This window comes from Glandiceps talaboti, chromosome 2, assembly GCF_964340395.1.
Source record: "Glandiceps talaboti chromosome 2, keGlaTala1.1, whole genome shotgun sequence".
In the NCBI taxonomy this organism is placed as follows: domain Eukaryota; kingdom Metazoa; phylum Hemichordata; class Enteropneusta; family Spengelidae; genus Glandiceps; species Glandiceps talaboti.
The window spans coordinates 16,383,393-16,527,571 of record NC_135550.1 but is presented as its reverse complement, the minus strand read 5'-3'; the positions used below and the strand labels follow the sequence as shown (position 1 = coordinate 16,527,571).

At 35.2% G+C, this 144,179-nt stretch overlaps 5 protein-coding genes across 5 annotated transcripts; 2 read left to right on the top strand and 3 right to left on the bottom strand.

Moving 5' to 3' along the window:
- Positions 1–7,645: 7,645 nt before the first annotated feature.
- On the bottom strand, positions 7,646–8,509 carry LOC144444783 (uncharacterized). Its single transcript, XM_078134321.1, has one exon. It carries the CDS (start codon positions 8,507–8,509, stop codon positions 7,646–7,648), a length of 864 nt encoding a protein of 287 aa, XP_077990447.1.
- A 5,929-nt stretch (positions 8,510–14,438) lies between these two features.
- LOC144453594 (protein NCBP2AS2 homolog) lies at positions 14,439–18,378 on the bottom strand. The gene is made up of 4 exons (XM_078144918.1): positions 18,250–18,378; positions 16,848–16,881; positions 16,337–16,409; positions 14,439–15,187 (listed from the first exon to the last, which is right to left on the bottom strand). The coding sequence occupies exons 1-4, from the start codon at positions 18,270–18,272 to the stop codon at positions 14,988–14,990; spliced, it is 330 nt and encodes a 109-aa protein (XP_078001044.1). The 5' UTR covers positions 18,273–18,378; the 3' UTR covers positions 14,439–14,987.
- An 8,320-nt stretch (positions 18,379–26,698) lies between these two features.
- LOC144453424 (calcium-independent protein kinase C-like) lies at positions 26,699–96,405 on the bottom strand. Its single transcript, XM_078144715.1, has 15 exons — positions 95,892–96,405; positions 95,571–95,664; positions 53,481–53,634; positions 51,123–51,154; positions 46,895–46,977; positions 46,177–46,309; positions 45,224–45,357; positions 43,253–43,355; positions 38,733–38,929; positions 37,629–37,802; positions 35,820–35,974; positions 35,262–35,400; positions 34,650–34,838; positions 34,171–34,317; positions 26,699–33,721 (listed from the first exon to the last, which is right to left on the bottom strand). Exons 1-15 carry the CDS (start codon positions 96,240–96,242, stop codon positions 33,578–33,580), a joined length of 2,229 nt encoding a protein of 742 aa, XP_078000841.1. The 5' UTR covers positions 96,243–96,405; the 3' UTR covers positions 26,699–33,577.
- Positions 96,406–96,691: 286 nt separating this feature from the next.
- LOC144453559 (iron-sulfur cluster assembly 2 homolog, mitochondrial-like) lies at positions 96,692–110,427 on the top strand. Its single transcript, XM_078144879.1, has 4 exons — positions 96,692–96,761; positions 103,020–103,191; positions 109,158–109,276; positions 109,786–110,427. Exons 1-4 carry the CDS (start codon positions 96,697–96,699, stop codon positions 109,958–109,960), a joined length of 531 nt encoding a protein of 176 aa, XP_078001005.1. The 5' UTR covers positions 96,692–96,696; the 3' UTR covers positions 109,961–110,427.
- A 4,562-nt stretch (positions 110,428–114,989) lies between these two features.
- LOC144444773 (two pore channel protein 1-like) lies at positions 114,990–131,264 on the top strand. The gene is made up of 19 exons (XM_078134310.1): positions 114,990–115,229; positions 117,610–117,692; positions 118,284–118,404; positions 118,846–118,974; positions 119,387–119,503; positions 119,870–119,988; positions 121,823–121,949; positions 122,482–122,683; positions 123,432–123,576; positions 124,283–124,447; positions 125,053–125,120; positions 125,670–125,751; positions 126,695–126,764; positions 127,234–127,388; positions 127,950–128,045; positions 128,690–128,806; positions 129,597–129,644; positions 130,596–130,720; positions 131,119–131,264. Exons 1-19 carry the CDS (start codon positions 114,990–114,992, stop codon positions 131,262–131,264), a joined length of 2,355 nt encoding a protein of 784 aa, XP_077990436.1.
- The last annotated feature ends 12,915 nt before the right edge of the window (positions 131,265–144,179 follow it).

The window sequence follows — 144,179 nt, the reverse complement described above, 5'->3', positions numbered from 1 at the left end:
GACGATTTGATATTTTTGGTGGCACGGTCTTGATATTGAACAACACTGAACGTAGATGACAACAGGTCTGGACGATATTAAGTGTACCTATTGTCTTGACACCCATGTGAGCCATTGCAATAAAAGACATTCATTTCTCTAACTATAGGTGTTTGACGACATGTATAAACAGCGTCATGTCTGAACCCAAACACAGTAATTACAATTCATGACAGTTCAAAGCTTTGGTGAATAAGTTCAAAGTCAATTCACATATATTGTTTTTTCTGTGAAATTGCAATTTTCTGTCAAAAAAATAAATCTTTTTAAAACCTTTAATCTAATGCTGCATACGTTCGTCACAACTGTTTGGAAATAAACTTACCAGTAGTACATGAGGCGATCCTTGGTTGAACAAGATCGACATGGCTCTTGGCGGTGATGTCCTTGTGTAGGATCAAGAACGAAACAATAGATTTCGTCAGAAGAAGATCACCCTGCACCGTAGTCCACCGAGTCCGTCGTTAATGTTTTTGAAGTAAGTTTATACTTCTATTGATGATATGGAAGGCAAACATAGGGTGAGAAGGGTCATGTTTTGATACTTTAAATTCTAAACACTCTTAGTGACTGTAGAAATCGATACGTTAACTTTATCTATCGGCTATATTTCTATTCTCTCGTGAATAAGTGATATATAATTTTTGAAAAGCCGACCCGTCCAACATTCAAGCTTTACCCTGTTGCATGTAATCAACGTCCACAGACACAGTCAAAGATACCACTCCAGGCTGTATTACACTGGCCCGGGTTATTAAACGAGAAAAGATGATATTAATGAACATCGATTCACGTGTGATGATACTGGGAATGGAGTCGATACAAACCGCACGTAGTTCCCTGAAATATTCAACTTACCTATCTAAAGGGGAGCGGTGTGATGTATAGTGGCAATAACGGTGAGTGAATTACAAACGTTGACTCACACTGTGATGTACAAATTATACTTGTAACAGCCGAATACAGGCTATGTGACCAATGATAGTTGAGCCTTCACTGCTATATCTGTAGCGCCACGAGCGGTGAAATGTGAAATGTTTTCACGGTTATCAGAGCTCGTCGTATGCACGGTGAATATATTCCAACAGAAATATATTAAAAGAGATTACTTGAGAAGAAAGTTATCGAAGAAAGGAAACAAATATGGATATAGCCTCCAACGGCTAGAACTCAGATTATAATATATGATGGGAGACGCATTGTTCATGATGTAAAATAAACGGCAGGTGAATTTTGTCATGATCGTACTGCTTGGTAATTTTATCTTTTCATCACACAATCCTGACTGATTAATAATTGCACATCATGGCTCTAAAGTCACATTTTCATACAGTATTTCTTTCGATGTACAGCAAAGTTTGTTTCATTCGCATTTACGATGATAATAGGGTAATTCGTCTTCGAGCGCTTCCTAGATCCTGGATGTGTTTAACTTGCCTTTGTTATTGAGCGGATGGACGATGTTCCACTACACTTGTCTTTATGTGCACCTGTAGATGTTGGCATTTGAACACACATGGCCGCCGCTGTCAATAGTCGATTTCAGTCCCTAATTAGGAAATGAACATTTAATTTGGACTTATTATATAATGATGAAATTGAAGGTTGTAGTGATAGAATACAACCAACAATAAAAACTATTAATTACCCACGGTAATTGAAATTACAATCACGAGAAACTACCACTGCGTTGTCTGTTCTCCGATATTAAAAAAATATGTGTTCTGTTCTTGTTGCGAGTGCTCGCAATACAACCGACAGTGTAATTCAGTAAACAAGTTCCTTCCATGCATAAAAAAAACGTGGCTTTCAGCAATACTAACATCATTTTCTTTGGCTTCTATGAAATTAAAAATTCATGCAGTAAGTTAACACTTGACATTTTCTTCACATCACTAACAAGGAAAATGAAGTAGGTAAGGAGATGAGAAAAATATATAATAACGCGTGATTTGATCCAAATGCAAGTTGACCTATACTCTGAACTGCTTCAGTCATCTCACAACTTGATATTCAATATGACTAATGGTTGCAATCATCCGTCAATTATACCATATAAATCAAACAATGATATAAAGTATTCATTTGCGTCATGTTTTATTCATCTTTTACATTATCAAAGTTATAACGAGCTTTCTCCGATTGGACAATTACCAAGGTAGATACTGACATGATCACAACTTGCTTTAGTTGAAAAAAAGACGATGACAATTGTACGTACAACTATCAAGTTTAGAAAAAATTCTCATGTTTATCCATTCCATTTCATATCATTTTATGTGTACTGGCACATTTTCAATCAGTATATGGGAATAAGCTGAGATTTTTCCATTTTTGGAAGGCATTTTTTTTTGCTGCACAGGGTTAGCCGTATTTGTTGTATACTATTCTAGTATTCTAGCGTCCTGGAAGTCTGAGAGCACGTGCGAGACAAGAAGGGTCGGATCGAATCGATCCCACACCCTGTATCAACGCATGCGTTAAATTTTGGTTTTGCCAGAATAAAGAGGACATATGGAAAATAACCCCACACACACCAGTGGTCTCTAAGATTTGCTATCTCACGCACAAATTCGTCAAGTCGTGTGAGATATTCCATCTCACCCCATTCATTTGGGGGTGTGGTATTCCATTACGCGCTGAAACATATTTAACCATCACTTGCTATCGGCAGAACTCAAACTCGGTATCGGGCATAAAATACAAACGATCCGATAACTTAATTGGACATAAAATATACTAAAATGTCGAGGAAATTTTGATTATGCCTTCAACTGCGCTAACAACGTCAGGAAATGATGTCCTTGAATTCATGCATCGACACTGCACTGCTCTAGAATAGAATGAGAAAATCTCATCTGCATTCTTAGCTCATACATTTATCTTCATTTTACACCAAGAAATACTCGTAGCTAATTTTTGGTGAGCTACACTAGTATTTCGTGGTGCAAAAATGAAGTTAAATCTATGAGCATGTACTCTAGGGTTTGTCTATGTATTTTCGACTGAGAAAACGCTTATTGAATGCAGCTAGCCTGTGACACTTTAAAGAACACTGTCCATATTGCAAGTTCTAAATTTCAAGTCACCAAGGTTACATTCAACAGAAGGATCAGATCACGATCACGTATGACGAACATGCATAATACAGTACAGTGTAGGCAATACCCTACGTCACATTATTCGAATGAACAATACAGTCGTCTTTCAAACCATAACAGAAAATAACTCAATTACTTGAGAATAGAAATCGTCAATTTTAATGAAATGTGAATTTCATTTGACATTTAAAGTTAAAGTTTTGATTCAGTAGTATTATTGGGATTTTTTTTATTACAATCTGATTAAAACCTGATCAAGGAATATTAATACTCGGTTCGTCTTATTTACCTATTTCACGTCTACTGTGATTATCATTTGAGTTGTGAGTGCATTACGTCGGCTAGATACAGCAAAGGAATTAGAAACAATTTAGATATTAATGTAGACACTGTAAGTGAGAATTTCCATTAGTTAAAATAATGTCAAAATTAGCAAGTCGGGTAATGGACAGGAAATGTAACCTACTGGTTCTTTTTGAAATACTTTCTGCTAACGCAAATTTCATATGGCTGGCTGTCAATCAGCTAGAATTCTGATTGGTGTGTTTATATCAGTGGAGTAAAACGAACACGAATGATGTAACGTGCAGATATTTCATTACATTTGCCGGAGGTAATGTTTTCATCGTCTGTCTGTCTGTCTGTCTGTCTGTCTGTCTGTCTGTCTGTCTGTCTGTCTGTCTGTCTTTCTTCTGTCTGTCTGTGTCTGCGTCTGGCTGTTTGTTTGCATGTTTCCTTTTTTATTCGTTTGTCAGCAGGCTTTAAAAAAAATTACGGGATTTGAACAGTATGGTTATACATCATGATCATGATCACCACCACCACCACCACCACCACCACCACCACCACCACCACCAACAACAACAACAACAACAACAACAACAACAACAACACCACCACCACCAACAACAACAACACCACCACCACCACCACCACCACCACCACCACCACCACAATATTACCATCACTATTACTATCACCGTCAACAAGTGCATCATCAACATCGTCACCATCACAAACATTATTGCTACGACCGTTGTTAGAGTTAGAGTTTATTTTCTAAAGCGTCTTTTTTATTTTGCTGCCCGCACTATATAACATATGGTAAAAACAAACAAATGAGGGTAAAACAACAGAACTGGTTAAAGTATGGACAAAATGGCTGAAAATGACTACATATGACACACATGGTAATAAAATGAATAGCGTTGATAACACTGTTTACAATGATCAATATGTTTAAGTTCGAATAGGGTCCACTCATCATTGGAATGGTTAAGATATACAAAATGTATTGGATAGAGAATCAAGAAATCACAAAAAAGTAATCTAGTCTATACATATCAAGTTGAGTGCAAAAAACAAACAAACAAATACTGAACAGGAACGATGGATCTACTCTACCAGCCCTGTACCTACCATTACTGCGGCAGGAGACCCGGGGGAGCCGGGTCTAACACTTGCACCACCTTAGGCTTGCGGTCGTGACCTTTCTTTGGGTTATGGCCTGATTCCCAGCCAGATGAAGGTGGCTGTCAGTCGTCGAAGTATTTGAAGCCTTCGATATTTTATTGCAATGTATGTCGATTACTGAAATTAACTTTTGCAGTGTTTAAGTTCGCATTTAAAAAAATTCAACGCCATCAATCATCTTCTAGTTCATTATGATCAATTACGGTATGACAGCAATGCAAACGAAAGGAAACAATATCCCATCGCTAGAGTCTAATGACTCAGTTCCAGTAACAAGTGAATACAATCTATGCAATCAGTTGACAATTTTTCCCCCAAAGATAATCATTATTGACATTTCCCTAACCACTCACTAATAAATCATCACTAAAGACTTCATTTATTTTGGATAACACTTCTTTGTGTGGCATCCATTTCCTGCCAACTGCAATACATCATCGATACAATTACTTTTCATTGTGTTCATAATTGATCTGAAATGATACAAATATTGAAAGACACGACATTGTCCACTCTTCAATAAATTGACAGACTATATATATATCAAATGCGTTTTTCAATAAGACTGACATTTATTGATGTGTATAACTTATTGTATCCTTTTTTGGGTAAACACTCGACTTTGCTTAATAATAATGAAAAAGATATGGATATTACAATAAACTTATATGTTGACAACCTTTGCAGATTTAACGTAGTGCGTAGAGTAATAAAAAAAACATTTAAAGTTGATATAGAATGGTGGTACTATTGTAAAGATACTACTAAACCAGAGTGACTGTAGAGTTTAGGCGGCACGATGTTTTTGTATGTCTCACACAAGGTTTTTGTTACATTATAACAAAATACTGACACCGATCGCGCAAAAACATATAAAACGATACATCTTATCTCACCGTGAACACAAATCAACATCACTTCTGGATGACACAAACAAGATTTAAACACAAAACTGTTTATTTGTGTTCAGTGATTTATTTTGTTTCTGTAATTTGTTACAATAAACGTTGTGTGAGATATAACAAAACATAAATCGTGGTGTCTAATTGAAACTCGAGTCTGTAGTCACTTTGGTTTGATAGTACATAGTCACGGAGAATCTTAGGACAATTGGTGGCTAGGATATTGGCCTACTATAAAAAATTAAAAGTTTACGATTCTGAATAAAAGTTAGCTTCATCAACCAACAGTGCAGTAAAAATAGGCATCGGTATTTTGACGACTGACAACCATCTTCATCTGGAAATGAGGCCATGACCCTAAAAATGGCCACGACACGAAGCCTAAGGTGATATAAGCGTTAACCCCCGGAGATTTTGAATATTCACTCAGGTATGATATACGGTATAACGATCATGTTATGTAACGGCTGATGCGAGTTGTAGAGTTGAACGGTATAAGTATGGATAGTTCAGACGTTACACTCTAGTACTCACACTCTCATACTCTCGTACGGGATCGTTCAGGTCCAAGTCGGGAATTAGTCACGACTGAGAAGATATTTCGGCTTGCCAGAATCACCTATCCGAGTGCTTCTGGATGTTTAATTCTCACTTTAAATATACTTCCAATACAATGGAATTTACATGTGCGAGCGATTTTTAAAAGGCTTGGTGAAAACAAATACCAATCCCTTAAACTAACTAAGTGAAGTTCTGAAGCCGTGCGAACTATTTAAGTAGAGCGTCGTTTGCCTGTAATTACAACCGGATTATCGCGTAAAGATTTAATCGCTTCATCGTTCAAATAAGATTCCGGTATCCATGAATTGTCTGAACTTGGATACCCCTCCCATTTCACTAAATATTCCAAAATACCGTTTTTGTGCCGTCCGCGTAAAATCTTATCAATGCGATAATATGTATCGTCCCCTGCAGGTTCATTTTCTCCTGCTAAACTATCACTGTCATAATCAATAGGTACTCGTGAAGACGGCTTATTTCGTCTACGTCGATATCTATATCGATTATCGTTCGAGTGCCGAATCGAAGCGCTTACAGAAGCCGAGTCGTTATTTTGACTTTCTGCCCTTACAGAAGACGAGTCGCTATTTCGACTTTCTGTGCTATCGGTTTCTGTTGATGGTGACGTGGGCGTAGGCAAACGGCGAGGAGGAACGAAACCACCCGAATTTTGTGGTGATTGCGTGTCCGTGTCCGTGTCACCGAGATCGACATCCGGGGTACTACCTTCTAAGGACGTAGATCGGAGTGAACCCTTCTTTAGTCTGTTATGGTGTACTAATTTAGGATATAACTTTCCCGAATGAACGTATCGCAATCGATAATTGAGTGGCGGTATGAAATCAGCTATTTGATATGGACCCCTATAATATTTGTGAAACTTTCCCTGGTTTCACTGCTGGGTTATATAAATAAACTATATCCCCTATTGTGAATTCGTGTTGCACAACGTTCCCTAATTTCAAAATGATTAACAGCGCATGAAAGCAGAGTGTCTAATCGAAAGATCTGACAGTGACAATAAAAGGAAAGTCGATGGTTTCAATAGCCACCATGGAAGATCCAAGTATGTTGCCACCATTGGGACAATGCCAGAATTTGAGTCCTAGCTTGATTAGCCACCTATAAGCAGGACTAGCCATCTGGCCACTATAAATGTAACCCTGCTGAATGATGAAAAAAGACTCCCCCAACAACCAGAAAAAATGGGGCCAGTGTTATCAAACGCACGCTGGGTGCGTTACATTGTTGTAGGAAAATGTTGTCATCAAGCAAACTCGTGACTTTTGCAGAATCGAAATTCAATAAATATTAATATATCGTTAAATTTTCCTCTTTCCCTTCCCTGTGAAAGTAAGATGGATTATCAAAGCTAAAATGATGAGTCGGGCCAATGAAAATAGGTGTCTCATCATCCAATAGACGAGTACAAAAACTTCAATTAATGTCACATTATACCAGTTAGAGTTCCCGACTGTATTGTTTAAATGTAATTTTCTCTGTATAACAATATACGGTTGTTCCCATGCCACTGATTATGAGAAAACTATATTTGTACTATTCGTGAAATCAATGGTACGGATCACTGAAGTTTACAGTTGTCACAGCTGCGTCACTATCGACAGTTTTGGTGAAGTCCAGTCGTCCATGCATTTTCTTTGACACTTCATTATCTGTAGAGATTAGAACATATGGTGTTTCGCCCATCTCCATGATTTTCACCGCTAACTTTGCCGTCAAAATGCTGGCAAACCCCATTCTTTGGTGTTCACGCAATGTGTTTGTCATACCGATGTCATCAAACTCTTTCACAGACGACCAAGACACAATATCACCATTCTTGTAAATCCCAAGGCTATGGCTGTGCTTAATAATGCTCGAAATGTCAGATACACTTCGTCGGTATTCCACACCATGTTCTTTCATTAAACCAGCATGTTTTTCTTGTACCGGTGCACAAGAATACCCACTAGGCAACTGCATTTTTGATATCTTCAATGTTGCTTCCTTGCATTTGTCACCCAGAACATATACGTGGCGTGTAGTTTGCACACCCTTGTTCACCTTGAAATGTAACCTACATGATTCCTCAATGATGTTAATATGTGACAACGCAGTCATCACAAAAAGAACAGGGTCACTGCTCCAGTCAACTACATCTGGGTCTACCAGAAGAGACTTCAACTTTTCGTAATTAGTTGAGTGACACGAGTATGACTTGCCAGCTTGGTTGCGGAAATGTCCAAGACAACACACAACACTGGTGACATTGCCCACGTGTTTATTGTCGGTATAAATAGAGATATGTGGCCAAACGTTGTTTGATCTATAGCTGCTCTTTAGGAGTCGACAGATTGGTAAGCTAGATGAAGGCCATTTTTCCATTGCTTTCAGGAGTGAAGGGATTTCAGAGCAACTTGTTAGATATGCCATTTCTGTTATAAAAATGAAGACCTAAAATATAAGATGCGTAGAGGGCGCAATCTACATTCAAACAGATACAAAACAAGTTCAACTTTTAAAATACAGTACTTGTTAAAATGTGTATCAACCAGATGATTTAAAATTCAAAAAGTTTTATATATTACCACTTTTAATTATGTTCATGATTACCTGTCCAGATTTCCCAGGATCATTTGCTTTGTACGTCCTTATCATGGTATCAAGAGAAATCATATCCCACAAATGACTTTAGGGAACAATCAGTTTTTACGGCCGGGTGACTTTTTGTTCGTGTTGTACTTAAAAATAGTGACTGTGACCCCCCCCCTGCAATTCATCCACAAAACAATCCAACCCCCTCTGACAAATAAAAAACACACTGACACCCCCCCCCCCCCAATCTGTTGACAAGAAACATTCTTTTTGTTCTTGCAAAAGACACTCTATTCTCAAAGCATAATACCACACACTGGCTGCATAGTTAATTTTAAATGTTACATTTTCAGTAATTTTAAGTGTGTATCTGGTAAATTGCTAACCAAAATCCATTGCTTCACATGTATAAAACTCTTTAGATAGGAACACTACGAGAAGTATGATTGTCTGTTCACGGACATACAAAATATTCATGGTTTAGTACCCAAAAGTTCTAGGATATCTCTTAGATCGAGTGAACTATTACCATATATTAATTCAGCTAATTGTCAAGTACATTATTATAAATGGAGATAATATACTTGTAAACCCATGTCAATAACTGTCACACATAATGATATACTTGCATCATATAATGAATTGTTTGCATCATATAAAGATATGTTCAACATATTGTTTTCTTTAGACTTAAGACAGCTGCGGCTTTCCATAAACTTACATGTACACGTATTGACTAGTTTGCACTCCTCAAGGCACTTGTTTGTCCTGTTCATAATTGTTCAGTTTAATCATGCCACTGACTCAAAACTCTCCTCCCTTCATTGACCAAACTGCTAATTTTAACCAAAATGTTTTGAAAAGGTTTTGAATAATGAAATGTGATAAATGTCATTGATTTCAAAATAGAAATTTAAAAATGTCATAAAAAAGTTTTCTGTACTACAGCAGTTTCCGATGTAGATGTCGGCTAATCGTTCATTGCTATTTTACATTCGTTGTTTGCCTGAACTGACCTTCGTGGTATATGTTTACGTTTTTATCCACATCGCATCCTCTATCGGATTTTAATCAGATTTCCTTAGACTGTGTCTACTGCCAACATCTGCTAGCCATTGCTAACTTACAGAGCACAACTCGCTTCTAACCTCCCTGAATTGAATTTGATATGAGAGAAATGACCGAAATGTGTTACCACCAACAGTACAGTGTAAGCAGTGTTGACGATAACATACTACACATTAAAATCATGTAGTATCGACGGTTCCGACCATCTCCCCTCACCTCCATGATCTGTTCATGTCTCTTCCGAAGTTCCGTGGTGTATTGTGCTGAAGCACAGGCACTTGTTTCCCGAGATATGTATCAGAACATTTCTATCAGAATACAATAAAATATCGATAATATTGACGTATTTAGGAAGCCTCCAGTATTTACATGGGGGGGGGGGGCGGAGGAAATCGCACACGGTCTGTTAAGAAAAACATGACCCCCCATGACATTTGCATATACTGAACGTAATCAATATTACCATTATATGTATACATACAAATTAAATGATTTTGACTCTGTATTAGAAAGCCATATTGGATTGTATCAAGACGAAAATGGATATGCACATGTATGTCACAGAACACTGTGCTAATACCAACTTTGAATGAGATCTGTTCAAGCATGTCTGAGTTATGGCTTTGGACATGGAAAATTCGCAAACAAAATGGCTGCGAGGCAGCCATATTGGATCGTATCACGACAACAATGAATATGCGCATATGCACATGTATGTCATAGAACACTGTCCTAATACCAAATTTGAACGAGATCTGTTCAAGCACCCTTTGTCTGAGTTTAATGGCTTTGGACATGGAAAATTTGCAAACAAAATGGCTGCCAGGCAGCCATATCGGATTGTATCACGATGAAAATGGATATGCACATGTATGTCATAGAACACTGTGCTAATACCAACTTTGAATGAGATCTGTTCAAGCATGTCTGAGTTATGGCTTTGGACATGGAAAATTCGCAAACAAAATGGCTGCCAGGCAGCCATATCGGATTGTATCATGACGAAAATGGATATGCACATATATGTCATAGAACACTGTGCTAATACCAACTTTGAATGAGATCTGTTCACACATGTCTGAGTTATGGCTTTGGACAGGGAAAATTCGCAAACAAAATGGCTATATTGGATCATATCATAAAACAAATTGAGGTGCATATGTATGCCATAGGCTTTCTAGTCAATTGGACCCCTCGTCAATTGGACCCTAGTCAATTGGACCCCTAACCAAATGAACCCTCGTCGTAACCAATGTAAGTTGTTCAGGGATATTTGACACAATCCAGAAACATTATCATTAAGAAATAGATAGCACAAATACGAGTGTAGTCTGTTTGCAGTTTGGGTGTGGGAAAGGTATCCACTGTAACATTAACAAGAGTAAAGTGTAGAACGAAAGAAGTCTTGCACTGGAGTCTTGCGAACCATGCATCCATGTGGGTTAAACGAACTACAGATACACGGTGTGCATTAAATAAGACCAAACTTTTATCAACGAAGCAATGAAATTCACCACGAGTTGCAATTGATAAATTTCCCTGCCTCAGGCATAGTCCCTACACTCGGCAAGGGTTCATTTGGTTAGGGGTCCAATTGACTTGGGTCCAATTGACCTGTTTCCTGCCATTGTATGTTACCCCTATACCAAGTTTGAAAAAATCGGTCCAGGCATCTCCAAGAAACAGCTGCGGATGGACGCACGGACGCACGGACGCACGGACAGACGGAACCCAATCCATAAGTCCCGCCCGGACTTCGTCCGGCGGGGACTAATAATGCAAAATATGACCCTCCCCTAAGAACATGTTTGTAAAATGTGACCCCCCCCCCGATTCCTCCCCCCCCTTGTAAATACTGAAGGCTCCCTTAGCCAATTACTCTTGTTTCTATGAATGATCGCGCAAGTCCACTCACCGCGCAATGACTTGCGCGATCATAGAAAGTGTAATTTTACCTCTTTCACATACTGTACAGTTGGCTAAATACACCAATATTATCGATATTTTATTATATTCTGATACATATCGCGGGGAACAAGTGCCTCTGTGCTGAGAGACTGCAAAAGGAAAAATCGACGAGAATGAGCCGTCTAGCGTCTATAGCTAGCAAGCTAGAATGCGATTCACTTCGTCCCATTTTCAACTCGCCCCAATTTCAACTCGCCCCATTTTCAACTCGCTCCATTTTTAACTCGTCCCATTTTCAACTCGCCCCAACAACACTAGGAAACGTTTATAAATCTAAACGATACATGGACTCGAAGTACGGAGACCGAAACATTTACATGATTTTACCTACGTAGCCAGTTGAAGCGTAGCAAATGTAACATTTCGTAGCAGAAAGTGGTGTGGGTTTTGGCTAAGTGTTTGGTAGATCTAGAACTTATACTAGCACAACAACTTTCCTCAGTCATGGAATATCACTTTTCACATTAGGACTTAATGTTTACAACCCAAATAAGAAATAATAATGATAATAACCAGCGAGAATATTAGTGACTGACACGCTTACGACTTCCGCGCGTACGGGTTTTGGAGACGTGTCTCCTCTCCCTAGTTAACGCAACTAAGTATTGTAGTATGTATGTGTTTACAGCGCAAGTGGTACTTCATTAGTGGAATACGAGATACCACAGACACTCCAAACTGAGTACTACTAGCTTCGATTTCATATATGCACAGGTAAATTATATTGTGAAGAGTTGGGGCGAGTTGAAAATGAGTTGAGTGGGACGAGTTGACCCGTCACCAGCAAGCTACCTACCACTGATATTCAGGAAAGCCTGGGCTTGAACTTCTACTCTTTGGCTCGCAATCGCTTGTGTCCACGTCACGTTTGGAGAAGGTATGAGAGACAAATTGGTTCAGGGGTCAAGTGGGCCCTCTAACGTTGCGCTCATCTGTAAGCCATTACCTGAAGCACAGGGTCGAGGAGGAAGATATATTTAAAAAAAAAAATATTTTCCGAATTTCTAATATTATTTTTTATTTTTCTATATATTTCAAATCAAGTTTTGAATATTACCTTTAATACTTTCCAGACCGTTATCACTATCTGTTCACTTATGTCAATCCTATTATCCAAGCAACTACGTGTTCCTGTGTACTAGTATCCCATTTATAGACAAGCTAAGTCTTTGTTTTGACATGTTTTATACATACATGTATAGACCCTCCACACATGTATCCATTTCATAGGTGAGCAAAATGTTAGCTTCCATGCGTTTTGCACTTAATATGTATGTATTTACAGAGCAGCAAAAAATTTGTTTCAAACACATGTGAAGATGACGGACAAATGTCTCAAGTTAAAATAATCTTGATTTAATCTTCATTCCAGGTACAATTTCACGTTCTACTGCATTTTAAGTTGATAACACAATGAAACTGATGAATAAGACGACTGAAGGAAAACAACATGCATGGTGGATGGTGGATGCCACATTTGATATCAATCTATGGTTTGTAGATTGAATGACAAGTGTATTTTTAATGTAATTCAACCATTAATATCAAGTTATGAGTTCCCAATATTGTTAAATGCTGGCACTCCCCTTACATTCTCTACCCTTGGACATAATAAAAACCTCTCTCAACATTTTCAAAAGATGCTTAAAAAACTTACATCTTTCAGAGAGCATTTTCATAACTCTAAGTTCCACTGAACATTGTTTAACTTTGGACATTTGGTGCTGTATAAGTTTGTTAGATAGATAGATAGATAGATAGCTAGATATAGATAGATAGATAGATAGATAGATAGATAGATAAATAGATAAATAGATAGATAGATAAATAGATAGATAGATAGATAGATAAATAGATAGATAGATAAATAGATAGATAGATAAATAAATAGATAGATAAATAGATAGATAGATAAATAGATAGATAGATAGATAAATAGATAGATAGATAAATAGATAGATAGATAAATAGATAGATAGATAGATAGATAAATAAATAGATAGATAAATAAATAGATAGATAGATAGATAAATAGATAGATAGATAGATAGATAAATAGATAGATAGATAGATAAATAGATAGATAGATAGATAGATAAATAAATAGATAGATAGATAGATAAATAGATAGATAAATAGATAGATAGATAGATAAATAAATAGATAGATATGGGTTGTCGCAAACTGCTTTGGTCACCAATAATGATGAACAATTCCGATTCTAGTAAATTGCTTGACCAATACAAGAACATAAGAATGATTATTGAATGACTCCATGTCATTATTTAAAAATACAATGACAGAACCCCATGACATGTGACGTACTTAGGGTATTTGCATGAGTTGCTTGCAGTGTTCTCTGCACCCATACTTTCATTAGCATAGGGAGTGAAGAACAGCAGGAAACACTGCAAGCAAGAGTGCAAATACCCCCCCCCCCCCCACCCCGCGAGTATCCATACTGGAACTCACATAGCATGGGTTCTGTTATTGTATTGCATATATTTATCTGAAACAGCAAATTTCCATAACAAATCATTAAAATCAGGCCATTTCGTGTGTAGCGAACAATCGCACCCTCATTTGCATGCTGGTATGCAATTATGTTTTTGGTATCGAACAGCAGTGAAAATAACAATAGTATGCATGCACATCAGTGCAAGTAATCTGGTACATAATTATGTAATACCACCTAAAACTGGTTTATTAACATTAAAGTTATTGTTCCATAACATTCAGAAAATAGTCTATTTCATTCATATCAAAACAACAACTGTTTTATTATTTACACACAATAACTATTGTTTATGATACGTTTTGCCTGAAAGTGATAGACAGTATCATCTCACTAAAACTATGTATGGTACTCAAAACAATGATGAGTATATATAGAATAATGAGAGCACCTGTAGACAATGGGGTTTAACCTTCAAAGCAAGAATATTTTTATATTTCGTGAAGGGAGGACAGTCGACTGGTAATACCATGTTTACCACCCTGGTATAATGTTCCTGTGTTATTATTTTACACCTGATATGAATACTAAAAGAGAGTGAAATCATTTTACTTCAGTGTTACGGGTTTTACAATTGGTTAGTTAGGTAGAACACTAAAGTTAAACTGTCAGCAAGTCTGCACTCATCTTCAGAACTTATAATTTCTTGTTCGCTCTATTTTTAAAGGTAATCATTCTATACTTTGGTACATGCATGAATTGCACGGAAAAAAACCTGAAGGGATGTAAAATGGTTGGTGTAAATTAAAAGGTAAAGCATTAATATTAATTGTCTTTGTCTTTGTCTTTGTCTTTTTCTTTTTCCATCTTTTGACTCAATTCATCCATGCCTTCTCTAATTTCTTTGGCAAATGTTCTTGTAAATGATGACAATCTATCTGATTCATCTTGAGGTTGATCTTCAAGACTCCTAAGTATTTCTGAGTCACGGATCTTGTCTACACCTTTGTGTACACCATCTTCACCTGTACATGTAAAACAGGACAAAAAAGTCAACGCTTGAATAAAGGGAACAGTAACCTGTTAGTCTACATGTCTCTGTGTGGTATTGTCTGAATGTGGAAAGGTAAGAACCTTTCTGAAAACCTGGACACCCAAATGTGGGCCTGGTTTATATTAGATTGAAAATTTGTCATTTGTTAGTATTCCTAATGCTATTCATTTTCACTAAACAGGAATTGTAGCAAGTGATTAAACGTGTGTACACATAGATGAATATTCATCTATGGACATACATAAGGCAGTGCAACCCTTCTAACATTTTCTTTAGTTTCAAATCACAGCAATGCCATTTGTGTAGTACGATCCATTCAATTACTAAAAGCAATTCTTTCACACCAATACCCACATGTTCTCACTGTGACATCTACAACACATATCACTCATACAACTGATGTACACTAACCCATTCATTGACATCGTTGCTTACATTAGTTTTGTTGTTGTAATTTGGCAATTCTTAGGATTTAGCAGTTAAAATACAAACACATTAAGTAGAAGACATGCTTTAATATATGATGTTATCATTTTGACAGTAACTGAGTAAGTTTGAATAAAACCTTTTGAAATTATATGCAATGATGGCATGATTTTTCTCTATATACATTTGTATGTACTATAAATTGTGATAATCTGAGGCAGTCACTATCACATACAGATATTTTATAGCCACATGTATGAAACACTGGAATTTGGCTTCACAAGATGCTCCCTAGGAAAAGGACCGATACAAAAACACGATAAAACTGTAACAAAAAGGACATTGAATTTATGATAAAAATGAAGAATTATGACATCAGATTCGGAACTTTTACATACACACATGACATTCTTATCTGACCATCTGTGTATATTCTAGAAGTCCCATAACATGATTTATCCTGGAAGGGAGCTTCTTTTCATTGATTTTCTTAAAATTTGGATGATGCCTTATAACTTTCTGATGTTGATTGTTGATTGTATCTGCATACAGATACAATGCTAGCCAAGATACTTGCCTATCTGACTCGCATACTGGGTGTTGTTCTGGTGAACAACAGTTTCAAGCCACATACCCAAGTCTGTGGGCTAAAATACGATGCAAGAAAACTTAACACTGTGTACTGTACACTGACCTATTTCCTTTGCTTTTATATAAGAATATGCTGTCAGCTGAGCAAGTCTTCTAATGACCCATGTTTCTGAAAGCTGCAAAATGAAAAACAAATTAGGTTGTTTCAACTATCAATGTCGTCGGTAAAATGTGCCATGTTATGGCGCCCTCACCCATCAGCCTACCACTCTCACTAATGAGGGTGGAATAACATGATGTATCGAGCAGTCTGTTGTCATTGTTACAGATTTCCTGAAAAGCTTGCATTTTCAGTCTCTGCCAGATATTACATTCATGTGATATTGAAATAAACAGCATTTTGATGACACTGAATCATTTGAGATCTGTCATACCATCTGTTCTGATAATAACTTCATCCTTACTAGTATGGTGAATTAAGTACCGGTATCACTTTTTTTTCCAGTCAGTGGATCCTATTCAAATCCAATAATCAAAGACTGCAAAAACAAATTGCTCAATTGTTGTTCTACATCCTCTTAACAGAAAACACTGCACTGGTGTAATTTACTCACCCTCTCAACCAACTGAGGATGATTGGCAATATACCTGAAAAGACATAAAGAAATAACTTTATAAGGTATATCTGACAGTTGATAGTAGAGGTGTCTGATAGTGACATGTACATTGGTGACAAGAAACTACAGAACAAGTTGGTTTAAAAAAAAAATTAATTTAATTTTTCGTATTAGTTTTGAACTCAGAGCATAAATAGTTTACCAAGTATATTTGGGCTAAATCACTCAGCTTTCTTCAGAATGAGTGTATGTGACTAGTGAAGCATGTGTTCTATAATCAGAGTTTTTTTTTTATCTCTCTACAAGCTTCTCTTTCCCATGAGCAATTCTGCAGTGTGGACAGCAGAGTATGGTGGTGAGGGAGGGAGTATCAAAAAAACAAACTTATGTGTGCTCATATCGACCTTGAAAAAACCATTGTCAATGTATACCAGATCTGATGTACTGCTACAATGAGAACATGTTTGTTTGTGTGTGTGTGTGTATGTGTTACTGTCTGTCTGTCTGTCTGTCTGTCTGTGCGTGCATGTATGTATGTATGTATGTATGTATGTATGTATGTATGTATGTATGTATGTATGTATGTATGTATGTATGTATGTATATATATGTGTGTGTGTGTATGTATGTATGTATGTATGTATGTATGTATGTATGTATGTATGTATGTATGTATCTATGTATGTATGTGTGTGTTTATTTACCTATTCATTTCTATATGTTTTTATTTTATATATTAATCCTCTTTTGAGTTCCAAATTACTCTGTCTGTTAGTCTAGTGCTATCCATGGCATCTCTCTGAGACTGAGATGATTTGATACCACTGGACTGCTAGATCTAGACTATCTGTCTGCAAGGACTATCAAACAGTCTGACTCCCTTCTACATCGGAGATGGAAATGGGATCGGACAACGTCAGAACCGAACCGACTTATTCCGTCTGTATAAGCAGGATTACAGCATTACAACAAACGTACGTGCACTGAGAATATATCCATGGTGTAGCATATATACAACGTAGTCATGATATTGTAACCATATGTACCAACAACAGTCACTTGTGAGCTGCTATTCTATTCCATAATGGCGTACATGAGATTTTTCAAAATTGCATGCAAACACCGGTGACGGTATTTTTTGAATATTCGTAATACTTAATATTTTTAACGGCTTTATTTTTGTATTATGACCATCCCTGAATAGAATATACCACTACTAGTTTACAAAGTACATACTATACACAGTAGTAGTAGTACTACTACTAGCTGACAAGTGACCGTGTGTGTACTAGATCGACCAACGTTACATCACGTTACTGACGACGACATACCTGGAAGGAGTGACTGACAACATAACCACGTACAATGACGCTAATGGACACACATAAAGCTAACTCACCTAAGGATTGTGCGTAAAACCATCTTAGGTTACCTGTGGAAAGTCATGTTTGTCAAAAAGAATTATATATACAGCCACTGAACAGCTACGTGCGCCAGGCTTCAGTCCTTGTGCTAACTTAAAGTGCTACTACGGAATAAACACAAATTCAGACACTTACGCAACATCGGATTCAGGTTGAGATCCGATGCGATTCGCCAGAATATTTGTGAACAAAGTGATATACAGATAATTAAATGTAAGTGAAAAGGTAAAGGGGGAAGTCCTTTAATATGGAGGGATATGATTATTTATTGAGGCGAACAGGCCGGGATATATCTCAGAATTTAGAACATCTCAAATCTTCATATGTATCTGATGCTAACTTTGTTATATTAGCTTCCAAGCCAAGTGAACAAGTGGGTAAGGCAGTGAACAAATCCAACATATCAAATAATAAAATGAACACTGACACATTTGAACACAACATAATCAAGGCTTTCATTTTAGGCAAACTTCAGCAATCGACCCTATGGTCTATATGCTTCAACTCTTTAAGTATACGTGTGTTATTACATGCATGCACACCTTGACCTTTGACTGCGTGAGAAGTCGCCAGTGTAGTATGAGGGCGCAATAACAATAACAACATCAAGTTTTGTTGGCGCTGCGGCGTCCTGCATGCCCCCGATGGTTGTCTTGTATCAAACCTTTTTCAACCATCCCCAATAGAGATTGTCTAGGGGTTGTAGCATTTATCAAATACTAATTTGATTTCTTAAAAATATGATTTCGATACAGCTATGAAAGGTCGGCAACGTTTGCACTATTTGAGCTAGTCATGACGAATTTGGCTGGACTATCCCAGACACATTAATTTCTTTTTCATATAAAAGTTTCTTACTAGTATTACAGAGTTCAACAATTAAACTTTTTAAAATGAATTTACTGTAACATTCAACTCAATTAAAAAAAACCCCCAAAAACCAAAACACTGAAACACTCATACGGTGTACATACGGTGCGCACGATCAACACTCACCCTGCTGACTTTTTTCTTTTATAAGCTTATGAGTTACAAAGCAGAATGATGATGATGATGATGATGATGATGATGATGATGGCAGTTTTCTCTGGCCGTACTTTCACTTTGAGTAAGAGATTTGTAAATAAAAACTCCTTAGGTGGCAACTTGAAAGATGTAGGTAATCTACATATTGGAACGTCGATGATTGCATGCCACGTGATATTTTCGAACAATTCGCACCGAATGAACGAACACAAGAACAAACTGAACTCCCTTCGACGTGTAGCGTCAACATGCTCCCGTAGTTTATTAGCGTGTATAGTTATTTAACGGGAGTTTGATCCCTTTTCAACATTCAACCGGCACTGCCTCGACATTTCTGATGGACCGACGACGGAGAGGAACAGGCAAGTTGCAGCATTTAGGGAGACAACTGCGTAGTTATCTTTTAACTCAGACGTTTAAATTTCAGCTGTACAAACAATACTTACCCATACGGCATGCCTTGTATTGAACGAATTATATCTAATAACTCTAGGAACTGGGAATTGTGGTTTTTGATCACATAAACATTATATGAATTTGCTAACAAGACAACCTACCATGATTTACCAAGATGAAATTTTAATCGAAACTAGGAAATTTATATTTCAATGTTTTTCATTTCTTTTTACTCGGGGAAAATGCGACTATGTGTGCGTGAGAGAGAAATGCTATTTAGTGTGATTTTCAATAAATTTATGCTGAAAATCAAGTTTACACAGTACACATGCTAAGGGGAATACAACTACATGTATGTATAAACATAACATCATTTTATCATCATGCAACCCTGATTACAGCTTCAAAGAAGAAACGATTCCGAAGAAAAGACCGTTTGACCAATGATGCATCTGACAGCGATGAAGAGGAACCCGAGAACGTTGCTATTCAGAAATATAACAAAATGGAAAAGTGAGAATCCATTGCTTATTTGTCTTGTATGATTATATACGAACGTCGGGTATACTTTATTATAAAACAATAAGACTTAGAAATATTTGTATTGTCTATGATTTCATGGAACATACGACTATCTTCTAGACACCACAATGTTTTTTTAAAAAAAAGTCCTGGTAGCATTTTAGAGACAAGTGTTGTTCCATTGAAGGGAAATTGTTCGAAAACCTTGCTTGGTATATTTACTTTTTCATAAACTGACTGGACAAAAAGTGAAACGTTCGACAAAATCTTAGACTACAATTATAAAAGTGGCCTGAAACAAAACACAAAAAGTTGTGCCGAAGTGCGGAATAAATCACCAGACTATAATTTGACCTGTCTTATGACAACCACTTGTATGTGCTTCTTAGTTATCCATAAGACTTACTCTCGCTGTGTCCATTATAATTGTTGATGTATGTAGTTCGGGAATTCAAAGAAACCATAGACAGTGGAGGGGAGAAACATACTTCTTGACTTAAATATTACGAACCTACAAACCAAAAATCTCCTCCCTCTCTCTCTCTCTCTCTCTCTCTCTCTCTCTCTCTCTCTCTCTCTCTCTCTCTCTCTCTCTCTCTCTCTCTCTCTCTCTCTCTCTCTCTCTCTCTCTCTCTCTCTCTCTCTCTCGTTTAAAGCATGGATATATGTTATAAGCTTACACATTCTATAATTTTACACAATTTAATCATCTTAGTCTCTCTTATCGACACTCGCACTCATCTTCAACACTTTTCTCGTGGCATTTGCTTGCTCCAAAGTTTAATATTTGTAACACTTTACACTGCAGTGAAGTTTTTAAAGAAATTCAAACTTTGGTATGTTCCTCACCAAATCCACTTTATTGTCATTTTTCCTGTAACAGGCACTACAACAAAAAAGGCACAGAGGAAGATCCAAACAGTTTCGATGATGGTCAAATGGCGTCTCTGGATGAGGTGTTCAAAAAGGATATCAAAATTGCATATAAAGAATTGTTTAAAGACGGTCAGAAACAACTATCAGAAATTCAGAAAGCATTCAGGGGGTTAGAGGAAAGACTGGACGCCCAGGATGAAATGTTTACTTCGACGGAACTGAAGTTTAGTTTGAGTCACCTAAAAGAACAATGTAGGACCCTTGAAATGCAGGTGGAAATGAAAGCGTTACAAAACCAAGTTGCGAATCTTACATCTTCCTCTGCCTCCAATAAAGCAGCAACGACAAGTGACAGTGCAGATCTTACTCAGGATCAAGTTGAAGCCATACATAGTCTCGTGGTTGATGTGAAGACCCGTTTCGATGGCTTAGAGAAAATTTTGTTAAAACTGTGTAATGGTTATGGATTATCTCCACGAGATGACATTCCAAGCCATGAGGGTAAGCGAGAAATCGGGCCATCTCGTAAAACAGTGAGGCACAGTAACGACCCAGCAGATGCGATTTCAGCCGGCAATAGTGACAGTGTCACCTCTTCGGAAGTTGATAATGAAGAAACTACATTATCGAATAATAGTGTTGATGACATCAGTTGCGATTTACTAAAACCACCACCATTTATACCAAGTCTTTCAGATCTACTAATGCTTCAAGGAGATGATAGTAATGATATTACATTCACTCCACACATGTTCATCGAGAAAACGAAACAGTACCCAGAAGAGAAAAAGACTCAACATACAAACACAAGTGTCAATACAGACGCATACACAGTTACATTTACCAGTAGTGATGTCACACCTGCAGATGTTTCCGATGAAACCGAGTCCGATTATGATTCTCGTGACATTGCACACCGAAATCCTTCTAGCGGCACTAGATATTTTAAAAAGACATGTACAGAACAGAAAGAAACAGAGGCCGCGACTGTAAAACCACCGCCTTCCCTTCCAGACATGGACACTGTACTTGAACAAGACCAAGATGACATAATATACAGTCCAAAGTTTTACAGTAATACTTCTGAAGGTCATGATGTTAAGACCAGGGAAATAACCATCCATTATTCAGGTAGTTACACATACGGTCTGGCAAAATCCGACGAGACTACTTCAGATGAGGAAGAATACTTTCCTGAAAGAACCCGGAAACAGCGACAGGGAGACAGAAAACTAAATATGTCAACTGAACAATATGGTATGAAGGGAGTCGTATCAGGTCAGCCAAAGGCAGTTGAAATGAGGACAATGACTGGCAGACAGAGAGTTGAAAAAGGGACCCAAACATTTGGTCACTACGAAATCGAGGAGCAAGAGACTTGTGAACATGTCAAGGTTGAGGACAGTGATACTGACAGTGAAGACGTGGTTAGTGGTAGCGAGAATGATAGATCTAGGCCTTCAACTTGTCAAAGTGCACCATACACTGAACCAACCGTTCAACCGCCTCCTTTTGTCCCCAATATCGCAGAACTGGTAAATGCTGATGTTGATTATGATGATGACAATATTACTTTCACTCCGACAAGATTCAGAAATTACAAAACGAGCCCTGTCACCGAATCTGGTGTAAGCCAGAGCAGTCCTGGTCCTGGTATGGATGCCACTTCAGATGATACCTGTAAGACAGATGGAATGTCCATGTATAGTGATGATGACTCGTTAACAGACGTAACCAGTGACAACACTATCACAGGTTTCACCAGTACTGATAAAACAGACGAAATCATGGATTTCTATAAAGTTTACAAAGAAAATATCAGCGATGAGCTAAGTGAAGAGGACGAAGATGTCAATGATAAAGAAAAAGTAGAAAAAGAGGTATATAGTGAAAGCAGTGAAGACACACTTTGCAAGAGTGACTCAGATATTGAAAGTGATTATGATGCGGAAACTGTCACTAAATTGGTCTCTGAAGTTCCCAGTGATAAGTTTCATTCAGCTCTGTCTTGTATGGTTGACTCTGCATCTGAACAGGATGACTACTTTCAGAGTGCAATTTCTTTACCTAAACAATCTAATGAGGTTCTCTCTTATGAGGCAAACCAGCTCCTCGACCATTTCTGCAGAATCTATGCCGAACATGTCATTAGCCGAGCCCAAATTCTGTATGCTCTGGAGGAGTTTCAGAACAAGAAAACATCTGATAATGACATGGATAGGGAGACTATGAGATTCAGCAATATGATAAAGCCACAAGTACATGCCATTGGAATAAAGGGACCCTTGACAGAAGACACCTCGTGTGTTGACCGTGACGATTTGTCATGGACCACGGCTAGAAGTTCCGATCTAGAAGAAGGTGAGTTGAAACCCTGCAACTTCAGATATCATATTAGTTCCAAGCCACAAATGTAACTAAACGGTGTATTTTTGAACTTTCGACCAGACATTGACTGCATTACAATTATGTTGTCTCATAAATTGTGTGGTATGACATGAGTTGGGACAAGCCCAGGAAACGTTCTCGAAAATTGTACTTATATTAGCTAAACCTCAACTTAACTTGTGTGCATGACTTGAACACAGCCTGTTTAGGATAATAATAGATTCATCTTGATGGACCATTGCAAGATTACAATGCAAAATGCAATTTGCCAGTCCAACACCATCACCAATTCAGTTTCTGTAGGGGGTTATTTCTCTAAATGCAATAGCCTAGTTTGGACATAGTGTAGAACATGGAATGGATAAATAAAATACAAATTCATGGAAATTGGAACGCAGTCTATGTAAGGTGTTTTGTTGTTGTTGTTGTTGTATACCTCATGTGAAAGACAGGCTCAATTGCTGTCCCCTCTAGTCATCTACTTATGTATTGTGCCTTAAATAGTAGTGCGCTTTCAGTGATAAAGGTTTCTCTTAATGACAAAAATGATATCAGAAAATGATGTATAGTCTCGATCTTCCTTATTTCTACAACACATTTTTACAGAAGCGGGGATACAATCAACCCCTGAAAGACTTATATCTGTAAGTCTTATCATCACTGAAAATGTCATCTCTGGTGCCCAACTTCAGTATTATGAAGAATGCAAACAGCATGAGCAAGAGACGACACATGCTGGTCCTTTAGAGCATAAGAAACTTGTTGGTCCTTTAGATGCAAAACAGGCAACGTCTGAAACCAAACTGAAAATTAACAACTCCACAGCCAGTAGTGAGTAATCTTTGATATAAAACAAAGTTCGATCTTGTCTAAATTTAAATTCAAGTTTTCTATTGTTTGGAGGGAACAACAAGATCTCGTATTATGAAGTACAGTACTATAGAGAGAATAAGGCCTATGTTTATTAGTGGCCACACAGACCATACACGTTACACGGTTTCGTGTAGGGTACAATTAATTGCATTTTGATTTGCTTTTTCCAGATGACAGAGAGAAAGTTATCATATCTACCGTCGAAGCCATTTCTTGTTTACCAGATGTGTCTGAATTACAGACTGATGAAGGCCTGTTAGAGACAATTCAACCACAAGCATCGTCTGCAACTCCTGGTCAGAATGCTAACATTAAAGAAAAGCTAATCCGACGTCTGGAGAAACTGAGTCTAACATCAATCCAGGAATGCATTCAGACACTATCGGACGAAGACATCAAATCTGACCCAGATGTAAAAATAAAGATAGTCTTCTACAAAAATAATAGTCATTATGATACCGAGGAATGTAAAGAACCCACTGAAAACACTACAAAAGTAATGCAGGAAGACGTGCACGTGGTCACTGCTGAAGAGCCAGAGACACCGGACAATCTTCGACAGACACCAGACAATGTTCCAGAGGTGCGTCATGTTATGACAGGCCCTGATAGTGCCATGGCACTAGCAGCAGCAGCACCGATGCCAGATATACAAGACATGGGTACTCAGACACAAGAAGAGAATGTTCAGAAAACACCCGGTAAGCGGAAGTCTTTTCTGAGCAGAATATTTTCGTTCAGATCAAAGAAAAAAGATAATAAGAAGAGAACTAAGAAACAATCAAAATCAGCTGGAAAGGGCGCATCAAAGCAAGATGGTAAATCCAGCGGCAAGTTAAAACCAATACCTGAGAGTCACGAAATGGCTAGAAAAGCAGCCATTATGAAGGCTCGAGGAGAGTACAGAAAGAAATCTAGGGAAAGATCTAGACCTGAGAGCAAAACTGGAGGAGCAAAAACATCGATATCCAACCCCAAGAAACAATCTCTCAGAAGCAAATACAAGCCTTCACCTGATGAAAGTAGCAGCGACGATGAAGTCCAACAGAAAAAAATGGTCAGACAAAAAAGACGGGCCTCAGATAGTGCAAGGAAAGGCCCGAGTTCCGCAAGACCAAGGACAGCGACAGGCAAGAAATATTAATCCATCCCTCTCTGAATATGATGAAATGCCATTGATTGGAGATGTTGCTGGAGGGTCTAGCAGCTAGACGACTTAAAATTGTGAAAATATCGGCTGTAACCTGGACGATAGACTGCAAAAACGTCGCTGGGGTCATCCTTATCGTTTGTGGAAAGGACAATAATAAGAGCGCCCACAACGGCTGATCTTTCCGCGATCCGTCAGTCTACATGAAAGAAAGTCTCGTGCTTACCCTACGAGAGCACGAAGACATACAGGACAATAAAGTTGCAAAAAGCCTCTTGCGTCATAGTGCTATATAAAAACTGATATTATTATCATAAGTCCGGCTGATTGTATTAAGGCTGAACCTAGGATTTGTTGTCTGCAGTTTTATCTTTGCCGATTATTGTTGTTTAAGACATATTAGATATGAGACTATCATTTCCATTTTTATTGTGGTAAATTTGAGTTCAGACTTGTATACAGCTCTCGTTGTCATGATTTTGGCAGGCCCACTTATAAATATATTACTTTGTAATTATTCAACAATGTCTCCTTTGTAATGTTTACACACAGCGTTATTCTGTATTTGTAAAAAACACATTTTTTAAAGAATTTGTTTGACCATTTGTGCATGAAAACAAAGATGCGAATTGAAAACAATGTTTTTCAAAGTTAAGATCAGTATGATAGTGTTTTTATTCTCTTTTGATTTTTGAACCCAATGATCTCCCCAGTCTGTATAATGAACAGTGAACTTTGACATCTGACCTCTCGGAGTCCAGGACCATGTCAATCTATGGAGTGATTGCATCATTCTTTATACTTGATAGATTTGTCAACACCGAGTTCTCCCTGTGCAGAAAAATTTAATTTATAATTTCTACAGGTTTTCCTAAAACTCAAACCTCTAAACACTCTGCGAGGAATTGAAACTGCAAGTGCTAATGTATAGTGACATACATAGTGTAGAGCTGCTAAAACATTAACCAAGACTCTGATCATACTACTGCCCTCTAGTGGCTTGGAAATGAACTGAAACTGAAAGTACTTGAAAAGCATAGTGTGGGGAGACTCTTGTTCAAGAAGTACATTTATGGCGACTTACTAAAAAGTCAACGACAATGCTGGTCATACTACTGCCCTCTAGTGGCTTGAAAGGGAAATAAACAAGAATGAGACAACAAGTAGATTTTAGTCAAAAACAGTTTAATATAGCAGAGCACAATATTTTGTACAGAACTCACATGTACACTTGTATTTGGACTACAGGATGACATATTCCTTGAATAATCGTTTTCTAGATTGCACCGCTACACTGTACAAATAAAAGAAAAAATTTAAATAAAAATTGGCTAAGGACATAGCATTGCACTTTGTTTGGGGTTAATGTGAGGCATCATAGATTTTAGTACTCTAGACTAAAAGTTGACTTTCTCTTTTTTAAATAGAAGTTTGTAAGTATGTACAAACATTACACTGTGTGCTGACATTGTTGTAGTACCTTTTAGAGCTCCTCCTCATCACAGATTGTTGTAACAGATCTCCAACATGTGCGTAACAAACAAACAAACAAACACAAATGGAACTGCTGTATTCTCACCTATGCAAATTCAACCAAACTCAATATGTAAATTACCTTTTTTAAATATGATAGTGAGTTGCCTACTTTCACACACCAGAAGGCTGTCACAAGCCAGCTTATGCACATCTGTTATTTCCATACATGGCAGTGAGTTACTCAATTTCACTCAGAGCTAGAGGGCACAGCTTATGCAAATTAGTTGTTTCCAAATATGGTATAGTGAGTTGCCTTAATTTGGATAACATCAAAAAGTCGCATGTGAAATTTGAATTCCAAATATGGCAGTCAGTTGCAAATGTTTGGAAATCACAAAACATTTGGATGTTGAAAAAGTGAATGTTTTCTTCAAAATTTGGCAATGACTTGCCTGCTTTGAGCAAGGAAAGAATGTCACATGTCAGAGACTGCGCTACATTAATACAGACTCTCAGAACAGTAAAACCTAGACAGGAGGAACACGAAATATGAAAATTAAACAGACAAACATGATTTTTTTCTTCTAAACTCTTGCAACTTCTTGAGAACATTTACAATTTAAATTTTGTTCACTAAGTGTTTTTTTTCTTCTTCTAGAATAAGTTACTCTTGAAAATGACAAAGTCATGCACACACCCCCTTTTCTTGATTTAAGTTTGATGCTCCACATTTATAAAGGGACAAATGACAAAGCACTTTATTTCAGAAACGACGACTTAAGTTGATATGCCTTTTAATTTCACGGGCGTTTTTTTTTTTAACACATGATTTTCTTCTACATACGCAACGTCTGAATGGTGACAAAAGACACTATTTTATCTAATTCCACAAACTTGAGAGATTTGTAATTTGCAAATTGGATGCACATAAATTCATCTGCTTGCTGCAACCAATGTGTCATGTCAAAGGTGAAAGTGTAAAGGTCACATTAAAGCTACACATTGTGTGCAAAGGAAGATATCTTTTCATAAATAACATTACTGGATATGGTCCAAAATAACCACTGAAAATATGCAATATACATTATATTTACTTTTTCTCTAAAGCATCTAACTAGAAAGAGTCTGTCTTTTTTTGAACTTTTCAAAGTATTATTAGAAATAAAAATATATTCCAAGTTTCCCAATGAGTTAGTTCTGTAACATGCACAACTAACTGAATACATATCCTGATCAAGGTTTGCAGAGGTCAATGTCGGGATTGACCTTGACCTTCCCCCCCCTACAGGAGGTAACATTGTATAGTACCGCTACATAGTAAATAAAACTCTCAAAAATCTTTGTAAACGCTAACCTGCTGTGGGAAATACAAATAACAAACATTGTAAAATTCGCACTTGAACTTGTCTGGATTATGTTTTCTTGTATGTGTACGTGTGCTGTCATATTTGATCATAAATATGCAAAAGTTCTTTTCAATATGGCAGCAAATACAAGATGACAAATGGCAAGAATGGATTTTCTTCAATTCTTAATTCTGACTTTTTCTGGTTAGTTTCACCAATGAAGCTGTTGCAGAACATGAAGTTGAAGTCTGTTTAGAATGTGTTGGGGTGGGTGGGTGGGTAAATATTGACAAAGGTTGCCTCCAAAGTTCTGTCTAGCTATCAGTGTCATAAAACTTGTCTCCGGTCATTTGGTCTCATGCATAAAAGGTGGGCTCTTGATTACCAATCTTTTCAAAAAACTCAGGACATAAATATCATCTAAAACATTTGAAAGTCATGCCGCCATTTTTTTTTTCAACAAGCTCCTACAATCATTGGGCATGTACATACATCTTACACATCACATAATTCAGTTGAACAGAAATCAACATTCTAGTACCCAAGAATGAAAGGACTATACACTCATTGGCTCTATGACATAACAGCTGCACTCGATTAGCCAATCATGAACTGACTTGTGAAATATCGCAGGTCTCTGAAACTTAGATAAAGGCATGATTGACTGTGCCAAAACAGATATTTGGTAAACTAAACTGGAACTGAAAATTTGGTGGTCTGGTCAAGTAGTCGTTGGGAGGTTTTATTCATTCAAAGTGGATGGATAACTTTTTAAGTGTACTGACCAAATTCCTCAAAACTTTTCTCTTCCATGTTCTCACCTTGGAATAAAGAGGGAACATTCATGAAATGGTGTTCCCAAGGAAAGACAACTGATGGATAATTGTCACTGATTAATCAAATCAAATCAAATCAAGACATTTAGTTTAGTTTACTGTATCTATGTTGACACATTCATAATGATCCAACATTTAACAAATAGTAACATAGGTTAAAGTTCAAAGTTGAAGGTTCACAGTTCAAAGTTAACTATAGTTGTAAATGAAATTCTTACAAAGTGTGTATATAAAGGTAAAGGTCAGTGAGTGTCCATCAATCAGACTAAAGCTATTGAACCTTGGACTTAATTAATATTAAGTCTTAATTTGACACTTGTGAGTGCAGGACTACTTTCTAAAGTTCCCAGCAGGCAAATAATGATGACAAATTATGGTACTTTTCAATGTTAATTCAATGCTGTTTGCCTTTTATAACATAAATACATACAATGACTATTTTGGTGTGTCTTGGATGAATCATTCCTAGAAGTCATTATAAGAAAGGAAACATGAATACAAGTCCTTCCACATACACTGTGTGTTAAGAGACATTCTTCTCCAAATCCCCCTATCATTGCTACATTTTCAATACGAAACTCATAGAACAAGATTTATTCCTTTATGGTGATAAAATTTACAAAGAATCCTCCTAAAATTAAAAGTTGATATCGTGTGATTTTTTAGTTGGCAACAATCTATTTAATGCTGTGCCTGCTGAGAGACAAGGTTTTACTCCTGGGACTGTAGCATGTGGACAAAGAATCCACACGGAACACTTAACATGCGGACTGAGAATCCACACGAAACACTACAAAAGCAAAGTTTAGTAATACTTATTTTCATACTGCTGTACATGCTACAAATACTTATGGTTTGTTTTGGAAAATAGAACAACACTGTTTTTATATTTCAGTCAAAATATTATCCACATAGACAAGAAACATGACCTTATTTCATTCTTGGCAAGTTGGTGAAAACATCAGATAAGTTTTTTAAGTGATGGTTTGGCAGCCTCCTTTACTTCATGCACAGCAATTTCAATTATGTACGACTATATCAACACTTGATCACAGTCATTCAATGTATAGTCAAAACCTAATTTGTGAGCTAATTCCATCCCCTTTTAACAGTTGGTGTCTCTGTAATAATGGTAGTTCAAGCCTGTCCATTAAATGTTTAACTCATTGCCCAATTCCAATCTGTCCACAAGTTGGTAACTCACAAAATCTGGACCACCCTGTCTAGATGGTTGGTAACTCAACATCTAATTTCTATCTGTCCAGCAAGTTGATATCTTACAAATGAAGTCAATCTGTCCACATGGTTTGTAACTCATCACCTAATTCCATTCTGTCCATCAAGTTGGTAGCTTACATAATCTGGACTACCCTGTCCAGATGGTTGGTAATTCAACATCCAATTCCACTCTCTCCATCAAGCTGATACTTTACAAATGAGATCGACCTGTCCAGGTGGTTAGTAGGTAACTCATGAGCTTGTTCCATTCAGTTCATCAAATTATTAGCTAACACATTCGGTGTGTTCTGTCCATATGGTTGGTAACTCGCCACCTAATTCCAATGTCTATCAAGTTGATACCTTACAAACTAGATCAATCTGTCTGGATTGTTTATAACTCCCTAGATATTTTCATTCAGTCCATCAGATTAATAACTTATAAACTAGAGCCATTCTATTCCTGGAGTTGGCATTTAGATCCAGTCTGTCCAGCTGGTACTGAGTCTCTCCTGTTTCCTACCGTTTCCTTTGTTTCACTCACTGAATTATCCATGTGTATGGCTTTTGACATTCTTAGTTATGACTGTGTTGTTCACTACACAAAGTTATGATATTGTTGGTGGTGAGAAAATACACAGCTGCTGGAAACTAAGTGGAATCAGAGCTCAGTCACAGCATGGCACATATGAAGCAATATGCCAACTGACAGGAACATGACATCCCTGAAATTGACCCTCACCGCTGCAACTCTGTTGTCGTATTTGACAACAAAATCTTGTCTTTACTAAAACGTGACTCTGATCAAGTAATCTTAATCCCACTGTACTCTATCCTTACCATGTCTAAACGTCCAATCCCTGGTCTCCTTTGTCTCAAAACTTACAACTGTGTACCAGTCTAAGACTGGCCTTAACAAACAAACAAACAAACAAACAAACACTGAACTATTAAAAACAATATTACAACAAAGGTGTCTCTTTACATGTTAAATAAATTATGCCTTCAGAACATTATTATAACATTTTTTTTTTTTTTTTTTTTTTTTACACTTTTTTCAAGTTGATATATGCATATATAAATCTGGACTGTCCAGACAGGTAGTATTCACAAAGATGGAACGAAGAAATGAAATGTCTTCCTAAGGCTTGCTGAGTACATCAAGTTGAGATACCTCTTGGTGTTCTACTTAATTTTCCCTAAATGATTCCTAGACAAATGCATGAATTCACTTTACAGACATGGAAAGAAAAAAGCCGAAGATGTGCATTTGTGATTGTTGATGACTATGTATTCCTGATACAATAGCCCCCCCCCTCCCCAAAATGGATAAGAGTACATTGTACTTTGAACTGCCTTGGTTTTTTTTGTGACCATATATAGTTTATAGCAATAATAAAACTATAACTGTAATGGCATACTTACTTCCACACAACTGTCTCATACATTCCTGAGTAAATAGAAAAAAAAATCTAGAACTTTCACAAGTAAAGTGCATTCAACATCCAGGAACTAAAAGCAAGACTTAATTCATATGTCTGCCGACAAACCTACCATAGCTTTCCATAAATCCGCAACTATATTGTTTACCTACTATAGCTTTGCGAACAGGTTTTTTTTAAAATAATTTTTTTATGTATCATTTTTTTTTTCAAATTCAGCCTAAGGGGGAAAGTTTGATCCAGTAGTTTACATTGGGCACTTGAATTGTACTTACAAATTTTTTTCTTTTTAAAAAAAAAAGTTTTTCATACTGAAAATCTTTGAAGCTGTACTGGCAGACCCTCAGTGTGTTGCATGTATATGTACCAGTATGTTAATGTATATCATCACAGAGGAGGGTACACAAAGAGACAATGTCTTCCACATCTAATTATGAAAGATGAAACTCATCCTTTTTTTTTGAACTATGACAGCAGTAAACTTGTTGTTAATGAAAGCATCACCATATGACAACAAAAAAATTAATATGAAATAGGAGTAAAAGCATAAGAAGACATTCAAGACATGATGAATAGATATTTTCAATTTTCCTAGCTTGCTCATACTCTGCTTTTCATGTAAACCTTCACTTTTATCTGTAACTGTATGGGAGTGAGTGAAACTAAGTGTGCCTGTGGAAAAAAGAGATGCCTAGGTAATGTTACTAGTAGTAAAAGTTTCTTATTGACAAATATGCAACTACTATTTTGGATAACAAACCTCATCAATTTGTCCCAACTACTCAGCTAATGCCTGTTTGTAAAAAAGGGGGCCTCTTTCCCCGCAAGAGCAGAAGCTGAGAGTCAGAGTTCATCTAATCGAGGGAGGCAACAGTAACAAGCAAGAGGGCTGTATTACAGTGGCTTAGTAATATCAGTCATTTGCACTTGAAAACAATTATCTTGAAATGTTAGCAGATGAGAAAAAAGACGAGAAGATCAGAACACCGCAAACACATACATACATTTTTCTTCTTTTTTTTTTATACAAAAAACACGTCTGAATACCATTGCTGAATATTAATTCCTCCTAATATTCTGCTTAAAATCTCTTGTTTTAATTTTATGGTGCTCACCATTTTTTTTTTCTGTAAATGGATGTTCAAGATCATCATAGATTGTCTGATTTTTTTTCTCCACCTGACCTTGACCTTGACCCGATCTTGCATTGTGAAATATGCATATGAAGTGTTGTGACATTTACTGCTACTTATCTTGTAACTAATTGTGTTACAGTAACTAGTCGCTCTGGTCTGAAAAGAGTTCTACACTAAAAAATGACCAATGTTTTTTTGTTTTTCTTTTCTGCCGCAAGCCTGATCCACAATATATATATACACAGAGTCGTAATCACGTTCACATTTTGAGCTACTGACATAGAACGCTTGAGGGTTCTACATGGTTCTATGTGGAAAACTAAAACCTCCTGCTTTCAAGCCCGAAAAATGTCATTATACTACCGCCAAGATATCTCAGGTTCAAGTATGTGGAAAGTACAAGGAGAGAAAATGGCGGCACAGCACACAACAACACAGTAGAGGTCTGCTCTGTCAGCTACATATTTATGGGCTTCTTACTTTTTTTTTTTAATGTGGACTGGTTGGCAACTGACTCGGAAAGTACTGGTGGTACATTTACAGGGCTACATTGGTTTCACCACTGATGAATTACAACTCTCTCTCTCTCGCTCGCTGTCTCTCTTGATTCTAGTTGTGTCACTGCATATCAGGATTGACATATGAGAAGCCCTTGAATTCATTCTGGTTTATTGATTTAATGACAGCTTGTTCTGTTGGCGTTAGGACTGGTTCCTCTTTGGTGAAATCTTGATCAAAATTGTTGGCATCCTTCTTTGTTTTCTGTAGAGTGACAGGGTAATAGTTTAGTTACCACATAGACATTGTAATCCAATGTTTATACCCAGGCTTTTCCTAATATTCGATGGAAGAACTTGTTGAATACACCATATTTCGGTTATCAGAGAGGAGTGCTATTTGTTGAGTATTGGAGCATGTAAAGAGAGCAGACATGAAGCCAACACCCATTTTCTGTGTTGTTCTCACGGTACTCTTTTATTAGCTACTGCAGTTAGCAAAACATGCCTATTACCACTATATGATACTCTTGAACATAGTTTCTTCAAGGCTCTGTGCACTGTGATATGATCAGTGGCCATGACCCAAATTTTAGCCATTACTTGCTGGTTGATCATTAAGTATTCATTATGTAAATCAGTTTTGGCAGAAGGGTACTGTTAATGTCGGTACACTATCATTTGATGCCTAACAATAGATAATGAAGTACTTACAATTTTGGGTCTGAAAGGTGGTTTGATTTTCTTAGTTTCCAGCGCCTCCCATTCAATTTCTCTGAAGAATGGGTGTTCTCTAATTGCTTTTTCCAATCCCTGAGATTCCACACAACCCAGTCTCTTGGCAGGATTCTTGGTCATGAACTGGTAAAAAAAAAATCAAACATATTCAAATTGAATAGTTGATGTCAAATCGTAGGTTTTTAAATTTACAAAAGTTGAGCTATACTTAGATGTTATTCTCCAATATTTTTCTTTGTTCAGCCAAGGGAAATACCAGTGACCTAAGGGGCCTTTGTCACTACAAGTCGCTAGACGAGTTTATATCTATCCTGACTTCAGTGGTGATCTGTAGTGTGACTGAAAGCAATGTTTGGAAAATTACAGATATAGGGTAACGTGCAATGGGTTTTACTTTCTGTAATGTTAAATCTATCTGTCAGTCATAGATCTATCATTCAACATGATAAACTCACAGCCTTGAGAATGCCCGTTGCTTCTTTACTAAGCCAAACTGGATAGAGGACGTCATCGTGAAGAATTGATTCAAATAAGTCATCCTCATTGTCTGCTTCAAATGGTGGTTGGCCAGCCATCATTTCGTACATAAGTACACCTAATGCCCACCAGTCCACTGACGGGCCATAATCTAATTCTTGCAAAATCTGCAATGTATACAAATATATTAGGTGTTATGAGTTTACACTTGCATCATCAAAGCATACTGTAAGCTTACACCAACTATCAGCTGCCATGTTCAAGGAACTTGAAATCACAGAAACGTTTGTTAATTCAGACACAAACATGTCAGAACAGTAATGGAAATGTTGGGAAATTAAGCCTAGTTAACATGTTTGAACATATTCTCTAATGTGGGGTACATGACACACACACACACACACGTTTTCACTTTCAAACATCCATGTAGATACTCATGTTTACACACATTTAAACAAACCTATACACATTTACACACACACACACACACACACACACACACACACACACACACACACACACACACACACACACACACACACACACACACACTTTAATAGCAAAAGAGACACTGGTGTCCAATGTCTCACCTCTGGTGCTATGTAGTCTGGTGTGCCACAGAAAGTACTAGTAAGCTTGCCATCAATGATTCCTTCTTTACACATACCAAAATCAGCTAACTTACAATGTCCGTCTGCATCAAGGAGAATATTATCCAACTTCAAATCCCTGAGAAGAGTGGAGAGAGAAAAATGTTCACAGATGATGACCAATAGAATATTGGTAACATATTTGTGATGATCTTTTTTATCATTGCCCTTTTAACCTTAAGTCATCGATGCATATGCAATTAGTTGACTAGGAGACCTAGCCTACCAATTCATTGCTACTTCTAAACATTCAGTCACAGTTACTAGCATGCGTCATGTAATTTAGCGCCCTCTATAGTTCCACAATGCTGGTAATAAAGATGAATCAGCATCCAAAGTGTAGAAGAGTGAGACTTCAAATAATACCATTATTATTACAATGTGTGCTTTCAATCAATATTTGTGTTTACTGTTCAGACAACTTGGAAGATATTTATGGATGCAAAAGCAAAAGATAGGCCTAATGTGATGTGATTTGTATGTTCAATATACACCTACCTATAAATAACACCATGCCTATGTAAGAACTGTAATGCACATGTGACTTCAGCTGCATAAAATCGAGCCCTAGGCTCATCAAACTTGCGTGCTCTCTGAATTTGGAACATCAGATCTCCCCCATTGACATACTCCATTACAAAGAAAAGCCGATCCTGGAAACAAGAGTAAATATATCTTTTACAGTATAGGAGAACGATGGTGTATTGAAACTCAGGTTGCTACCTTCCTTCTTCAACTCATCCTTAGTATTTTTTGTGTATCTGTTTCTCTTGTACTTATTGTGTCTCTCCATGTCTGTGTCTGTGTGTGTGTGTGTGTGTGTGTGTGTGTGTGTGTGTGTGTGTGTGTGTCTGTCTGTCATTATTTTCTAATAAATTTGATTATTGGTGTTATTTTCTCCTCCACCTCAGTTTTAGCAATCAGGCAGGCAGGCAACAGGTCTAAAATGAGTAATAGTCATACTCTTTGGATCAATGTTTGTTTCTTAAAATAAAACTCAGGTACTATATTACGAATACAAGATAATTTTTCTTTACAAAGTTATAAATATCTATAGTAACTAAAACTGGTCACTGACTCATATACAGCCCACACACCATCTGTCTCTTTGTAAAACAAACATATTTTTCTCTTTCAAAAAATACATTTTTTGCCCCGTGTCTTTCCAAATCAGGCAACATTTGATCATAAGCGTTGGTGAATACACACTACTTTTGGCTGGCTGCTACATTTACAGGTAGTTTGGGGACAGTCTCTTGTTAAACTCTGTTGTCATGGAAAATATATTTGGATCTTGTGCTATTTGTGTACACTATTTATAAGTGAAATACTACATTCCAAATTTATCAACTACCGGTATATCTATATATCCTGTACCATCATGTTTGTCTACTTGTTAACAAATACAATGATTGTCAATCTAAAAATCTAAAAAAACTCAATGCTATTGGCTTCACTTCAAGTTATGTATTATTCATATCCTGTGGAAGTGTCTGGAACTATCAGAAATCATTTGAAATTTTGTGAGAAAATTGAAGCTGCTCATAGTTCACACAACAGCCATTTGCACACAAACATTTGCCAAAACTTTATAAACATGTTTATGCATGGAAAATCTGAACAGAGAAAAAGAACTGGTAACCCAACAGCCAGAAAAAACCCCCATCAAAATGATAGCAAAAATGGTTACCAAGATTTGATGCACATTTGGAGTCACAGTAGGAATTCTTAATTTAGATTTCAGAATGAAATTTGAATTCCAAGAATTTCACATGAAGTTTGAGGGCAGCAACCAAATTACATATTACTAATTCAGGATCAGCTTTCACACAAGATAAATTTATTGTAAAGCTAGGTAGACAAATTTCCCTGAAAATCAAAGATCTTCAATTATCTCCAAACTTTATCATAAAAAAAAGCTTGTTTGGGGTTCACCATTTTGTGTTCAAGGAAACTCATCTTTTATATTCCTACAGAGTATGAGTTAACACAGTATTTGGCGGCCATATTGGATTCTAAATTTGCTAACATTTGACCTCAGTTTGACCCCTATTTCAAAAACTTGTATGATGACACCTGATTTTTTTTTCTTGATTTAACGGAGAATGGGTTGGTGCTTTCTTGAGTACAGTAACAGCAAACATTTAAAGAGTTCAATTCCAGGGTGCACTCTACTTTAAAATGTACACTTACACATATCGCATATATTACATGGCAAGGTGGGGTAGTCAGTGACAAAACGTTATAACAAAACACAATACAATACAATACAATAATACTGAGTTTCTTCATGGATTCTTCTCTTACCTTTGTCTGGAAGCAGGAATGTAATGCAGTCAAGAAGGGATGTTTACTAGCTAGTACCAAAACTCTCTTTTCCGTCATGGTACACTCGACATCATCATCTTGTATGATGACATCTTTTTTCAGAACCTTGACAGCATACACTTCATCTGTACCTTTGAGTTCACCTAACATAACCTGATAATAATACAAACATTTTAGTTGTATAAGACATCACTTTATTGTCCAATTATTCAGAACCTAAGACTGCATCATGGGCCTTTAAATGTTGATAATAACTGAAAATGTTTGTTTTGCATTCTTTAATACTTCATGAAATCTTGCCTCACTAAATTGTGATTTTTGGTCGAGTTGCTGCTGATGTGTAAGTGGCTTTCAAAATTTTAATTGTCATATCAGTTTTCAGAAAAAAAGTATGTCACTCTAATTATTGGTATTCAAATACAAATCTTTGTAGAAGCAGCATCAAGATGCAGATACACTTTTCAAAATTTTAGGAATGGTTTTATGCAATTCGAAATTTGAAGAGAATGAAAATTTCTTGAGTATACCTGTAAAAGTTGAAACAAATATACATTTATGCATGTTTATATACAATGCATCTATCAAAGAGTGAACAAGACTAACAGTTTGCAGTCGAAAGCGCTCAACTTATCAAATTTTGTTGTGTATTGGTTAAAATTTTAGAACATGTACTCAATATGGTTCTATATGGATGTTATACAAATACTGCATGTATATCGAACAACCATCAATGTAGTATGAATACTCTACAGACTACAGTACAGTTTCAAGATCTATGCAGTACATACAATTTAGCTTTCATTGGCATATACGGCATCTCGGATTTCATGGATGAGCACTACACTGATTTCGAGCTTGTGACTGTGAAAGTCTAAGACTGTTTATGAGTACTAAAATTTAACTAATACATACACAACACACTTTTGACAAGCCGAGAGCTTTCGACTGCAAACAGTCAGTCTTGTTCACTCATGATAGAGGGCGCTGTTTATGATCATGTCACTTTGTGACGTGATTATGGAGAACGCTCCCGTAGATCTGAGACTGAGATCTGAGATCCATTTTTTCTTTTTTTTACATTACCTTGCCAAAGCTGCCTTTTCCTAGTACTTTGATAAAATTGAAATCTTGTAGAACAACAGGTCTTTCTGGACCTTTCAGAAGCGTTCCATCAGTTGATTTAGGTCTGGTACCTCTACTCAGATCATCTGATAGTGATGTCTTGGCAAGTTCTTTTGTCAAATCATCGTCCCTATAACCACCCCTGTCATCCATCCTACCTGAAAAGTTTTTATTGCTACATTATTTGTACAACAGAGTGATTAGTATTATATTTACATTTTTTCCCCTTAAAAATGAGTCAAATAATCTTGTGTGATGGGGGTGCCGTAAAAAACTAAATTATCGATACCTGACTGGAAACGTTTTTTTTTTTCTATCTGTGTGCATGCGTGTTGGTATGATTCTCGTAAAACGCTTTTTCTTTTTTCTTTGCTTATTGATGACAGCATGAATAGTCTGGACAAAATGGGGAAAGAATTTGTTGTGAAATATTTTATGAATATGACATCATCCCAGTGATTGCAGTGAAATGGGAGTTACGAGTATTTATGAGAATAAAAAAAGAAGACTGTAACGGTGGAAATCGAGTCATGATTAGTGACGCAAAAAAAGTTGTCTCCTCTTCCTACATATTATGACTGCCATAGAAATAGTGTATACCCAGTTTAAACAAGCAGGCAGAAATCATGGCCAGATTGCCATGACAGATTTATTGCTACTGTTTTTTTTTGTACAAAAATGAACGATGACCATAAGCTTGAAAGATAAATGAATAACAGTCTACATGTCTTTTGTCACTTGGACAATGAGCACATACAATTCCATTTTTGTGAAAATATGGTGTAATTTTTTCCCAGAACAAATTAGACAATTGTTTCCATCCAAAAATCTCAGTATGAATTTTGTAAAATTACAAATATGAAAATTTGTTTCGTTGGAAAAAAATCCTAATGATATAGAAGTTTTCGAAAAGAGAATTTCATTATGATTATGTAATCTTGGGATGTGTGCAAATCACTGGAATCTCTTGTCAGCTCAAGAAATACTAATTAAAAAAATAATGCAGAGATTTATTTATTTTCTGAGTTTTTTTCTCTCTATCAGTTGGTATAAAGGCTAGCCATCAACTTTAATATTGGATATTATTCAACTTCTTAACTTTGCTACTGGAATTATGGTTATTTTCAGACTGACATTTTGCATCAAACAGCACACAGATTTTGCTTTTTACATAATGTGCTTGTATATATTTCATTTAACAATTAACGAAATAAATAATTCAGTTAAAATAAAACTACCCATCTAACATTTTAAAAAATGAAGAGATTGTTGACATTTAGATCAAAAAATATACAAATACATATATAAGTTTAAGTTATATTTAATATCTATCAAAAGTTTTGTATTGAAAATTTCAATGCACTTGGTTCACTACATACATTTTTTTTTTGAATCTCGAAGCAAAAAACATTCATAGTTGTTTTTGCATATTTCTGTTTTTTCTTTCTCCTTTTTTAAGTTCACCTAGTATGTTCTGCTATTGCCACATAGGTCAAAGGTCAATGACAAGAGAACTTTGTCATTGCTGGATTTTTTTTTTGGATATGGTTGAAAAATAGACTTGTTGATAATTATATTAAGAATCACATCCACAAGCCGTTGCAATGAAAATCTGTGTGTTAGTTAGTCTCATCTCAAATCTATCAATGTTACTTCACATCCACAAGTCCAGGTTCAAGACAGGGTTAACATGGCCATTATTGGCACTTTATTGGGATAACTATCAAATTATATCACATGACATCATGTTAGACAAATCATATCATAAATATAAATATATATATATATATATATATATATATATATATATATATATATATATATATATATATATATATATATATATATATATATATATATATATATATATATATATATATATATATCATACATCATGTCATATCATATACATCATATGTCATATCTCATATCATATCACACATCATATTGTATTGTATATGTATATATCATACTATATATCAAATCATACATCACATCATGATATAAATTACAATATCACATTATATATTATGTTGTATATTAAATATCATACAATAAACCATACTGTATCACATATCATCATATCACATCATTTTCATATAATATCATATATCATATCATATCATATCACATATCATATATCATGAACATTACATCATACCATTTCTCATATCAGCAGTACTCACAATAGACATTCAGACAAACACAAGGTACACTGTACAAACAATACTTATATCAGACTTAATTTTTGGCCCTCTGAATATGTCTAATTATGCAACCGACAGACAGACAGACAGACAGACTCCAACAATATCCTGGACATGGTGAAGTACAGTATTCATTCATTCAGCTTGATTTATTATTAAATATGTACAACTGTATGTCGGAGATTACTACTTGTGGTATTTTCACTGTGGTGCAATACCGAAAACATTATTGCATACCTGCATGCAAATGATATGCAAATGAGGATGCAATTGTACGCTACAAACAAAATGGCATGATAGCACTATGATTTTATGGAAATTCAGATAAACATATCAAGTCTAACAATACAATTTATCGTTACTTTCTCCAGTTTCATCCATATATAACAGATCCTGAGACCTGATCAGATTGTGTAACCTGACTAGATCACATGACTAGACTTTTAAATCACATGACTTGACCTGGATCATGTGACCTGATCATTCCTCCAAGTTGCATACAACATTGACAGCCTTCTCATCACTTACATGTACAGTCATTCATAAAGCTGCCTCTAACGTCAAATTAACACAAAGACTTTCTTGCAACACTTGCATGACATGGCTTGTGTATGTGAGTGAAACGCAAATCTATTAGAAGTCAGAATGGAATTGCAAAATTAGACATCAGTTGTGCCTGAATAGCTCTAGTTGTTACTCTGCCCAAAACTGAGCTACATGTATGTATGTAGTGAACAAACTGTACACATCTGAGTTCTGACACAGTTATATTAAAACATATTTGAGATTTTAAAATTTAATACGCTAGCGGCTACTGTGACAATATGCAAAAAATTGTTTCCCCTGCTTTCCTTCAGGCTTTGTATGGATTTAGGACCAACTTTACATACAGAGAGATGACTGGATTTTAGTATTTCAACTTTTATCTTACAAGATTTCTGAATCAAGTCGACTATTCTTTTTAATATATCTTTTATCATAAATTCATACTTTCAACTGAAATATATCAAATACAAACTTTAAGTACCCTTTGACTAATATTTAGGCCTAAAAAAAATGTGTCTGGTTCCAATAACGCTCAATTTTAGAATAAGTGGGTAGGTTCTTTTTTTTTTTCATATGCGAGTATCTAGTTCAGGTAGTTATGTTCTCCATTGTTTTCCATATGGTCTCTGTGTTATTGGTTTCTTCTCATCAGATGTACAGCCATTACAGATTGCAAGAACAGTTTTATGTTGCCCTTTTAAATTGATGTCAGTTTCCACATCCACCTTTTCTCGTGAGACTTCACAATTTTTGTGATTTTGTTTATTTCTTCTTGAATACATAAAAAAAATATTTAGTGTTGGCAGTGAAAAACTAGGTTGGGACGGGTAACCAGAACCAAACAGTTTTTTTAAAGGCCTTAACAGACTTCAACCATTATAATGTTTGGTGACTATTTTCTAATAACTTTTTTGTGACATTTGTAAATTCAATGGCAGCTACTTCACATCATAACAACTCACCATTTAAAAAAAAAATAAACATGTGAACAGTTATGTTTTCACTAGACAGTATGTCAGAAAATACTTTGAATTTATCTCTCAACAACTACTTTGACAAAAGATTGCAATTCACATTTTGTTTTGTAAAAAAGTTTTTTTCTTTTTTTCTTCCTGCAAAATTCTAATCTTAAATTTTGTATTTAGAGTTCACTAAAAATATACAAAATAAATGTGATGACATTTTGCATCGTTGAAGCAAAATTTGAAAATTTTCCACAAAATTCTCCCTGTATGAAGTTAGTCGGTCTTGAAATCTCTACTAACCCAGCAAAGCCCGATGTATACAAGGAATTATTACTTTGAAGCAAAAAACATTACATCAAAAAAGACTTTGTTTCTATACCAAAATATTATACATTATGTCAATATTAAATTTGTAAAGCAACTATGAAAAATTTTTGTGAGTGGCGAAATAAAAACTGTGGCAATTAGGCTAGGGGTGCCATGCATTCATGGTTAATACATGCCCACAAAATCATCACCACTCTATGAATATATCCAAAAACAAAATATATGTGTTACAACAATGAATATGAACATTAAAATGGATTCTATGAAAGGTCAAAGGTCAAGGTGCAAAGGCCAAGGGTGAAAAGTCAGTTTTACTAGCAAAGGGATAGAAATTATCAGAGAGTATCTACAAAGAGGAAAAAAGTTTAACTTTAGGAGTAGAATAGAATCAGTAGTAGAGATAGAAAGGTGACAGTGAGTGTAGTAGTGCCCATACCTGTTAATGTTGTGGTTGAATTGCTTTCTGACTTTTCAGGGGCCTGGGAGGTGGTTTGACTGTTGGGGGCTTTGAAAGGGGACTCACTGTGAGTTATTGAGACCTGCATATGATAACCAATGAGGAAATAAATAACCAAAACCATGACAGAACGAAAACCAAAATAAAAATAAACAGAAAGGAAAAATGGAAAGACATAACAATTATTTTCCATGCACATCACTGCTAGCAGCTGTGAATGTAATCATTACTGATAATGAGAAGGGGGAGGGGAGGGGGGAGGGGGGCAGTTAGATAGATGAATCAGAGGCATGCAGATGGCCAGTCCCATTTGTAAGCCTGCCTACCTGCAGCCGTTGGAGCAGATTGAGTCTCTGCTAAAGGAGACTTTGATGATCCACTGATAAGGGCCTGGAATATCAAAGGCCAAATAAAGTGTGAAGTATCGCTCGCATCCTCGGTCTTATTTTAATGCTGCAACTGCTGCTTGTAGTTTTGCTTATTTTTCCAAAAATTGTTCATGTTTTTTTGTACAGTTGTGAATTTCTTGACATTTGCTTTCAATTTATAAATCTTTTTTTTTTTTTTTTTTGGACTAAAATTCCATTTTTTTTCCGATTGACATGATTCAGAATAGCTTGGAATTCAAAGCACGCATCTGCAGCATAATGCATTGTTTGTATAATGCAATATTTGAAGACTGAGAAAAATTGACAGTGGTGCATTGTATGTATTGGGGATGTTCTGAATGCAAAGAAGTATTGTTTGTTGTAAAATAAGTAGTGTCCAAAATATTGATGAAAAAGATAGAGAAAAGGTACATGGTATATACAAATGTATCGTACTTCTATAATAAAAGAGCACATTTCAAAAAGACTAAACACTGGCAAAGGAATGCATTGTCCATGTGTTTTGTGAGTGCTTGTTTTTCTTGTAGATTTTTCTTCAGTGACTGTTAAACTTTGCATGAATTTTGAACAAATCTGATGTTTGGAAAATAGCCTTTTTTTTTTCTCTCATGACAATAGATTGAATTTCTAACAGTTCCTGCAATGTGATGATTACAATATTTAAGACAATGCCTCAAGTTTGTGGATTAATTCTAAGCATTAAACTACACAGTTTTTGCTGTTTGACTGAAAAGGAGAACACTCATGCACAACCACAACCAAAATTTTTAGGATTTGTAGTTGTGTATACAGTAGACAATATAGTGTCAACATAGAGCAAGTGATTTTAATTTAGAAACCTCTGACAGTTATGTAATACATAGTGATTCTGTGCATCAAAGTGTGAAGTTAAATGAAGGAATCACTCTATCAGACTCACTAGTTACCAAAAAAAGGGTGTTATTTTATACCCTGGTATTCTCTTCTAATATGTAACACATGCTACTACATGTATCACTACCTTCCACTACCACTAATGAATCTCTCTCTGTTTTGGTTTTCTTTCTAACTATCTCACGATATTTTCATGTTTCCCACTGCTCTATCACATTCAAAGAACCTAACTACTAGTATTTACATTTACTTGTCCTAACCTTGAGGGATGCAAACAATAGCATTTGACGTAAAAGTGTCTGCAAATAGTGATTGGTCACATTTTACTCTCTATATCTACACATATTAGAATCTGAATGCAGCATTTCACTTTCACATTTCTTTTCTACATTGTAATTTTTTTTTGTATATTTTTCTTAGAATCTTGAAATAGCACACAAGGTCTTCCCACTTTCACTTTTTGAAACAATCCTATTTTCTTAGAAATGATATCAGATCATATGAGCTTTAGGGCCATCGTGAGTCCTTCTCCCACTCCTTCCCCAGCCTACAAGAATGTTACAATACTTTACCATTTACGTAAGATTATTATGAGAGAGATGACACAGAATACTTTGAAAGGTTAGAGAATATCATTAAATGAAATGTTAATATTACTGAGTGACAGTGTGATGAGGGTACTCTTTACCTTCTTTTTCCTTTGGGACAGCTTGTCCCCACTGACGCCCATCTCAGCAAGGATTGTAGCCATCTCTTTAGGGTTAATGCCGCAGTTGTTCGCTACGTTCTTCTGACACCGTTTATGCACATTCATTTTGCAAGCTAGACAAGACAAATAAAACGATTACTTTTCATTTGATTTATAGCTGTTTTGGTGAAGGTACAGGGTCAAAGGTGAAATGTCAAAGGCTGGAAGAACTTAGATTCAAAACAGTCATTTTCCAGGAGTTATTTTTCATAAGACTTTTTAATTCTATTGGTGGTTTTACATTTCTGGACTTTTATTTGGACTTGAAAGAAGAATAAGACAAATTAAAAAAGAACATTTCAACTTGTTCTCTCAAATGTTTTGAAAATGAATCCTAAATGTTCACTGAAACAATCCAGCTTCTCCTCCCCCCCCCCCCCCCCCCCCCCCCATACACATTATAATCCTATGAAATCACTGGAAATCCCTCTAAGAAGGTGGTAATTATTCTTTACTTCCAGAAATCACACCTGATCTGAGTTTCCTCTCGGCTTAACTATTCCAGTCATATGATTGGTTGATTTGGTTGAATCTGCGTACACATATATCTTGACTATATTAATGGATTCATGGTGCTTGTGAACTTGGTGACAACTTGAACTTTCTTTTCTCTATTTAATTCCAAAAGTAAATCCTAAATGTAACAGGACAGCAAAGTTACCATGGGTTAAATTTAACATCAATTCTGTATGGCTAAAATTGTCATGGAAACCATGTTCAACTGATTGTAGTCAGTAATGCTTTACACTGGACATACATGTACATGTACTCTTGTCAACACGCCCGAACACTGCAGTCCTTGCCTAACAATGCCGTATAGTAACGAACCACAACTCACCTGTATACTGGAGTCCTTGCCTAACAATGCCATAAAGTAACGAACCACAACTCACCTGAACACTGCAGTCCTTGCCTAACAATGCCATATAGTAGCGAACCACAGTGATCACAGAAAGTTGGTCGCATGTAATTGTGAACGTAAAACCTATGAGGGATATTGATATTAAATCGTTGTGCTCCAAGTTGCTGTAAGAAAGAAAAGCAAAATATCGAAACAGTTTAAGAAAGGTACATCAAATGCAATGATTAAATAAACATATGCATATTTAATACCTTATTTCATTTAAATGATTAAAGTCAGTTGCTGTGCTGTTTGGCCGAGATTGACAAAGTTGATCGAGAGATCGAGAGAGATCGATCGAGATCGAGATCGAGATCGAGAGAGAGAGAGAGATCGAGAGAGATCGAGAGAGATCGAGAGAGATCGAGAGAGAGAGAGAGAGAGAGAGAGAGAGAGAGAGAGAGAGAGAGAGAGAGAGAGAGAGAGAGAGAGAGAGAGAGAGAGAGAGAAGAGAGAGAGAGAGAGAGAGAGAGAGAGAGAGAGAGAGAGAGAGAGAGAGAGAGAGAGAGAGAGAGAGAGAGAGAGAGAGAGAGAGAGAGAGAGAGAGAGAGAGAGAGAGAAGGGGGTGATCTTTACATTACATTTTGTTCATTTCTACATTTCTACATTTCATAACAGTAATGTATTGTCTGAGTTGCAACCTTTTCCAAAAACAATACAGAAAGTTTCCCTTTCTTTACAATGAGCGACGTATAAGTAGTGTCTCCTACCTCTTCTCTTATGGTTTCTTTCAAGCCCGGACACCTTGTGACAACCTGTTCATGGCAGCGCTTATGAACAACACAGGTACAAACTGGCAAGATATAAAGATCAAATAAGACTTAGTTAATTGTTTATAGTAACTGAATATTAATAGCAAATTGAGTTAAACTCAAAAATACTACAATTTCCATACATAATCCCATTTTCTGTAGATATGTTTGTTGACAACACTATATCACCCAAACTATTCATCAACCTGGTATGTGTTGACTACACCACACCTATTTCAATGCTGTTAACACAAAAATGACAGAGTTTACTAACTGTATACTATAATACTAGGTATGTGATAATCATGACTTTGTTATTCCACAATTTGATATTTTACAGACAAAACACATTGAGTCTTTGTGGGTGTCACGCTATGGTACATTGTATATGTGCTATTTCATATGGAATGGTTGAAATGCATACATGTACATCTATGAGTGACACATACATTTGTAATGTAATTTGTAAAATGCACTTTTGTAGCACAATTCAAAATTGCATGTGATACAAATGTACTGCTAGACAGTAAAAAAAACCACCATGTTATGTGAAAAGCCATGATGTACTTTTCTATCATTATACAGACCCATACAATAAGACTACAAAGTGATATATATTGTCAGCCTATTTGATATGAGTCTATATGAATAATGAACTCAATGTATTGTAGTCTTTGGCAAGATATCAGTACATGTATTTATTGCTATTGTTCACAGACAACAACATATCATAAATTTGTAAAAAAAAAATCTACCTGAGCTCCAGAGAGAGGGACATGTATTTTACCAAGATTTCGTCACCAAACTTACGGTATATAGTTAGGTAATCTAAGCAACTTTTACTGATCCCTCTTCCCTTCCAGTTCCAAACCTTATGAAAAATTACTAATAAAACTGATACTATACTCAGAACCAAGAATTTCGGCTGTTGTTGAAAAACATATGTTATAAAACACTCAACATTAGACAATCTGTTTACGAAACATTCCTGATTCAGTGATAATATGCAGAATAGACCAAAGACTGTCAACAAATATTTTCAAAATCTAACAATAACATAAATTATATGAATAAAATAACCAAAAAAAAGCCTACTTTCTACCAAGGTGATTTGTTGCCTTTTGTCAAACTGTCACTTTGCCAAAATTTTCCAGTGAAATGTCCTTCGTTTCAACAAATATGATGCAATGTACCTTGTGCTGTATCGAATGATTCATTTCAACGGAAATGCGTGTAACAAATTTGAATAATTCCAAGAATAAAATACCAGCAGTTGTGTGTTTTTTCTAATAATATATTCACCATGTCAATGTATTAATTCTAGTGCTATTGTCATATGCAAATACCAATATTTAGGTAAACACAAACACCATTTGGTAACAAATGTCACAGTGATAATGATTCATGGATATGTGTTAGATTAATAGTGTTAAGTGGGTACATGTACATCATGTATGTGAGTCGAGTGTGTGTGTGTTATACAATTATGTACACATTGTGAAGAAACAAAACTAGATGGTCTCAATAAAGCACAACTCAATAGGTTGATGTGAGGCTGCTAACACATTTTATGTTAACACTACAATCTACCGGTATCAATAAACATACAACACAAAAAAATGCCTTCAAAAAGTGGTCAAATCGCATCTGTCCAGTGCACTATACAGGGATATTAAAAACAGCGAGTTTATTCGTTATGAGTTTGTTTGCCTTAATATTTCCTCAATTTCTTTTTCTGTGTTCTCATTTCAAGTAGTTGCATGCCTTTGCTAATTCCGCCACTATCTTTAAATCTCTGTATGAACGCCACTGGAAACAAGTCTTTGACTTTGTGAATTAGCCACATAAAGTCAACAATTTGTACCAGTTTTTATTTGTATATCTGTTCTGTTGATTTTGTTGATTTACTGATAGTTATAGGTAAAGTCAGAGGCCATTTAATGAAAATAGTTGGACAATTTTGGGTAAAGCTCCATTGCTTTGTCTGAGGTGCAGCTGAGTGCTGTAGAAATGATGGGTTTCATTCATGGGTAAAAAGTGTTAGCAAACAGTTCCTTTGATGGATTAATGGTATGCAGACACTTTCTTTTATGTAAAAAGTATCCCATTAACTGAAAAAGTGTCTGCTAAATGAAATTGAGAGCACAGTTGAAACAATGGGGAAGAGTCGAAGAGGAGTATTACTGAAATAAACTAATTGAATGTAACTAATCTAATAACAAAGAAATGACTAGTTCTTGTCCTGTTCACCACGCATAATCAGGATCAGGTATATATCTATATTTAGGGTAACGAATGACACACTGGGCAAGTTTATCAATTGTTAATGATTGAGAGTTATTTCAAGTTGGATGGATTATATACGTAAGGAAGGAAGCACCTGTTGACATTTTCAGAGTAAGGAATTCCAAGAATTCTATTTTAATGGATGAAAATAGCATTATTCACCTTACTGAAGAAAGAACATGATACCTTGCAAACAGGAAGTGTCAAACTACATACAGCTATAGATTTATGGATAATCCAGGGCAAATGTGTGGGTGTGTGGATTCATTGAGAATATGATCAATAGTACATGTACTCGAGTACGGATATACCTAGAGAGTTACAATATGACCATCCTGCCCAGTGTAACCACCATCATGGCCACTACAAAGTCATACACCAGCCTTTCCCTACATCCACCATTCTGTCAAGTACAACCACCACTCTGCTCATTACAACCACCACAATCCTGCCCAATAAAACAAACACCCTGCCCACTACAACCACCATCCTGGCCAGTACAACAACAATCCTGCCCAATATAACAACCACCCTGTCCATCCTGCCCTCTACAACCACCACCCAGCTACATCCACTATTCTGTCCACTACAACCACCATCCTGGCCAGTACAACCAGCACCCAGCTACAACAACCACCCTGCCCACTACAACCGCCGTCCTGGCCAGTACAACCAGCACCCAAATACAACCACCACCCTACCCACTAGAACAACCATCCTGTCCACTGCAACCACAGAAGTCAATGTTCCATTACTTATGAAATGTGCTAAAGTAACAACATGAATATATTGCAACTGAACAACTTAGAAAGTGGTTCGAAGATGAAAGGTGGTGTTTTTATAGTTGCGTTGATATTTTGGCCGTGTGCTCTGGTATACATTGCCTTTTTTCACATTTAACAACGTTGTAATTTCAAGAATCTTTAAATGTTATGTACATCTCATTTGTTCAATTCAGAGATTATCTAAAATTACGTTTTTTCGGTCAAAATATCAAATCAGATTATGTTAGAGATTAGAGAAAACATACATTTTGTACAAAAGAACACACTACCCCCACATACTTACATGTAGTGGTGGATAAGAATAAATAAAATGTATCAAATGAATCAAGTATGTTACATTTACTATGGAGAAACTAAAATTTATGTTTTGTTGTTTTCTATTTTTGATAATTTTTATATACATGTATAGTGTGTGACATTTTCAGAAAGTAAGAGATTAGAATGAGCATCTGTCGGAGATTTCATGTCTTCTCAATTGTTTGCTACAATAGTGTGGGGTTTGAAAACCTTCGTATCAACAGATTGGGAGAAATTTGATACATAACAGTTTTGTTGGGGACAACCTTTGTGAAAACAGCCTTGGAAATCAGGTCGTATTTTTTACACACGTATCAGCGCGGTATTAAATATATTACCTTGTTTGTCACATTGACACTTGGGTATATCATACGTACATTTCTAGGAACGTGTAAAAAAAAGTGAAGTGATACTTGTATGAGCCCCATCATGTCCTCTTTGCCATTAGGACTAGAATTGGCCTTGGAGAGACATCAGAGATATAATTGTATGTATGTAGTAAGACAGAATAGAGGACAGAAAGAACCTCTCTCAGGCTGCACCCATGGGGAGGGGGATAAAAATGTAAGGACATTTGATTGTCGATTTATCATGTGTCATATTATTATTATTAATATGATGTAAATGAGACCATCTTGGACTCAAAATACAGTACTTTTCAATTTTCAATATTTGTGCGCATAATAATGTGTACATCATTTTCATATATGATTATGAGCATTACGGAGGTCAAGAGGAGTGAAGGCTGCAGATCTATGTTTTGTGTTAGTGTGGTGTGGGATGTTTGACTGAGAACAAATTATACAGTACTGTCTTACCTTGGCACTGGTAACCTTGTTTACCCAGGCCCCTGGAAAAATAATCACACAGGTACAAATTGAGTGGTATGACACAAGTCAATGTACTGTTGACTACATAAGAAGTCCCTACAATGTAGTGCAGTACAACATACATAATACACATCTATTCGATAATTCAGATTGAATTTGTGATTCTTGGAAAGAATCTCAACAAGGGCATGTAATGTTACATGTACCGGTATTGATTACATACATTAGGTGCAATAAGGAAGTCAGTGACACATCACAATATCTGAAGTTGGTGTATCAGCAGAGATATCATTACAAGAGGTTCATTTAATAATCTTGGCATGCAAATATCTATATGTACCGGGTACATGTATTTCAACAACAGACACCATTTCTGGTTCAAGTGAATAGTACATTCTTTAACATTAGTTTCAAGTACATCTATACAGCAAAAAATAATAACTTTGATGGTTAAGAATGTTATGGATTCATCCAAATAGAAAGTTTCTCTGCAATTTTATCTGACAAGCATCCAAAATGTTATAAATTGTAGGACATTTTTTTAAGCCTTTGTTATAAGTGTAAATGTATCTATTTAGTATAAAATATCTCTCGGCGGCAGTACGTGTACTAGTATACTCCTCTCCCTCCCAGCACCATTGAAATGTCATACAAAGTGGAAGAAAGAGGATTCTGTAACATGCAAACAATCATAACATGAATGGGAGGACTAAATTTCTTCTTTGATGATAAGAAAATATAGTTTATATGTTTCGTTGAAGTTTACGAAAAACGTTGTATCTGTATAATTTGGTAATTGCCGAGAACATGTACATGTATTAAACATTGTTAAAACATCAAGCATACACCAATATCAGTTCATGCATGTATGTGGACATGTATGTACAAATTGTATGTATGGGTAGGACTGGAATTCAATGGCTATTATGATGAGTACACATACTACGTACAAGCAAACATGTATTCTCTCTACACCTTATTTGCATGTATTCATCTTTTTTCACAATTTAAATGTACATGTAGCATACGCGGTTAGCACATGTTCATGAAACCAAATCGCAGTATCACAAATCAGCTAGATAAGCAAATTTTGGGAATATTTCTCCATATACATGTAAATATGGGGGGGGGGGGTCTGATGTGTAAATTTCTTAACTTTCCTCACAATACATAACCTCAAAATTCCACAGACTAAGGTATATTCAAATCTGCTTCAGAATATGGTACTTGTACATGGGAGGTAGGGGTTCTGATTAGGAACTAAATCATGCTAGTTATAAGACTTTCTACAAATTTAACAGATCTTGACAAAATCAATGTTAATGTTATTTTCACCAATAGATACTCCAGTGCATACAAATGTGTACATGTACAATGTACATGTGTACCTTTGGTATCGCACTGCATTGAAACTACAATAAGCCAAACACGCACGTTTACGGTATAACAACAGTCTTCAACTGTCAATCAATTTGTGTATGTGGCTATTTGTAGAAATACATGTTTTTTTCGAAAAACTATTTTTAGATTTAAATGTCTGCAGGACATGTCATCCTAGGCGCTAGCAGCTTATTCCTTCTGGAAGCAGACATATATATAATTAATTTACAGACAAAACATATCAGTTAAATCATATTGCGTGACAGTCCCTCTCACGAATACATGCACAGCATGTACACATGTACAACACGATGATGATATGATGGCAATGACACTGTAGCGCAGCTGCTTGTACTAAAATATATAACTTAATTCCATGTAGTGATTATCAGCGAAGCAATTGACTTATTCTGCTTGCAGATACTGGGCCATTATTGTTGAAAATGTTTATCTATATGTTCTAGAAACTCCTATGATCTATAATTAAAAAGACACCCATAAAAAGGAATATCCAGCCGAGTATCTGATGAATCTATTTCAGACAGACAGACAGACAGACAGAAGACATCAGGCAGATGCACGCATGCATGCACACACACACACACACACACACACACACACACACACACACACACACACACACACACACACACACACAGAGTTATTTGCCATTCCTATGATTAAACATTTTTGTTCCTAAACATGAAGCTTTGCTATAAACACAGATTTTTTTGATGTTTTGCTGTAAAAAGTGGAAGTTGAACATTCAGAGGCTTTAAACCAATAGTTCCAAATCAATGTAGAGAATTTGTGAATTATACGATGACTTCAGGAAACATTACAACCAAAGCAATCCTTCTGTACACATGTTATAATACTAATTACTATTACAATCACGGGTGTAATTAGCATAATTATTGAATCTACACAAAAGGTTGTGTTTTGGAATATGATGGCTGGACTTACCATATGAAATCACTGCAATGAGAACAATAAGTAGGTTGCCGTAGAAACGTGGCCATAAACTTGTGCCCGTTAACTTGATGTACACGTCTCCTAACTGCCCCACGACGTCCTTTCATTGGCCGGTCTCTGGGCTTAAATTCTCTTTTGGCAGCCTCTGTACAAAAATAAAATATAAATTAATATGAGTAAATTTATCGAAAGCAATATACACATACAGTGGATTTTCAGTGTGTGTGTGTGTGTCACTGTGTGTGTCACTGAGTGCGTGTGTCTTTGTATACTGTACATGTATATTTTTTACATTTTCCATGTTAATGCATACTCAAGTTACATTGTTGTAATTCAAATATTAAACCTTTCCAGGTTATCAGACATATTGAAAATCCGTTTGGGTTAAAATGAAAATTGTGCTAAGACTAAGAGACAAAATTGACTGTTATCATTATGAACAATCACATGAACTCTTCACACTGAATGACTCTCAGGGATACTTTGACCACTGAGGGCGCCATCACCATTGTTCCGGCTACACAAAACCAGCATCTGGACAAAATAGTGACTAGTGAAATAATACAACATATATGTATATTTTTCATAGTGATAAAAAAACAGTTTGAAGTACTCTGTAGGTGTGTACTGAATAAAGTTTGTTTGAATGTAATCTCTGATTATCCTTTCATTTCTAAAAATCCAAATTATATTATTTTGTATTACAGGACTGATATTCGCATCTACCTGCTTTATAACGTTATTGTTTTGTTTATTTACACAGTGATGAAATGATAATTCTCCTTTCTAGTATGTATACGCAAAATATATATGTATCTTTATGTTAAAAGCGCACAAGCTGACCTTACACATGTTTGGGCGTACATTGTAGTTGATGCATATTTACGAGGTACTTGCAGTATTGCACTTTAAACAGGACCACACTTAGCCACCACTTGCAATTAAAGTGGCCATATGGATGAGAGTTTGGTATTTATTTTGGATTTTTATTTGATAAAACAGCTTCACTATGTTTTTCTACTTGAAAAAATAATGTGAAATAACATATACCAAGTCCATGTTCACATCTCAATAAACAGCAAAACACTAAACAATGTGTAAGATGTTTGTTATTGTACGTACAATAACAAACTTTTTTTTTTTTTTTTTTACACTTTTTCCATCTTTTTGCAATGTACTGAGTTATGAACATGGACTTGGTATATGTTCTTTCGCTTTATTTTTTCAAGTAGAAAAACATACATGTAGTGAAGCTATTGTATCAAATAAAAATCCAAAATAAATACCAAATTCTCATCCATATAGCCACTTTAAGACCTGAAATTTGGTATCAAGATGTATCATTTTGAAACAATCCAATGGTATAATATATCGTACACATGTACGTAAGAAGACAACTGTAATGTCGTACATTTGTAGGAAGCACGGATCGACATTAAAACCATATTACAGTAATTGAGGTTATTAATTATGTAAGTATTTTCATTTGAGTAAATATGCAAATAAGAATACTGTAACTTTTTTCAATCTATTTAATATGGATGTCATGACCACTGTAAGTGTCAATGAGGAGTCAGACACTTAGGTTTTTGTCTATACTATTACAGTAGTGAGTACACACTATTGCTGAATACAACATATAGACGTACATATCTACATGTATATAACTACCCAACTGTCCCAATTCAATTTTAATCAACTTAATAGTCACCAAATTTGGCAACGAAGCCATCAAGCAAATTAATACGGACATGTCAACAAAAGCCACAATAAAGTTGTTGATAAAGACGCAAAGGGAGAGAGGTGATCAGTCAGGATGACAGACCTGATTACAAATATTTAGTAGGAATTTTCTTTCAGATCTCATTTCTAGTGAAATCTGTGTCTTTTCCTGGCCTGTGCTACAACCAACACCTACATGTGAGTACTTACTATATGTACTACTGTACATGGCTGTCAGCCCTTGTTATGGGCCATAGATATACATGAACTGCATATGTCTTGATTTGTAATACACAGGTCATAGTATACATTCAGTACAATAGATGGCCATATCACTTTTAATTTATGATACATGGATCACACATTTGTGAACAGACATGTCTATCTCATACATATTCCTGAATAGAATAGATGGCCACATCACTTTTATTTCTGCTGAATGGCTACGTTCCCATGTAGACAACTATAATTACTGTCTAAGATACAGGGATCACACATTCATGAATACAATATTATACATAATGTAGACGGCCATTATTTTAATTCACAATAGATACATGTAGATCACATATTCATGAACAGACTAGATGACCATATCAAATTCTATTTCTTATAAATGGATCACACATTCATGGTGGCCATATTACTTTTAACTTATGGTACATGGATCACACACTTAAAGAACAGAATGGATGGCCACATCGCTTTTTATTTATGTTGCATGGATAACATATTTATGGAAAAAATAGACGACCGCCACAATATCACTTTTTGTTCCTGATGTACGGCTCATACCTTCCTGAATACTGAGTTGCCAATTTCAAATATTCATTACTGTAGCGTGTACCAAAAAAAAATGTAGACCAACGGAAAGGAGGATGAACAAATGGCAATTTGTGAGTTTAGTGAGTAAGTGAGTAATAAATGAGTGTGTGCAATGACTTGATAAAGAAATGAGGTTGATAGACAAATGGATGAATAATGAATAAACAGGAATTGATCAATTATTTAGATTTACTATTTAGTTTGACAAATAATGAATTTATTATTTAGTTGATACAAGTATGTGGGTAGATGCTCAACTGCCACGAGATAAATAATTTATCAAAATACTAATTGTCGAGATCAGCTATCAAATGTAAATTTAGCAACAGAAAGATGAACAAACAGGTGGATGGGTTGGTTGGTTGGTTGGATGGATGGATGGATGGATGGTTGGTTGGATGGATGGGTGAATGAATGAATGAATGGATGGATGGATAGATGGATGAATGGACAGATGGATAGATGGATGGGTTGATGGATGGATAGATGGTTGGATGGATGGGGTTGATGGATGGATAGATGGATAGATGGATGGATGGTTGGTTAGATGAATGGGTGGATGGATGGACGGAGAGATGGATGGATGGATAGATGGATGGTTAGCTGGATGAATGGATGGATGGTTGGATGGATGGATAGCTAGATGGATGGATGGATAGATGGCTGGATGGAAAGGTGGATGGATGGACAGATGGATGGCTAGTTGGATTCATGGATGGACGGATGGACAGATGGAAGGATATACATGTATGGTTGGATTGCTGAATATCAGGTGGAACTGTTCATACCAGTATTAAATAGGTAAGCAGGACAATGGCTGTGTGTGCAGTGTTTTTGCCAAGGCTGGGAAACCCGGAAACAGAAATGGGCAAAGGGGTAAACCTGGCAGCGTTTCCCATGACATGGAAACCCCAGTTGATTTTACCTACTTACACATGTACTGCCCTTAGCAAAAACAGTGGTGTGGGTTGGTGAGTGAATGGATTGGTGAGTGAATGGATTGATGGATGAAGATATGTTTGGGTTTGGTGCAGCACGTGGGTGGATGAACAAACAGTTAACTGTAGACAAGAATACAAAGCTATACCCTATAGGTGTGTTGGTGGATATACAGCAAAGGTTAATGGGTCACTTGATCATTGAACGGATACGGTGAATGGAGGAGGTCTATTATAACGAATGAAATAATACACAAGATAGATGACGGTTACAAAGTTACATGTTATTAACACTAAACTGATGATGTGTTTTTTTTCCAAAGTTATAACCCCCTCTCCATCCCCTTTCCCTCCCACTCACAAAGTTATGACTATTCAATGATGGTAATTACGTATCATCCTACTCTTGACATTGAACTACACTATGATGATATTCACAGATATTCACAACTAAGAAGACTTTTGGACTGTCTCGTATTTGTCCATACACTGATAAAAATGGTATTCTTTGATTACAGCAATTTGTAATTACTCGCTGTATGAAAATAATTAGATATTATTCCCTCATGTTTTTCTTCGTTCAGCCATGGAAAATATGAATGATCCAAGGTGGCTTTGTCACGACCAGTTGCTAAATGGGTAGTAACAAAACACTTTAGGTCACGAGTATTTTCCAGCTGACTGAAGAAAAATATTGGGGAATAACATGTGTACATGTAATTATACCAGTGCCATTAATAGCAAAGACAAATTTGCTGTCCAAAGGCAACTGCATTAAAACACCATGTGACGGTGTATATCTAGAACTTCTAAAAATCTAACTGATGAAACTACATGTAATTCTGGTCACAGATTATTCACAGGATTTGTTTGATTTTGGGTCTAATTTTTTTTTTCCAAAGTGTTATTGAATTCTAAGGCATGTTTCTTTTTTTTTCTTTCTCCCTCAGTGATGTGTTGAACACTGAGATTAAAGGTGTCAGACGTACATGTAAGGCTAATTTCTAAAGAAATTCAAATGTAATATTTACTTAACAATAACACCATATAAAATAAAAAACATACACTTTCTGACCGACATACCATTATTTTGTCCATTCTTTCAAACCTAAACTCCACTACATAGAAACATTCACTCAAATCATCTGAAACTATAAAATTGCTATTATTTATTCGAGAATGGTCACAGGTGTCTGACAACTTAAGGTTTTGTCACTTCATTGTATACATCATATTGCATGTACATGTAGATTTGAAAGCAAGGTTTAAATGCAACTTGACTCAAGTACATGTACTGTCTTCAACAAAAAACGAAACTGAAAGAACATAAAAACAACTGTCTTCAAGAGTTCACAAAAGTTCAAAGTTTGATTTTGGATCCATTACACACACCTCAAGACATACATATACCTCCAACAGATCTTCCACATACATTCAATTTTCCACTATTTTCAATTTCTCCATTTTTTTTTATTCCCCTGGATTGAGTGTTTCAGTGTTGCAGCCAGTGGGTAAATATTTTTAAAAACTGTACAGTTGTGCTACAACGCTATTGGCGCTATTCTTATAATGTCCCCCCAAAATTTATGAATTAAAGTCTCGGGACACTATGTCCCACTCTTTCAAAAGGCTGGCTGCAACACTGCTGTTTTGTAACACATTTATACAATGATTATTTTGCCTTTCATGTAGGGATATAAAGCATTATTATTATATAGGACATTTATTGAGACATAAACTGTAAACATGTATCACATGTATGTCTTACTACTACCGTACAAACAAGATTAATTTCAGTAACATGAATATCAATTAAGAACTAATGACCGAGTATGCCCATCTTCTGAAACCATGGCAACAGCAGGAAAGTCATCCCTCTATAACAGATACAAGAAACTGATGACAAAAATTCAGTGCCAGTTGGTATTGGTGCTAAACACGGTACTGTACATGTATTGTGATGTAACTCTGTACAGGGTTATCTTCTCTGTGTTGCTTCTGGTAAAATTTCAAAAGTAAGGTGAAACTATTTCAACTACGTTTTCTGGTCTGCTACCAATGTACTTCCTTTGCACTCGTTTTGATGCAAGAAGTTACATGTACAAATGTACATAGTCATAACATGTACATTTGTACTACCCAGGAATTTAATTTGCATGGCCAAAACATACTGGAAAGAGAAATTTTTTGCCATTAAAATCTGTGTGCAAGCTTTTCCTAGGGAAATAATCAAAATATTAAAATGGGGCAAAATGAATTAAAATGCTGAATTATTTATTTTTTTGTGATATTAGATAGTTTCATTCTCCATCTGTCATCAATATGTCATTCTATATATATGTTTACAACTTGCTCTTTCATCTACTACTGTCCCTGTGTTGAATCGATTCAAAATCAAATCAAAGTCAGTTTAGGAACCCCTACATGTACTAAAATCAGTTTGAATCAATTTAGTTGACTCAGTTCGAAACCACCTCAGGTGTGTGTTTTCGAACCAGTTCAAACTGGTTCAAAACAGATGCAAAAGCAAAAATGAATGGTTCAATTTCTTGTGGGGCCAGAAACTGGTTTCAAGTGATTTAAGTGTTTCGGTTTGAATTGGTTTTAAATCGATTCATGTAGGGCATTGCCTTATACATGTATTTCTAACCTTGAGGAACGGTGGTTTTTACACTGACATAAAATAACTATCACACAGTAGATTTTGTTTCTCTTTTCACATTTGCTGTAACACGACTACATGGAAATGTACATTATATACCTGTCTCCATATCTAGTACAAACACATATTGACGTTTTAAGAAATAAGTTACACGTAAAAATGACATGACACAGATTTACTGACAACATAGTCAGCCATGTTATCAATGGTATGGGTCAGGTGGTTAGTTGGTTATTCAAATTTTCTTTTAAAAGTAAAAAAAAAAAAGGGTAAGTTTATGAGTACATGCTCATGAAACTTTCATTTCATAATCAGACTTTAAGAGTCTCGAAGGCTTACAAATGACAAGTAAAGTTAGATAGAAAGTTTGAACCATTTCTTTGATGGAACTTATAGAAAGTTCCCAAATTTCAGCATTTAGCAATAATTTTCATTCAGATATACACTTGTGGGGATCACTATAATCATAAAATCAGTGATGTAATTTTTTTCTAATCCTGTCGTAGAGGATCAGATTGAAGAAATATATGACTGGTCTGGTCATGAGAAACATATAATTATTTAAGTATGGCTGCCGTCATTGTCATTCTCAGGCATAAGATAAAAGTTATAAAAACAAACTATAAATATTCTGCCTGGAGTATATTCATATACAAAAGAATATATTGCTAAAGTATGTACATACACACATGTATCAAATGTGAGTCACACACAATATTACAAATATGATATTTTTATTTTTGCATGCTTGGTGACATATATATAGACATAACATTTTTATGATATGGCCACCCAATCAGAAATTTACACATCTTCCTGTATGAAAAGAACGTGAAATATCAGTATATGGCTTTGGTCATATAAAAGTATGTCTATATCATCAAATAACAATGTTTTAGCGCTGCTTCACAGGAGGTACATTGTACATGTATCTTTTAAAATTAATTCATTGTAAAATCTAGTCATTATACAGTGATGATATATAACTGTCATTCTTTGGGACATGCTGACACACCATGAAAATATCATTTGAAACTTACACAAATCTGTGTACATGTAGTTTGTTATGTCTCATCTTATTTGAAATCACATGAAACAAACAATAAAACAAGAACCTTTTTACATGTTTTAGCAGACATTCTTATGTTATTAACACACATTTACATAATTATTCACATACATTAGCATATTTATTTGCATAAATTAGCATATAAATTTGCATAAATTTGCATACTACTGCTGTACTCGTAATAGTATTACATCAACTGACTTTACCTTTCAGAGGGTAATATAAACCTGTATCATGTACATATACATGTACAAAAAAATGTAATGACTACACAGTAGCAATCATACAGTAAATAGCTACTATTATAATAAGACTATAAATTCAATTAAGAAATGACAGCTAATTAATTAGTATCTTTAATTAGTTAATTAACTGGTTTTTGTTTATATGAATTTTAACTGAAGTTAATTTGTACCATCATATCAACTGTGACATCAAATTCTAAACCAACTGTCATACCGATATGGAAATATGTAAAATTAGAGCTGATCTTAGACCTGAAATGAAATTTTCTAATAAAATTGTGCTGTAACAATTGGATAGGCTCAATATACATTGTATATAAAAAAGGTACATATACAGTGTACAATATGATCACAGCATGTGAAATTGAAAATATGATAAGATAAGGATGTAAGGGGGGCTTGGGGTGGGGGCAATTACACACTGAAAGCCAACACACTGTCAAGTTCAGCAGCTGAATTATGGTAGTATTTGACAACACCTTTTAAAGTTTAGCTGCTAATAATTTATTACAATGGGATCTATGTCACACTAACCTCTTGCAAGAACTTTGCATAAATTAATATCAACTACCCTAACCTAAAAACATACATCTAGAAGTCAATCACATACATTGTGTATCTGCCATTGTGCTGATAAATTTGTCAGTGGCCTTTTTGAATCACATTTTAACACCCTATACAGAGACAATTTTACATTAGTACAATTCAATGTGGAACAAACAGAAAAAACCTCATTCTGTTATTTTATCTTCTTCTACAGTACTGCTCAAAATACTTTGTCACTTTTCTAGCCCAGTGTCAGCCTGAAGTTAACACAGGGATCGGGAAAGCTTAATGCTAATGTACATGAAGTATGGTGGCTGGCAAAGGCATTAACCCTTCCTAAGTTCCAGTTGCTAACATATTACATATTACATTGTATGCGCTGGCAAGGGGTTAGTGTAAGTTTTAGTGTTGGCACTGAGCTATACATGTATGTAGCTTGGTGTTAACACAGGGCTGCATGGTACAGGCATTGACTCTTCCAGTTGCTAACACATACTGGTGAGGTGGAGGTGTTACTGTAAGTATTAAAGCTAGTCTAGTGTAACTTAACAAAGAGCTTGGATGGAGTGTCTACCTGGTACAGTTTTTGAGTTATGCTGTAAATATTGTACAGATACAAAATGTAGGACTGCCATTCTGTCAAATTTACATATCTCATCGCACAAAACAAAAGTGACCACAGGAGTGAACAATTCCACTGGTCCTGGGTCCGGGACTAGCGATTTTTTTGGGTGGACCACACAAATTTTACCTTCTTTGGTCCGTTGGACCAGTACCTTACTGTTAATAACTATGTTAAAAAGTTGTCTGAATATACAGATTCATATGTAAGATTTAATGTTTCACATTAGTGGGACCTTGGACCACTAATTCTTTCAGCAGGACCACTGGATTTTTTAAGGCACTGGTCCGAGGACCACCAGTTCACAAAATGATTCGTTCACCCCTGGACCATATGACATGTCACTTTTGTGCCAAGTTTGAAAGAAAGTGGACATTGCACATCTGAGAAATGGCAGATGCACAGACAGACAGATGGGCGGGTGGGCGGATGGCCTGAAGAAAGTCACCGTTTGATCACTTAATATTTGCTTTAAATAGATTATCCAACATGACAGCTGTCGAAATATACGAAATATAAAATTATTACATTAAAAGCTGGACGAAGTATAAACGTATACATGTACCAGTCATAGAGATAAAAAAAAAGACATACATATTGAACACTATGGGTTGTGTTCTACAAACAGTCATACAAATTGGATCATCATCATGTAGTAACCACTTTATGATTTGGATATTCAAGTTTTACATGTATATTCACACATTATAATGCCACAATTCTGAACAATTACTAGTTAATTTCTAGTTGTCACTGTACTTTCTAATGAAAAACAACATATTTTTTGTTGTTGTGCAGAATGACAGAAACTGCATTTTCTTGTAAATCTTCACATACAAGTATATGAAATCATAGGGGGCACAGAAAATTTCGGTGACAGGTGGCTTTCTAGAAAAACATGTGCGTCAGCATTGCTTCAAATTGGCTTAAGAGGACGCTTTGCTAGGTCTAAGTTTGGAGAATACTAAAGCTAAATATGTGAACACCTTCCCCATAATAGTAAACAGCTTAATAAGCAAATGAGAATTAAAATGAATACAATAAATTTGAAATGCGTTCACCAAGAATGGTCACAATGTTGCCCCCCCCAAAAACACGATCTTGCCCTCATCGCTATCATCGCATGTCATCTACATGTATGAGGAGGAGTAAAGGATTCTGTGACAGACACCCTAGGTGGGTTTCAGCAAAGTAAAGGTACCCGACATAAGTTACCATGGTAACAGTGATGTGAGTTTCTGCAACCATGGCAACAACTCTATAGCCATGCATTGTGAATTGTAATGAGAAGATAGGCAATGAATATGGGTTGTTTCTTTTCTTTTTCTCATTAAAATAGATGTCTCACTCTAGGCATGCCATGATTGTAGTAGTACACATAATCACAGCAAACTTCGGTGGTTTTTTTTGGGCTTGGTCTCTAACTAAAAGCTCTGATCTAATGTCTGGTGAGGTTTTTTATTGGATGATAAAGTGCATATTAATAATATTAAACAGTGATCATGTCATTTGTAAATAATCAATTGGATCATTCCTTCCGGGTTTATTATCAGTGGAAATCAACAAACATTGGATTTCAAAAATGCTGCTAAGTGATTTTCATTGACAGAATTCCAATTTGTATATCGATAACAGTGCCAGTGACATCGGCGTGCTAACAAATCACATAGTATGAATTCATCATTGTTCACATACATGTACATGTACACATACATGTACATGTACATAGTAATCAGGAAGTCAAATTTTGGTCACAAGCTTCACCTAGGCTTAATAGCTGGGCTGCATCAGTATCAAAAAAACACTGAATTGGGCCTACTGCGCCAGCCAAGCTAAACTTGGGCAAAATATCCTGCCGGAAACACTTCCTGGTTTAATACTTTAAATGCTCAAAAAGAAAAAAGACCCACTTTGGATCAGGATTATAATCTATATGTGAATTATGGTTGTTTGCAGAACTATAGAAAACAGTTGGCCCAGAACAAAAGAATAATCCAAAGTAAATCCTTATTTGCTAATACTAATGCAATGACCCGGGACTGAAACATAGCCCTTTAACATACAGTACATGTAAGTACATGTATACATCATATACAATGTACAGTGTACCAATATATTAATATTATATATTTGACATTATGTTCTGAGAAACAAAGAATTATTATTATAGTATACACTGTATTTAATACATGTAAGTCCATGTGTTGGTTTGTGGACTTGGTTATGGATTGGTTAAACATTAGAAAACTACATGTATGAAGGAAAGTGTGCTACTGGTACATGATGTAGCATAAAACTGACGTTCCCAAACAACTGCCATCAGTGACAGAAAGTGTTTATGCTGATCTTGATTTTATAAATCATACTACATACTTCATAGAATATGAAAGAGTTCACAAGAATTAATATTCATAGACCGACTGTGGGTTCATATAGCATCAAATGATAATCTTACCCTCTGACTCATAAAAGTTCTGGAAAGTGAATCCCAAATTTGTCATCATTGTCGTTTGGGATACACTACAATTTACAATGGTCTGTCACTGTGTGTGACACTGTAGCACACCCTGACGATACTGACAAGGTGTAAGCAAATATGTGGAGATTCACTTCCTTCCAAGAAATCTTTTTTGACTCTTGGGAGTACAAATTTTCATTCAATACTATGAAATTGTTTGTAGAAACACTTATTCTTACATATACAAAAAATGTACAAGCAAAATATTAGCAAATCTACATGTCACTCGTTTTCTCTAGAATCATAAATGGTCATACATTTTGAAAGGCCTGCATATTGACATTAATTACCCTATAAATGTAAATTTCAGAATACTAATTTACACAAACACACACAATGATTTATATACATGTAACATACGAGTTGTATGATGGTCTTGTAATATTGAACCATAAAAAAAAACTTCACCTGTTTTCTAGTTTTTAAAATCAGTAGATTATTTCCAAATATTGAACTAATACAGAACAACTATTTTCTGGCTTACATTGCAACACTATCTTGTCTTCCGTGACAGCGTGTGAAGATCATGGTACATGCAGCTCACATAAAAAAATGTAGCAATATTCGTAAGATTTTGTGGTGCCAGATGATAGATTGATGTGAAATGTACATTTGTAGCAGTGTTAGTAAAGATTTTCGTCAAATCAGACAATAAAAGTTACCTGTAGCAGCCAGTGTTAATAATATCTTTGTAAGCCTAGACAGAGTTCTGCTTCAACTTTGTTGGCTTCTGACAAGTCCTACTGTCCCATATAATTGTACATGTATTTCAATTTCACTACTGAGGGCATAAAGGTTCATTGGACTTGTCGTGTACTGCAAATGAACTCGCATCGATTCCCAAATCAATTCAGCAAATACACTTGAAAGATAAATAATACATTTTTTCTTTCATGGGTGGATAGCTCTGTGTGTGTGTGTGTGTGTGTGTGTGTGTGTGTGTGTGTGTGTGTGTGTGTGTGTGTGTGTGTGTGTGTGTGTGTGAGTGTGTGTGTGTGTGTGCGTGCGTGTGTGCATGTGTGTGTGTGTGTGTGTTTGTTTGCCCATTTTATTGCTGATCTTGTGTAGTGCACTGAAAAGACATTCTGGAAATAAATCATGATTTAGTTTGAATGATAAGCACATACATCATTACTTCTTACTCCTTACGATGCAAAATGTATGAACAGTATGAATCACTGTAGTATTGTTTTTTTGTTGTTGAAATCCCGTTAATTATACTGTAGAACTAACCGTATCAGAATTCCAAATGGCGCAAACAATGTAAGATATATATTTTGTAAATGAAAATGTAATTAGATAAGATCAAGTCCTTTCTGTCTGTTATGTTCAATTTGCCAATAACACCTTCTGCCGATAAAACATGTAATATGTACTTCAAATGCTAAAAGTTAAAGGCCTGTTTGGACAAAGGTTAAAAAATACAAGTGAAAAATTGGTGTCTGGCAGAACTATAGAAAAAAGATGGTTCTGCTCAACAAATGAATTATCCTTTCTAATCATTATGGCTCCACTGATAAACTACAATGTACATTTACATGTAGTTCAAGAGAACCCAGAATCCATTGCTAAACCACACTGTACAACAAACATCTATGTTTCCATGTGTGCTAGCTACCTGCACATATGTTCATTTTTCTAAATGCACCTTTATTGATACCTGCATGGGTTTATTTCCATGTGTCGTACCTGCATATGGCAATATGTGTATTTTTCTACATGCACATTTCCATGTGTGATACCTGCTGCATGATTATTTTTCTACATACTGCTTAACACACAATACTAATATAATATGGATGTTCTTCATGTTCTAGTATAAGTTCATTGGTAACAATAATTGATGTGATACATACTCCCTAATTACTATAATATTAATGTCACAGTTGTATTTGGTGTTGCTGTGTCTGTCTCATTTATAGTGTGTCATTGTCCCTTTTGTATTTCGTTTTGTGAGTTGCAATAACGTGTTCCTTTGATGTTGTGTCCACAAATATTCATTTCTATTTCTAATCACCTGGCTCCATCTGTTAACATCTCCTCATCCAATCACTTCCTACTTTCTTACATCTTGTATCACATGACTTCCAATATACCGTAAGTATGCACGACAGGTTCATGTAACTGATGCAGTTGCGACCAGTATGTCTACACTAGTGTATCTTTCTATGTATGCTTTTAGGTTTAATAACAGTTCAAACTTTATCTTTCAGTTATTGTGTCATTTGTATTTGTATCTTTACTTTTACTATATCTATGTAGTAGTAATATTTATTGTGTAGACAAGTGCTGATGTGGCCAGTACGGCTACAACTGGTGTATCTCTTTGTGTATGCTTTCAGACATGCTTGCAGAATAATGACACGTTTGTGCCGTATTACGAGTCCGGAGAGTTATTATTGGTAACCAACCGTGACATTAATAATACCCGAGTAGGAAGTAAAGAAAGAGGACTATTTGATAGTATGGAACAAAAAGCACAAATTTACCACAAAGGACATATATATCCACGTAGTCATTCATTTTTTTTTATATCTTTGTAGAGAAAAAGTATTGATCATATATACTCATTTCTTAATGTCCTTGAATAAAACATGGAACTTATTTGTGAGTACAATTTGAGATATTCCAAGTTTACAAATTACACAAATTGTTCCCTGTTGACATTTCACAATATAAACTCCAATAAACTGAACCATTGGATACACATGTACATGAATACAGCTTGGTTATCTGGACTGTTAGGTTATCTGAATATTTTAGTTATCTAAACTGTTTGGTTATCTGAATTGTTTGCTTATCTGAAATGTTTGGTTATGTGAACTGTTTGATTATATGAACTGTTAGGTTATCTGAGTTACCTGAACTGTTTGGTTATCTGGACTGTTGAGTTGTCTGAACTGTTAGGTTATCTGAACTGTTTGGTTATTTAAATTGTTTCGTTATCTGATCAGTTTTCTCATCTAAAGAATTTGGTTATTTGCTTACCGTGTATCTATACTGCTTGATTCTGAACTGTTTGATTATCTGAACAGTTTGGTTGTCTAAGCAGCTTGTTTACCATTTGAAGGCAGTTTGATTATCTGAACAGTTTGCTCACCATATGAAGCTGTTTGATTATCTGAACAGTTTGCTCACCATGTGAAGGCTGTCTGATTATCTGAACTGTTTGGTTGCTGAACAGCTTGCTCACCATGTGAAGGCAGTTCAATTATCTGAACTGTTTGGTTCTCTGAACAGCTTGTTTACCATGTGAAGGCAGTTTTGATTATCTGAACAGTTTGCTCACCATGTGAAGCTGTTTGATTATCTGAACAGCTTACCACGTGAAGGCAGTTATTATTATCTGAACACTTTGCTCACCATGTGAACCTGTATGATTATCTGAACAGCTTGTTTACCATGTGAAAGCAGTTTGATTATCTGAAGTCTACTCACAATGTGAAGGCTGTTCGATTATCTGAAATGTTTGGTTGTGTGAACAGTTTGTTTACATGTACCTTGTGAAAGCAGTTTGATTACCTGAACAGCTTGCTTACCTTGTGAAGGTAGATTTATTATCTGAACTATTTAGTTGTGTGAACAACTGACTTACTTTTTGGCAAAATATTCCACTTGCAAAGAGTTCACATGTTCGACTTTCTTCGCATTCATCAAAGAAAATGTGGAACACTACAACTATACTCATTCTCCATTCAAGCACTCTTGAACGTCAAGCACTTTTGTGAATGAAAACTTCAAAACTCTCTTTTATACTAATGATGTATTGCTTTGATTAAATAGTTCCTTGTAACATTCAGACGGGAACCTGCATGTTAATCACAGGTAAAGAATATGAAATGGAATACCTGCCAGTGCTTTTGCTTTAGGATGTGGAACCCCGGTAACAGAAAGGGGGAATGTGGTAAAACTGGCATAGGTTTCCAATAAATTACACCATAATTTTGGTTAGAACCCTGCTAAAATCACAGGCAGTGTAGCAGCCAGCCTTTTGAAAGAGTGGGACATAGTGTCCCAGGACTTTCATTTTTTCTGGGTCACCATACATTTTTTGGGGGGACATTATATAAAAAAATGCCAATGGCGTTGTACCACAACTGTACAGTTTTTAAAAATATTTACCCACATGCTGATCCATGCTAGATATTTGCTGAATGATTATGCAATTGCTTATCCAACCCTGTTGTTATCTATGCAATATACGCGATCATTTGGCTGTTGCTATGGGCATGGTCAAAACATATTTGCATACAATTTCAGTGTGGATCATCTATGACCTGTCACTTCCAAAATTGTTGGTCAGGTCCAAAAAATGTGTGCCAAATGACCCCAAAAAACCCCTCTGGCTGAAACACTGGACAGGGGAACACAGACAGATTTTACCTGCTTACCGCTAACACTGCCTACATTGTACATGTACATGCATCATTTCTGACGACGATGATGGTCAATTAGCAAACCATATTATCCACATTTCCTACTTCAATATTCTACATTGTATTGTTGCACTCTCACACTTTGTTTGCTAATTTGTCTCCATTCTTGTTAAATTGTATATGCAAAACAAATACGGAAATGATTTTTTTTCAACATCGTTATGCTTCACTTGTTTCAAGTGTGTATCAGAGTATGCTACAAAAAAATCAATTTATCACATAACAGCTCATTTGGGCCAAACTCATCTAAGACTATTTTATATTTTATTATTTAATTTGATCTTGTTTAACAAGGGTAGCCTGGTAAACTCTAAAAAGGAGTTTATCTCCCCCTCAGGGCCCTCAAAAATACAACGACATACAAACATGTTTAAAAGGACATAAAACAACATTTAAAACAACAAAGATACAAGTTAAAATTCTTCCCAATAATGTTTTACATAACTGCTTTTAAAAGAGGATAGCACCTTGTATTGACCATGAGTTTTTTAAAACATTAAGTTTGGCTCTGGTGACATCTAACTTATTTTGAGAGCTAGCTCTTGCCGTACGGCTATGACGCTGATTGACAAATTTAAACATTTCCGTCATATACGATGGTACCATACATTTCAAGGATTTAAACACTAAACACATATTTTTGTATGTAATTCTATCAGGCAAAGGCATAATATGCAAAGATTTAAAAAGTTCCTTTGTAGGATAATTGCAATTGAAGTCCATCATAACACGCACAGCGCGTTGATTTACCTTATCTTTGCAATGCAGTCTTTTTACTGCCAGTGCTATGGGTGTGGACTTAGCTAACAGGCATACTACATATATGTTCATGATGGGTGAACGGTTAGAGTGGCCGGCTTCGAATCTGCAGGCTGCAGGTTCGAACCCCATCGATACAATTTGTTTCTCAGTGGCTAAAGTCCTTGGGCAAGATTTGAACCACGATTGTGCCTCAGTCAACCCAGCTGAATAATTGGGGACCTGATAGGATAGAGGTTGCAATGTAAATGTTTTATTCCTATGCGCTTTTAAAGTTTTAGAGCCTGCAAAGGATTGTATGCTCCCTAGGGAGTTGAGGAAGTTTCAAGGGTCATTGTGCCGATATAGAGCCGAGCCAGGGGTACTAATTAGTAATTGCGAAGCGGTTTGAGCACAGAGTGGGAAAGTGCTATATAAAAACGAACATTATTATTATTATTTTAGATTTAATTTGATCCAATCCAATTAATTTATTACCATGTGTCTTTTACTAAGTTGTCATTTTAGCCTTTTTACAATTATTGTAACCAGTTTGTTGTTTTTATCTCTTTGATTATTTTACCATGCTTTTAAATCTATTGTATGTACAGTGCTTTTGAATATTAATAAATAGAAAAGGCACTTTAGAAAATAAATAAACTTTAAACTAACTTTATCACCTTCCCTTGAACAATGTGCATTCAAACTGAGAGGAAACCCAAAGTAACAATGTCTTCCAGTTTGAGACCGAAATTAGATTATCAGTTTGACACTTGCGGGGACAGATGGCTCACAACACATACACACAAACACACACACGTATGGGGATGGATGGGCACACACACACACACACACACACACACACACACACACACACACACACACACACACACACACACACATACACACACACACACACATACACACACACACACACACACACATACACACACACACACACACACACACACATGCCTATAGAACACACTGGCCTTGTCCTTTAACATTCCATGAATACACAAAAGGTATCCTTGATCCCAATATTTTAGATTAATCCATTCCCCTAGGTACGTTAATGTAAATGCTCTGTACAATCACCTGAAACAAGTTTTTTTTTTGTGTCTCCATTCACCTTTACCTGTCACTTATCCTTACTCTGTGTTGTGGTAAAACAAATACAATGTACACATACACATACATACATGTACGTGGTACTATATATTCATTGAAACAAAAGCTCCTACTTAGGGATAAAAAACCCTCAAGATATGTGTTGCATGTCTACATTTTTACACACAATAGAATCAATATTCAATATGTGTTGATGGGGTGCTAAAGTGCAACAATTTGAATTTCCACTACATTGTACATGTACATTTGTTTTCGCTGCATTACTGAGTGTATGATAGAAACTAGGTTAAGTATAACATGTAAAAATCACAAATTGGATCACATTGACTTCCAAATTTACTTCAAGTATTGAGGAAATGTTTATGGATATTTTACTAATGAAGTTTGCGGCTCTTACGCACAGTAGTTATGTATTATCATTAGGGTTTCCCTATTTTTTTTTCTGTTTCTCATTACCGACAAACCTAAATTTTCAGGTCCAACATCAAAATAAAAAATTTTTATTTTATTTTTGCCAGCCCTTAATATTTTGTGGAAAAGCACACTCTCTGGCAAGAATAAGCAAGTGTCTGGACTGTTGGCGTCATCTACAGTCATGGCGGTGATGACGACACTTGTTCACGAACAAAGAATTTCTTTCATGTTTGATGTCAGTTATTGGGAGGGTGGGGGGGGGGGGGGGCTCACTGAGAACATGCTAATTGTGTAGAGAAGCTGGGAAAGGGCTTGCTACCAGGAATCCAATATAAAGAAGATAGAAGGAAAAGAAGAGGCAGAGAAACATGAAGAAAATGAGGTTTTATTTTTTTATCGTATTTTCTTAAATTGACCGACCGACCGACCTTTAGTTGCCATAAAAAAGTAATGAGAAACATAAAAAACATAGAGTCACCCTTACAAGAAAATGACCAAATATAATATGTATAAAAACACAGATGTACAATCATGTATATTGTACATACATGTATATTACAAGTGTATCACCAAAGACACTATCATGTACAATGTATTATTTACACCACGCACAAGCCAAATTACTGTCTTTGAACAGAAAACACGGATTGTATTTACATGTACATTGTACCCTTGGCATTCTACAGCATGACAACCCATGTCTATGTCACTGGTTCTGCAGTGCTTGAAATTGGAGTCAAGACATTCCAAATTCTTTCCACAAATTATGTTTGAAGATTGTATAATTTTCCTTGGTTGAATGAAGAAAAACACCGGAGAATATTTGTGTACATGTCTTTCTGGTATTATGATTTTACATTCTCTACTTACTAATATTTTACATGTACATGTACCACCCCACCCCCCCACCCCAACCCTCCCCAGCTCCTGACTCAATATCCAAGCATCATGGTAGTATTTTCCTAACTTGTCCAGCTCCAGCTGTAAAGTGCCTGTCTCTCAAAGTTCTGTGTACTAACTAGTTTCCATTGGCAATAGTGGAATCATGATGCCAGGAGTGGCTAGCATGATGTTTTAAAAGTTTGCATATATTACGAAATGACATACAGGTAGGTAATTGGTCCATTCGGGAGGTCAGATTCTAAGTAATTGTCACATAATTATTTCTAGAGAGGTGAAATGTCATTGCAAGTGACTTGTTAATTCAGAACGACAACCAATAGTGGTGAGCAATTAGCAGATTAATTCTTAGTGATGTATTTCACTTTGTCACAATCACAAAGCAATTATGAATGATGCAATCTGATTTACACATTAATAAAACGATATTAGATTTTGTGTATGTGGGAAATACGCACAGAATTTTTTTTACAATCATCATTTCAGAATTTCAAACTTGTCACATTGCCATGTAGAATTCCCATCGGAAGAAATGCATACACTGAAAAGCTTACATGTACACTGTATACATAATCCAGTTTAATATAGAAATAGGTTTTATTTCTTTATTTTTAGTAATGTATTTCCGCGGTATTTAAAAGAGTTTATGCTGTTGACAGTAATCACTGACATGAAATATGTATGACTATACTTTGTAGTATAAAATTAATACATAAGATTCATATTATTCTATGCTTTCTTCTTCAATCAAAATACAGCCATCCTAAGTTGACCTACTTTCCAGATTCTGAATCAATATTCTGAGCTTTTACATGCCTTTGAAATATACATGCCAATCAGTGTCGTGTTGGTCACGTCACGTATTTCTCCACTTTCCACACATTATTTTGCAAGATTATCTCTTTTACTATGTGAAGGAATTTGTCAATGAAATCTAAAAGGGCATATATCTAATTTTGCCAATGGTAAGCCAATTTTGTATGGCCGTCAATATGCAAATTAGGTTTCATGAATAAACTTTGACCTCGAACTAGCCAATCAGATTCTGTATCATTTTGAAGTGCTTGGATGAACAAATAATCACTGCAAATCTGCATGGGTTTGTATTTGTACTGGTATCAAAGCATTTAAAAAGAGAGAAAATGATAATTTAAACTGTTTGTGTCTGAAAAATGGGCTTGTTACCTATACATCTGAGAATTCTGAATAAATCTGTAACTTCTCTGTGACTGAATGTGCTGCTGTGAAAAAAAGTTTTTGTTACTTACACTTCCAATACACAGAATACCTGGGTCAAGATATATGGCAGCTACTGCAATATTATAAGCATCAGGCAAATTATGTTGATAAGCTGAATTACCTCTCTATCACCAGTTTTTACCTTCCATAAGGAAAGGTAACCGTTATATTTTAGGGTTTGGATTTCTGTGTGTGTGTGTGTGTGTGTGTGTGTGTGTGTGTGTGTGACTGTCTGTCTATTAATGATCTATTTGCATAATCAATGATTTTAGTAATTACATGTAACTATATCTTAAGAATGCACACTTCTAATTCACATAATTTGGTATATACATCAACCATAACAATGTGCACATGTTCTAAAATGCTTCTTGATGTAGCTTTTAGTTGTTATGTTTTATTTACATAATTAATGATGAGGAGGAATGCTTACTTCAAATTTATTTCATATAATTTGGAACATGCATTGATATAGTTTACGGATGTAGTTTTTAATTGTAATCAGTCATTTTGTATAACTAATGATTTGAGAATACAAGTTTTAAAGTCCATATAATTTGGTGCATACATTGATAGCAAACTGCATGTACATGTATCTTGTAAAGCTAGAGTACTCATTTGCATAAATAATGATTTCTGGTAATTAGGCAATGTCATAAGTATGCAAACTTTAGATTTGTTATAGTGTGGCATAACCAAATTTGCTAACTAAAGGGCATATCATGTATGATACCTATTGCTAAGAATTTTGCCGCATTCCAACACATTATTATGTATAGGAATGAAACTGCAGTTTTTCCCCGTATGAAACTTTCAGTTTAATTTCTGCTTAATAACTGATAATCACATGTGGTATATGCACTTTCTTGACATCCGTTTTTAACAATTGTGAAAGAGGTACGGAATACTTACTTGTTTGTCAACATATCTACATGTAGGCTGACCTGGTGATGCAGGGAAACACTAATCGAAATTTTTGGAAACCTTTTTAGGCCATCTTGTTTCACTTGTGTTACTGTCATGTTCACAGGATGCTATTGTAACAGGTTTGATAGCTAAGGCAATCATACAACTGTACATTGTAAATGTTTCAGAAAGTACCGTGCACCACCGATAAGTAAAAAATAATAAAAATTATACATCCAGTTTACGTTACATCAAAATATGACTGTAGTACAATTTTGAATGTTATGATATACTTTCAGGTAACAGAAAATTGTTTAGTTTATACAACTGTACATACAATATATCTTGTATTCCTACTAAAACCATGACCCTAGGCCAATGATGGGTTTTTTAAGTACAATGAAATTGTAGGACTTTCCAGGAATGCATGAGCCCTACTAGTAATACCAAGTACATGTACACCATATTTGCCCTTCTGTTACCAAAATGTTAGTATACCGTACATTGTACATGTACCATATGTAGTCAATTCTGCTGGTTACTTTGTAGTATTGTACACTGACCAGATTTTCCCCTTCTCTGTCACAAGGATGCTAAAACATGCATGTAGCAAAAACACTATTGCAGGTATCCCCTTCTCTGTCACTGTACTGGAGTGCAAAATTTTACCACATTTCCCACTATACATTGTATCTGTCGCCACAGTCCTCAAACACAGCAAAAACATGGCACTGGAGTGTGAAATTGTACCAGATATCCCCTTCCTTCCATTACCAGGGTTCTAAAAACCCCACAAAATTGTAACGTACATACATGTACATAAAACACATTTACTTATCACTGAATCACAGAATACTGATACTTACATTAACTTGTTCTGTCAGCAAATGAGATCTGATAGCACATGTCAACCAACAACCTCAATTTGTATTTTCTTGAACAGCTCCACCTTATAAATCTCCTCATTTGAAAACTTGTACCCTATGGGCATATCATACATGTACCTTCTGTCAATTCAGATCACCACACATTGAAAATGATAACTTTCCATAAAAAATAATCCTATGCAATCATCTTCATTTCGAAATGATGACGACAGTAAGACTGCTGTGACTCAATATTTTCCCTCAAATCCACCATGAATTATTCATAGATTTGTGAAATAAACACTGAATGGAGATAAGGCAGAATGTAGAGATATGGATATGAAGTCATCAATTGACTGTACACTTTCCATTATTAATCTGAAGAGAATGTGGTACCTTTCATCACGTGACTGTTGATTGCATAAATCAAGGGTTGGACAAGCTGATAAGGATACATGTACTAGAATCATTTGAATATGTTCATATTTTTTTCAATCTCATACTGATAGATTTACATTCTGTATGTTTATGTTATATGCCCCAGGGATGGTACCAGTGGCCAGCTCTGGTAAGGGTGTGTGGCCAGTGTGGGAAACCACAGGCCCCATTTTAGACCCACTTTGACAAAATCAATACCGCATTTTTAGACCATTGCAGGTTTCTAAAAGATGAAAGTTTGGACATAAGGTGTAAAAAAAAATGTGTGGTCCGATTACATTCAATTTTAGAATAGGTGGGGGTCGTCGTTAGATTTTTTATCTTATTTTTTAAAATATTTAAAGTGTGAGTGTCTAGTTCAGGTAGTTACATTTTTTCTGTAGGTTTCCATATGGTCTCTGTGTCATTGGCTTCTTCTCATCAGATGTACAGCCATTACAGATTGAAAGAACTGTCTTTTTCAGTTGATGTCAGTTTCTGCATCCATTATTTCTTGCGAGACTTTACAATTTTCGTGATTTTCTTATTCGAATATGTAAAAAAAAGTTTAGGGTCGTGTGAAAAACTAGGTGGGGTCAGGTAACCGGAACCAAACAACTTTTTTTATTTGACCTAAATATATTTTCCTTAGGAGGCAACATTTTGGGACAATTAAGTGCAGTTATGATTTGGTAAAGGACAATGGACCACATTTTGGACCAAGCAAAATAAAAAATAACACCAAGGGGACCCCGTTTCAGACTCCTTCAGCTCAAAAAAAACCCAGGCCCCATTTTAGACCAAAGGGCTAAAAAACGCACTCCAAAGGGCAGCACATATGCGTATACTCAAATAAGGGGGGGGGGGGGGGGTAGGGGGTAGCCTCCCCCCTCCAGTTATACTGTACATGTAGGTGTAAGATTGTACTTATTTATCATAATGCTGTCATCAAATTATGTACAAAATGTATCCACCATTGTCAGTGGTTTTGCTAAGGTTCAAGAGGTAGAATGTACATGTACCTTGGGGATAAGTTTCGATGAAATCAAAGTTCCCAAAATCTGCTGGCCCTTTTGAAATAATAACACAAACCTGGAAGTCTTCCATCAATTCTTAGTTGGCACAGTATTCAGCGGCCATATTGGATTCTAAAATGGCTTCACTTTGATGATATTTTGACCTCTATTTGAAAATTTTGTGCAGTGACCCCTGATTTTTTGTTTTGTTTGAGACTCATTTGAAAGTTGAGAATATGTTGGAGTTTTCTTGAAAAAAACGTAACAGCAAAAGTTTAACCAGTTTTTCTATTTCTGAGGCACATTTCATGTTAATGGTTCCTCGGTAACAGATGGGGGAAATCTGTACTGTCATTTTAGTTTTGGTAAAACACCATCTAGGGAAGTCAGATAGATTTTACCTCCTTATACCATCCATAACACCAAAAACACTGACCATACTATCACTATAGTCATTTCCACTTACATGTAGTCTGTGGGACACAATGAATGTGACACATTCTTGAATCTTTCCCACACAAAATATATGTGTACGTAAGAAATAAATGCCAAAATGTCACATACATGTACATGTATGTGACCTAAGTGTCATAGATGCATTCAATACCTGCAATGACAAACTACATTTTTGTACTTTGTGAAAGAATCCAAGGTGCATATCACAGTATTTCCATCACAAAACAAAAGAAGTTGTCCTCTTAGGCTTTGATCCTGAAAGGTCTAGAGGTGATCTATACATTGTGTAGGTGTATAATTGACATATTAGCAAACATAGTGATCTAAAAGTTCATGTCAATGCAGTACATATATGTATGTGAAGTACTGTAATATAGTCAGATGAACTACCTACAGTTCTTTAAAAGGTCTTTGTACTACATGTATATAGCCATGAAAAACAATATCGCTGTATGTATTCAGATGTACATATACTAACGTTGTACTATATAGCTACATGTCAGCGGTATGTCTGACTTGCTGTTATACATTTTCAATATCTAATTATACAGATATGTACAAACTGTATATATCCAAATGCTCCTACTGTCATGTCCTTAGAAGTATGCCCGTAAATTAGTCATGATATAATGGGAAAAACAGAAAACTGTGGACACTACAATATGTAAGCAATGCAAACATTTTACAATGTATACTGGTACTGGGGTATTATACGTAATTTTAATAGTGGGACACTAATTGTTGTCCTCATACAGCATTTCGCTCAAATGTTGATTCTCTGGAAACTTGAATCATTTCACAGACAAATTAAATCCTCTTTCTACCAGGAAGTAAGTGTTTGTACACAAAAAAACTACAAGTTGGTAAAAACAGGACTAATAACATTCACTGACTGACAATAGCTTACACGTACACAGTGCTATTTGTTTATCACAATGGTTGAGCCACATCAGAATTAGAAAAACACACAGAATATGCCAAGCCTAAAAAAAAAAAATTTCAATTGGTACCACAAACTTTCTACTTTAGGCTTTCAATCGCAGGAAACACACCATCTACAATTGAGACATGTGATATGTATTAATTTACATGTATTCATCTAATTTTGTACTGTCTATTACTTTGTCTTGTAAGCCAGAGGGCTGGGTGTGGCTCTTTCTTTGTATACTATACTATACTAAGCACTGTATTCAATATTTGATAAGTCCACATATGAACACTTTTAAATTATAAACAAACAATAACAAGTCATCCAACATTTTGGTAAGTTTTGGGAACCCTGGAAACGGAAGGAAGAATCAGGTAAAAATTGCATGCATTGTTGATTTTGGTGCTTTTATGATGACGTACATGTATTACATTAATTTAAAGTGGCCATATGGATGAGTTTTGGCTATTAATTTTGGATTTTTAATTTATGAAACAATTTTATCATGGCTTCCTCCTTGAAAAATCAACGTAAAATAACATAGATCAAGTCCTTGTTTGTAGGTTTATAATAAATTGCAAAAAACTAAACAAATTGTAAAAAGTTTGTTATTGGATGAACAATAACAAACATTTTACACATATATTTAATTTTTTTGCAATTTATTGAGTTACAAACACAGACTTGGCATATGTTATTTTACATTGATTTTTCAAGTAGGAAGCCATGATAAAATTGTTTTATAATTACAAATCTAAAATAAATAGCCAATCCTCATCCATATGGCCACTTTAAGTACATGACTTATACAAATGTACTGCTTTTATACATGTACTACTGTTACAATACATAAAAGAAGTAAAGTAAAGCAAATCAGATGAAAATATTAGATCGAAGAATATACCTATACAATGTAGGTGTACATTACTTTCAAATACACTTTATTAAAGTAAAATCCACTTCAAGAGTTCAACATGTGAAGAGTTCAAAAAAGTACATCCAGCTGGGTTGATAATGTTCTAAAAGTACAGCATACAATTTACATGCAAATGTCTGTTGCAGTCCCCTTCATTATTTTTAAGTAAACCCGTATGTATGTGCATGCCTTTAAAATAAACTCATATGTATATATCAAAACAATTGTAGCAGTTCCATATTTTTGGTTTATATACATGTACCATACTGTGAAATATGCAATAAAGGGTTGATGCCCTTTCTCCACTAGACTTTTTAAAGTACATTCACCAGGGGTAGGTAAGAAATCTTATTGACGATCCAAATATCACTAGCTGTGTTAATGAAACAGTTGCTAAGAGGCAAATTCTCTGTGTTTGCGATACTAGAAGCTACGTCAGATTACAAAATCCAGTAAGCTACGTTACGACACGTGACTAAATGATGACGTATTCACCATGACGACCTTCACTGTAATTGTGTAAGATTTTTTCCTTGATTTCTATCTTTCAGACCAATTTTACAATCTCATATAGTTTGCGTTCTGAGAGGAATGGGTTTAAAAAAAACTAGTTGGCGAGTAATTCAAAATATTTTCCAAGTTGTTCAGAGAAATGTGTCAATAACTTCAGCCACTCCAACAGGCATTGGGCCTAACATTAAAAACATGGGAATGCATGATATAGAATGGGTGAGAGTTTCAATGAATACAGAGCTTTGTTTTTAGTGATATTAAAACACAGATATTTTGAGTGTTGTCATAGTTTTATCAATAACATACATCAAAGAAAATTCTTACCTTTCGAGCGTTCTACAGTGACGTGATTGGAAGACACCATGTTGAATATGTCATCATTTTGTCACGTGTCGTAACGTAGCTTACTGGATTTCGTAGTCAGACTTAGCTTCTAGTATCTCAACCATACATGTAGAGAATTTGTCTCTTAGCAGCTGTTTCGTTAACGCAGCTAGCGATATTTGGATCATCGATAAGATTTCTTACCTACTCCTGTTCACCCCTCAGTGTATAATTTTACAATTCACATATAAAAATCTCCATATTTTAATTTCAATCCAAGGAAAAAATTGTTTTATTCCTTTTTTTAGATTGCCTGTAAGATGATCAGTTGGTGCTTCACTTGTATATGTTGTATTATTCCTTTTGTTCTCACTTGTGTGGTTTTAGAGTTCCATTACCACATTACTTGTTTCTCACTTCTTACCACTTTATTTGTGAACCCTCATTGAATTAAGAGCTTCCCTTAAAAGTAATCCTTTGACCGACATAACGCCACACAGATATACTACAATCTCCAATACATGTAGTTGGCTTTAATTACAAATGACTTCAGTCAGAAGTTTCAAGACATTTTCGTGTATACATTGTATGTAATGTATTTGTATAAATATGTACATTTTATTGCAATTTTATATATATAAAACCATGCCATCAAGAAATGAATACTAGATAAATAATGAAAATAATCAACTTACTTACCCCATTAATAAAAAAAACACTTGAGTCCGTCTTACATGCAGATACAGATACAAAATGATGCAATGAAGTACAAGAAATCCCAAAACTATATTAAAGTAAAATCTACCACTGAGTTCCTAAAGTATATTACTGGCGTTTTCCATCAAAATTATAAAAGTATGGTACAGGGTATGAAAATCTAGGCACATTTTACCAGATCCTCAACCCTGAACCCCCCTGACACCTTCCAGATTTCAGGGGGGGGGGGGGGGCATCTAAAGCCTTCTTCCAAGTTAAGAGATCATTCTACGAGTTCATAGAAAGACAGATTTTCAAGATGACACATTTCAGAAAGCTAATCTTTAAATGTCTTGACTTTGCTGATGTCACCAAAAACATGACAACCACACCAGTTATCATGGACTTCGAATCAGTACTACCTACATGTATGATGTACCATCTAACTGACAAAGACAATAATTGCTAACGTGTACATGTATACTGTACATTTCCCAGCTTTAGCGCTTCTAGTCACATGGCATACACAATATTTTAATTGGCTCTCAATACATGCTTAAACCTTGAAAATATCACGAAGATTCACTTCTAAGCAGGTACTGAAGCTATGTTTAATGTCACAATTGTCATTCAATTCGATCTTCTCATCAGTCATCTTGAATTTCAAAATGCTTTATTTGTACATGTACAGAGTCAATGGCCAGTCACTGTCCCCAAGATGACCTGAAAACAAAATTCAACTGCTATGCCCTGGTGTGAAACACTATAGAATACATCATTCACACATTCATCACATCTGTCATATGGATGAGGATTGGGTATTTATTAGTATTTGGGATTTTTACAAATTCTATCATGGCTTTCTCCTTGAAAAATCAACATTTATAACTCAGTACATTGTAAAAAGCAAAAAAAGAAAAGAAAAAAGTGTAAAATGTTTGTTACTGCAAGAAGAAATATTTTACACATTTATTAATGTTTAGCAATTTATTGAGTTACAAACAAGGACTTGACATATATTGTTTCATGTTGAATTTTCCAAGTAGGAGGTCATAATAAAATTGTTTTATAAATTAGAAATCCAAAATAAATGCTCAATCCTCATTCATATGGCTACTTTAGCCAACACCTTGCATTAGTAGTATCATGAATAATCAAGGGCATACATGTACAACTAGAATATCTTCAGTGTCTCGTCCCTTGAATTCTTTACTTACTATAGACAGGTTAGTATGCCCCCAAACAGTTATAAGTCATTATCCAGCAACAAATTAGCCAATCACAGAGTTCCTTTTACACTATCCATGTCAACGCTGTCTGTGACACCAAAATTACCTTCAAAGCAGTTGAAAGCTGATTCAACATGATACTATTGATAGCTCTGCAGACAAAAAATGAGCCTATATTATATACCACTTACAGGTGATATTAGCACATCAAAAACAGAATAAAAAAGATATGGATGCTCTTATCTCACCACTCCAGTAAATACATGTCGAGACATTTTCATAAACTATGGGTCCTGGAAAGTCATTTCATGATTTTACATCACCTACATTTATATGCGATTTTTCAGAGAAACAACAAGTTGATCTCGTGCCTTTTAAAGGGTATCTTTGCGATGGGCAACATTGCCTCATGGGGGGTCAACAGAAATGATTATATAGTCCTCGTGAACAATAAATATTCATGAGAGATGTTTTACATTGAAGGGAATAAACACTTAGGAGTCATGAATATTCATTATTTCATTACAAAAAGTACCATTTTGTGTGATGTAATGTAATATTACATTGTATAACTGAACCCCATGCCATATGAATACAAGTACAAAAAACAAATGTATGGCATATTCATGTAGTATTTGCATGAGCGCTTGCAGTGTTTACTGCAGGCATATTTTCATGTGAGGTACATTTGTACATGCAATGAGTGGAAAGTGCAGCAGGAAACACCACAAGCATGAGTGTAAATACCCTTGTTGAGTACCTACACTGGCATTCATGCAGTATGGGGTCAGTTATTATTACACATAACTCAGAAAAAAGCAACTTTCCATTAAAAAATTCATACTGTGCGATCACGCGATTTCCTGCACAAGGAAAGATTGGGTACTCATTTGTATACATGTATGCAATAAATTCACTAATATTGCTGTGCAGTACAAATACCACTACATGTACATTGGGCACAACAGTGCAAATACATGTAGTCACTAGCACATACATGTATGTAATAATGTTCAAGTTCTTTCTATAACTCATCTCCTACTCACTTTCTAATGAACCTGAGACTGCATTTCTACTGTTCTTGAACCCAGGTACTACAGAGGTGGCGCTAAGCTCTTAAAATGGTCAGTTTCCCCACACATTTTTTTAAGAGCTGGGAAGGGAAAGTGGGCTGGTAAAAAGTCTTTTTGCTCAGTTTCTCAGGACAGAAATTAACTATCCTACTCAAGACTGTAATAAAAGTATATATACAAATGTATGTATCCACTCATGCATACATCCTTTTCTTGACACACAGACTGCTCTTTCTCCCCCTTTTAATTTTCTTTAACATGTATCTGGTAATAGAGTACCATTTAATTTGAGACTCATGGATATATATATAAAATATATATAACAGCATAATGACTCAAAATAAATTGGTGTGAAGTGGATGGTTTGTTGCAGGAATTCCAGTCTCTCTCTCTGCATTCCACAGTGGTAGCATACTCTGAATTGACTAGAAGCTTGATCCTAGATACATGTACACATGTATATTTCATTCACATGGTAGATGTACATTCCATACCGGTCTTACCCCAGCTGCTATTGTCTTAATTCCCATCTATCATGACACAGTCTCAACATTGTACATTAACATAATCTATTCAACGTCTGTTTCGTTGTACATTCAGGTTGTATAAAAGATATCGACACTTCACACTTGCTTATATGAGCATCTGGTTCATATTTTTATTGCAATGTTGTATATCAACAACACAAAAAAACCTCAAGCCTGTTTCGATCATTATGTCATGGTATTATGAAATTCGATATTGATATTTTTAATGTCAGCAATTGATGTGATTCAGAGCTGGTATTTCACACTGTGGTACTTACTGTCAGATGAGAGAAATTGACAATGACACGTTGCATTGTGACCTACATGTACATCATGTTCACTGATGTGCTGGAATTATACAGTTTTATCCTTGTACATTTCATCCATGTGCTGAAATTGTACATTTCTTTCACGTGCTGGAGTTATACATTTCATCCATGTGCTAGAATTGTACATTTCATCCATGTGCTGGAATTGTACATTTCATCAGTGTGCTGGAATTGTATATTTCATCCATGTGCTGGAATTGTACATTTCATCCATGTGCTGGAATTGTACATTTCATCCATGTGATAGAATTGTACATTTCATCCATGTGATAGAATTGTACATTTCATCCATGTGCTGGAATTGTACATTTCATCCATATGCTAGAATTGTACATTTCATCCATGTGCTAGAATTGTACATTTCATCCATGTGCTGGAATTACACATTTCATCCATGTGCTGGAATTGTACATTTCATCCATGTGCTGGAATTGTACATTTCATCCATGTGCTGGAATTGTACATTTCATCCATGTGCTGGAATTGTACATTTCATCCATGTGCTGGAATTGTACATTTCATCCATGTGCTAGAATTGTACATTTCATCCATGTGCTAGAATTGCACATTTCATCCATGTGATAGAATTGTACATTTCATCCATGTGCTAGAATTGTACATTTCATCCATGTGCTGGAATTGTACATTTCATCCCTGTGATAGAATTGTACATTTCATGCATGTGATAGAATTGTACATTTCATCCATGTGCTAGAATTGTACATTTCATCCATGTGCTAGAATTGCGCATTTCATCCATGTGCTAGAATTGTACATTTCATCCATGTGCTGGAATTGTACATTTCATCCCTGTGCTAGAATTGTACATTTCATCCATGTGCTAGAATTGTATATTTCATCCATGTGATAAAATTGTACATTTCATCCCTGTGCTGGAATTGTACATTTCATCCCTGTGCTGGAATTGTACATTTCATCCATGTGCTAGAATTGCACATTTCATCCATGTGCTAGAATTGCACATTTCAGCCATGATGTGTTGGAATAATATATTCATCCATTTGAGTCAATGTAATCATAATAAATTGGGCTTTTTCATGGACAGTTTTTTCCTAGCGTACCAATGTACTATAATATCTATGTTTTACTGGTACAAACTCTCAATATTCTTGTCATCATCACCATCAATAATGTAGAAAGGGCATAAGTTAAGATAGGGTTGATACAAGTGGTTGAAGATGCAGGTTGTTGTAAATCAACACAACCATTGTAGAAATCAGTATATCATTAATTAATATATTCACAGACTTACAAATCACATCTATACCTGAACACTTTTATACAAATATTCCATCACTGCTGTCTATACACTACAATGAAAACAGCTTGCCATTTCAAATAAACTCCAAAACAATGTTGACACAAACATTACACAAATATTTTGTTAATTTGTTTGCTTTGTGTGATTTTATTCACACTGCTGCATATTTCATGTCAATGCCCTTCTTTCTAATAATAAATGATCTGTATATACTACTTCTATCAATATTTACACAGCAGAGCACATATTCTGAGAGCAGACCCAGATCAGTTAACTAATTTGAGGTTTCCATTAAAACCAAGAGTAAAAAGTTGATGTCCTAGTCCCTGTACATGAAATGTACAAATGTATGTTTCATTTCCTTACTAATTAATACCAACAGACAAGACAGCATACATACATGTACACTCACATAACAAAATGCGCTGCCTCTTTTGAAAAATCAGTATATTCCGAAGATCGTTATGCTGAAATCATGGAAAAATTTGAGGACAAAATAAAAATTAAGTTTATTACATGTAGCTTGTATGCTTTTCAAAAAATCAAGGAGTTGAAGTCATTCCTGTACAAAGGCCTGTGAAGACCTACACCTCACAACTTTCTACACAACAATATGCATAAATATGAAACAATTTTGATTTAAATGTCTCCCTATCAGTGTACCTTCTACAGCCAATCTGACACACCACTGACATACATTTGAATACCAATATCTTGTGACCAACCAAAAATTGGCGTTTCCCCATTGTACATGTATGTATCTCTCACAGTGTGGTGACTCACAAGAAAACCCAAGTTTTTATCATTTTGACCCACAACAATAAAATGTTGTGTCATTAGAGGGCACACTCACTATTTTATAATATTCTTTTGTGATATCAAATCTAAGATTATCATTCGATTATTTCCATTGACATGATGATAATATGATAATACGCAATATAATTCATTTCTCTGAGCCACTGACTCAATAATACAGAAATAGCAGATGTACATGTACATGTAGATTGTTTATACTGTCATTACCTATCCTTTGCACTACTAGTACTCAAGGTAAAATGTACCCAAGCCCCAACCCTCCTCCCCCTGTATCTACCAATCTTCTGCACTGTACTCAGGACAAAATGTACTGTACAATGTACCTACCCCTACATCTACCAAAACACTGTCATTACCTATCCTTTGCACTACTCAAGGCAAAACATATTGTCCCCCCCCCCCCCCTTAGGCCTACCTACCAAAACCTACATCTACCAAAACACTGTCATTACCTACCCTTTGCACTACTAAAGGCAAAACATATTGTCCCCCCTTAAGCCTACCTACCAAAACACTATCATTGGCTATCTTCTGGCCTGTACTCAAGACCAATATGTATCTACATGTAATCCCCCCCACCCCTCACTCCACCCCTCACTCCACCCCTCACCCCACTCCTGTATCTACCAAAACACTGGCATTGGCTATCTTCTGCACTGTATTCCAGGCAAAAATTACCTAACTCCTACTCCCACCTACATGTACCAAAACACTGTCATTGTTATCTTGAACTTACTACATGTGTGTCCTTTTATATCGTGACACTGTGTTCTCTCCACGATATCCCATGATGACATATGTAAATGGCAAATACATTTCCAGTGTTTTTATGAGCAGTAAGTTGGTAAAATCTACCCAATTTCTCAAGGTGTTTAACATTATAGTTTTACAAAGTTTACTAGCCAAAATTTTCAAAATATGGTATCTATACTATAGTAATCTATGCAAATTTTACCCAATCCTGAAACCGAGATTTTACAAGCTCATGATAATGCTGATGTGATACACCAGTACTACATGTAAAGTGAAAATCCAAGTGTTATGTAAATAAGTTCATAAATGCCAGTTGTAAAATGGGGTGGGGCGTGGGACTCTAATCTAATGAGTGTCCACATTTGTTCATTTTTCTGTTTTTAAATGTTATGAACTATGATTGATATTAGGTGTATATCATGAGTCATCTTATAGACTAATCTATGTTAATTATCTACAATGTAGGCTGGCTTAATACAATATGTAAATATCAACATTTCAAATTTTTTAGTTATAACATCACTTCATCCTTTTTAGATCTTCATTGTATTTTCAACGATTTAGGAGATGAGGCATGACATGTAATGTGGGGGATTTAATTTTGAAGCCCGTCAGACAACACCACTGGTAGTAAAAGTAACAAAAAAAACACTGTATAAAAATACAAATATGGGAAAAACCACAGAACACCATAGTATGACGTATCAAATTTATGGTAAAGAAAATCTGGGTGAAAACAGTATTCACGGATAGTTGAAATGATAATGAACATAAAATTTGAAGATAGACAAACCAAAAGAAGCAAGTGATACAAGTTGAAGTCTACTGTATTACACAGTATTGAAGATGAGTACATGATAATGTATTTCTAACAGACATTTTGTATGTCACTGAAACCCGCTCCTTAATATCATGTATCTCCTGCAATATCCATATTGGCTACTTATAATAAATATATCAAGTACATGTGTACACTTCCTGTGTTTCTGATGGAATCGTATCAACCCACTCCTTTTAAGCCATGACGTTTAATTTCACATACTGCAAATTTTGCAATGACAGACTACAGCTAATTTATAGCCCCCTCCTAGTACAATTCAAATATACATGTACATATCATCTTTTCTCATCATCATCATCATCATCATCATCATCATCATCATCATCATCATCATCATCATCATCATCATCATCATATTCTCTCCCCTTCCTCTCCTCATCATCAGCACAATCACAATCATCACCACTATAATAACCACCACCACCACCACCACCACCACTACCACCACCACCACCACGATCATCATCACCCATCACCTCCACCATCTTGACAGTTGTCTTAAAGTTTGTGACCTTACAGTGTACATTTACCAGTTGATATCGTCATGATTTGATGAAGAATCAAGATTTATGTATGATGACAGTGTGACCTCAAGTGACATTTTACACCAATCAGTGGACATTGAGAAACTGACTTTGTTGCCATTTTACTAAGAGACTGACCAAAATAGATAAAATTGTGTATGAAGTACTGAGTCAGTCAGCTCCACAACAAACCCAGACACACATAGTGACACACACACACACACACACACACACACACACACACACACAGACTGGAATAGATGTACATTTTGTACACATACTGTATTTTCAATTATTGCCAACATTGACAGCATATACATGTACAGGGATAAGCATATTCAGGGACAGACATATATATCAAGAATTTTGCTGGACAGTGAGTGACTCACACTGTACATGTACCTACATGTACATTTACGCATAATATATGTAATACATGTATTGTAAAATAGTGTAATAAACAAATTAGATATATGTAATTTAGTAATTCATGCTACTATTAATGCAAACCAAGAATGTATACCACCATACTGTATATACTATGTGTAATTTATCAGAAATACAGTCACAGTACAACGCAAATATAGAATACAGTACTGTACTACGGATATAGAGTACTTGCTAAAAAAAAATTCTTCTATTTTTCCAACAAACATACAAGCATTCTAATCACAAATTCAACACTTTGTTATATACCTACCTTAGTTTAAATCACCAAGAACAAGTACTATCAATTGTTACATATTTTACGTGCGGACTGACATGAGAAAATTTCACTGCTGTCAAATGTCCCATGGGTATTTTCTTTCCTTTATTATAGAAAAGGCAGTGTAGTTTCACTTTTTTTTGTACAGCTAATAACAGCAACAAAACAACTGCATAATCAAACAAGTCTTCATAGAAGACACACCTTCCAGCCCCCACCGTACAACTTTACAAGAAGATTGTTTTCACTTTCTTCATAGTTACAGGTTTATCACACAGAATTCAGTGAAACAGCATAATATTTCATAATTTCTGTTGGAAACACAGTACAGGGATAGTGTACAATGTACATAGCTGGCTTTTGGCATTAATAACCATTGAAGCTAGAATTTGGTGATCATTTTACAGGTATAAGATAATTAACTTTGTACTCGATACTGTTCATTTTCGCATATTACACATACATGATGTAGTCATGAGTGAATATATTTCACTCAGCGAAAAGTGTTAGTATTTGATATTTGAATGTCAAGGTCAAGGTCCAATCTATACTAGCAGAAAGATTATATCTAAACGATAGGGTTATAAATGTGCAAATTGTGTTTCAAAATGTCTTAGTTCTGATAAAGCTATCTTTAAATTAGTGAATTACTGCAAAAAATATATGGCTGCCATTTTGTTTCAAGTTATTTGAGCACAAACAAAACAATATGTTCTTATATGTATGTTCTGATTTATGGAAGTCCTTCGCACACAATTTGAAAGATATTTTGTACATGTATTCACAGAATTTATGAAATACAAGAAATGACAACATTTTATCCTCTTGAAGGTCTGCAAGCAGCACGGCAAAGTCAAAATTACTGATACCAGCAATGTCTTATGGGTATATACACTTGGCTCTCATCCCTATGTATTACAGATCCAGAGCTACATGTACAGTGCTGCTGTGCATTATACATTCTGCCCACAATATGGTCACCATTCACTGTCTGAAGTGAAGTTAGCACCAAGATGTACAGATGTTAATTTATATATCACATTTGTACATGTATCAAATTAAATGAAATTTGTTATACTAAAAGCGTGTGTGATATAAAAGAAAAGAGTTTGATTTTTAACATCTGACCCCAAATCTAAAGGTCAAGGTCAAATCCAATAAAACAAGCAGAATGGTCATATTTGATGTAATAAATTAATATGGGGGTAGACACTTGCACTGGGTCTCTACGTTTATGTATGTATTATAGTTCCTGAGCAACTGAACAAAGAGAAGATTTTTTATGACAAATATGGCTGCCATTCAGACAAAAATGATATGAGCTAAGCACCATAATAATTCATTCAATTAATACTTATGTCAGAGCTATGGTTGGTAAAAAAATATCCAAAGATTGAACCCATTCCAATACTCCCCTCCCATGTACACACCCAAGACTTGATCTCTTGGGGCTAATAAACTATAGTCGCATACAATTTCAGTGATAAGTTCTGATCTTAAGAGTTCTAATGTCAGCAAAATCCATCCTCATCAGGAAGGGAACCACTCCCTTCCTGACCCCTTCCTGGTCGCATGAGTGGTAACCTTACCAAGACGTTCTTGTGATAAAATTTCTAAAGGAAAAGATAGACAGCTACATCATTTAAATAATTCAAATGAGTCCACTGAAGTCATCGATCAGTGATGGATAGATTATAAGGAAAGGAAACTCAAGTAGTGCTTGATTACGATATCATGTTTTCAAATACAACTATGTAATTGAATAATTGATGATATCCATACAGATAATCAGTCGATGTTGTCCATGTATATAAATCTCAGCTGTTTAATGTTATAGTGCTATTTTTCCAGTAGTTACATACATGTGCATGTATGTATCATGTGTATGTCATTGTGTGTATAATTGAGGGTTGTTTTTTAATGATAGCTTCATTCCGAGGACAAGTTAGGTGAGACACGTGACAATAGTCCATTGTAGTACACCCCTGATGATGCTGACAAGACGTCAGCGAAAATTTGGGATTCCAAAGTCCAAGAAATGTTTTTGACTCTCTGAATAGAAATTTTCATTACTAAGTATGTACCCAGAGTCCAAGGACATTCATTCTGGCAAGTTAGGTGATGTTATTGTAACACCATCAGAAATTTGACATATATTTCTTATATAATGACTATGGATCTACACATATACATGTATGTAGACTACACTGCATTTTCCAGAATAAAGTCTTTATTAATCAATTCTAACTTCATTTTTACAAGAACAGAATCACTCAAAATCTATTTTAGAATTTCATGATACCAAAGTTACTGTAAAGTCGGTTGCAAAAATCAGAACTATATATTGAGTCTTATGACAGCTAGCTATTTGTAAACAGTTTATCTTACAAGTTACATAATTCAATACATGTACAGTAGTTGTAGAATTCTCACTATAATTCAGCTGCCATTTTGAATAAAATCACAACAAATTTTGAGATAACATAGCTTTCCGTGAAAGAATTGCCACACTAATCTTCTTCAATTTGATTCATTTTTCGTTCCACAGTTTCATGAATTCTTCACTCTAATTTTAATGTCTAATCTTAATCGCTAAGAATTTAAACATACAATAACTAGGATACATTTGGTAAAAATGCTCAGTTCGACAAACCATTTCACAATATACATGTACATGCATGCTCCAGATCATAAGGGTTTTGGGGTTGTAGCTAGGGACATATATGATAGCAGCTGAGAAAAAACCTACATGAATTCACCTAAACTGTCAACCATCATATTGATATTAACATGTCTATCCTCATATTAGATCATTTGGACACTCAGTCATTCATCTTTTTCAATATTCACTACTATCTAATTATTTCAATATCTGTACTTCCATAGATTCATCGTGTTGTTCACCATTTCCTTGTTTTACTACATGTACATGATTAAATAATACATAATTCCCTCTCACTGACAACACATAATTAGTTTTCATGTAAAGTACGTTTCTATAGAATATTTCACAAAGATTAATTCCTGGAGGAGTATATCACATGATAGAGTAGGAGTCCATACTTGGATGAATTCAGCATAAATCTGTTACTATGGAAACTGCAGCAATTACCTAGCTGAAACACCAGTATTTTTCAGAGGAAAAAATATCTTCGAGAATATTAATAGATTTGCATACAAAAGACATGGAAAATTATGTAAATGTACTTATTTCCTTTCCTGTCTATTTCTATAATTTGCCTCAAACTGTAAGTATTTTGTGTTCTACCTTACTAGAAATACCGCCATGTCAATATATCTGAAAACAGCTGTTTTTATCGTGATTCAATCAGTAGCCATGTGGCACAACCAATACTGACAATGTCGACTTTTTTTCAAGTCATAAACTGCAAATAGAAATAACACCATCGCAAATTAATTCAGCTAACTGTGACCGCGGTTGTCTTAACATAGGACACGGCATGACAGCAAAGATCTGCTATTCGTGGAAAGCCATCTATTAATAAAACTGGTAACAATTTCCTGTTCCTTTCAGATTGAAAGACATCGACATAATGGATGTGATATTTGCATGATATTTAATGATAAATTCAATACAATTTGAACGCCATTAAGACGGTTTGCGTTATAGTTCAGGTTTTTTTTGGGTCCATGTACTAGTTCTACCCCTATGACTACATGTTTGTAAGAGTTTGTACACATACATATTAGTTGTGTTTTGTTTTAATATTTTCAACAGCAAATGAGACCAACAGAATGGCTTGATTCTTCAGCTACTTTTGCACATCAGTATGATTTTTTTTCAAGAAACTTCTTTTATAATATTTTACACACTTTTAAAATATCTACAAAATCCATTTGTGATCACAGTACCCAATAGTTTGATTCTGTACAGTCCCACACTGATGTGACTATCACAATTTGAAATTTCTATGACAAGAACGTCATTGTACGTACATGTACATTTTTTTCTAATTCAATATCAAGTAAATTTATTTTATCATCTGATCATTCAACTGTAGTAATTTTATATATATAATGTTCTACAGTGTTCCTAATAGGAAATTCATGATTTTTGGGGGGCAAACCGGACAAGACTATGCAAATTTTTGAACATTTTCAATTCAGACACTTTGACAGATGGTTTAACTACAAGAAAAATTCCACTCATGTTTTCAGTTATTCACTAGCTTCTCCTAAAAAAATTATGGTGATTATAATAAGCATAGTATAAATTTCAATGGATGTTTTTGCTGTTGAAAAATCCTACAAAACCTAAATCACACAGTATTATGTTAATTTTAATTCTGTTTTATACAATGACAGATAGTATGGTATATTTTAAGTTACAAAATACAGAATACATTAGAAATACTATTACATTGACAAAGCAACGAATGTGACAATTAAATTCATGCTGATTCTGTGATCACCCTTTCCTATAGAAACTTGATGTGAAAGTGCAAATTTAAAAGTATAGAAATATTCATGTGATGATGAATGACATCACAATGGGAAACCAGAGTTGCTATCTTTTTTTTCTTAGAAAGAAAAGGCGTTAATACCGGGCAATGTAAGTACTATAGGGTAAAAACCTATGAAATGAGATCTGGTGTCTGTTTCATGAAGTGTCACCAATACATTTCATTATTTAGTACTGACTGCTGCTGCCCCTTCACATAGTGTCACTATTTCACCATCACTATGGAAACAGATAAGTATTACTATTAGGCTTTTATTCTCACTCTTTTCAAGAAAAGCTTTCAATGTGACAAAAAGGACATCTGAGGTAGATGCTACATGTATTTTATTTTTACAATCAAAATTATATTTTTTATTACTTCTAGAGGTCAAAATTTTAACACCTGCTCTACTGCACATCCAAAATTATTATACAAAAAAATTCTTCATCAAAAATTCCAGCTTTTTTTTCCTTCAATATTTGCTACTACATGCATGTGAATCTCAAGAGGTCATTCACATACCAAGAGGAGCAGGTAAAAATCTACCAGTTTTGGAACAGCCCCCTCTAGGGTCAACCCATGAAATGTTTATTTATGTACATATCTAATGCAAACCCCTTTTTGAAGGTATTTTGAGAAAGCCTGATATATATAAGACTACCTATGAGTACCAAGACATGTGCAAAATACATCTGATATCAAATTACTTTTGGTGGTGGAGACACTTCAATTTGATCACATTTCACACCACCACTAGTGTTCTGCACTGACCCTTTTTTTTTTTTGACTTAGGACAGATTTTGCATGTGAATGCCTACTTTGCATCACAAAGAGTAGCACTAAGGTCAACAAGGCTTCAGGACTGTGTTACAATGACCCATTGTTGCAGCCAAAACACTTTAGTGTTTAGGGAACAAGAAATGGCTGTAAAATTTACATTGTTTATCACCAATCACTCATTAAACCAGATCACATATCTACACATTCATGCTTTAAAAAAAAATGTTATGTATTTGGATAAAAGCACAAAAAAGCAAATTCCATAGAATTTACAATGTACTTTGTTTCAAAACATTTCTTGTACACATTTTGCATGGCTGAGGACACCCTTTATCTAAAAAAAACAACAACAACCCAGATGCACAGAATAAACTTCATTTCACCTTTGGGATCCACAAACACTCATACAAACAGTTAGTTTAAACAAAACAAAGGAGTAACATTCTATTTTACCACATTTTATAACGGCATACATCGATACAACATATCTTGTCACAGAAAGTGGCTCCTAAACTGTAAACAATATATTTCAAAGAATGTACATGTTTTTGTCAATTTCCGGGTAAAATATTATCCAGAATATATATATATATATATATATAAAAGTTACAACCTGGTGCTTTTCTATCAATCAATTTACATCAATTCACATTCTTTAAAAAATGTGATTTCTCCTCAGTCATTAACAAAGGCAGAATATGACTTACATTCTTCAGTCTAAGAAATTAACCAACTCTCTTATCATCCAAGAATAGAATTTAATGAACATGTAACATAGCTACAGTACTAAACCTATTTTGATTTTTTTTTTAAAGTATAGAATTACTGAAGGTTTTGACAATTACATTTTATCTAGACCGTAGCCACAAGCTGCCAAATCTTATTTTATATGATGATTGAAAAATTACATCTGTAATAAGTAATAAGCAGCTCTATGTTCAGAAACCTTTGGGCCCCATTCAGTTATTACATGTCACTGCAATAATGGATAGACAACCTTTCAGTAAGGGCAACAAGCTAGATAGTGGATGACCAGGATGCCTCTCCCCTTTCAAAATTCAAGGAATACAATTAATCAACGGCAATGGAAATGTTGTCTCCCGATAAAAGGAATATTTAATAACATTATAAATGTCAGACGTGACCTTTAGAATACAGGAATTATTATGAAAACGACTGAGTGACAAAATGAACATGATTCTAGCATAGTGAGTGTACCTCAGTTTTGAAAATCAAACCCTATTTTGGGCTGTATTTTTTTCTCGCTTTTCAAATCGAGTACTGTCAGTTTATTTACAACTACAATGGAGAGATACTTGAAAACGGTAAATATTAACTGTGTGGATCTCCTTTACATTGTTATCAAAATAAGCAAACATTGTTCCCAATACAACGGAGATTTGCGTATTTACAATCAGATAATTACAACTGTATTAGCGATGTTCCAAGCATCACGCCAACCTTACAGTCATTTCAAAACCCAATTTGCCAATTTTCTAGTGATATTTCGGAGAAACGAATTCTGAAAAATCCCGACTACCCATGAGGCCCCTGACATACATTATGACTCGATGACATCAATTGGAAACTACAGTGTAAATATAAACACCGCACACCTGTAGGCCTCCTAAGTGGGGCCAGCGATAGCGCAGATGCGAATAAAGATACTTGGCGTCTGCAACGTGAAAAAATTGAGATGGCGAAATTCTCACCTGCGACTTGGGGTGGGAGTCCCTTGCTTTCCGTCGACGAGGAACCTTTTAGTTCAATAATAACGTGCACTCTGCCGTTTGGTTCGAGATCAATCTGGAAGAGGCCGCAGAAGACAAGAAGCGAATCAGACATAATGAAGTGAACTGAACGTGTAACGTTACACGGAAAATTAACACAACAATACCGGCTACCTTACCGAATCGATTTCCAAAATACACAAGACCAAAGGCACGGCCAAAACAACGAAAAAGCGCCCCGTTTAAATCAAATTTCATTCGAAAAAAATTCAATATGTGGGGAAATAAAACGTTGGTCCTTACCCAAATATCGGCATGTTGGTGTGCCTGACATGTCTGCAACAGCTCCTCAAAAGACACCGTACAATTGGCAACAAAATCATCGGGAGGGATCGCCGCATTATGGAACACAGTGAACCCTACATTATTGCCGTGGTGAACTTCCGTGGTGAAATCCTCATTCCACGTAGGCCTAAAGGTCTTCTGCTTGGTTGTTGTCGTTCCGATATGACTTTCGTCGACGCTTATCGTCAGGTACGGGTCGATAAGCTGCAACTGTTTACTGTTTAACGTATGTCGTGTAGCGAAGTCCGTCGGCTTCAGATCCATAGCTTCGCACACTCTAATTCGCATCGACCCGTTAAAAACCGGCATGTTCTTGCGTATTCACGGCACAAACAACACACACAATTATCAATACACCTTGTAAAGGATCAAGGAAGCAGTTATCACACAATAAAAAGGGCGATTGGCGCCACAAAGAGGGGGCAAATTGCCCGTAAAGGATCCACAGCGAACCCCGTCGACAGAAGCAGTTTTCGAGTAGGCAATTTTGTGCGAAAAGTGCTGTCCCAATGTACACTGCAGCTTCCGGAACCTCGAACTCATACTTTCGTTTTATACACGTAATTGTGATTGGAAAAATATTTCACATGCAAATAAAATAGTAGAAACTGAAGTACTTTCAGTTGTATCTTTACATAATGAACATAATACTGTTTTCCAATATTTTCTCAAACCATCCTCTGTCTTTTTGTAATCAAGAATTCAGTATGTTAATTTATTGGAGAAGAGATTTCATCAAAACAAAAACCATCATACGGACAAAATGGCAGCCAACAGCGCAGTGTTTGCTGCTAGATTTTGTCAAATTTGTAGCCGAGCTTACCACAGGTGAGTGTAATTCATTGCGTATACAAAGTGGTTTTGGTATTTACTTGTAGTAATGAAACTGTTAATAAAAGTTTGCATCAAAACAGTTCAGACAATGCCGTTTTATGTTCATAACCGCAAAGGTATGGTCGGTGTCCCGATCACAGTGCATACGCACTGTTCACCGGTTACAAATTGACGACGCGCCGCACGTAGGTTGCACAGTTGGTGATGTTTCTCCAACTTTACATCTCTATGGCACTAGGTTGATCAATGTGTGGACTGTAAACCAGTGTAACAAGAGAAAAGGCAATTGGACACAATGGAGGCGTAGCATGTTTGTAAAATACCATACTAGTATCAATACTATCATTGTCCATTACCAGGAATTTTTGTGGCGACTTGCCCACAGTGTACCGGATAGTTTCTTTCACTTTCGAATTACGGATTTTTCTGAGCGATGACCACAGTTTTACCAACGAATCGTTATATAATGCAATTTGAAGTGCCATGCGCATGTATATATTCACAGTTCTACTAGTCGGGGCAGATATATTTTTTGGAAAGACTCCAGGCCAGTCTTATGCAATGATTACATTACATTACAAAACAGTTCCGTGTGTAATACATGTAACATTATGTGGACAGTTCTAAACCGTATCATGTTTGCAAGTATTCACTTGTTCCCATTACCACTATCCAAATCAAATACTCACACATTGCTACATATCATTATCAAAACAAGTTTTCTGTGTACAATGTTGGCGGACTTACATATTTCATGAACTGCAATAATTTTTTTTTTAATTAGCAATGGTTTAATGCTTTCTAATGAGACTTTGACCTTTGACCATGACAAAGATTTTAAGTTGAAACAACTGAAATTTGTCTTCTTACGACAATGCAAGAACTTGAATATACAAAGACTCTCTTGAAGTTTCTACATGTACATTTGTACTTTCAAAGGTATGCTTTCTTTTTATACCTTAAAAAGGCTTTAACTTTGACTTTGACAACCATATTCAAGGTCAAATAGCAAATTGGTCAATAAATTATTAAGTTTTGTCTTGAGACACACCAAGTGGCTACCCCTAAATTTTTAGGTTAGCTTCCAAGCAGGGAAACTAAAGCTTTGACCTTGACCTTTCTTTTCAAGGTCAGATACTAAATTGATCAATATAATTGGAAGTTTCATCCTGAGACACACCACTCAAATGTGTACACCCACATTGATAAAGGTATGTTACTATTCAGCTTGTGACCATGATCTTCATTTCAAGATCAAGTTTATGTTTACAGCAAACCACTAGTTGGGGGGGGGGGGGGGCCTGGGGGCTACCATGTCATCTATGAAGGTTTGTTTTTATTTTCGTTATTGTATTTTGTATTTCTTGAAATGTTCACTCCAGTGTCCCACTCTCATGATATCAACACCTTTGGTGAGATCCAGACAATGTTTAATGACATCTATGTTTACACTCTAGTCATTGACTATTTACTTGTTTTGCCCTGCTAACATTATTTACACTCTAGTCAATGACTATTTACTTGTTTTGCCCTGCTAACACTGTTTACACTCTAGTCAATGACTATTTACTTGTTTTGCCCTGCTAACACTGTTTACACTCTAGTCAATGACTATTTACTTGTTTTGCCCTGCTAACATTATTTACACTCTAGTCAATGACTATTTACTTCCTTTGCCCTGCTAACATTATTTACACTCTAGTCAATGACTATTTACTTGCTTTGCCCTGCTAACATTATTTACACTCTAGTCAATGACTATTTTTACTTGCTTTGCATACAGACTTGTCTCTGCTTTGCACTACTAAATTGTTTACACTCTAGTCATCAACTTGAACTACATGTATTTACGTGCTTTACACTGCTAACACTCAGATTACAGATTAATAGAGAGAGAGGCCCTAATACTGGGTTAAAAATTAAAGCAATTGAAACAGTATACTTTTACACTTGATATGGTCTGGATACATGTACCAACGTAACTAAACCACCATTGGTATTCATAGGAACTAGACTATACTTGATTAGGGATGCTATAAGATGATTATGGTAAATCATACAAATGTTTTAGATAAGTGTTACAAGGTGTACATACACTGTTCACAATGGTGTAGTCTGTAAGGTATGCCGTGACGGGGCGCCCTCACACATCGGCCAACCCCTAACAAGAAACGTCACGACGTATCTTACAGTCTAACAATGGTGTTGGTCAATACTGGTATGAAAGAAACTTACTGATTCGTCAATAAGTTGAAGGCAATAAACTGAAAAATCTTTGCATCTGTACATGTGCATTCATTATTTTGTCATTTGCAATCAATTTCATCAGACTGCCAAAACTGCATATGTCAAATATGAGTGATTTTAGGGGGCCTTGTTAATATGAGTTGCTTGATGAATACTGATAACACCCTCCCATGTTTCAGACTTTTTAGATTCTGAGGAACCTGAGGACGTTGTCACCATTTTTGCGAAACTTTGTAATTCCATGGTTGCTCTTGAAGAAGGCTTTACAATGAACATAGGGAAATTCAACATCAGTTCATTTCATTTGAGTAAACATGTCGATGGAATTATCGATGTTTCAGAATTTTTTCCATGTTTAGGAATTTTCTCAGCCAGAAATTTATTGTTGAAACACAATTATTTTTTCTGCAGTCTCACTCTGGCTATTTCCTACATCCCTGTATGTAAAGATATACTTTGGTATAAATTAGTCGATGTACACTACAAAAAAGTAACAGTTGTACTAGGCTCGTCACTTCTACACTGCCATATGAAATGTAGGAGTTTATTTTAAGAATTTCATAAAATGTCAAAAATAGTATCAACCCCAGAAATATTGATAAAAGTCAAAATTAGCATACCAAATGATATTATTGTTATGTTAAATAACTCTTATTGTTTCAAAAGGTCACATGTTGTAACTATAGACAGACAAAAGATATGTCTGCCTTGCTGTGGTTGGAACACATTCAACAAGGGAAAACTCAATAACAAAAAAGTGATTTTAGTCACGTAGGCCTTCAACCGAAAATTGCATAAATGTCTCTCATTCATTCATCCCTGTAGGCTCTTTCAGTCAATTCATACATAAAAGTGGTAGTGGTAAACTATGGTACATCCAGTGTCAATCTGATTAAAATCCGATGTAGTGTACACGTCATGATTTCTTTTGGCTGGTACGTTTACTGTCATTATTTCTTTTGTGAATGCACGTTAGATACATCCGACACAATACCATTTTCCCAAGCCACAAGATAGTACTGAGTGAATTCACTCAACCAATGAAAACATGTAAAGCGCTGAGACATACAGGTACAGTACTTCAGAGCATTCTTTTTGAAAAGAACATGAGCACAGAACGCAGACAACAATGTTATTGTTATTGTTTGGTGGTTCTCTTACTTCCAATTTTGAATGTTGAGTGTTATATTGTAAAACAGATTCTGGTTGGCTACTCGTAAGTCAATCTGATTAAAATCCGATGTGGTGAAAGCGGCTAGATGTCCTTATTTACCTCTATTCATCGTGTTGTGACGTTTGTTTTGTTGGAGTGATCGCCGCCTGGGAAGGTGGCGATCACTCCAACAAAACAAACGTCACAACACGATGAATGGAGGTAAATAAGGACATCTAGCCGCTTTCACCACATCGGATTTTAATCAGATTGCTCGTAAGTATGATATTGGGTTCGGGAAAACCTATGGTATTATTTCAGATGTATCTCAGACCACTAACGAATTTAGTGGTCTGAGGATGTATGTAACAAGTGCTCACAAAAGAACAAATGACAATAAACGTAACAGCCAAAAAGAAATCATGATGTGTACAATACATCAGATTTTTATCAGATTGATCCAGTGTGTGTATGCATCTCTCTGAGAGTCTGTAGCTTCTCCACATACATGAACATTACCATGTATGAACAGTTTGATTACTTGTTTCTTTTTTATTATAAGTAATCACTTGTGTTTTTCCAGTTTGTTTATCATTCTTGCACTACATAACAAACATCTTGACACAAACTTTTAGTTTTAGTTTCTTGCAACTAATATGTGATCCCTATTGCATCCCTAAATTCACATTAATTTTCCATTTTTAGACACTTTTTTTTTTTTTTTTTTTTACATGTAACAGAAGATTTACTGTTGTAAAATGTTTTTGAGTATTGAGTTGTAAAATTGGGAAATTTATTAGGTTGCAGACAGGTTTTTTATAAAGGAACAAACAGAGTAAATGAAAGAACATTCATACAACAGTATTTGCCTGTGTTAGTGTTACATGTACATACCACGTTTTATACAGGAACATGATTATTATATAAATACATTTCTTATTTCTAAATGATGAGTCAAGCCATTTCCTGTCTTTCTATTCATTGTTACGTACCAGTACTACAGTACATGTAATACACTGACAGAGAATTTGAGTAATCATGTTTATGTAAGGTTTTCGGTGAAAATTTTTTTCATCCCAAGTTAATGCTTACATAGTCATACTTTGTAAATTTATGCATCAAGTGTTTCCGGGTACTCCAGGAAATGAGTCGGAAAATTCTTTCAATTGTAACTAATCTGTATATATGATTCAATCATATGCATTTCTATAGTGATTGTATTATGTTATTTTAATCACCTTTTGTTTGTTTTATAAAGCTAAAATATAACTTTCAAGTTGTAATAATCTTTTGTTATTTAGGACATGATTTCTATAGGGCTTCTATTGTCACTTGAGAGTTTGTTAAGTCGGTTTATGTTTTGTAAAGTATTATTACTAGTAACCTTTGCAGGCTGATGTTTTATGGTGGACCGGTCGTGGAAACTTTTAATAGAAAGTGAGCTCAAGAACTCTATGATGGTAGTTGGATAATAGCCATTTGTAATGTCAATTGAAGCATTCACATATTTACGTAACATTTTACATGATCATGTGTATATTTAAAAAACATCTCCAGTGTGTGTGTCCATTAAATGGATACTTTGCCCGAAAATACTACTCAATACTGTTATTAGCCCCCAGCGGACGAAGTGGGGGGTGGGGGAGGCTGCTGCTAGTACATTGGGTCCCATATTTTCATGCATATGTCCATGACTGCGTCCATGCATGCCCATCTGTATTTCAAACATGCATTGGCCAATTTCAATCAAACCTTTAATATATGTCAGGTGCTATAGTCAGCATACATGTATGCATGTCACTTCATTTCAATAACTTTGTGATCACGGTCCAAAGGTGGTCATTTTTTGTCGTAAAAATTCACATTTTACCCAATAGCACCGCAAGCTTAATAGATAGAAACGTTATTCATGTGTTTACTCCCATGTTATCAATAACAAGCTTTCTAATGATACTGTGACCTTTGACGCTGGACTCATAGTTTTAAATGAAACTTTCTATTCAAAGAGTCCATATTGTTACAAGTCTTTTGAGTAGCTATTTTCATTGTAAACATGATGTAGTAACTATGGTTGAATGGTTAGCTTGCTGCCCAGCTTGGAATCTGCAGGTTGAATGTTCGAGCCTTGCTTCTGGAATTTGTTTGTGAATGGCTAAATTCCTTGGGCAATATTTGAACCAAGATTGTACCCTTGTCAATCTCAACATACCTGTATAATTTTATAACCTGGTATGACAGACAACAATGACTTTTATCATACATGTATGTGCCTCCTCACTGACTGCAGGGAATGTACATGTATGCACTCTAGGGAGTTGAGAAAGTTAAAAGGGTTGTTGTCCCCGTATTGATCTACATGTATGCCAGGAAGGAAATGTGGGAAGGTGTTAAATAAAAATTCACATTAACATTATTTATATTGTTGGATGAATTTTCTTCACGGTACACTTTACACTTTTGGTGTTTCATTATACACAAAAAGGCATATTCGAATACACAGAAAAGGGTAGCAGGGGAGTAAAAAGGGGAGTGACAGTCTACTTGTACATGTAACATGTACATAATATTTCAAAGTGCAAATAACCTACCTTTTAGAGAAGTTTTACACATACATGTACAATGTACCCCTATCTGATACAGCCATGTAGATCTTTGACACCAAAGTATTACTTGTTAGAGTTATTTGCAAAGCTTGTCAGACATGTGAGTAGTGTAGTAAACAGACCGACACATTAGAACAGCCATTGAGCCAATTACAGGTGCAATGAGACAATCAACATGCAATTGTAGCACATTAAAGCTTGCATTGCCTCCCAGATAATGGTATTATTTACTTTCCTCGCTCTTCACAGATCATTAGGCCAACCATGGTTCTCCAGGAAAATGATTGAAAATACTTCTTGTGCATTGACAAGTAGATTACTTGGCAACCAGCAGTGGCGAAGACCATTATCAACAGAAGCACAGACTGACAAGCAGACTGATGATCAGGATGGACTTGTTTTAAGTGATAGATGTATCAAGGTGTAGTGTCTTCTTCAGCTCCTGTTGTTTTTACAGCTCATAGTTATACTTTATAGTGTTACATTTTTTTTGTATGTTCTGAGATGTTCTATCACAGTCAAGTAATTCATACACAGTTAGTAAAGGTCCCAGACCAAATATCATTATATAAGAGTTCACATACCGTATACATGTAAGATAGAATGCACCTCAGGGAGAGGACCAATGTCCTCGAATATCAAAGACTAAGTTCTTGAATTCCTTCCACTGTGACTTCGCAGTATGGAAGCTACTTCCAGGCCCTTTTGAAATAATGAAATATAGCGTTTTGGTTCACAATCGTGTCTTCAAGGAAATTGACAATCCTTTATTTTCCTATAGTGTCATCACATTATTTGGTGGCCATATTGGCTTCTTAAATGGCTTACTGTTGCCTTTGTTTTCAAAAATTTGAATGGTAACCCCATAATTTTGGGGAATGGAAGTGTTACAGAAGCTTGTCTACTTCAGAGAATCAGCTTAAAAAAAGTGAATTTTTAAATCTTAAAAAAAACCTTGTATTTGTTATTATTGAATCAGGTACCATGATGCGGCTTTTTTTGTACGTGAAAAGAGCAACAGAACATGCATTATATAAATCGAAAGAGAACGAAAAGATCTGTAAATGTAAAAGATCTAAATGCATGAAAGAATTTCAAACATTCCTGGAAAGAAAACACACAGGTACACATTCTGGAATAGAAGGGATATGCTTTAGAATGAAATATTTATACCATTTTGTTTAAGTTTGAAATTATATTGTAATATACATGTACATGTACAATAATATTATTGAGAAACAAAGAACTGTGAAAATGGCATTTTTAGTGAAAGGTTCAGACCTTGTTTTCACAACATTGAACTGTATCGTTAAAAATTGATCACGCAATGTATCAAATTAAAAGGCATGAACTCTTTCGAAATAAGAATTTAGAAAGTCAAAATCATTAGACTTTGTTTATATAAGATAATATTGTAACCATTTTACCATTTATACTCAAAAAGAAACAAAAATCACAAATGAAGTATTTTTCACCTTTGGTTCACTTTGATATAAAAGAATACGATAAATATGAATCAGAAATCGGCAATTAACTTAATATTTTCATATTTCACCTCTGACATATAAGAAAACTTATCTCACTTGAAAAGATACAGTAATATTTATCATGTCGAGATAATACCAAATATATATCTCTTGACTTTATCTCATCACCGCAGGCCATGCTAAAGTTGTCTGGACATATGTCAACATAACTTTCTGTCTGTCCTGTTTGGTTTCCATTCATTTGATGACAGAATATGTCACTACATGTTAAACTGTCTTTGTAGTCTTGTATGAATATTTCATGACTTGAGTTGAAATATCGTTTATACATGTAAGGTATTTTTTTGCGCAACTGCACTGAGGTTCAGTAGTGCTATAAGCATGGTAAAGCATCTGTCCAGCTGTGTGTGTGTGTGAGTGTATGTGTGTATGTGTGTGTGTGTGTGTGTGTGTGTGTGTGTGTGTGTGTGTGTGTGTGTGACAGTTTGTCTGTCTGTCTGTGTGTGTCTGTCTGTGTGTGTCTCTGTCTGTCTGTCTGTCTGTCTGTCTGTCTGTCTGTACACGTGTGTGTGTAAACAATTTACATGAAAAACTGCATTTGACAAGGACATCACTTTTCTGGTGTCGAACTGGGAAATTGTTCAAAGCAAAGTGATTGCATCACTGGTGTGTGATTTGGGTAGAAAATATCATTTTTGGTCAAAAAAAACCCTCTAAAACTACTGAGCAGAAAAAATGTGTCTGTTTGGTCAAAAAACTTTAATTTCAAAACTACTGAGCAGATTTGTCTGAAATTTAATGTGATGCATCTGGGGATGTGCAGATGAAGGTGTATTCATAACATGATGATCCCATAAGTGATATGCAAATTATTTCAAATTAATCTCAATTTGGTCAAAAACTTATATCTCAAAAACTACACGGGTTGAAATTTAGTGTGGATGTTTCTGGAGATGTTATTCTGCTGATATTGTTCAAAACATTTTGACACAACTGGCCCTACCAACCATGACCATGCCCTTAGCAACAGTCAAATGATGATGTATATTGCAAAGATAGCAACAAGGATTAATAGTGGATAGATAATCAAAAATGATATTATATATATCTAGCAACAAGACCACGCCCATAACAACAGCGAAATGACGGTGTATATTGCAAAGATAAATAGGGATGGTTATATAGGCAAATGGATAAACATTCAAAAGGTGAATGCACATATGCCTAGCAATAAGACAACACCCATAGCAACAGGGAAATGGTGATGTATATTGCAAAAATAACAGCATGGATTGTTCAGCAAGTGGATATATTTTCTACAAAATTGATGTAATTGACCCAGCAACGAAGACACTGTCCATACCAACAGTAAAATTATGATGCATATAACTATTTAAAATAAATGCACTTGTCATATTCATGGTAACCATAGCAACAGCCAAATGCCAGTGTCTTATAAAGTTATTAGTGAGGGGTGATCAAGTGAATGAACATTCAAAAACAAACATGCTTGTGATATCCATAGTAACCATGACAACATTGATAACAACAACCAATACCAGTGACTTGTAAAGATAGCAATAGTGAGAGGTGATCAAGTGAATGGGCATTCAAAACTCAATGCATTTGTCATATTCATAGTACCCATGCCCACATAGATAGCGATAGCCAAATGCCAGTGTTTTACTAAGATAATAGTGAAGGGTAATCAAGTGAATGAGCATTCAAAACTCAATGCACTTGTCATATCCATAGTACCCATGCCCATATAGATAGCGATAGCCAAATGCCAGTGTTTTACTAAGATAATAGTGAAGGGTAATCAAGTGAATGAGCATTCAAAACTCAATGCACTTGTCATATTCATAGTACCCATGCCCACATAGATAGCGATAGCCAAATGCCAGTGTTTTACTAAGATAATAGTGAAGGGTAATCAAGTGAATGAGCATTCAAAACTCAATGCATTTGTCATATTCATAGTACCCATGCCCACATAGATAGCGATAGCCAAATGCCAATGTTTTACTAAGACAATAGTGAAGGGTGATCAAGTGAATGAGCATTCAAAACTCAATGCACTTGTCATATTCATAGTACCCATGCCCACATAGATAGCGATAGCCAAATACCAATGTTTTACTAAGATAATAGTGAAGGGTGATCAAGTGAATGTGCATTCAAAACTCAATGCACTTGTCATATTCACAGTACCCATGCCCACATACATGTACATAGTGACAGCCAAATGCCAGTGTTTTACAAAGATAGTAGTGAAGGGTGATCAAGTGAATGAGCATTCAAAAATACAGAACACAAAGACCGAGTGGTGCCTTTCCAGTCAACCAACCAACAAGGATTGAATGAGATCGCAACAATCAGACTATGTAATTGTACTACATTGCCATTGACACTATTTTTGAAGTAATAAATGGAAATCCATGTGGAAAATCTCGTAAACAAAACAGGAAAAATAATAATGTTTATGTTGTCCACATAAAAGGGAAAATATCTGAAATTACCATATGTAAATAATGTGATGGCTTGAATGATATATATCCCAGCATATTAATATTTCGACAAAAAAACTTATATTTATAAAATTATATTTATCGTTTTATTTTCTGTACATACCGGTATCTTAAGTACATAAAATATCCCAAAACCTAATGTGATGACCAACCCTTTCCATTCCTTTGAGCTTATCAAATGTATTATTGAAAAGCCTGTTCTAAAAAAAGAGCCTTGTTAGACTCTGGAGCTCAGCTCATTAGACAGTCTATGTACAACACAGAAGAAAGTATATATTATATTGTATTGTATTATATTGTATTATATTGTATTGTTTATATTATATTATATTATATTATATTGTATTGTATTGTATTGTATTGTATTGTATTGTATTGTATTGTATACCAGTATGTTGAAGAAATTGAAAATACATAATTTAATAGATTTTTGCTAAAAATGGAAGCCTTTTTTTTATTTTTAAAAAACAACAATAAGAATTGATCTAACATTATCTTGTACATGTACACTCCTTAAAGTAGAAATTCATTATTCATAAAAGTAATTACAATAATTTTGTTCTCATTTCATATACTTTGTAGTATTGAGTCATTTTCTGGGAAGATTAAATAGAGTTCTTTGAAAAGTATGTTGACAGTTGCCTTTTGTAGGGTAAACAGTCACAAAGCCATTGTTTTAAGTAGATTAAATAGAGTTCTTTGAAAAGTGTGTTAGAAATTGCGTTTTGTAGGTTAAACAATTATTGAGTCATTTTCTGGGAAGATTAAATAGAGTTCTTTGAAAGAACATTGTTTACAGTTACCTTTTGTAGGTCAAACAGTCACAAAGCCATTGTTCTAAGTAGATTAAATAAAGTTCTTTGAAAAGTGTGTTTAAAATTGAATGCAAAGTTGTGGTTCAGTGCCCACACACAAACATTTGTTATAATTAGCTTCACTGCCCACTTCCAATATAGTACAGAAGATGAGTATACATGTATGTCTCTCTTTTCTGAACACTGTACACACTGCCATGTTGCAGCTATGGACAGGTAAGTTTCATAGCTATGGACATGTCAGGTTTGTAAAAATACACGTCAGTTTTGTAACTATATATGGACATGTTAGTTTTGTAACTATATTGACATGTCAGTTTTGTAACTATACACATGGGGATGTCAGTTTTGTAACTATATACATGTCAGTTTTGTAACTATATGGACATGTCAGTTTTGTAACTATATGGACATGTCAGGTTTGTAACTATATGGACATGTCAGTTTTGTAACTATATGGACATGTCAGGTTTGTAACTATATGGACATGTCAGTTTTGTAACTATATGGACATGTCAGTTTTGTAACTATATGGACATGTCAGTTTTGTAACTATATGGACATGTCAGGTTTGTAGCTCTGGACGTGTCAGTTTTGTAACTATACACATGGGGATGTCAGTTTTGTAACTATATACATGTCAGTTTTGTAACTATATGGACATGTCAGTTTTGTAACTATATGGACATGTCAGGTTTGTAACTATATGGACATGTCAGTTTTGTAACTATATGGACATGTCAGGTTTGTAGCTCTGGACGTGTCAGTTTTGTAACTATACACATGGGGATGTCAGTTTTGTAACTATACACAATATGTCAGTTTTGTAACGATATGCATCACACTTTTGTAGCTCAGGACATGTCAGTTTTGTAACTATACACAATATGTCAGTTTTGTAACAATACGTATCACACTTTTGTAGCTCAGGACATGTCAGTTTTGTAACTATACACATGGGGATGTCAGTTTTGTAACTATACACAATGCATCAGTTTTATAACGATATGCATCACACTTTTGTAACGCTGGACATGTCATTTGGAGTTATATGTACACATGTCAGTTTTGCAGCTATGGACATGTTAAGTTTGTAGATCCACACATGTCGGTTTTGTAGCTATATACACATCAGTTTTGTAGCTATACACATGTCTGTTTTTGTAGGTATGGACATGTCAGTTTTATAGATACACACATGTCAGTTTGACAACTGTAGTCTGTTTACATACATACATATATGCATTTCAAGCCAGTGTACTCTGACCCATAAACAATTAGTATACAGGTAATTTAGGTAATTCTGAGGGTTAAACCAAGTCCAGTAACAGTTTAGTTATTTTTTAAACATCAAATAATGAAAAAATGTCAAAAAGTTACAGCAACAGGGACTTCACATGCACATACATGTAAGGTACACCCCCCCCCCAAAAAAAAAAAAAAGCAGAAGAAAAAAAGCAAACAACAACAACAACAACAACAACAACAACAACATCAACAAAACCCCAACAACTAAAATGTAAATTTAAAGATCTGGTATTATCTTTCTTATAGAGGCTGAAAGAAATTGGATCAGCTGATGAATTCCTACGTGTATTGGTAGAGGGTGGTGGTTGCTCAGGATTTCAGTACAAGTTTGATTTAGACTCAACACTGAATGGAGAAGAGGATAGGTTAGTACACAAATCAATACAATTGTGTATAACTCTCAAAGTTCATTCAGTTCTAATTACATCTAAATCCATACAATCCTTTATTTCTTTTCTTTTCTTCTAACCTATAGAACCATCATGTTGGAATAGATTTGGATGTAAGAACATTTGTGGGTTGGATATACAAAATGCAGGGTTAAAAATTAGCATCTTGGGTCAAAGTGTGCCCTCAGTGGCAGATTACAACTTATCATAAATATCAATGGATTAATTTCTTATGAGAGACCTACAAGTCTTACACTTACAGAGAGGAACCAAACTACCACGCCTGTACACTAAAGTTCAAAAGCACACTTTGAATCCGAATTTAAACTTTAGGTGTGAAAAACAGTTGTTTGGTAAAGCTAATAGAAAAAGTTGGATGTGAACAAAGATTCTGTGTAATCCCTGTGGCTTCACTGATGAAGTTTTAGCACTATTTTTGGACGCAATGTAATATTTTAGTACAATAAACATGTTTTCTATTATAGGATTTTTGAGCGTGATGGTGCCCGTATTGTGATAGACAAGGAATCGTTGGAATTTTTGAAAGGTTCAACCATCGACTACAATGAAGAACTGATCAGGTCTGCATTTCGAGTTGTACAGAATCCCAAAGCAGAACATGGATGCTCATGTGGTGCATCTTTCTCGCTCAAGTTTTGAATACCTCTGATGATTATCTTCACACCTCAGAATGAACTGTGCTTTCTGCTGACGGTTTGTAATGAGTTACAGCGGGTATGAAGTACACAACAAAAGAATTATCCATTGTCAACCTTCGTAGCATTACTATCGTAGACTTGGTGGGATGTTGTCATTTACATATTGCAAATAGAAGTTTTGCATGGATTGGATCGTTTTCAAAGTGTGGAAATATGATGAACAAGAATTTTTCAATTATCATCAACGTTTTGTGAAGTTACTGTTTTGGAGTTCCCAGTATCATGAATCAAAGCCTAAAGGGACTATACCATACTCATCTGTGTGGAGTATGTACAATTGATAAAGATTTCAAGTTCCAGCAATGGTACCATTGTGTTAGATGTTGATAAACTGACAGAGGGAAAACACATGGATTACTTCCTACAAAGTCACTGTACATACTTGAACTGTTAAACACTCATAAATCGGTAATGAACAGACTGTCAAGACAATCTTCATTAGGTGATACGTTACTATTTGTTGTAAATAATACAGACCAAATAGGTTGGAGTGATGCAGCACATTTATTGTTGGTGTTCAACGATATTTTCATACAGATGTTTATTGGTACATTGTGAGACACACACACACACACACACACACACACACACACACACACACACACACACACACACACACACACACACAGAGAGAGAGAGACACACACACACAGACACACACACACACAGACACACATACACACACACACACACACACGGACATACATTATGTATCATTGCACTGTTAACATAAATCCCTCTTATTTCTGGCATCAACTTGAGAATATGACTTTATTTCTGCAGGATGCAACCATAGTAAGTAAACATTTTCCATTTAGGTACATGGTGCATACCACAGGAATGAACAAATATTGAATGTGGGTTTACCAGTCTAGACAAATAATTTAGAGTTCTGTTTTCTTTCCAATTCTCATTACCCACAGTAGAATTTTACCTCCTAGATGTGTCATTAAAAACAATGACTGTTTGATTTCTTGGTTGACACCATAACTTCTGCTCCATGCACTACTCATACATTACTTATAGTGTTATGTGTGAGAATAAGTCAACCTTCTTGTTCTGTTTTGACCTTCTAGTATGAGGTGAAATGCTATTGCAGGTACTGAGAATTTGTTAGATGTCCATGTATGGGAAAATTACAGCCTTGTGCTGTTACACAAAAACACCAATAGCTGTGATTTCAATCATTCAAACACACATCAAACTTTTCTGGACACAGCTCAATTCTTTCTATCAGCTGAGCACTTGTCTACTAGTCATTGATGGTACTGTACATGTGTGCTCTGACTTGACATACATGTATAAACTGTACAAATATAGGTTACAGACCATTCAAGTGTTTGCTAAGAAATTGTAAAGTTGTTTTATGCTAAAATGGGTGATCCCACATGGTTCAGAAAGTACAACATAAGTGAAAAATATGTACACAAATTTATTTAAGTTACACATACTGAGCTTCTATAAGAAAAACAAACTTTTTTTGCAGTGATGCTCAAATGGTCATAGAGGGCGCTCTGTAACCTGGATGAAGTACTAAATTGTTATAAATATGTAAATTTAGTGATGTTGGATAAACTAGTATTTTGTTCATGCAATGTATACATAATGAAGTTTAGATTACAAAAATGTGGTTTACAATTTTGGTCTAGGACTGTATTCGATGGGAAAGTGATGAGTTATAAGGTATGTAATGTCAAAAAATGTATCTCACTTCTTAGTACCAATACATAGAAAAAGTGAAGGGCATTAGTTAAAACACATAGCTTCACACAATCGACAGAATATCAAGATAGCCAATGTGAAAATGAACGAATGGACTCTGTTTATAGTTACATGTGGACTTTTTTACTCAGAGTCAACAAATATGAGGTGTGTTTTTCAAGTTAGCTAGTGTTTCACTAGTGTTTTTCACTACAAAATAAATATATTATTTGACTGTTAAAATAAATGATAGAGGGAATACTGGAACAAATTCAGTTTTCTGTAATACTAGAACGAATTCTGTTTTCTGGACTTCAACACTGTACTTTCAGGAATTTGTAGCAAATGACATGCTTCTTATTACATGGGTTGATCAGAATTTAATTTATAATAAATATTTTATTGAATGTTTCATTTCTGACTCTTTTTTACTGTTACTTCGTTGTCCTACCAAACATACTTAGTATCGGAGCAAGATATACAAATAACTTGAATGATGTATTATGCTAAACCACAGTCCCTGATATGGACTGTGACTAAAACAAGGCTTCACAGCATGTCAGTTTCCTGTTGCATGGTTACGAAAAATGAACCAAATTTATAGGCATGTCTAGGAAAAAAGCAACACAATTTGACCAATGCTGTGGTTTGAAGACAGAGATGTTGATTATACCATATCTTGTCAGTATGTCTCTATCTCTTTACATACAATATATATGTTGCTTGATGTGACTAGTCAAGATTTGGCAAAAGTCCATTTTCGTATAATATGTGCCATACATTTTACATGTAATATTTGGAAAGTTTACAAATCTCAAATCGAGACTCTGTAAACCAGTTATGTGTTTGGAATAGAGAATGACATATCTTTTTCAGCAATACAAACAAACAAACACAAAAACAGTTTACAGTCACGATATGTATCTCTGTATAGCCATGTTGTAGTAATTCCTTGCTACTGTGTTGATGAGAGAACATTTCACTTTGTACATGTATCAGTATAGAATATATACTTTTTTTAAAGTCCAGACTTTGACATAAACCTTGTTGCTTTATTTTCACTGTAGTAGCTGTATACACTGTACATATCTTTCCTCTTATTTTGTTGCAAGAAATTTGTAGAACTTTCAACAAGGTTTAAGGAAAAGTTTATAAAAGATTTGCAATAATGATAATTATTTATTCATGCGAACAAAAAAAAATATCATTATTTTGTTTTAGAGCAATGTTTTTAGTTTCCTATCAAATTAATTCTTGTTACCCTGGAATAGAATTTTACCATCTAGGTATATAATTTCTTGGTCAATACAATGACTTCCACTCTACACACACTACACATGTATGACTGTAGGCATGCACAAGAATAAGCATGATAAGGCAACCTTCTTATTCTATTTTGACTCCCTAGCCTGAGGTAAAATGTTATTACAGGTACTGGGAATAAGTCAACCTTCTTGTTCTATTTTGACTCCCTAGCCTGAGGTAAAATGTTATTACAGGTACTGAGAATAAGTCAACCTTCTTGTTCTATTTTGACTCCCTAGCCTAAGGTAAAATGTTATTACAGGTACTGAGAATAAGTCAATATATCAAACATAAGAGGTCTGTTTCTTAGGTTATGTAAATAGATACCAAGTAGATAAAACTTTGGACTAGACTTATTTCAATAATAAATATACATTACTAAGTGCAATAATTTGGGTATCCTTTGAAATAAGAGTATTTATTAAAACAAGACAAATGTCAAATTCTGGACTTTTCCTTTTTATCTTAGTTTATATTTGAAAATGATAATTCTTGTCACTTGTCGAAGTATGTTCTTGATAGTTATCAGAAAATGATGTCTGCGTCAAAGTATACAACATACAGCCCTGTAGATGGAAAGCACTTGAAGTGCTCAAAACATTTGAGAAAGGGGAAAGTCCAATCTAATTAAAATTTGATTTAACTCTATTACCTGTTCTCCATGTTTGAAATGTCCATTCCTTGAATGCCATACATCTATTATAAGTGTACCAGCTAGGAATAAATCCTACGGAGGTAATCAAAAATCGCTATATTGTCGTTAAATTTGCTTTTGATTGTGTTGTTCTGGGAATGAATGCCTTCTTCCCACTGGGATGAAACTCTCCGAACAACAAAATAAAAAAAACGAACAACAGTCTACAAAGGGGATAGAGGTGAAATAAAGTAATCTAGCCATATTCCTATATCAAATTTTAATCAGATGGGTGAAGGGGTGGGGTGAGGGGAGGGAGGAGGGGGGGGGGGCAGTTATATTCCTAGTAGTACTATAAATGGTAATGTAAATAATGTACTTTTACCATTTACTGGTAATTAAAGTAGTCACTGTACTAAAATTGAATTCAGAAGTATTTGTAAACAATATATATTATGAAGATATATGCCTTCTTGCAAAATAAGTGTTTATGCCTAGCAAATAGACAGTCCAGAGGTCTGTGACCATTGTGAACTGTTGGACAATGGTGACCTTGAACTCCTCCCAATTGTCAAGTCCCCTGCACATGCTATGTTGTGCAATTTTACTGTGTCAATGCACCTTTATCATTTTCACCCAGTTATAATGGTGCATTTCAACTATTTTCAGGGAATTAAATGTTTTGTAATGTTTTGTATGCAAGCTGTAACGGTGTCATGACCTAGGTATCCTATTTCATATTTAAAAAAATGTTTGAGTTGTTTGATTTGAATTAAAATGATAATCACAATTTATATATGATCACAAGTTAAGCAATGTCAGGTCAACTAATATTTGCGTACGTAAGTTGTGATACAGCTATTCCTATATGTTGCCGGGATTTTGGTATGAATTACAATGTATGTCACTGCCTGACTCCTCCCATTGCAGATGGTTTGCTTCCATATTTTCTAGCAATATCACATTTTTTTTATCGAAACTGTACGTGTGAGTTAAAAATCTCAAGTACTATAGCACACGTAATCGCTAAAGTTGATTACTGAAAAAAAAACACCGTTGCGTTGCGTTGCGAGTTTCGATGTCAAAAAGTTTGGTGGTCACGTGGTACGTCTCGTACTATGTAACCTTTGGGCAACATGGCGTGAAAAAGGGGGTGGAATCGAAGCGACCCTTTGGATGATATTGTGAGAATTCTTGCGGGAGAAGTTGAAATAGTTCTGTGCCACTAACAAAAGGATGAACAAGAGCTCAATTTCATGACACCGTTACAACAAACTTGCTTAGGAGAAAGAGAGATCGCCGCTTTTGTTGGATAATAAGCAGCAAAACAATGTCCTCGCAAAACGGGGGCGTTCCGAACGGCCCCACTACGGGGCACATTACCCAACAACAGTCCGCTGAAGATATTACGCCAGCCTCTGCCAATGAAGTAGAAGACACGTCGGAAAGTGGACCTGGAGAACTGACTATCCGGGAACGAACTGTGACTTATCTCACAGAAACCGAGTCAGTGCACATCGACGTTGTTAGTCCCGATGAGCGTACAGACGAATCTCCGATATCTGCTCTGGTATGTACCTCAAAGTTACTCAAGGTCCAAATGATAGCAATCACAACAATCACTGATCACAAATGAACCAACCCATTGCATCATGATTTACAATGCAGTTTCATCGTAGTACGTACTTTATATCTCCTCATGCCAGTAATTGTTTGTGACGTAGACGTGTCCCCCTTTTCATCTTATTTGTTCTTATTTTTGTTCTGTATTTGCCATGATAATTATTGTGTAATTTGATACACGATGTTTAGACCGCATTTTACTGTGTTTATATTTTATATGTAAATAGTTTGTTATTTTAGTAGTCTGCATGCAGTGGTCGTTCGCTAATTTCTCGTCAGGATACGTTGCATTTATCCAAATACAACTAGTTTTCATTGGTGGTATTTTCAACCGAGTTGCATGTTGTATACGTAGAATAATATTGATAATCGAAACTGAATTAAACAAAAGATTTTTATCACAAAAATGTAAAAAAAAAAAATAATTATCGGTCATGGAAAACTCAGTTTGTAGATAATTCAATAGTACAGATATTCAGTTTTCTCCAAGCAGCTAGCCATGGAATGAAATCGTTGGTACTTGGTTGAAATTTAATGACCTGTCCTTAAGCAAAAGTGGTTTTATGATTGATTGGTTGTTTGTTTGTTTACTTGTTGAATTCACCTAACGTAACGAGACACTTGAAGATCTGGTAGAATGGGGTCATTTGGGTGGCTCCTGTATGCCTAGATCCTCCCCCATAAGCGCCCACCCAGAGAAATAGAAACGCTGACCGTATTAAACTAAACTAAACTAAACTATGGTTTTCTTTTATCGCATATCAACTTTGCTGAAGTAACAAAGTAGTGGCTGGGAAGGAAACATTATATGTAATTCTAGTCAGCTGTTGACGGAAATCTGTTTGTCAAAGTGCCTTGACATCAATGAATGACGGTCTGAAAACGAGACATCGTTAGATGTTCTCTAACTAGGATGTTTTGTAAATTCATTAAAAAATTCATTTATCTTGTTTGTTATTTTGCCTTCTGTCTTTTTTTCTTTGTGATTCAAAGACAACTTTTAATCAAAATTATTCTTTAGAATATTTGTTAGTTTACTGTTGCATAGTATGGTATTAAAATGTATGTCAAAACATACACAAACAAAGAGGGACATGCATGCTGGCCACAAACTTCAAAAGTTCAAAGTTCAATAACTTATCAAGTAAGTATCAGCAGGGATCCACCCCAACACTTGATAAAAAAACTTATGTACATGTGGAAACTAACTACAGCCATAGTCCAAAGTCTGATAACTAACCATATATTGGCTACATGCCCAGGTAGGAGGGAGATAATAATTATCTCAAGTAACATAGTCAGTAATTCTGAATTTTGAAATGAAGAAAAGTTTAAAACGAATGAAAATGTTTCTTGGTTATTTTACTTCACACTTGCAATCACTGGAATCCAACATTGTCTGTCTGTCTGCCTGTGTATCCAAATGTGTTTACAAATGAGAGTTTATGTCATAAAAAATGCCAGACTGCCAGACAAAGAGGGACAACATTTTACTCTTATCTGTGGTATCAGTTGTACAAATAAGTACTGTGAACATTTGTGATGCCATTTTTGTGGTAATGATTTTCATACCATAGAACTGCTGTAACTGTTATAAATTTCAACAAATCTTTTGAACAGAATATTGTATACAAGTCAAATCAGCAGTACTAGATGTTAGATAAAACAAACAAACAAACAACTGAACATTACATAGCAATACTCTATGAGAAAAAAGTGATGCTACAAATTTTAGAATGTTCCAGACACTTTGAGAATGAAATAGGTTGGAGTAAAATATATTTATTTGCACAAACTATCATGCAAACCTAGATGTTACAAAAACTTGGCAACAATGTTCGTGATAGTGACCTGGTTAGATAAAATTCATTATACAATGCATAATTTAAGATAATGATTTCAAATACAAAATGTAGATTTTTTACCATGGTCATTCTACACCATAACAACTTGCATTTAAGTCATTGGTACTGTGATGCCCAAATATGAGTCAAAACGTACCAAATTGCCATAATTTTACCAATATATCATAAATTATGCTTATGGAAGGTACAATTATATTATTCCCCACCTTTGTATTATTGGAAAATACTCATGACCTAAGGGTTTGTCACAGCTCGTCTAGCGATTCATAGTGACAAGGCCCCTTAGGTCACTTGTATTTTTCTCACTGAAGAAAAATATTGGGAAATAACATAATTAATTCACAGAGACAAGTAATGCAGCAGATGGTGTATTAGTAGTTGAAAAAACTGCTGAAGTGCAAACACATTTTTTTGATATATATAAAATATGCAATTGGTAGCAATTTTTGATTACCTCCATAGGATTTATTCCTAGCTGGTACACTTATAATAGATGTATGGCATTCAAGGAATGGACATTTCAAACACGGAGAACAGGAACTGAGGTAAGTTGCTGTTGGATTTATTGGCCAGAAAGTTGGTATAAAACACTCTTGTCTTTAAATTGATGTGAAACACTCTTTCCCAGTTAACATATTCTGTATTGTCTTTGGCCACAGAATTAGAAATATAGTCATTAACACTCAGAGCGTGTGGCTATGTGATATGGAGTGATTGTACCATAGACTGTACATTATGATTGTACCATACAACATTAATATGTAATGAAATCTGGGTGTATGTATGATCCGATGTCACCTGTAGTATACTAGTATACCCTGATTTTCGTTTACTGACTGACAATGACCTGTTCCTAGTTACGATGTCATCCCACATGACAAGTAACCCATTTACAGTATGGTAGGTAAAGTGAGAAGAAACGTTTAGGGTATCGATGTGTGCATGTGACAGGAGAAATATAAATGCGTTTCTTAGTCTTTCAGGACAGTGGAAGCGAAATTTGAAAATACAAAAATGTTAGTTGTGATCATGGAAATAATGTCAGCTGTTCTTTGAGGCTATAGGTAGGCTATGGAAATAGTTACTGGATTTTTAAATTGTCATGTTTCTGTTCTTTTTTTTCTTTTTTTTTGTAGATTGTATCATTTATACAATCATTGGGTTTTGAGATGGACAATATATATCTTCATTATCATAATTCATGGCTTGGCGTTGTTTGAGGAACCAGCTGTACCAAGTCTAGCATTACCATACTGGGTAAGACAACCCACAATCTTTTTTGTAGTAAAGGGGAATGTCACCCCAGGAAATAGAGAGATCACAAACTGTGGATTCTGGAGAGTCATTGCATGATTTTACATCACCTACAACTACTTCCGATTTCAGAGAAACATCAAGTTGATCTTGTGCCTTTATAGAGTATCTTTGCTAGATGGGTTATTGCATCATGGGAGTTAGCAGAAATAACACATTCATTGGTTGAACACTGAATATTGATGAGTCCTGTCAGTGTAAAACATCTACCATGAATGTTTATTTACTGTTTACATGAAAATTACCTCACTGCCAGGAAAGATTGAAATGAAGTCAGAGTCAGAGTTGAATACCTTGATTACCATAGTTTTGAAATTTTGTTAACACGACCATGATCAGGTAAATGTCTGACAATTTTTCTGTACTGATATTTTTGTGTTACAGGCAACCATGATGATAGAGTTGGCTTGTCTAACTGCATTCATTTGTAGATTAATACATGCCAAAATGTTCACATCAGGTTTGAAATGGTGGAGTGATTTGAAAAATTTAATTACCATTGGAACAATTGCAGTAAGTATTTATGGATACTTGTAGTCTGTCTACTACATTGTGATTTGTGATTTGTTTCTCGCCATCTGTTTGTGACAACGTACCTCAACCTGTTATTGTTGTTGTTGTTGTTGTTGTTGTTGTTGTTGTTGTTTGAAAATACGAACTCAAATTGATTGGTCACAATGAAGAGTGACATAATGCTATACCATACTATATAACACACCGTGTTCATATAGCCTTCAGTGATTGGCTTAGATTGTACCACGTGGTATGGACTATTGAACCAAAGTAACCTCTCAATTTGCATAATGGGGCACTATTCACCTGACTATGAGGGTACCAGTAGATGCCTAGAACCATGAGGGCTGTTAAACATCCCACATTGTGCATGGTATAATGTTATATATCTGATTGTATTTGTTTATGACAGTTAATGTTCCTGGATATGATACTGTACATAGCTCTGATAGAGAGTGGAATTCACACTGTTAGATGGTCACGGATGTTGAGACCATTGTTAATGATCAATGTCTCTGAAGGACGACAGGTATGGCTCGCTTTAAACTTCATTTTGTTGGTCTTTCTTTCTTCAGTTTTTCTGACTCCTATTTCAAGCAATAATGTAACCACATGTTGTCATGGCAATAGAACAACCGGGGTATACATCCATTGTTTTTAGTCCCACAAAGGAGGGGAGAAACTATGTCTGTAATACTTCATTTCTCAGACATGTAATATCCAATTTCTGTCAAATCATGTCACTATTCAGTCGCATAGAAGTAAATCATTTGAGGACCTGTGTCTTCTATGAAGACTTGTCTAGTAACTGTGTAACATCTGTTTGTGCTGGTCTTACAAACTGAATGACAGGCAATTCTAATTTGAATTTGTAACTTTTCTTTATTTAACACAGATACGACGTGCATTTCGCAATATAAGGAGAACCCTGCCAGATATTATAATAGTTTTGATATTATTTTTTATTTTAATTGCATTGTTTGCCCTTATGGCGCTGAAGATGTTTGAGAACAGGTGAGTTTTATATTATCAATAACATTGTAATATTATAATGTACTTCAATACTTGGTTAATTTGATATGAAAATAATTTGTTTCCTTTATAATTTGCTTGATCCACTCAAACCTTTTACTTTTAAGTTATTGATATTATTTCACATTTCTAAAGTCAAAGAAATATATGTGGTTTGTTTTTTGTTTTCAGTAGTCACTAAACTGTTAGTGTCATGTTTTTTTTATCACTTTTTACTGTATGTTGTGTTTGTATCAAGGTTGTAAGAAGTTCAAATCATGTTTTTCCTCAAGATTATCAATCCTTAAATATACGGTATATACAAGAACCCACTCCTTCCCCTTTCTGTGCATGTGTGTGTGTGTGTGTGTGTGTGTGTGTGTGTGTGTGTGTTTGTGTCTGTCTGTCTGTCTGTCTGTCTGTCAGTCTCTGTCTCTGTCTCTCTCTCTCTCTCTCTCTCTCTCCCTCTCTCGCTCTCTCTCTCTCTCTCTCTCTCTCTCTCTCTCTCTCTCTCTCTCTCTCTCTCTCTCTCTCTCTCTCTCTCTCTCTCTCTCTCTCTTTACAAAAGTCATGTGTTCATCATTATCAATTACCATTTACAGTTGCAATAATTTTCTGTTAGATTTTACATTTTTTTCCTCTCTCTCTCTCTCTTTCTTTGTCATTTGACAAATAGAAACTTTAAAACCAGAACTGGACTAAAGTACATGTCAAATTACTGGGATAATTTCTATGAACTTTATATATTTGTGACGACAGCAAACAGCCCTGATATTATGTAAGTATTGTAGACTCAATCTGAAAATTGTCAGTTTATGGTGGCTTTCAGTACATTTGTTTGGACTTATACAGGTTATAAGGGTTATAACTTACAAGCAGAGTGTCTTGGTCACCAATCCTCATCAGAATGAGGAATTCCATAGTTACCGCTGACCACTAGGTGGCGGTATGATCAGCCGATTGTAGATGTTAGGTAGTTCAATGACCCCAACTCTGTTGATCATGGGGATTGTACTATTTGATGTTGGTAGCCTCCCTGATCTTTCTTGGGAAATCATATCGGGATAATGGAAACATCTCTGTTACCATTTATTTGTTTTTGTTTTGTTGTGAACTAAATTTTTTTATTCCAACAACTGAAACAAATTGAGATTCCAGATTTTGATGTTTTTTTTTAAATTTTTTTTTATATATATATTGAAATAAAGTACTGTGGTGTTTACTGCATTCCAAATACTAAAACATGTTCAGATACGAGGCAGATAAATTGGCGTTCCTAAATATTTGTCAACTTATCACAAATACAAGGTTTTCTTGTGATTTTTTTTCAATGCACCACATTATATGGTTATCAGAAAAACAAAAGATTGTATAGTTTGGCCACTAGAAGTGCTGTTTGCCATCAGCCTTGAGAGCCATACTTTCAGAGATATCATTTCCCAGTATTTCAAGGCAAAAGTTTGACATACCTCCTAATAAGTCCAAAAAACTTATTATAATTTGCTTCAAAGAACATGATTATTAGGAACTGAAAGTTGTTTAGCCACATTTTGTTGACTACTTTATGTATTACTGTGTGATTTTTAGCCAGTATATTTCTCCATGTGGGGTGCCCTCTTGTGACACATTTTAAAAAAATGACTGTAAGATGGGTATGCAATGTAAACAGTCCTCCTGCAGTTGGCTAAATGAATTGTATTGTATTCACTTTATTTCTGTATGCAGTTTTTGTATGCTTTACCATGCTTGTTACGGTATGTTAGTTGTTATGCAATAAAGATTGATTGATTGACTTGAATATAGCATTATGCTCTAATGTACTGACTTTTACTTACAGGATGCCAGCCTATGATCAAAACTATTGGTTCAGTTTATTTTTCATTTGCTACCTCATCATATGCATGTATATATTTATGAGTGTTATTTTAGCCGTCATTTACAACAATTACAGAAAACATCTCAAGGTAAGGTGCAAGTTCATCTCACTCACCAATTTCATTCACTACTTGATGACTGTCTAGGTATTTTTTTTTCATGTTTCTATAACTATGGAAATTTTATTACATTTACTTGTACTTATACATTCCTTGTTTACTGTATACTGAAATTTAGTGTTGAAATGAGTGATAAATATACATAACAAGTGTTCTATTATCCAGAATGATAAAACACCATATTGTCATCAGGAAGACAAAAGATTGTGTAGGTTGGCAACTAGGAGGGCAGCTTTTGGCCCAGACATGTTGCCTCCTTTGAATGAATCATCTTTCCCAGAATTTCCCAGAAAAAAAGCTGGTTTGCATTCCCTACTAATCAAAACAATCAACTAACTTTGTTTTAGGTTGAAATGTTTTTAGGAGCTCAGAGAGTTTTTTAAAGCCCCATTGTGTTAACTTTTTGATATATTGTCCATCTGATTTTAGCCTTCATTTTTCCCTCATTTTCCTTCTTTTGACATCATGCTCAACATTTCTCTCTTCTGAATCATATTTTTAGACTGAGGTTCAAAAGTCTGTGTTTCAAAGACGTCGTACCCTCAACGTGGCTTTTGACATTTTGAAAATCCAAATCCATGGTGTCTATGTGGTGACTAAAATGAAGTTTGATGCAGTGATGAGAATAGTGACACCATTGGCCAGTACAGAGAGAATTGACTTGCTGTGGAGTGTACTTGATGAGAATAGTAATGGCTTTGTCAGTAAGTATATACACTGCAGTGGCAATGGAAGTTTTGACTTACTGGAGAAGATAGATACAAACTAAAACTATTGTTGTTCGATGGGTTTACGGATTGTACAGGCAAGTGATAGCAATGCCTCAGTGCTGTAAATCTAATCACATTTTTGGAGACTACTGTATCTTGATCAAAGGGTACATTGCAAGATCATGGAAGTCATCAGAAACGTCACCCTACTGTGGGTATACAATAATAAAAAAGACAATGTCCATTCGATAGCTACTCGACATTTCACAACAATAAAAGTTTTACTTGTGGCTGTCTTAGTAAGCCAAAACCTCAATTGCCGCTGTCATAGATTTATGATAGGGGTTTGTGGGGTAGGGGTTTATCATGTTTGTACTTTCTGACATGTATATGATCACCCAGTGATCAAATCTCTATTTAGCATCCCACAATGAAATGGTCCACTGTCAATTCAGACTGTTCCAAAACAAATGCCAAGCCTGTGTACGTCAAGTACCATCAGTGATCAGCAGCCAGGTAATTCAGCAAGTTTAAACTGTTATGCAATCATGTTTGGTGACTTTTTGAAAAGGGAAAAATTCAGGAAATATAACAAAAGGTAAACTAACTGGATCTGTAGGTAATATCATTCAACTTTAAAAACTGATGACGTACAAACTGTACTTTTTGCTAAAATAGTAAATGCCTTCAGGAGATAAAACCAAGAGATAACTAGGACACTATATTTCATATTATTCATTAGATAAGAGAGAGTTTCTACGAATGCATGATCTTTTGAATGTTCCACTGTTGGAAGAAGAAGATCAAATGACATTCATGGAGTCACACTGGCCTTCGTGTTACTTATCTAAACCAAGTCTTTGGTTTCAAAGAATAGTTCTACATCGGTAAGTCTGAAATCGTTGTCACGGTTCCGAACCAAAACTTGCGAATGTTTTTATCATTTGCCAATTGTATTTGATGGTCTGATTTGTACTGTCTGCAATGATCTTTGTTGCATTCTGTTTTGAAAGATTGTCAATTAATGTGCTTCTGTTCTATTGATAACTTTCATTGTTCTCAATGCTTTACAGCTAAAATGATGTTGGTTTGGTGTTTCACTCATGTAACATGACATTTTTTTACACACACTCGAACAGGCAACTTCTAATGCACAAGAAACAATTTACATTGGTGCCATGCATAATGGTGATGTAGAAGTAGCCAAGTTGATATGTTGATTATCAGTTAGAATTTAAATGATGAAGTCCCTGTGTAATGTTATCATTAGTAGTCTGTTTATTACTGCACTGGAGAAGAATAGCAATGCTTCTTACTGTTCTGTTCAGTGTGATTGGGTAAAGGATCCTGTTGTGTTTGTTGTGTCTGTGTTATATTAGCCTAGAGTTGAAATTTGTCTAGCTCTGTGTCAAAAATTGTAATACGTCCCATGAGTGAAACACCGAACCAAAATCATTACTACTGTAATGTTTGTGTTTTACGGTCTTAATTTTTGGCAAAGTATTTCTTCATGGTAATGAGTCTTGAAGACAAAGTTTAAGAAGTCAGTAGTGACTTCAGTGTCATTCACTGTCTGTGTTTGTTCAATCACAGTGCCTTTATATGGGTGTTTGATGGTTTGATTGTACTCAATGCTATCTTCATTGCTTTGAGTATTGAAGAATCTGACTGGTTCTTTCTGACTGTCTTCTCTCTGGAAATCATTGCCAAAATGTATGTACTAGGAGTCAAGGAGTTCTTCAGAAGGGATTGGAATAAGTGAGTATACCCAAATATTGTACCTGTACTATTAGAGGGTCACAAGCTGAGTTTATTTGTCGGTGTTTTTTGTTTTTTGTTTTTTGTTTTGTTTTGTTTTTTGGGGGGGAAGGGGCATACTTTCAACTGTAGATTAAAAAATATCTGTTGTATTCTCATTAGTAAAGTCTACTTCTAGTGATTATCACTAGCAAAATTCAAACCTGGTATTTTAGAAAAAAATGCACAATAAATTAGAGTGTGTGATGTATTTATAGTAGCTAAATTGCAAATTGATCAGCATTTAGTACCTCAGAATGTTAGTCTTTCAGAACTGTTTTCCATTTTTTTCAATACATGTGTTACTGAGAGATTTTGGCATATTCAACCCACTTCAGACTCAAGGACATAGAGATGTGTTATCATGATGAAGAATAACCAGGGTATAAATCTATGTTTTTTGTTTGAATGTGTACAACTTTGTTTGTGTGTGGATAGTGACAAAAAATGGATGCTATTACTAACAGCTGGTGTAACTTTGGCTCAGTTTCAGAAATTCTTTCAATTGTCTTGTCTTGGCTAACTATATTTTCAAGACTTTTTCAATCTTCCTCTGTTTCTTGTAGGTTTGACTTCATAGTTATCTTTGCTGCTGTTGTCTTCAGTATAGTAGAGTTAGCTGTAACAGATGACAGTGAGTAGTATATATCACAACTTTTTCTCAAAAATCTTACATTTTGTCTGAATTCTTGCTTTCTGTGTCTCAGCCTTTATCATCTTTGGACTTCTAGTATCTTCCTGTAAGTTACAGAAATAACAAGAATGAAAATATGAAAAGAATTATTTTTATTTGCAGTATATGAAACTGTTTTGAAAACATAAAACTATGCAGTAAGCAACAGTCACGTTGCCGAAACGTAGATATGAAAAAAAGTAACTTGGTTGTGTATCAAAGAACATTACTATATTATTGAAGTTCCAACCTTAGGAACATGTTTACTGATGATAAAACTATGACTTCTTTTCTTCCTTAAAGGCTCAAGTTTCAATCCCAGATTCGTGCATAATGATATTAACATAGGATTATTCTTTTTTTTCTGGGTCTACTTTTTATATAGCTCTGAAAAAAACAAGCGATTTTCACAACTAAATTGTACACCCTAATGCTAATCAGAACTTGGCCTTCAAAAACACTTTCTAGATGACATTAACAAAATTCAAAATTGCAATTTTTTTTTTCCAGTTCAACTTGTGGAGCAGACACTGGATACGTTGTTTGTACTGCGTGTTCTGCGACTGTTCAAACCCCTTGGCAGTGTCACACAGTAAGTGAAGACAGAATTCAGTTGTACAAAATCAGATTTTCTCTGAGTATATATCCCTTATTATAGTCTTTGCAAGAGAGGAATAAAATAAAACTGTTTATACATCTGTTGTATAAAATGGATCCAACAATTTCCTGAATCTTTGACTAGTTTCATACCTCTGTGGGCTGTTTCAAGAATTTAGAATTGAACTGCATGAACAGAACCTGAACAAATTTAGAGATCTAAAGATGCACAGTCATTCTTAATACTGAGTCAGACGTTTAACTGCATTTTGATCTGATGGAAACAAATATTCACTGCAGAGACTTCACTGAAAAGAAATCATTTTCAGGATATGTATATTTATCACAGGAATGTGACAAAGACTGACATTCTGTTGTAAATACAGAGAATTTGGACAGATATGTAGAAAATTCTAGGAATATGGACCAATACAGTGCAATTGTCAATTTTCAGGTTCCAAGTTGCATTGTGTAAGACATCATTGCTTCTGTTGTTGCATTTAGGCTTTTTTTGTCTTTATTACATTTGAAATAACATTTTCATCATGAAATGATGGAAAGACATTTGACCGCTTTAATTGTGAGTGATTTCATAAAACAATGGTTAAGTACCATGAGTGACTTAAAAAAGATTTGACTGGTAAAACCAGGGTACGATCAGTTTACAACTATTCTCCATGGTCAAACCCCCTACATGTACATAATACATAGCATAGGGTTGTATGGGGATTCACATGATACATCTTGGAACCAGTAACAGGTGTATGGATACACATTTTGTATTCAAGCTAGGGAGTGCCAGCTGCATTTAATATCATGGACGGACTAAGTTGAGACTCCCTAGCATAACCTGATTTGCATTGCTTGCAACAAGTGGACTGTGTTCTACATGTGTCTTAGAAATTGTTTTAAATAATATCTGTTTTTTTATTTTTCAGATTTCAAGTCTTTATCTTGACATTGAATAACATTCTACCATCTCTGGTTACCTATGGAGGTGTCATCTTTGTAAGTATTATGCCAGTATATGTACGTATAATAACAAACATTTCACATTTATTATGCTTTTGCAATTTATTGAGTTACAAACACAGGCTTGGTCAATGTTATTTCACATTGATTTTCAAGTAGGAAGTCATGATAAAAATTTTTTTTTAAATGTATGATAATTAAAAATCCAAAATAAATACCAAATCCTCATCCATATGGCCACTTTAATGAATTTGAAGCAGAAACATTGCAGACATTGGAAATTACAATGTATGTTAATGCATGATTGTAAATGAGTTAAGTGAAGGCAAAAGCTAGCTGACATGTAGTACATTATGAGCTGCAGACAATATGATCAGTTATAAAAAATAAAAAAAAACCATCAATAAGTAGTTTGAAAAATTCCTCTTTTGGCGGACACCATTTGATCCCCCATTTTATGAAATAATGTCTTCCTGTTGACTAAACTCTTTTATCTTTTCTACAGGTATTTTATTACATTTTTGCCATTCTTGGCATGGAGCTCTACGCTGGTTTATTTGATTACTATGGCTATCCTGATGAAAACGGTATCATGCCAGAAGATAAACCATTGTATTGTGGTAACGACAAACTCAACGGATCCGACTTCTGGAACATGCAGTACTGCAACAACAATTTCAATGATGTTCTGAGAGCATTTGTACTACTTTTTGAGTTGACGGTGGTCAACCAATGGCATAATATCCTTTGTTTAGGTCATACCAAGTATAAACAAGATTCAAAACATTTGTACATCACTGACTGCACAATTTTTTTTGTGGATATCTGTTCGCAAATTTGTCTTGAGATAAATAGTGCACAACATCCATAAATGTTAACCATAAGAGCCCTGATATGAGCAGAGCGCCCTCTACCAACAATCATATGTGAATTTTGTGAGCAGCTGGATATGGTGCCCTGAGAACCCTAAAATATGCATAGGGGCACTCTCTAGCAACGGCCATCTAAACATTGTGTGCAATGGCCCTGAAACATATACACAGCGCCCTCTATCAGTAGTCCCAATTTATTTATCATGTAAAAGCCCTGAAATTAAAAGAGTTTTCTCCAATAACTGTCACTGTACATTATTTCTGAAGAGCATACAAATGAAAAGCATCCTCAATAGTTACAGTACCTTTATACACCCTTACAACAATCATATTTTCCTTGACTTCCCAGTTTACTTCTAGCATCAGCCTACGTGTTGACAACCTCTAAATGGGCCAGGCTGTTTTTTGTCTTTTTTCATCTCACAGTAGTAGTAATTCTAATGAAGTAAGTCAACTTTTTTTGTTTTTTTGTTACCATGGTTACCATATAATGTATATATTTGTATTTATCTTGATGTACGGAGAGTGCTTAGTTTGGTCACAAAATTTGTCTACACCATAGTCAGAATACTATTTATCAACATGTGCCCATACTGAAACTATACACGTGTTTTGCCTAGCTTCAAATTTGGAAATCTCTATACAGTAGTTCAGAAATGGTTTTATTTGAAATTAAAACATTTTTAAGTTTTTCTCTTGATGTTCATTTGTGTGATTGGTTGATGGCAATATTCAAACCCATACCTTAGCAAATACTTCAGGTGAGACTGGGTGTCTTCCTGAGAATAATCCAAGAAAAAAAAAAGGTGTTAAAATAAATAGTGAACATCTATAAACTGTTGACGAAAGAGCACATCGCCTTCTGATTGCTGTTTTTGCTCCAGTGGTGTCAGCTAGCACATTGAACTGTGAGGGCACATTTTGACATTTATATACTGCAAAGAAGTGACAAAAGGACAGCACACATAAATACATTACATTAAAAGGCCACAAGATTTTGGGATAATGAACATCACAAAAATAAAAGTGTAAAATGATTATACGATCAAAGCTCATTTTAGTCCTTTTGTTGTCGTTTTTTGTTTTCAGTATTTTTGTGGCGTTTGTGTTGGAGGTATTTATTCTGAGGTATTCACTCAACTTATCCGGTAGTCAACAAACAGCAATTCAAAAGAAGATATCAGAGATGGGTTATCAGTTGGACCAGTAAGTTCTACTACTTTGTCATTTGTTAGATATTGCAAAGGGGAGGGGGTATTAGATATTGCAAAGGGGAGGGGGGTATTATATATTGCAAAGGGGAGGGGGTCAGTGTACCTTGTAACCCAATTAGACTAAGCCATTCATGATGCACACCAATTACTTTTACCCACCAAAATCTAGTAATTCCCATCCTCACACTCGTATTTGGTTGGATACAGGAAAAAAAATAAGATATTATTTATTCCCCCAATATTTTTCTTCATGTATGAAGTGTTTGGTAATCTGAACAACAGTTACGTGCACTATTTGGTAATCTGAGCTCTAGCCATATGGAGTGTTTGGTTATCTGCACACCAGATATGTTTGCTCTTTGGTAATCTGAACACCAGTTATGTGTACTATTTGGTAATCTGAACTACCTGTATGAAGTGTTTGGTTATCTGAACACCAGATATGTTTGCTCATTGGTAATCTGAACACCAGTTATGTGCACTAGTTGGTAATCTCAGCACTAGCTATATGAAGTGTTTGGTTATCTGAACACCAGTCTAAGATATGTTTGCTGTTTGGTAATCTGAACACCAGTTATGTAAGCATACATGTCTGGTTCTCTCAGAATACTAGTATTTAACAATTGCATACCTTTCTATTCTACATTTCTCCAAATATTGTGATACAGTTATCACAACTGCCATACTGTATGTGACAGTGTGTCAGGCTACCAAGACAATGAACTCTGCAAGGTTGTTTTTTTTCATCAGAATGTTACCTTTTTTTCTCTCTCCACTCAAAGCAATGAACAGGAAACCCTTGTGAAAGTACAGCTGCAGAAAGAAAAGAGGCAAGATGGTTAAATCAAAATGATTTAAAAGACAACTATATAAATGTGCACTCGTAAATATCTATAACAGAGAATGATATAGTAGAGAGTAAAGCGTAATTATGCATGTATACACTGTGTCTGTATTTTAAAACTAGCAAATGAGATAATAGCCTTTGTTTTAAAGGAAGCCTAAACTGTAAATGAAGACCCATTTTTGCTGAATTCAGAGTAGAAAATATACATTCAATTGTTTTTAAAAGGCAAAAAGTTATCAATTAAAAAATTATTTTGAAAAAGTCAAATAAGAGGCACAGAAATGGGTTTTCATGACAAACTTAGAATGTATGTAGGTAAAGGTCATAGGTTAATGGGTCAGTAAGTTTCTGACTTTATTTTGTTTTAATGGATAGATATTCTTCTATAAAACTTTCATGTATTCTTTTTGCACACTTTCTCGCACTCTTGTATTTAGAATATCACCAACTTTTCTTTGTACATAGATATTATTTTGATGTTAGTAACTTGTCTTGTATTTTGCATGTTAAAGTAACTGTTAACTTTTCTACCGTAATGTAACTTTTCTTTCTTTATATATATCTTCTTTTCTAGATTTGTTTATCTGATCATTATGTAGATTTTCAAAGCTTTGGCCAATAGTTGATCATTCTTTCATATGGTATTGTTGTTGTTGTTGTCCGTTTTTCTGTTACAGCAACTGTTGAATGATATTTGCCGTTTGTTTGACTTCATTCCCCAAATACCGATGTAAATCACAAAACTACACGTTTCTGAACCTAAAACATTTGTTGGAAACCATCCCTACCTGGTTATAACAAGGTGAAAAACTGAAACACAATACAACTGACTGATCTGCATGATGACAGGATGAATAGCGCCACCAATTGACAAAGTTTTGAAAATCTTTTGTTTTTCTATTCCCAACTTGTGAACTTTTCTATTCAATTCTAGGAGTAAGAAAAGGAAGAAACGTAAAGAGGATGTTGATGAATTGGTGCATAATATTGAGGAAAATGAAACAGAAACAGAAGCTGAAACACGTGAACATGGACTGCGATTCAGGCTTTCAAAAAGTGGTAAGAGACATCAGTCTGCATTTTATACACATCACTCAGCTATCAGAACAGGGAACCTGATTTAAACAAAATAACAAAATCAAAGCAGATATGTGTAGATATGGTTTGGGATTGTACAGTGAATATTTATTTTGGAGCACAAAATTGTTATTACAAATTTCCACCTTTATTTTGGCTGCTAAATGATTGTGACTAAAGTTATAACCAAACCATTTATGTAAGTTGAATTTCTTGATTTTACACTAAATAAATCTGCCTTTATTGCCTATAGTTTAATACTGAGAATTCATTCATTGTTCTCAAGTTGTAGGAGGTGGAAAGAGACATGATATGCCCACCATTTCAAGTAGTGAGTTAATTATTAATTTTTTGTCTTCCATATTTTTCATCATTTTCAGGTGTCAAAAATGTTGAAGTATTGCTACAGCAGTTGTTTGAATATGAACTTGACGACGATGACGCTGGCCCAGACATTGAAGACTTGGAAGCAATGCCACGACAGGAAGTCAGGCCATCACCTCTCAGATTAGACAATGTTACTTAGCAACAGCACCAGTTGTTGCCATGACAAATCAAAGTATCAGTGTCAAAGACAAGTGACATACCTATAGACTCTTGCTTTTACTATAATGTTGGGGTTTCTTTTGGGTTTATCCCCTCCCCCAAACCCTCCCCCAACCCCAACTCCCCTCTCCAGGGAGTGAATATTTAGGAATATTATTAAGGAAATTGATTTTCAGTGAAAAGAGAAATTTCCTGTTTTTCCTGGACGTAATTTTCACTGATGTAGGGCATGTGAGAACATTTGTTTACAAGGATTTTATTGAGCAGTAAAAACAAACTTGCCAAAAAAAGGTGAAACTAGATTCCAAACAACTATGGAGGATTTTGCCATCAGTTGTTCTGAATTCATAGTTTCAACATAGAGGGCAGTATCCCATTATGTAACAGTGTCTTCAGTCTTCAACGATTTCATCAAAGAAGAAAATATTTTATGAAAGATGTTTATCTTTTTTTGACGTTTTAAACAGTTTGAAACCATGTCAACAAGACAACTTCAAACCAAAAAAACATTCAATATATGTATAGCAGTGTACATCTTACTGTAAAACTATATAAAGAACATTATGTTGTTCAGCCCGATCAGGCTTTTCATGCTAGTAAATAGATGATAATGTGGCAGGACATGGCGTCGTATCTTAAACGCTATGTACATTTCAGCATAAATGCTCAATTTACTGACCAACTCTGAATTAATGGCCACACTTGATTTCAGCTTGTGCCTTGGAAATAACAGTCTTAAAATTTTGGCCGTTACTTTTTTTTTTGGAAAAAAAACTTGCAACTCATTCAAACTCATTCAAGTTTGAATCAAGCATTTTAATCAAATTTCTTTTGTTATTTTAGGTAGGCAAGGAATAAATTTAGTTTCGGGAGATGTAATGGGATACATAACTGATTTTCAGGAAAATGGCTGCTGTAAAATGGCCACTGTAACTTTATGTAATTTTTCGACCATAAGGGTCACACTGCATATTACAAATGTCAGGAGGCAATGCTGTCATCACAACTAAATAGTTAGGAGTTATTTGGTTGGCTAGATAATTCACCAGTGTTACAGTTCAACCAATGAGAAGCTGCTTTTCATTCAAAACAAGAAAGAACAATATCACATTTGTTACGTGAAGAGTTTTTAGATGAAGAGCAAAAGTCAAGAGGCTGGACAGACAAAATTGCAAAAATGCTGAAATTTCATCAACGTTTTGTGATCAACTTGATAAAATCATAAACAATAGAGAGAGATTTCTATTATCTATAATGAAATATAATTTTTGTTTTTAGAAATGTTATTTTATTCGTGGATGTCTGTTTTCAATGTTTCTTTTTCTTCAATTGAATTTGCATTCTTTGGTTCACAAGAGCAAACCCATTTTTTTTGTTCAATTTTCCCTAGTGAGATTTTCCACAAAACAATGTGTTTGTCATTCCATGAAAAAAAAGTCATTCCATCAGATATCCTTTATTACTATAGTACTTCAAGAATTTCTTGAAATGGAAAAAGTGTTCTGTGAAGCAGAAAATAATTTCATCCATCCATCCATCCATCCTGCCAGTGAAGATGGTTTATCTAATGTTTTTTTTTTTCATTTTCAAAAAGGAGCTGCTTTGGTACAAGAATTTGCCAGAATTTGTTTTTAAGAATCAAGAGGGCACTGTTCTAGTAGAACATTTACAATGGGTGGGGGGGGGGGGGGGGGGTTATGCTATAAAGTGACAAAGAAAAATAAAATGTAAATTGTAAATTATTCGCAAAGAATAATCCATCTTTGTCTACACTAGCTGCAACTTTGACCATTTTTTGAAACTATTTTGTTCAATATAATGACTTACTCTCGCTGTTATGCACCCTGAGATGAACTGAAGGTAAACATATAATGTGTGTAGATGTACACAGTAAGAAAAACAAAATTAATTTGTAATTTATACGGAGAAGACTCTAAAATCAGTGCCTCCATTGACCATGTTGAATTTGCTCACCGAAAAGTAAACCATTCACCAGATACATCATGAACTAAAACAATTGTTACTTTCCAGCAGCTTACATACAAGGTAAATTAATGATTATGAAATATGATTAACATCAAATTACAATGGTACAGTCTTTATTTTGAAGTTGTTATTAAAGGTTATGAAAACAAATGCCGGGTGATTTTGAGTAACAAATATGCCCCCTTGTTCTCCCAGTTACCAAAATAATATGTGTGCAATTACATTGTAAATACTGTGTGTAACTGGCTAACAAACAAACAAGCAAACAATTGTTTGCCATAGCTGTAACATTTTCTATATTTTGATGAAGTCTTTGTTCTTGTTCTTTATAAAGTAAAATGTTATCGACCAAAAAGTACAAGAAATTGTTGGGGAAATACTTCCACTTCTCAGTCAACTCTTTTACTTCAACAACTACAATCCAGTATCTAGCCAAAAGTATAGATTTCAAACCGAAGGACAACATTGTACATCAAGTCTGTCTTGTGTTTCTTATTTCTAGAGCGCCCTCCCAAGTTTTTGTGTGTTTTCATTCGCAAACTGAATAATGAATATTAGTTTATGGCCAAAATAACTATATGGTCAAAATAACTATATGGCCAAAATAACTATATGGCCAAAATAACTATATGGCCAAAATAACTATATGGTCAAAATAACTATATGGCCAAAATAACTGTATGGCCAAAATAAATATATGGCCAAAATAACTGTATGGCCAAAATTACTATATGGTCAAAATAACTATATGGCCAAAATAACTATATGGCCAAAGTAACTGTATGGCCAAAATAACTATATGGCCAAAATAACTATATGGCCAAAATAACTGTATGGCCAAAATAACTGTATGGCCAAAATAACTATATGGCCAAAATAACTATATGGTCAAAATAACTGTATGGCCAAAATAACTGAATGGCCAAAATAACTATATGACCAAAATAAATATATGGCCAAAATAACTGTATGGCCAAAATTACTGAAAAATAATACAAATTCAGTTGTATTTGTTTCTAAGAAACTAATCTATAAAAAATACTTCTGATTCTGTGTCTTTAAGTCAATTTCTGAGTACAAAGTTACTCTCTCGGAAGAACAATTTTGATAGTTTATTCAATGATATAGGTGTCTCATTTAACATCTAAAACAACAATAGTTGTTGTTGTACGATTGAGATGTTATTAGGGAAATACTAGAATAAGAAGCCTGGAGTTTTAACTTACTATTTCTTTGTCACTTTTTAAAACTGACACACCAGCAATCGAATATATTTAGTTCCACTACTATATTTACAGAAAGAACTGACTCGTATATTGGATCAAATTCCCAGGTATGATAAAAATTGTGGATGTTCTGTGGTTTACTTGATGTGAAGAAAAGTGTTTTTTTTTTTCAAACTTAAAATCTTCAAACTGAATAATGAATTGTATTTTGTAATATCAACTACATACAAGATAATATATGAAAGTTTCAATGAATTTATATAACATGTCCATTTTTATTGATTTCTATGAAATATCTCTGTCACATTATTATTTTTACCACCAGTTTATTGCCACTTACTTGGTTTTATGCAATAAAGTCTTTTATGAAATCGGTTTGTTTATGAGAGAATATGTGCATCGCCATTCCCATTTTGCATCACAAAACAAATCACATTATTAACGTGAGAGCGCCCTCATACAGCTGGAAATAAAATCGCAATCCGGGTGCGAAATTCTATCATTGTGTTGTGACTTTTAGCGGCATGAGTGAAATAACACCTGATTTGCTGTAATTCATGGCAGGTAAAAAATAAGATACGTATAGCAATGTAACGTTTTACAACTTATATATAGAATTCAACAATTGATGGTTAACAAAATTGGTTGCACTAACATGTCAAGAAGTTGACAGTCATTCTCTCTCTCTCTCTCTCTCTCTCTCTCTCTCTCTCTCTCTCTCTCTCTCTCTCTCTCTCTCTCTCTCTCTCTCTAGTATCTCTCTCTCTCTCTCTCTCTCTCTCTCTCTCTCTCTCTCTCTCTCTCTCTCTCTCTCTCTCTCTCTCTCTCAAAGGTCGTTAGCCCATTACAATTAGAATACAAACAGAAATAACTAACTCATTTATTAATTGCACGTAACTGATGTGAATCTATAGACTTTGGAACGGACCACTTGATGTTGCTCAACACTTAGACCCTGTACAGTCAGCCACCACTCGAAATTTAATTAGTTCTGTCTCCCATTTTAATGCTAACATGATATGAAGCTGTATGAAATTTTAAGAACTGAACACAATTTATTTTAAATTTCGAATGCACCTAAACTGACTCAAATAATGGCAACATAATAAACACACACACACACACACACACACACACACACACACGGTACACATACACATACACACACACACACACACACACACACACACACACACACACACACACAGAGACAGACTCAAATGCACATACATATATTTGTTTTTTGTGTGACAACAGCAGAGCCAAGATCCAGCAAGTTACAATATTTCACGCAGAAGTTGATATAACTGTAGTATTTCAATTATGCGCATGCCTGAAATAATTGTAACTTCATCAGCCTGAGTAACATCTCCTGTCTTTATTTAGGATTCTACTGCGTATTCTTGATGTGATGTCGAATGCCATATACCATGGTGATGAGACAGAGAACACTCTTCAAGAGAGGCATATCTCTCTCTCTCTCTCTCTCTCTCTCTCTCTCTCTCTCTCTCTCTCTCTCTCTCTCTCTCTCTCTCTCTCTCTCTCTCTCCCTCCCTCCCTCCCTCCCTCCCTCCCTCCCTCCCCTCCTCTCTCTCTCTCTCTCTCTCTCTCTCTCTCTCTCTCTCTCTCTCTCTCTCTCTCTCTCTCTCTCTCTCTCTCTCTCTCTCTCTCTCTCTCTCTCCCTCTCTCTCTCTCTCCCCCACCAAATCCAAACGGTTTCAATAGTAAAACTGTATAGCAGGCAGATGTAGAATGTAATTCCAATATCAGTTATGTATCTCAAACAAATCCGTTTTTCCTTTGTTCATGTCAAGAGATCTCTTGAGATAATATGTTAACAACGGTGTTTAGGACAACGTATAGTGACCACAGTCAGTGATAATAGTACGAGGTGTTTATCACGACAGCGGACTTTGTACATGTCACCATATATCGGACGATTCTCATTCAAGAGTTTTTCGTTCTTGTATTGAGCAACTCAGTAGATTCCGACAGTGAACTAATCTTATCGGTAAATAATTAGACGAGATAGACGGGTACAGCTTAGATTACGGCCTTAAAAGCTGGTTGAATCCAGTTAAGCGGCAATCAATGTGCGCAGTGTTGTCTATTTGATTCGTATTTTGTGCCGAGGTGCCACGTTTTATACTTCAAATATGTTTCCCAGACCATGGGTCGCACCCGTCCCCAAAGGTAAACTTGTGTCCGAAATTATTTAGAGGGAACATTAAAAACGAAAGAAACACACTTCTTTCGTTTTTAATTTCGAATTCCCGTCTCAGTACTTTAGCAGCCGAACCAGAATACCTAAACTTCTGTGCCCCTCCCTTTGTAGTTTGTAGGTTCTGTACTACTACTACTACTACTACTACTACTACTACCACCACCACCACCACCACCACCACCACCACCACCACCACCACCACCACCACCACCACCACCACCACCACTACTACTACTACTACTACCACCACTACTACCACTACTACCACCACCACTACTACTACTACTACTACTACTACTACTACTACTACTACTACTACTACTACTACTACTACTACTACTACTACTACTACTACTACTACTACTACTACTACTACTACTACTCCAATACAGACACGTTGTACATTGGGGTTGGTGTCTAATAGCCGTTTAATAGTGTAAAGATTAAACTGAAGAGATCTCTTGACACAAAATATAACAACAAATCAATCGTAGAAAAAGAGATAAATCATAACATTTAAAATGGTTTGTATTGATCAAAGTTTACACTTCTCAAGAGATCTCTTCACTTCTTATCTTTAAACACATGGATTAGTCTACAAATGACACCACTATCAAAACACCCATGTCATTTCTTGGTACAGTTGCTAGGGGAATTCATTAAAATGATTTATTGAGGGAGTGTAGCTGGGAAAAAAAGAGAAGAAATTAAATAAAAGAGACAGATTGCGAATTACCACACTAAGACTCGGAGCTGGAAACCGTAGTCCGAATAATTCACGTCACTCTAGACTTTGGAGACAGCTAGCTGTTATTCATGGTAAGTATTAAACGTGAGAAAACCTATACATTGTTTCTGAACGTGTCTTGATGACGTTCATCGTGAAATGACCGTTCATGTTTTTGTTGAAATGAACTTGATATTATTAATACGGCCAATGTTTTTTTTGTTTTCTTTTGTTTTTGTTTGTTTGTTTGTTAGTTAGTTAGTTAGTTAGTTTGTTTGTTTGTTTGTTTGTTTGTTTGTTTGTTGTGTTTTTTAGGGGGGGGATTGTCGTAAAATAAACAAGTATTGGTTCAAATACAGTATTATACTACTACCAGTTTTTGTAAATGGACCTTGAGGGAATTTGATAGGTTTGAAAATATGACAAGAATTGGTTACTTTTCTTTATTTGTACTATACCGATGTTGTTGAAACTGGCATGTTCTTAAAGCGCGCACTAGCTGCAACTGAACATATTTTTGACATTTTTGATAGATACGATAACTTACTAGTAAACTCGTACACCGTGAACACTATTGACGGAATCATCTATGAGTGAACGTATTTTTGTAGCTGTATACGTGATAAATTATATCTAGTTGATTTTTGGGTCCGCACCTTTAAAAAATCGCCGCCCTCAACGGCGATCACGGTTTAAACCTGTTATTGCAATACTTATGAATAAAATCGACCACTGATTAACATGTGCAATGTCCTTTTATTTGTATTTTAACACTATTCAGTCAATATATTGTGGTTGCTGTCCGTTCAACGAAAAACGATACTTCAGTTACACCAGCAGTACAGTTTTTTTATGGCGACAGATTCAAAGTTTTTCGCTAAAAATTTAAACTTGTCACTACACCACCTACAGATGCTATCGACCACTAATTAACACATACAATGTCTTTTTTTTTTCTTTTTTTTTTTTATAAATAACCGAGTAAACTGACCAACTTTTAGTGAATACATATTTGGTTACTTGGAGAGAAAAAAATCCCAGTTGCAGCTAGTGCATTATTAATGAATTGATATTTTTTGTTGAAATTGACTCGATAAAAATAAAAATAAAAATAAAAATAAGGGTCTGATTGCTATCCGGTAAATCGTAGCCAATTAATTAGTCATCGATTGATTTTCCAGTAAAAAAATAAAAATTTCACGTACGCTATATAGAAATATTATTTTAAAAAAAGATTACATCTACTAGCAAACGATCACAGTTTTCTTAAAAAGACGAGACACAATGATTTTCTCAAATGTTTGAAAATTGGTTTTCGGTTTTAGCTCATCCTTTACATTTTATTTTCTCGCAAACTGTACTGCACGCCCCCTCATCCTTCCCGTTTGTTCAACCTCTTTCATTATGAATAGTTTAATTAATTTCCTGTTATATCCCACCCCCACCCTACCCACCATCTCTACCAGCAACTCTCATAGCTGAATAATTAGATTGGGTCATTCAAAACTGTAACAGTACACTGTACTATTTAGCAGAATATTTTATTGAAATCCAGTAAAAGTCTTCTCCCTTGAATATTTGAAACGTCACTGTCAATGTCATATTATTACATTTATCTAAAAATAACGTGGTTAAATGACTAATTTTAAAGAATGTGAATTCTTGAGTTTGAATTGATGATTTGGACCATTTCCGGACTACTTTCAGAAAACAAAACACATTTTTGTCGAGTAACAGAATATTTCGACAGAGCACAGTCTCGGGGGACCGGTATTTTTTTCTTTATATCGGGTGTTCTCGGTGTGGATATCACATCAGACGTTCGCGGAGTGGTCAGCACATGGGTGTTCTCGGAGTGGTCATCACATCGGGTGTTCTCGGCGAGGTCATCAGCGTCTAATTCAAATTGAAATTAGATCTATGGATAAAGTAGGCTTTCCGATTTTTTCCAACAAAACTTTCAAATAAACAAACAATTGGGCAAAAACATTTATTCTTGTCGTGGTGTGTGTTCACCAACTATCAATACTATTTATACAACCCCGTTTTTCCTTTGTTCGTGTCAAGAGATCTCTTGAGATAATATGTTAACAACGCATTAATTTAGTGTTTAGGACAGCGTATAGTGACCACAGTCAGTGATAATGGTACGATATGTTTATCACAGTGGACTTTGTACCTGAAGCATCGGACGATTCTCACACAAAAGTCATTGAAATAAGTCAGACGTATTTCATTGACTTTTGTACGCTGTAAATCGTCGACGAGTGGGTGACTAGAGTGACATGGGCTACAGTTATTAATACAGTCATCACCATACAAACGTACATAAATCTGATTTTAAAAAATACCACTGCAAGTGTTTTAAATATACCATCTACAACTTATTCTGGTGGGAGAAAAGCAAAATGCTGACTCAGCTTTGAATTACATGCACTTGATCACGTGCACGTCATCGAAATTAACAACCCTTGTAATAAATGTGCATGACATCACATCCATTCAGGAATACGAACGTAAAGCATTGTTATGTGACAGCGCCCTCGCCGAGACCAAATCAACAGGTGATTGGCGGGGGACATACTGCTACTCTTTTCATTTCTGAAAAAGTCAAAATATTTCTTGACGAAAGATTTATCATTTTCAAGAAACCTTCACTTGGTTGGCAACAAAATATGCGAGGGGTTATCTCGATGGACTTTACACCTGTTTGTAACATCAAAGACAATTGGTTCCCCGGATTAAAGTTGTCCGATCCACGAGTCCATTAACGAAAAAACAGGCGTTTACTTTTAGTATTCTCTTAAATCTGATGTAGTTTTTGTGTGTTTTTACCGTGCTTCACGTCGGCTAGCCGTGTTTCTAAATTATGTTCTCCTCTGTGTTCACATCATGACCGTGGCAGTGCTATGCAAAGAACAACTTTGTCAAATGTGAAATTCGATAAATATAGTTATAACCGAAATCATGTCTGCCTCAGATCGTTTAATCTTCTTTCCTTCAACTAACTAACTAACTTACTGACTGACTAACTAACTAACTAACTAACTAACTAACTAACTAACTAACTAACTAACTAACTAACTAACTAACTAACTAACTAACTAACTAACTAACTAACTAACTAACTTACTCTGCTTTACTATTCCTTCTTCAATAGAACTCAGATTTGATTTAAAAAACGGACGATTCACGAGTGGTTGAAATAGTTAGCTTGTAGTTGACCTTGCTACTAGATTTCAGCTTTAAATAGTTGACAAAAAATATCATCAACTTTGACCTGGCAGTTAACACATGGAATTGGCATGTGGTCACTATGAAATGTCATTGGATCCACCCCCGACCCCATACAAGAATAAATATACCGTGTGCATTCCTATATATGAAATTTAAGGCAATAAGAAAGATGAATTCGACGTATCACAGTGTAGTATGATAATGAACACAATTGTACCGAAGATAATTAGATTTTGAAAGATATTGACAAACATACGTATTAATGTAGAGTGCACATGTAAGATTTTTGTTCATTTTCATTATGTGTATACTGCTTTTAAGAACTTGTAAATATCTTGAATTACACTGATTGATTTGTTTGTTTGTTTGTTTGTTTGTTTGTTTGTTTGTTGTTGTTGTTGTTGTTGATGATGATGATGATGATGCTGTTGATTTTGTTGTTGTTGTTGTTGTTGTTGTTGTTGTTGTTGTTGTTGTTGTTGTTGTTGTTGTTGTTGGTGGTGGTGGTGGTGGTGGTAATAGTGTTGTCAGGTTGTTTAAGAAAATTTGAGCAAACCTTGATAGATGATCAAAGTAATGTTATCAATGTTGACATCTGTTTGAAGAGATCTCTTGAGTTGTAATCTATACAATATTAAACAGCGATTAGGCAAAAATCATGGACAAACATCAGGTTCCATTTCCTAAGCTAAAGGCCATTCATTCGAACATTTATTAAACTACACACAAAAAATACAAGATAAGTGAAATGCAAGTCTTTATTTCTAAGCTTATACTTTATCTTCACTTACAACACGGTTTTATTCAAGTGACGTTTAGCTATCAGACTTACTGTCACCTAATATGTCTATCTTTTCTTTATCCGTGTCAAGAGATCTCTTGACAAAATCACCAACAACGAAGTAATTCAGACACACTAAATAGTACAGTCAGCAATATGTTATGGTATGCAAACTGTCAGCACAATGCGATTTCTAATTTAAGGACAACTGTTGTTCACATTGATTGTTAAGCTAAAGAATGGGGGCTTTCTTTAAAATGAATAGAATTGGTGTGTATAATTTGTAATATGACGTAAAAATGAAATAAAATAAGATATTCAGAACAAATAACAGAACTTTTGTCTCTCATCAAGGTCTCATGAATAATGCAGCATGTCAAAATATTACCGTAATATTTCGACATTGCGGCGTTATTCACGAGACAATAATTTAAAAGTTGATGACGTTCAAAACAACAACCTGTGGTTATACATGTTGGTATATGTAGGAAATTTAGCTGAAATTACATGTTTACCTTTGAGTTTTTTTAGGAGATCTAGGCCTCTTGAGAGTTCTGGGCTATTTTACACAACGCGTAGCTGAAAATGTACAAGTTATATTTGTTTGTCTCCAACTTGCAATTTATCCACTGAGGCATCATATATTAATAGGCCATTTCAGACAGCTAACAGGAAATTTAGAATACAGCCCCTCGCTCAAATTGGGGGTATCATTACCTCATATATACGGTATGATTCTGTAGTGTAAATCCGGGATGTTTTTCGTATTGTTCAGACATCGAGGAAAGCAGCAGAGCTCTATGATTAACCTTGAGTAATCTATACCATGTATACCCTCAAGTTACACACAGACAGGAAGTAGAGCGCCACCATGGCAAATTTTGGAAAGGCCAATTAGCCATGACATCGAAAACTTGGATTAAACTGATCATGAGACAGACTGGATTAGCTCTGACATCTAAAACTTGGATCAAACTGGTCCGTTTATGCAAGCGCTGACTGGATTAGCTCTGATTTCTAAAACAAAATGGATTAAACTGATCAATTTATAGAGACACTGGCTGGATTAGCCCTGACATCTAAAACTTGGTTTAAACTGATCCGTTTATGCAAGCACTATAGTTTGATTTAATTAGCCCTGACTTCTAAAACTTGGATCAAACTGAGCCGTAAATGCAATTACTATCGAGCTTATACCCAAGATGTAATATGATGAAATAAAGCAAGATAAATATGGCAAAAAAATATTCCGGACCGGGTCTGGTCTAACTGGTGAGGGCGTGTGTAGAGAAATCGTTTGTATGACATGATTTGTCATTCCACTGCAGCCTCTATAAGCGCACAGGATGAACACAATCACACGTACACAACGACATCTATCCTACCAGCCTCCCCCTCCCTTCTGTCCTACCAGGTCCCCACTCACACACACGACTGTGTTGACTACGTCACACTCTATCCCCAGCCATTCAGAAACAAAAACAACAACACCTTATTAATAGCACCTTGGTGTAACTTGCAGATTCAAAACCATCCACTCTAACCATTCGGCAACGTTAAATCTAATCATATTTAATATTGTCTGTAACCGTCTACATGTATATATATCACGACTGGTGTTTTCCATATCCATACTAAGAGATCTCTTGAAGTGAATCGTCACCAACGAATCGATTCGAACACCACCTGTAATCCAAGGCAGCTAAAACCCAGTTACAACACAATAGGGTATAAATTGACCATTGTTCAAGTGTTCTTAATTTTATAAGTTATCTCAATCCGTTGATAAACATTCTGTAAAGTCCATTTTGATAGCACAATATCCATTATTCTCAAAGTTGATTTTATCAGTTGAAGTTTGGTTGGCTTGGTTGTCTGCCAAGGAGAACTTTTTTCTTCAGCTGTTACATGTAAAGTGGCCATATGGATGAAATAGTAATCACATGTAAACTGTAAATGTACAATTGCTGACAATGGTGAATGTATACGTAGTAGCTAACTCACTCTGTATGAATGTGTAAAGCATGGACAATAGATTGAATTTCTATCACAGTACCTATGATATGAGCTAATAAATGATGGAATATCATATTTGTTTTCTTGTACATTTCTTCTCTTTTTTTTTAACTACATGGGTATGTATATTTCTTTCAAAAATGACCGACAACTCAGGCTAGCTGTGACGCAATGGTCAGCAGGAACACTGGGTAACAATTCGTGTGGCGTTTTTATAGTCATTCTTTTCGCATAAATAAATTTTGATTCATTGGAAGCCAAAACTTATCATATAATGGTTATCCCAGTCTAACATAAATTGTAAAGAAGTCTATTTCACCTATTTTAATGGCTGACATGTTTTTGATTATCATCTGAAGAGATCTCTTGACTTCTGATCTGGGCAACTACATCTTAGTAATTGAGATAAACTCAATCAATCAATTACAAGTATGAATGGAAATGTTCAATATGCGAAAATAATTATTTGGTGAAATTCATAGCATGTTTTCAAACCCGATGGAGTACGAGACACGATGATGCAAACTTTAGTAAAGCTGTGTCCTAGTTGTGGCGTACGTTAGACAGATAAGATAACACATAGGAATAAACTCTTTGTATTAAAAAAAAACCCAAAAAATCCCGTGCTGTCAATAGTCATAATCAGTTCTGTTTCAAGGCTATTTCATGGTCAACGTGTATTTCTATTTATTGTTTTC

Coding starts and splice junctions, on each gene's coding strand:
- LOC144444783 (XM_078134321.1), bottom strand. CDS start 8,509: ATGGCATATCTAACAAGTTGCTCTGAAATCCCTTCACTCCTGAAAGCA.
- LOC144453424 (XM_078144715.1), bottom strand. CDS start 96,242: ATGCCGGTTTTTAACGGGTCGATGCGAATTAGAGTGTGCGAAGCTATG. Junction 46,310..46,894: donor AAGAAACCATAAGAGAAGAG/GTAGGAGACACT, acceptor TCTTTCTTACAG/CAACTTGGAGCACAACGATT. Junction 45,358..46,176: donor GCAAGGACTGCAGTGTTCAG/GTGAGTTGTGGT, acceptor TGTCTTGTCTAG/CTTGCAAAATGAATGTGCAT.
- LOC144453594 (XM_078144918.1), bottom strand. CDS start 18,272: ATGGTTTTACGCACAATCCTTAG. Junction 16,882..18,249: donor GTTTTACGCACAATCCTTAG/GTGAGTTAGCTT, acceptor ATGTCTTTTCAG/GTATATTGCCAATCATCCTC. Junction 15,188..16,336: donor TATAAAAGCAAAGGAAATAG/GTCAGTGTACAG, acceptor TTACATGTACAG/GTGAAGATGGTGTACACAAA.
- LOC144444773 (XM_078134310.1), top strand. CDS start 114,990: ATGTCCTCGCAAAACGGGGGCGTTCCGAACGGCCCCACTACGGGGCAC. Junction 118,405..118,845: donor GTCTAGCATTACCATACTGG/GTAAGACAACCC, acceptor TTTGTGTTACAG/GCAACCATGATGATAGAGTT. Junction 118,975..119,386: donor TTACCATTGGAACAATTGCA/GTAAGTATTTAT, acceptor TGTTTATGACAG/TTAATGTTCCTGGATATGAT.
- LOC144453559 (XM_078144879.1), top strand. CDS start 96,697: ATGGCAGCCAACAGCGCAGTGTTTGCTGCTAGATTTTGTCAAATTTGT. Junction 103,192..109,157: donor TAAGTGATAGATGTATCAAG/GTGTAGTGTCTT, acceptor TCTTTCTTATAG/AGGCTGAAAGAAATTGGATC. Junction 109,277..109,785: donor CTGAATGGAGAAGAGGATAG/GTTAGTACACAA, acceptor TTTCTATTATAG/GATTTTTGAGCGTGATGGTG.